This window comes from Aplidium turbinatum, chromosome 13, assembly GCF_918807975.1.
Source record: "Aplidium turbinatum chromosome 13, kaAplTurb1.1, whole genome shotgun sequence".
NCBI lineage: Eukaryota > Metazoa > Chordata > Ascidiacea > Aplousobranchia > Polyclinidae > Aplidium > Aplidium turbinatum.
In genome coordinates this window covers 10,233,222-10,361,791 of record NC_137484.1, presented here as the reverse complement: position 1 = coordinate 10,361,791, position 128,570 = coordinate 10,233,222, and the positions used below count along the sequence as shown (strand labels likewise).

Below are 128,570 nucleotides of genomic sequence, written 5' to 3'. Positions count from 1 at the left end.
AGCGCGGGCCCGTAGCAGCTGCTACATCTGCTACTATAGTTAATCCGGCGCTGAGAACTATGCAAAACTGTAAACTAGTCTACGACATTGTGAGAAAACAAAACCGTGACCAACTTTTGACTATAGTGGATTTACTTTGGAAATCATAAGTTTGGGGAAAAAAAGCAGTGTTGTACGCGTCAATGAAATAAATTGACGGCGTCAGCGCAAATTGCCTAAAAACCACGGCATAAAGTACTGCGTCAGCTCAGAAATGGACAGCGTCAGCGCTAATTTCTAGCGCTATTGCCCTAAAGTCCTGGTTACGTAGATTCCTCTCTTCCTGCCTGCACCACATCACAATCCCAAAAATCTGGAGAAGAGCTTTAGTAGTTGCGATCCCTAAGCCTCACAAGCCACCAGAGGACCCAAGGAGTTATCGTCCGACATCCCTCCTCTGTGTTTCTTTCAAGATCCTCGAAAGACTGATCTACGCACGCGTCAACCCAATCATCGACCCGCTCCTTCCAAAAGAGCAAGCTGGGTTTCGGCGCGGAAAATCCACCGTAGATCATGTCACACTCTTAACCCAAGACATCGAGGACTGCTTTGAGGCAAAAAAGAAGGCCGGCGCTGTCTTTCTAGATCTTACAGCTGCCTATGACACCGTATGGCATCGCGGCCTTACTTGCAAGCTGCTTCGCCTGCTTCCTGACCGACATATGGTTCATATGATTATGGAACTTGTCAGGAATCGAAGCTTCACCCTCACCACCGGTAGCTCACGGCGAAGCAGACTGAGACGCCTGAAAAACGGCGTCCCACAGGGATCGGTCCTGGCTCCACTTCTTTTCAACATCTACACCCACGACCTGCCAACTACGGTCTCCGCAAAATATGCTTATGCGGACGACCTGGCAATTCTCCACTCCACAAAGTCGTGGGAAAATCTAGAAGACACCTTGAGCCAGGACATGAAAACTCTCTCAGCCTATCTCCAGAACTGGCGACTGAAACTCAGCAAACCAAAACTGTGGCAGCAGCTTTCCACCTCCATAATTGGGAAGCTGATCGTGAGCTACACGTCCAGAACAACGGAAAATCTCTGTCTTTCTGCCCTGAACCAAGATATCTTGGGGTGACACTGGACAGATCGCTCACATACCGCCACCATTTGGTGTCACTGCGCAAGAAACTCACATCCCGCGCTGCGCTACTCAAGCGCCTGGCAGGCTCTAGCTGGGGGGCGAGGGCTGACACTTTGCGTATAGCAGCCTTAGCCCTTGTCTACTCTTCAGCAGAGTACTGTGCACCTGTTTGGTGCCGCAGTGCTCACTGTCATAACATCGACACTGCCATAACCAGCGCCCTGCGCACAGTGACCGGATGCCTGCGTCCCACACCATTGGACAATCTCCCCATTCTCGCTGGCATCCAACCCGCTGAGCTTCGTCGCGAAGAAGCCACTCTGTCCCTCGGTCGACGGGCACTTGAGCCTAACCACCTTCTCCACCACAAGATCTCTGCTCTCCCAAACGAGCACCCCCGTCGACTGAAATCAAGACACCCATTCGTGCCAGCCGCTCAACTTCTTATCAACAAAGCTGATGTACAAGACATCTCTGCAACTTCTTGGGCGGACCATAAATGGAGTTCTGAATGGAAGTCAACCGCCACCAGACTCTATTTGTTCATCCCCGACGCCGACACACGCCCCATCGGTCTAACACTACCAAAACAGGCATGGGTGCGCCTCAACCGTCTCCGTACGGGCGTCGGGCTTTTCCGCTCAACCATGCACCAATGGGGAATAGCCTCTCCCTCCTCCTGTGAATGTGGTGCCGAGGAACAGACCGCAGACCACATCATCAATGACTGCTCCATCTTCAAGCCACCTAACAGAGTGGAAGGTCTGCGTGTCATGGATGATAAAACCAAAGACTGGCTGCTCTCTAGTAGCCTTCCAGTGTAGTCCGGGAACATCGTGAATCTGGGGTGGTAAAAGGATAGACCCTCGGCCCCAGACGCTCACACGACGACGACAGCGTCAACGTACAACATTGAAAAAGAGTAAGTAATTACTGTAATTAGCCGAGATAAAAAAAAAAAAAAATAGGCTAAGGCCATTGCAATCGAATCGAAGTTGGTATCAAATATGAAGAATGGAACTAATTCGATTTAAGTTAGGTACTTGATAAAATGAGAAAAGGCTACTACAAGTAGGCTATGCCTGTTTGCTGTGTGAGAATTTATTTTAAGTAGGCTAGTAACTTAGTTGAAAGACTAAACAAAGGTTTAAAGAGAACCACTTTTATGGCGGAAATCTTTTCTTGCAGTTAGTTTGCAGTTAAAAAGTATCAACGTGAGTTGGAATAATTTCATGGTGAAAAATCATTGATTTTTCAAGCAAAGAAAATTACAATGTTTTTATGAGCATGTCGTGGTTATTGAACAAAACTGTTGCCCATTCAGTTGACATGCGCCATATTTGGCGGCAGATGGAGGCCAAGAAAAGCAAACATGGTTGGTTGGTTGGTTGGTTGATTGGTTGGTTGGTTGGTTTGAATCATTATTCTCGATATTTAAACAAACCCTAACGACAAAATATAGAGACTCTTGTTTAAATCTTTATATTTGCAGCTAAGCAACAAGCTTGACAACTCTTCACTAGACAAAACTTTGACATTGAAAGAGCTAGTAACATTATTGTAATGACACAAGAACTACTGTCTTTCAATTACAAACCAAAACTCTCATTTTAGTACAAGCCAAAGACTCTAAATTGTATGTGTAAATGCCGTGTTAACAGTTTTTTTAATTTTTGATTAATGGAAACTACCGTAGTTCTCAATTGGCACACTTTGCAATACCTGCAATACAAAAAGAAAAAAATGAAAACAAGTTCACCACAAATTGGTTCTTTTTTGTCATTTTCAATTACAAAATCCAGCAAGCCCAATGATAGGTTCGTTAATTATTATTGTCGTTGAAAATTTAACTGTTAGCTACAAATGGCACGTCACCCAACTAATTGCCATTGTGTAAAGAGATTTGTCACAGACCACTTCAAGGCTCTTGTCTACACTTAGTTCGTTTTGATTGATTTTCAATGGCACAGCTTGTTATCGATTTTTAAGTAGAAGTAGGACTATATGTTTCTTCTTTCTCTAAAACTTCGATGTTTGTTGGTTGTTGCTCTAGTGATCTGGTTCAAATGCTTAAAAAATAGCATGTTTTTGTTGAAATCATGTAGTAATTTTATTGCTTTCTTACGTTGAATAGACATAACAGTCAAAGCTACTCCCGGAGAGTTGTTAGCAAGGTTTTAAAAGTTTAGTCTTACGTTGTGGTTGCTATCACAGTGCATCACATAACTATTATATCGAAGCTTGTTAAATCAAGTATATTTTATTCAAGGCAGCATCTGTAGACTAAGATGAAGTTAGTGCAGTCGTGCAGCAGTGAAGTTAAATTAATTCTTTCTTGCACAAGATCAAAAACGTCGTTTATTCATCGATAGAATGTAAAGCAAAACAGTAGAGACAACTATTTCTTAACTCATTTTATGAATCGATGAAATTATTACATTGATGCCATTATGTCATTGAATGACCATTTATTGTCATGCGTCATTGTAGAAATGGCCATCAAGATAGCAGTTGTTTCACAATGAGTTCAAATTGCTCGCAGAACTAAAGAATAATAGTGCGGCTTGTATAAGAAAGTTTTTGTTGTAATTGAAATGACCACAGTTTGCGTTTTACGTTTGGTGGCAGTGGGACAATGTCATTCAATTTTTTTTTATTTCGAAATGCTGAAAAGTTTGTATTTTAACATTAGGCTTTCAACAAATTCTTCATTATGTTTTCTGAACAATAAGCGTACCTAAGCCTAAAAATGTCATTCAGTCAAAAGATCTGTTCTGGAAACAAAGTTTTAAGTTTTTAGGACCATTGAGTAACTGAAAACATGTCATTAAGCTGATAGATCATGTTAAGGCGATATGAAGAGTTCTATTTCTAAATTTTCCATAATTTTCTCACGGTTGCTTCCGCAATATTTTGCTTGCAAATATTCAGAAGTGATGGTGGAAGACTCAGATTACCGTCAGCCAACGTCTACAGATTGTCGCGTTTGAGTTGTTTTTTTGCTTTCAATCGTTAAAGTTACAAAACAATTGAAATAGGAGAGATAGCAGGCACAACATGAGGTTGGAGTTTCTTTCTGTGTGTCCCATTGTGCTATATCAGACCTCAGTTGCTTTTTAGTTGAAGTTTTAAGTTTGATCTGCGACTTGATGTTGGTAGGTTCTCTCTTGAGTGCAGTATTTCATGAATTTCGTTAACTTTGTCACAGCTACGATGACAGATGACAGGGTAATGTGTGTGTGGACTAATGGATTCCAAACTGTTTTGAGTTTAAAGACTTTGTTTTGCAAAATATTTCCAGTGATGCACGTTTACTGCCAAGCCAGCAATCTCTGCTATTTCAAGATGTGGTAGTTCACTGCACATTGTCACTTTAAATATCTTGGATCATCAAGCAAATTCCCATGAAAACGTCATTTTGCTAACTTGGTAGTCAACGAAATTGACCTTTCACCAGGTTTTGAAGAGGCCAATTTGAGGAATAGTTGTTGGTCTTGTTTTGCAGTCAGCCATCAAAATAGCACTTTTTAAACATAGATTCAGGTAAAGTACGGAAATATATTTAAAAGTGTATGATTTTGCGCTTTGCACTGATGGAGTTTCAGTGATCTTTAGATTTCTGTTTGTAACAGCAAATCCTACGAATAATCATTTTTCTAAAAAAAAGAATGTTAGAATTGTAATATTTTAGCACTCGTTATACATTGAATCAACATTACTCTAAAAAAACTTTGTCATCAAATTTGAGTTTGCGCATGAGCAGTCATGTCAAACCATCCGCTTTTATATCGCTTTCGTGTCTATTCACAAAGATTTGAACATGCCTACAAGCTACAACAGTTGTACAAACCCACCCTTTGAATCTAATTTATATATTTGCAGCGCTTTAACTATATTTACAGAAGAGTCGTTTATCTTCAAAGTTTCCCTGTAATCTTTTGTTAATTGATTACAAGAATTCTTTCAGGGATAACTTATTAAAATTGTTAGTAAAAGCAATACAAGAAGCTGTAAAACGAATTGACAAGTACTTTTGGAAGAGATATTGCACAATGGAAGTAGACATAAAGGACGATGGATGCACCAAAGGTAGTGAAACGTTGCTTTCTAAATTGAAAAGTTTTATTGCCTGCTTAGTTTCATGTTAGTGTTTTCTCTTCTATTGCATATGTTTTGACATCACTGCAATAACTATGTCAATAAAGAAATGAAATTTAGTAATGTATGATTTGGAAGCAAAGCTTCACCTCTGTCGCCCTATCGCTTGTCAATAACACCTTTGGCCAGTTCAATTCCCATATAGTCTCTTATGCTTACTTTCCGACTTGTCGGATATTTATATCTAAAAGATCGAGTTTCGCTTTCAGCAGCATGAGATCGTTGCTTACTTTACAATGTAGATACTAACGACCTGTTTTAGCCTAATGCTGCTGGAGAAAACTCGCAGCATCAGGTTAAAACAGGTCGTTAGTAGCCTACTGTATCTACATTGTGTAATTTATATCCAAGTAAGGATATTGGAATCCATGATGTTGTTGCTTGTTGACATGGTAGAATATTCTCCAGAATTGGTGGTTTTGACGTTGTAAAATAGGGTTGCGGATCTTGCAGTCTACGGTTTTCGAACCTACTTTTATGAGTGAAAAATTATGCGGTGCTGCAGTGGCGTAGCCAAGGGGGGGGGGGGTTGGAGGTTACAACCCCCCTTTGGCACGCATGTGACGTCACGATATTGAGAATGATGCTTTCAGTCTCTATGTCTCTAAAACAAAGTTTGCCTAAATTTAAACGAAACTGCATTAAAAGAGCGAGTTTTGCCAATACCAAACATTCAAATAACTCAGCCAAAAATTAGCAACAAGAAAACATAGAAACTTAGCTTTATTTCCGAAAAATGCCCAAGAAAACATGATCTTATCCTTTTGTCATGCCACCGGACAGCACCATTTTACAGGAATATTTATATCCACATTTTTGTTGAAAATGCTCTCAGAATGCACCAAATTCAAAGTTCAGGAATTTCAAAGTTTACCAAATTTAGGAGGCCCCCCAGACCCCCCGCCGCTGGGTGTCGCCTTTGGCGAAAACGCCCCCCTTTCAAAATTCCTGGCTACGCTACTGCGGTGCTGTACAAAGAGGTGTTGACTGTTGAGTATGACTTTGCACAGTTGCTAAATCTTTTACAGCAGCAGAAAGATTCAATTATATTTTTCTTTATCGGAATGCAACAGTAATGGTGATGTTTTAAATAGGGTACCGTAAGGGAACAAAATCAACAAAAGGAAAAGGTAACAAGACCACAAAATGATGACATAAATCGTTTAATGAATGATATAATTAGGCCACTGATTATTATTTTTGAGCGTCAGAAAAATATCGCAGAGAAATCAAGATTAAAGGGCCATACCTTTTACAAGAAAATTTTAAAGATTGAAAATAGGTTTGTCGCACTTTCTATTTATACGCTGTTTGTTTAGCACTCTAGGTACACAACTTGAAAACTTCACAAAACAAACCAGATTGCGTCGCTGTGAGAAGACAACTACAAATTCCAGCCAAGGTTTGAAAGAGAACAGTGAAAAAGAAATTCACAACTGGCTTGGCTTTTCACTGCGAGGCACGAGCGCTGTATTGTTTGCAGCTATTCAAGCAAAAAGCATTGTGAGGACAGAACGGATTTAACGAGTTGATTGTTTCAGCAAAAGTTTAGTACGTAGTAAAACCAGAGATGGTAAAACAAGTGAAAATATGTCTGGCAGGTTTAGTTGGATAAAAAAAAGGATGAGTCAGGCTGTCAGCATGCCCAGAAGAATGAAAACCCTAATCTGGTACCAACAGACCCACATTGCGAAGTGATAGCGATGCGACTCAGTGCTAGTTGAAATAATAGAAGTTGTCAACTGCAATGTTACTGCTGAAAAAGAAGGTTTTCAGAGAGAGATAAGGAGACTTATTTTGAGTTTTGATGAACTGCAACAATCACAAGAAATCTCGATGTTGAGCTTATTTTAGATTTGAGGCTAAATGAGATGAATTTTTCAAACAAAACGTGAATTTTTGGGTAGATATGAAATATTTTGTTTCAAGCAGCTGTATTTAGTTGAGCATTTACATCCAGTTTAGATAAATGGACTTGTAGCCTAACCTATCTGAAGGTAGCATTTTGACAACTTTTATAGCCTACACTCCAAAAAGCAAAGTGCAGTGAAAGTTTTTGTAGGAACAAAACACATTTAGTGAAGTGAAACACATTACAGCACTACGGTAGCGAACTAAACTACAGCTTGCTATAATATGCTATTTGTGGAAAGTGGCTTGAAAGGTAACGTTGTCATTTACATATCGTTTGTAGGTTGAGAAAATAAATCTGTTTTTTTGGTCGGGTTGACCTGAAGTCCCAAACGGTTGTAATGGTTCGAGGCTTGTGAAATAACAATGATGTGCTTTCATACGACCCAGCTATAGCATACCTATCAGCTTGTCTATCTTAAACCATGATTGCTTCTGAGCGATAGGGTATTTTAATGGGTAAACACTAAAACCTGATCATAGAATTGACAAGGATGAAAGTAAACCATGAGCTTTAAAAAGTGTGGGTTTCGAAAACTGGAAATTGGAATTTCTTCCTTGTCGATTCTAGGGCCGGTTCTATTTACCATATTAATGTGCTTGCCACCAGTTGCTTTCTCTAGGTGTTATTGCAGAAAAAACTGCTTAGCCTGCATATGGTTGGGACAAACATTAGGCTATAATTATGTTTAAACTGTTTCTTTAAACATTTTGATAAATTCAGTTAATCAAATCCATACAAAGTAAAAACTTTGTGCTAATTCTCCACTCAACAATTTTTTTTCAACATAATTTCTCTCATAAATCATGATTATGTTTTGAACCTTTTGAATAGCTTTCTGAATTTTTTTTTTCTGTAGTCACGTAGATGCCCGTATAAATTCATGATTTTACGATAAGCTTGTAGTCTAAAATTGCGTAATGTTTAACGTAGTTACTTGATGACTCACCGCGGGCCCACGCACTGCGTTTGGGTAGTAGTAGACCTCTCATTACTGCTATTGGTGACATAGGTGCTTTATTACTGGTTAATCCTCCACAAAGGTGTGGATCCAATCGTCATCTTGTTTCGCATGAGACAAATTTTTAAAGTTCATGAGCAAAAGTGGAAACCCTGGTTAACGTACTTTCGTTCAACACTGATATTATGCACCCCTCTCGCACATATTTCATACACCCTTGTTCTGTACGTATGTGGTGCCAATATCAATCAGTAACAATCCTAACGGTCAGTTATAATCTCACAGCATAGCTTTGTTGGTCTATGCAGTATTCGAAACACTTTTACTTAAATTAAAAAGTGCAATTATTGTTTTATCTAAAATTCAACACAAAATGTGTAATTCTTTTAAAGCGTTTCGACTCTCTTAATTTAAATTGTGTAAGAGAAATTGTGTAAATACAAATTGTACAGTAATTATTATTTTAGTATCAAAATGGCCCAAAAGAACGAAATTTTTTTGCCGTGAATATTATGATGTCGCATATCGCCACTTGAGTCCATTTTTAATACATAAAGTTTTAAATATAACGAGTAACGACGTCTCTATTCTAAAAGTGATGAAGTAGGAAGAATACTGGAACTGATAATTTCACAATTTACTTACTACTTTAATTTTCCATTTGACCAAATATGTGTATGAAACAGCATAATAATTTGGTTGCTGGACTTAATATTCATTTGGATCTTGAATCTTGAGAGTTATTGTGTTGACATAGCTTTGCTACATAATGACCTTTCTTCGATCTTAATCTAAATTTTTTTCTGTGTTTGTGTTTCGTGAAGACTAAAGTAGGGATATTTCTTTGCAACTGGTAGAAGTTCGCCGTAGTACGGCAGTTAAACAAGTTTTCTGTTTTTCATTTTCAGTATCACGTGATCTTGCCAAAAACCTCGGCAAGTGGTTGATATTATATTACGAAATCAGATTACGAAAGTTTAAAATTTCGGACAGCATGTTTTCGCCTATTTGAGTTCCAATTCCATTATGGTGTGTTGTGAGTAATATTACAAGATTAGTGAGGTGACTGACGTCATAATGTAGAGCAGGAAATGAGTACAAGACAGCTTGGATTAGCTGAAAAGAATTGTCGTTTCCAGCCGAGTGTAAACGAGAAAGAAGCTACCAACTTTTCTTTTTTGCTTCTAAAATTATTCGCTTGCTTTTCATTTTATTTTGCGTGATTTAATGTAGCTTTTATAAAAAAAAGATTTAAAATTAACATAAAGAAATAAATTTTGTTTTTGAAATCAATGGCGTAACTGTTTTTAATTAACTGGAGTACCTACACAGCATTTGGGTTCCCAGATCGGATTACGAATCCGGGTAGTATATTTACAGAATTCAAACATGGATTAACTCTAACTGGTCATAAGAATAAATTGATTGACAAAGTTGCTCTGCATGTAAATAAAAAAAAAAAAGAATACCCACAATGCCGCGCTCGTGGAATATACGTCATCTTTTGAAGTTGGATTCCAATCAGAAGAATGCAAACGGTTTGTTCCATTTTCACGAAAATTGAAATTTTTAAGCTGTTACGGTAGATTAGTTTTGGCCTTGGATAACCCTTTAATGAAATTGAAGATATTGCTGCGACTGTATATGATGCTACACTCGTCGACTATACTTAGCAAAGCAGAGCACTGTTTGTTGACCACGCAGCCCTGAGTTAATATAGTTAGGAAGTATCTCTGTTCACATAGGCCTACTACTGACTGCTAAACACACAATGGCCGGTGTGCTGTTGAACAAAATTCTACCAGAAAATACTTATCATTCGCCTTTCTTACTTCAGTTGTCTGTTCAAGTATGACAGCATTTCTTAAGTTCGGTGCTGCTCTGCCATTGTTTCTAACCTGTAGGCTACCATGAGTAAATCTGTGTGTGAGATTGGTTGTGTGGTGAGACAGTTCGATATCATAATTAGATCACATTTATGTGTGTAGCGTTGTTGATTTCAAGTTTAAACACAATTATCGAAAGCAAGACTAGTTTTTTAAATAAATAAGCAAGCAGCTTATACTATAAGTGATAGCCAGAAATGTGAGCCAAATACTTATGTACGTACAGTATATAACAATCTCGCTTTCGTAGTCTCACTTTAAATATCAGAGAGCTAGAATTAGTGATTACTATCAGTGCAAGGCGAACAAGAAGATGATTAAGCGCTGCAACAAAAATCGGCCTCATTGTGAGCTCGGAGCATTGTAACCGACCGGCTGCATATCTTTCTCTTTAAGCCTGGCTAGTGTCATTGTCTAGTTCCTGCATGAGGAAAAGGTACAAGCCGTGATTACATGACATGATGTGTGTGTCTTTCTACATTCGCTGATCCCATTCTCTGCCGAGACCCATCAACTATAAAAAGCAACAATTTATTGCTTTTGTTTTGGGTGATTTATTTCTGAAACAGTATTTAATTATTTTCTCCTTTTGCGGTAGTTTTTCTTCCATGGTAATCAATAAAGGATGTGGTAATTGTTTTAGTTTTGATGGCCATGAACGTTTGCTTAGTTTTGACTACTAGATAAGTTAATTGCAAAGCACGTTACTGCCATTAGATGATACTTTTGTTGTTTGCAAAATTGTGCTTTACAAGCGGAGGTTACTGGCCTTTGAGAAGGACGCATTCCATTTTATGTTCTTAACATTCCATTCTGGTTGCGGTTGTTTGTTTATTGCTGTGCAAACAAAACTTAGACTCTACGCTACAGTCATGTTCAACCCGTGCCTAATTTACAACGTCATAAGGCAATGTTGCTCGTAGATTTAAAGTTAGTTTGATGCGACACAGGAATTACGTTAGTTAACTGAGTTATTACATCTTGTGATGTGGGTAGATTTCGGGATTATAATTCGTATCTGGTTGTTAACATTTTCATACAATGCGTAGACAAACTGATTGGTGTTGGTACAAGTTTTAAGTATGCTTGACATCTACAAAATTATTGTCAACGTATGCTTTTACAACTCAATGAAATATGGCTGCTAGTTATAAAAGCTTCTTAAAGAAAACGAAAATCGCATTATGGCTGTGATTTAATTCTCTAATGACTAAACCATAAATTCCTGTGTGTCGAACAGCACAGACGTAAAAAATTACAAAAATTACTCACTTTCCCTCTATTCTATTTATCACCGCAAAGTGGCTTTCAGTTCATCTTGGTGTCGATGCAAATTGAATCTGAAAATTATTTAGGGATTTTCAATGTGCAGTGGTTTGCAGTTCACTGGCAAGCTGTGAATATTTTGTGAAAATGCGGGAAGCTGAAGATCACCGATGGAAAAACCTGCCTTTCTGCTCAAACCCTAAATATTCAGGGGTAGTCCTGGACAGGTCGCTCACTTACCGTCAACACCTTGAGTCACTACGCAAAAAGATCTCAACACGCACAAATTTGCTAAGGCGTCTGGTCGGCTCAGGCTTGGGAGCCGAAGTTGACAGCCTGCACATTGCTACCATTGCGCTAGTTCATGCTCCAGCAGAATACTGAGCACCTGTCTGGAGTCGCAGTATCCACTGCTATCAAATTGACACTACTATAAACGACGCCTTGCGTATCGCGAATAGATACCTGCGACCTACACCATCCGACAATTTCCCTGTCCTTGCAGGCATCCCAGCTGAGCTTCGTCGCGAATAAGCCATCCTGTCGCTTTCTCGCAGCGCTACGAACCCCAACCACTTGCTCCACTCAAGTCTCTTCGAGTCTGTATGCCAGCAACCCTGGCGATTGAAATCGAGACACCCGTTTGTACAGGCCGCAACTCTTGATGAAAACCGCTGAAGACCAATCCATCAGTGCGGCTACCTGGGCAGACCACCAATGGAGCTCGGATTGGAAGACAAACTCCTCAAGACTCCAAAGTTTCATCTTCGACGCCGGCCCTCATTTAACCGGAATGCTTTTTCCAAGGAAGGCCTGGGTGCAGCTCAACCGCCTGCGCACTGGTGTCGGACTATTCTGTTCCAACATGCACAAATAGGAAATGGCTCCATCCATAATCTGTGAGTGTGTCAAGGAAGAACAAACCGCAGACCACGCTATCTGCAACTGCGCCATCTACCATGCGCCAAATGGTGTGCGTGGTCTGCGTGAACTGGATGACAAATCTAAATCTACAGTATTTAGTGGCTGGTCGACACCTGCCCAAACATGTAGACCGAGTTGCCGTCACTGCCCAAGAGTGGTAAAAGGCAGAAACCCTCGACCCTTGGAGTGGCGAAGAAGGTTGTCACGAAGAAGATTTGAAGGCAGATGATCCCGCTTCCTTGTGTGGCCTATCCGTGTGTTTGTTTAAATGTTTAAACCAGCTCCACACCGTACGTTTTAAATAAAAAGCAGTAAGCTGGTCAGTGATCACTTGACTTTACAAATGTGCTGCAAATATGAAGAAAAAAAATTTTACTTTTTAGTGGCTACATTAGTTACTTTCAGACATGACGTGGCCTATTTCTTCAATATCTGTGTTGTGCTATAGTGTGCAAGATTTCACCGCGAGTTGCTCTCAGCGGATAAAAACATGTCAGCGTGATTTGTGGTACATTTTTGAATACCTACGCTGGCGGTAGCGTTGTACAGTGCTGTAGTTTGCCTGTTTAGCCTGAGGCGTACTCAAGCAACACATCGTAAGTCGAAAGGAATTATTTTTGCAACTTTATGTTGATTTTTTGTTTAATTATTGCGTTAAAAACCTTAGTTATTACGTACCACACGTTAATCGTTGCATTGTAAATCCAGATTTAATTGATTGAAATCACAGAAACGGAGTCTAGAAATGTTGTAGTTGAGAAATGGTCAGAATATTTTTTGCCGTTGACATGTTTGTGTAAAAGGCTGTTAATTTTCGCTGTTTACGAGTTACGCTATATTTTTTATCAATGTGAGCTTTGAGATTTGCGTTAAATGTCGGCCACAATATGGCTTTGTATGAAAGGGTATAGGCTACCTTGGTACATGAAGTATCTACTACGTGTAATGCAAAATGTTGTTGGTGTGCGTTGAGTTGTAATGAACAAAATACCGTAGTTCAATGGAAGAAACGGTGTCAGTAAAGCGATAGATAAATATTGTCCAGTTTCATATGTATCCTGGCTTGGCGCTTTCAACTGAAGCTGACATGCCAGAAGCTCAGCGCACATCGTCTGATGTCACATTTTTAAAAAGCTTAAAGTAAAAGTTTTTTTTTTTTTTCAGAAAAGCCAGGAGAGGGTGCCAACGCTGACAAAGAAAGGGAATCCTTGGAACCCAACTACACAAAGCAACAGGGTTCCAGCATTTCGACCGAGCAAAAAAGCAAACTTTATAAGAAAGATGCTAACGGATTCTATTCACCACCACTGCTGCGTTCTTCCCCTGTAAAACCCACTAACAGCGGAAAGCTACACGGCAGCAGTACATCTTTATCAAAGCCAGAAAAGAATATCGGCACAGCAGTGGCAGAAACGAACTCATCGCTTGATGAAACATCATTGAATGGTTCAGTTCATTACGAACCAGGTTTCAGGCTCGATTCCACATATACGGTGGAAGACAAGTTGAAAAACAATAAAAGCGGTGCTGAAAATTTGAACCGTTCAGAATGCGAACTGGCTGAATGCGAAAGCATAAGTGATTACGTTGAAAATGCAATACTAAATTCTTCAAATACAAACTTGTTTTCTGCTAGTCCTGGAAAGTCTGGAGCCAGTTTAGATAGCGTAGGATTATCGCATCTTCCGCCCAGACTTACTTCATTTGAATCTTCTTCAACGCTAAATCACGAAGGATTACTACATGGAGTTGCTTGCACGCCTGACGCTGGATTAAAATTGAACTACGCAAGTGTCAGCTTAGATTTTGTACGCTCCGCTGCCGCTGCAGGTCGACTCCGTCACAAAGGCGAAAACTCAACTAGAGAAAACACCAGCAGAACCAGTAGCTTTATATCGTCAGTGGACAGCGACGACGGCAGCACTGTCGGTAGCGATATCGTCGAGAACTTGTACAATAACGTCAGAGAAACTTCCTCCCGACGTAATCCGAGTAGCTCAACTGTTTTACAATCGCTCGACGTCAGTACAGGTGACATAGAAAAAGACTTGTTTCCGCTTTTGTTTCCTGGACGTCGCTGCGGTGGAAAGAAAAACGAAGACAAGTTAAGCACCAGTTTGAGCCACTTTGATTACACACAACCGCCTAATAGCCAGTCTACTTCCACTTCAAAGGTGGATGATTTCCTTCAGCGAAATTTCAACAACAACAATTGTCTGAGTGCGGACAATAAACAGAAGAACATAGCGGAAGGAAAGACTGAAAAAGACATTCTTTTTCGTACTGGATTATCGACCACAGACCCAGGTGTCGATAATAGCAACTGCAATAACTACAGAAAGTGCAAAAATTGTTTTGGAATTATATTCGACACTAAAGCATCAACAAGTGAAGAGATGGACAAAGCAATAGATTTTTTCGGTAAGCGTTTATACAGTAAGGTTGTATGTAACTTTCATGTCAAATGCTGATCAAGCTATTATTGAGCGGTTCTCTTTAGTACATAGTCTTTTAATTAACATAGGCTTAAATAAACAGATAAAATATGATTTCTGTGCTTTACTGTTTGTCGTGTTGTAGCAACTAGCTTTTAACAAATTCACAGCTAAAGCCTAAAATGAATTTTATCTGTCGTCACTACAGCAGTAAACCTAATATTGGTAGCCTATCGCATTAAAGGTTATAATGCTTGGACATTGCAAATGTTATCCATAAAATTAGATGTCTATTGTCTACTCTAAATGGCTTTATTGCATGGGTTTTCCGGTCTGAAATAAATTCAAAAAAAGAAAAGTATAAATACTTACAAAAAAACTAAACTGCCCAAGTCATGCGCTACCTAAGGTTTCATACTAGGTGCAATCATCAGAGGCAACACTTATTCAAATAGAATTTGAACATATTGTTTAACGCTTATTCAAATAAAAAAGTTATTAAATAAATATTATTTCTATTTGAATAATTGTTGCGTCTGATGATTACTAGGCTAGTTATAGCATAGAACCTTAGGTAGCGCATGACTTGGCCAGTTTATTTTATTCTTTTGTAATTATTAGCTCTGCTGCCTGCATTGAGCATTTTTTGCATTTGCTACAATTTATTCTTGGCCGCATAAATACAGTATAAACTGCAAAGATACTGATCGGAATATAATTTTTAGGTAAATTTGTGACTAGAATGTTGACTTGGGGTGAACGTCAGCAAAAAAAGATGAAAACATCTTGCTTGTTATGGGACTAGAGCGGTCTTTACATAACTTCAATGTACGGTAGCATGAAACTTTAAAATTGTTTTAAAAGTATTGTTTTTACGTTTAAACTTAGTGCATTTATTCCTCAATTTACAGTAAAATATTGCAGTTATTTTTAGCCGCGAAATTGTAGCTCACCATTTCCAAAATGTCATTTACAGCTGTTTTCACTTGCACTGAATTATTGTGACCAGGTTGCAATTTTTTATGTTACATGAACAAGAGCGTTGATTTTCAGGTCAGTGCTTGTGTGCAAGTGCGAATGTCCCTTCCAACCCTGTCATCGAAATAGATTTTTGCAACAGCAGTTTGAAGGAAGTGCCTGAAGAAATTGGAGATCATGCAGAAACATTGACAAAGCTTTTATTGGAATCTAACAACATCTCAGAACTACCAAAGGTTAGTGTTGTTATTGTCAATGAGCTTCTTACTGTACCTTTTTAAACAAGATTTAGCTGTCTAAAGAAAAATCTTTGCCGGTATTATTGCTGATTTGCGTTTATCTTGGTCCGTATCTTCAAGATTTAGATTTTGAATACTCTGTAAATTTTATAATTTACATGCAGTCAAAAGTTTTCAATGCTCCCAAATATTTTCAAGTTTTATATTTTATTCTTTTGAATCAAGCAGCCTTCAATTCAAAAAAAGAATAAATTATGAAAAAACGTAATAATTTCCACGGCATTGATTTTTATTGTAGTTTACAGATACTGTTTGATCAGTTTTTTCTAATTTGTATTTGTTGTGTATTTTAGGAGCTGTTTATCTGTCAAAACCTCCGTTATTTATCGGTTAGTGACAATGATATTGCTACGCTACCTCCATCCCTGGCCAGTTTGATCAATCTAATCCACCTGGATGTCAGTAAGAATGGTAAGATTCTATGCATAATGAGAATGGTTTGGGTTGTTTAGTAACTTTCCAAAAACTTCATATCTTTTTGTCATTTTCTTTTTGCTTTCGTTTACCTAATCCAGGGGTGTCCAAAAGCCGGCCCGCGCCTGTTGTTGCACAATGTGTTATTTTTGGCCCGCAGACACACAGAAATCGTAAAAATTAGAGATGTACCGATACCAATATTTTGGCCGATACCGATCCCGATACCGATATCACTTTTTTAGGCCGATACCGATATTGATACCGATATTTTGGCCGATACTTTGGTGTTACAAAAAGAAGCAATTTTGGTATTTGCAAGGAATTATATCAAATGCTAAGTTTTACCTTATTTGCATAAAAACTATTAAAAAAAGCTTTCAATTGGCATAATTTATTAAAGATTCAAGAATCCAATTTCAACCGCATTGTTGTGTCATAATAGTAGGTTTTAGTAATGAAAGGCCACTGTAATTGAGGACTGGGGTAAAAGGGAAGAAACATTACATCATAATTGGGGTTTCTGAAAAATTAATAAAGTGTTTGCGCAAACTCTTCAAATAGGCTATCATTATGGATAATAAGATGTAAAATGAAAACTAAGTCATTTGTGTAGTCGTACAAAAACTATTCGACAAGTAATGTGCAACCTAAGGGCGCTTGTCGTTTGGTTGAAAAGCTTTTGCCAGGCCAAGACTACCCAGGTAGCAAAAATGTATAATTTTGCATCGTTTTTACTTTGCTAAGCGTTTAAAAAACCCATGTAACTTGGTTGTTTTTAGTAAGCTGGTTCTATCAGTTTGTGATTTAATTTCCACCAATTTCGTTGTAATAAACTCACCAAGCTTAAACAATGTCATGGCAGAATAAGTAGGCTCAAAATGAAAGCAATGGGACTACGAATCCTCACTAAACTAATCAAAATGGTCTTGTTGCGCCTAAGATGACAACCTCATTGTGAAGAAAGGAGTGTTCTTCCCGGCTATCAGCACAAGGTTGAGCACTCACTAGTACAGCGAGCAGTTGCGATTTGCTAACCACAACGGTTTAGCTTCCACACTAGCCATTTCAATTCTTGTTGATGTCAATTCTTGCTACAACACGGCTGCCGAGAAACATATAAGTACCGGTAGTTGATTGGATGGTCTAAATGGCTAGCGTGGAAGCTACACCGTTGTGGTTAGCAAATCGCAACAGCTCGCTGTACTAGTGAGTGCTCACTGCTCAGCCTTGTGCTGATAGCCGGGAAGAACGATCCTTTCTTCACAATGAGGTTGTCATCTTACCCGCAACAAGACCATTTATTGACTAGTTTAGTGAGGATTCGTAGTCCCATTGCTTTCATTTTGAGCCTACTTACTCTGCCATGACATTGTTTAAGCTTGGTGAGTTTATTACAACGAAAGGTGGAAATTAAATCACAAACTGAAAGAACCAGCTTACTAAAAACAACCAAGTTACACGGGTTTTTTAAACGTTTAGCATCGTAAAAACGATGCAAAATTATACATTTTTTCTACCTGGGTAGTCTTGGCCTGGTTTTATCCTCTGTTGAGAGTAAAAAAGAAACACAAATGATAAATATTGGAGAAATTGAGTCTCCTTCACAACTTAAGAATCGAACAACGCAAAACTGCTGAAACAAAACGTTGTGTTTGAGTGAAAGAATCACTGTAAGCAAACAATGCCAAAAGGTGCGCGCATGAAGTCATGGGAGTGTGAGGTATCAAAAATTTGAACAGGTTGTTATTTTTCTACATCAATGTGACGTTAGTTATTACTTTAAAAAATCTATATCTTTGCTTCTGCAGAAAATCCGCAGCAAACGCATTTTTTTACATGTTTAGTATCGGCCACAGTATCGGCCAAATTTTGCCGATACTGATGCCGATACCGATACTCAAAAAATGGCCGATATCACCGATACCGATACCGATATATCGGTACATCTCTAGTAAAAATTCAACTTACTTAATCCCAGACAGCAAATCAAACGTTTTTTACTAAATCAATGTAAAAAACGGTTGGTTTGCTGTCTGGGATGTACGTTGTAGGCCAACAACTTCTGGCCTATGTGGGAAAAGTGGTTTATTTGCTTTGAATTTGTGCCCGATCGAATGTAACTAGTTATTCTTTTGTCATATCCAAATTTCTTTTACTTGATGATACTTCCAATCGAATACTTCTTAAAACTGTTTCTTTGTTATTAATTTTTCTCTTTATTTCATCCGTTAATGTTTATACTGTTATACTAATAAACCAACCGATGACATACAAAATCTCGAACTGCTTAATGCGTTTAAAAGCATGATGGATTACTGCCACTAAAGAACTATAACAACACTAGCAAAAGGCATAAAGTAGTTTAAAGTGAAATCTCAAAACCAATCTGTTATGAAATCATTGTCAAGGCCTAGCCTTTGTATTTAAGAATGATGTCTTTGTTTGTTGTAGGCCTATTCAATACTGAAAGGAATTGATGAATTTTGTGATCAACCTCCAGGCCAGAGCACAGAAAGCATTAATTTTTTATTTTAAAGCAATCACATAGCGATACCAATCTATACTTTATAATATTAGCATTACTTTGCAAACAGAATTTTGGCATATCTTAGTAACGTTTTCATGTGAAACTATCTTTTCCTTTTTATTGGGTTATGCAAGACCGAATACAGTTTTTTATTGTGAAAGTACTTTTTTGTTATTTTAGTCATAGAAGATGTACCTGAATGCATCCGATGTTGTAAGACGTTGCAAGTCTTAGATGCAAGCGTAAATCCTATTGAAAAGTAAGTGGTGTGATGCTGTAACGTCATCTCCTATCTACCTGTTTACAGATTAATTTTTGCCATACTTAATTTTAAGTTTTCTTTACAAACTTTGCAAAATCACAACATAACACAAAGCAAAAACAGAGTGAAACTGTTCACCAGGCGTTTGATAAATAAAGTGACTTGCGTTCTTCTGGTGATTATAGGCTACAAGGTTACCTCCTGATGTTAAGGATGATGCCTAGCTTTTATTACCGACGTTTAAATAAAAGCTAGGCATCATCCTTAACATCAGGAGGAAGCCTAGTTGCCTGTAGTCACCAGAAGAACGCAAGTCACTTTATTTATAATGCAAAGCACTTATCCAAGTCGGAAAAAATTGACGTTTTTCCATCGTTTCTACGTCGCTAGATGAAACTTTTACCGACTGGATTAATAACGGAACGGTTTTACTTTAAGTGACAAACAGAAATAAGAGACTTTTTTTTGGCATGACAACTATTTCATCATTTGCATTGCTTTTGAAAATTTGCATTCGTCAAGTCATCGAGTTGTGCACAACATTCATTTTAGAATTTCCGCACTAACTTTCGAATGCTTTGTGGAACGACATTGACATTATAATAAAGTAGAATTAACGATGAGACTTAGCTATTGCGATGCATCCACTTAATATTTGTGACTTTCTGAAAGAAACCCAACTCTGTGTCTTTTCAGGTTATCAGAAGGATTTACTCAATTAATAAATCTTCGGGAGCTGTATATGAACGATTGCTTTTTTGACTTCCTTCCCGCAAATTTTGGACGAATGTCACAACTTTGTGTGTTGGAATTACGTGATAACCAGTTACAAATTCTCCCAAGATCAATACGAAGACTGACCCAGCTGACACGACTTGATCTCGGAGGAAACGTCTTTCAAGAATGGGTATGGATTGATTGTTTTGGGCATGATACTGATTTTTTTTTGACAACAAGAAATTCATATTGGTTTGACACACCACAACGTCGCTTAAGGAGCTTGCAGTATATATTTTTCCAAGAGTCATGTATTCGTATAATGTTGACGGTTAATTTAAACTTTATTCGTATATTACTATTCGAGTGCAATTAAGTCACTGATTGGTGCACAATGCACATTATTCTCGGTATATTGTTATCAAAAATGCTTTTAGTATCTTTTCTAATATATTGTTCGGTTTTCAAAACAAACTAAAAGATTTTTGAAACATAACTTAGATTAAGGTTGATTTTTGCGTTTCTAAGTCTCATCATCACCATAAAGCTTCTTCCTCTCATCGATGGTTGGACAATGAAACGCCTATTTTTTTATTTTTTTTTGGTTTTTGTAGTCAAATCCTGTCCAGTCTTTAATACCATCAGTCCAAATTCTTGGTGATTTACCTCTATTTCATTTTCCATTCATTTTTATTTCCAGTAGTTGTCTTTGAATAGAATTATTGCAAATCATGTGGCTAAATATTTCAGCTTTCTTGTTTTGATAGTTTGTAGAATTTCCATTGTGGTCTGCATTCTAAATAGCACATTTTCTTTTGTAATTTTTTCCTTCCATGAAATTTTAAGTAGTTGCTTTGTTTTGCGAGATGTTAATCTTTTTCATCTTTTTGTCATTCCTTTGACAAACACTTTCATACAGAATTGCACATTTGCTGTTACTGGTGAAGAATCAGAACAATAAAATTATAGCCGGACGAGCAATGTTTGCTTTCTTTAAAATTTAACCCTACGACAACTTTTTAGTCACTTTGTGTACACACGGCAATGGCTTTTGTATATAGTTCACGCTTTGGTGCGCTTTAAAGTTGTAGAATGGATTGAATTTCACATTAGCTAATAATAGGTTGTCCCATTACTCGGCCATTAGTAAATTAAACTCTCACAATACTAATTTTCTCTTCAGTCGGATGTAATTTCGAAGCTCACAGAGTTGGAAGAGTTGTGGATGGACGGCAATGAACTCCCCAAAATTCCTCCTGATATTGGAAATTTGACCAATCTCCGATACTTGGATTTAAGCAAAAATTTACTGGAATCCATCCCAAGTCAAATAGGATCTCTGGAGCAATTAACGGATCTAATTTTGTCTGAAAACAACCTCACTGCTCTTCCTGATACCATAGGTGCGGTGTTTTGTTAGAGTTTTACTTGAAAAACATGTGAAAACAATCGATTTTTTGAAATAATTTAATAAAGAATGCCGGTTTATATTACATCGTTTTCATATTTTAGATCCAATTTATAGTGTCTAATTTGTAATGCTTTGATGCTTATAAATTTGACTGCTTAAAATTCAAGCATAAATTATGCAATTTGAAACAGTATGGACAACAATACAAAGCGAAACCCTTAACCGTGAGCTTTTTCTACAAGATGGTCTCTGCCAGGTAGCGATACGTTTTCTTCCAAATTTTAAGAATATTGGAGCAAACAGTAGCAACCGGTTAATAATAATTGAAGAAGTTGATTTCATAAAGTACTGTAGTTGTTGAAAACTTATTGCTGCATCAACTTTGCAAGTTATACAAGCCCAGTATCCTACGTCATTCATTTCAGTCGACGTTCAGTAAATAACGCAATGAACATTGAGTAAAATCGACATCGACTGACCAGTTATACAATACATAGTTACAACGTTTTGAATGATTATTAATTTTTGTTGATTGTAAAAAGAATTTTTCTATGAATGTTGCTTTACCCGATAGAAATGATTTATTTGTCTCTCAACTGAAGTATTGATAGATTTTTAAAACTGTGTGTACCAAGAAACTGAACACGTCGTTTTCGACGCTCCTCAGAGTGCTACAAAATTTGCAAGAATTGAAATTCCAGTACAGTAGTCCCTGCTTATTAAGGCAGCCCACTTCGGGACCGGACGATTTGCGATTCTCGGCCACTCCTATAAAGTCTTCGAAATTAGCCTCGGCAATCGGCAATTGCCGAGGTGATTGCCGACGCAGATGCATAAATGGCGCATTAGCGTCGGCAATAAAAATGCCGAGGTCACACGAGCGCTTGTAAGGTTAGGGTTAGAGTCTTAGACATTCCTTCCAGTCGTTATGCCACAGCCATAGATTTGTTCTTTCTCAACACCCTGATGGAGCTCTGAGAAAGAGGCGTCTGATTCCAGTGATGACGCGACAACCTCATCCTCCGATCCAGCATCTGATGATTCTGACAGCTAGTTCTTATCAAACAGACCTTGTGTTGCTCGCAGTATCCCAATTGTGCCGAAATTATGTTAGTGTATACGCAAGTCGAAGCAATCTTCTCGCAGGGAGCTATTAATTTGTTTCTGGTACCTGGTTGAGCAATTAACGTTATTTTATGATAATTCAACGCCGCTAGATGTCGAATTAATGTAAAACAAACGTAAATTTCTTTTTGGGCATTGTTGTTACGCAATATAACCCGCCGGGAAAATTAAATCGATTTGTACTGACTCGAAAGTTGAATCAACCCAAAATTAACTTTCCCCACTCCCCCCGTGTTATGAAACGTGAATTATCGTATCAGCGTGCGTATCGCGTTGCTCGCTTTATCACTACTTTTGGCATTATTACATCACAACAAATCAAACAATGCGGCCGTGATAGACTACTAGACTACTCTAGTATATTTTTCGCTTCTCGTTTTACATGTTTTGGGACAATTTTTTCGTATTAAACGTTCACAGCAATTGCCAAGGCAATTCCACCTTTTGCCGTTTGGCCTCGCCAACGTTTTTGCCGAAGTAAAAATATGCTAATTTCGAAGACTGCCTATACATTCAGTAATTCCGAACCGGGCCACAGTGGACTCAGTAAGCGGGGATTACCTTATTTCTAAAATTAAGTGACATACTTCTTGTATACGGAAGCAATGCTGTGGTTGTGTCTTGTTGTATGAGCAAAAGTAACGAAATTTTTTTTTAACGCATAGCCTGGGGGTGGAATTCAACCACAAAATCCAAACTAACTGTTAAAACAAAGTAAATTGTAATCTTGCAAGACGCACCATCATCATTCCACGTGGCGAATATTTTAAGAGTCTCAACATGTCATGCTTTATTGCATTGCTTTAATGATGAAACGATGTGAGTGATGTATTGAAAACAGAATACATTTCATCAGAATGTGGTGTTGACAAATGACGTACAAAGCTATCCGCCAATAAATTATGACGCGACTCGGTTACTATTTACTTTGCAAACGTTTTTATTGGCAGCATAACCTATGTGTTCATGCAATACAGCAATAGAGTACACTGTCTGACAGGAAATTATCCGTTTTTTACGTTGATTCAACGTCTGCAAACGTTGAATCAATGTAAAAAAAAAACGACTGATTTGCTGTCTGGGGACCGTTATTCAGTAGCTTAATTTGAATTTTGACTGGAGTATTAGTTGCATTTAATTTTGTGTTGCAATTAAGGTTTCCTCCGCCAGTTGACGATTTTCAATTTGGAACTCAATCAAATAAGCGCTCTGCCTGACAGCATAGGGAAGCTGCACGCTCTTGCAGAACTGGATATTTCACACAATAAATTGGAAAGCTTGCCTTCCTCAATAGGAAAGCTCAAGTAAGAAATCCCTGAGCTGGTTAAGCACTTTTTTTTACAGTAATTAAACGTCTGAACCAATGTAGAACGAACTGACTTGCTGATTACTTAGATAAGAAATCAACCGTTTTTTTACATTCAAACAATTGCAACAACGTCCTCATGGATTGGTTAAAAGTTAAATGAAAACTGCTTAGAGTTATAGTGTCATACGAAACAACAACATTGTTTCAGCGTTTGTACACGTTCATTTGTACAAAACGGCTGATTTGCTGTCTGGGTAGTTTTGGTATCGCTCCTTATTCTTTGCGGTTCAATGATTTTTTCACAGTGATCTTTTAACGTATACAAAGTCGTCTGTCTTTAATTTCTAGTTTTGATAAGTGTAAAATGTGGTGTATTTAGTCGCAAACAGAGATGGGCGTGATCTTGATCTTGAAGATCACAAGTGATCTTGAAGATCAAGATCGTGATCTTGATCTTGAAGATCACTTTTTTTTGGTGATCTTGATCTTGATCTAAGATCACTTTTTTTTGTGTGATCTTGATCTTGAAGAACAATAAGATCAAGATCACTTTAAAATTGAATTTTACTTCCTAGATAGAAACATTTTTTTAGAACTCGTCCTGTACAAAGTAGTTAGTGGTAACTACTAACATTAAGCCACTGTTAATATGATATGTGTCCAACAAAAGACGATTTAAAGTCTCCATCTAATCTGTTCAGTGTTGCCATTTCAAAATTGAAAAAAATTTCTGTGTTGGTCGTAACAAAGAAGTCAATTACCATGTAGGCTACTTTGTGTTGACGTATAATAAAAAATGATTTAACTTTGTTCACAATTTCCATGTGTGAATTTAAAAGAAATGTTTTCTTTCTTTTACCCAATTTTAGATGTTTCAAAACTCTAGAATGGCGGTGTTAAAAAATCTGGACTCTAGAACGCCGACTTTGGTCATGTAAAGTGGTTTATTGCAGCAAATCAACCAGACCAAGACTTGTTTAGGGTCTGAGTATGGAGCGGTTTGTCTGACCGCAGGCCTCTGAACTTTTTTGATAGCAGACAACAGCATCAAGGTTGTCAGATGGATAAATGGTGCAATAAACATTGACACAATACAATGAAAGTTAAAACTGCTTAGTAAGGGAACGTTCAAATATTACGTAACGCCTTCGAGGGGGAGGGGGGGGGGTTTATGCAAAGCGTTACGTTAGCGTCACATCGGGGGGGAGGGGGTTCAAGCAAAACGTTACGTAACGCTTTCGAGTACAGAATGGTAGTTTTTTGTGCTGAATTCGTAGTGAAAAAGCGTTACATGGGGGAGGGGGGGATTGAAAAAAGCGTTACGTTAACGTTACATGGGGGAGGGGGGGGTCAAAAATTCGGAAAAAAAGCGTTACGTAATATTTGAACGTTCCCTAATACGAATAAAAACTCCTACGTGAACCAGACAAAAATTTAGAATTTAGTAAAAAATGATGCAGTTCAAAGTTTATTTTTATTTATTTATTATATAATAATAAGTATAAAACTAATTGCAAATTTTGCGACTTTTTCAGAACTGTAATTAACCTCGGCCTTGGGTGTGACGTTACGATTCTACGCAAACTACGTCAACAATTGATAGGCCTAATAGCAACAGTCACTAACTTATTACAATTCTTAGGCCAGCGATCGAGTAGTTAAAAGTAAAAGTTAGCAATACCAACTATATACCTTTTTCCAGGTTGCTAATAACTTAGTAGGCTAATTATTTTTTGCAACATCATTGATCAAAAACTTCATTTTTTTTTCAAGTACACAAAAAGTGATCTTGAAAGTGATCTTGATCTTCAAGATCACGATCTTGACCTTGATCTTCAAGATCACATAGTTTAGTGATCTTGATCTTGATCTTCAAGATCACCTATTCTTGGTGATCTTGATCTTGATCTTCAAGATCACCAATACTGGTGATCTTGCCCATCTCTGGTCGCAAACGGCTCATCCAAGCCAAGCTAAGTATACAGCAGATCCAATTCTTGAGAAAAAAAACAATGACTTGCTGAAAGTGGCTGCTGAATTGGCTAGCAATACTGTACTGTGCCGGGAAACCATACACACTGGAAAAGAGTTGTGTTTTGACCGCAGTGTTGAATGTTGGCATTATGGACTTTTTTTTTGTTCATGATCATTTGAAAACCGACCTTTTTGCTTTCCATGTTATGTCCGATTAGCATTGTTTGAAGTTGATTTGGCTGTTTAGATATAAGAATTGTGTTGTCAGCAAAACGCAGATGATTGATGCACCTGTATTCACCGTCTATTTTGATTCCTTTTTCTTCCCAATTAAGTTGTTTAATAATTTCTTCCTGAGCTGCTGAAGATATTGTGTCACCTTGGCGTACTCCTTTTTGAATTAGAAATTATTCGGAACTTTCATGTAATCGAACCATGGATGTGTTTTTTATGAAAATTTTCTTCAAAAGCTTGGCGTATGGTTGATCAACTCCTTGTTTTTCCAAGATGAGGTGGCAGCTGATGTTTCAATAGAGTCAAACGTTTTTTTTATAATCTACTAGTCCAATATCAAAAACCCTACTAAAATTCGGCAAGACGCACTAGTTCTATCAAACTAGAACATCATTGTATAGTTGTACACCGAGGGCTGTATCAGCCATGATACCTACAGAGAGAGAGAGAAAGTCCTAGGCAGAGTGGAAGATTGTAGTCATTTGTTTTCTCGATTAGTTGATTGATAGTATGCATATGATTCGATGGTTGAAAAATCTTTTCTAAAGCCAGCTTGTTCTTCAGGTTATTGATAGTCTACAATTTTTAGTAATTCTGGTATTAATTACTCCGGTGAAAAGCTTTTAAACTATCGTATCAGAAGTTGGCTAATCGGACAGTAATTTTTTAAGTTTTTTGATCTTCTGTTTTATGTAAAAGTATGATGATATTATTATTTTCCCAGCTAGGTTGAGTTTGATTTAATTTAATGCATTCAGTGAACAGGAGGGCGGGCAAGAAGTAGTGAAACTTTTTATAGTTTAGGTGTTTACTGATTTTGCATTTATGAAAAGCCAGATATCAAAACATCTACATCAATGTGGCCACAATTAACATCTAATTGTATGCAGCAACGCGACTCCGTGCTCTACCATAATAGACAGGGTGATCTAGCTTCTTGAAAAAGCTAGTCGTGTCTCATTGACCAAACGTCGTAATATATGCAGATTTTCTTTTACAACACTTGTTGATCGTTTAGCTTACTTCAACCAGTAAACAACTAAACATATCACACTTTTAAGCATAAGGAACAGAGTGAACACACAACATGCGTGTTGTAACAACAAACTAACAGGATTTTTGTAAGAACAGAAAACGTACAAAGTGAAATCTTTTTTAAGCTTAGCTTTAGCTTTTGTGCTTGATAGAGCGAATAGTTTGGAAATTGGTTGTTAAGTTGATTCAAGAGTAGGTTGAGTTTTCATTTAGTATCACTTCGTTAAATTAAATATTTGGTATTAATTATTCAAAAGCTATGAATTAAAAATCAAGTGTCATTTCATTACGTTTAAAGTGTCACCTGCTATATTTTTAGCTTTGAATGTCACAAAAATGTTTTTGTTAATTTGCCGCAACTAACGTTGAAAGATCCAAGTTGAACGTTTTTTTTGTAAGTTTCAAGTGCAGTGGTACAAAAAGCACTTATGACTTTGAGAACTTGAAGGTATCGAGTTTCTTCATAACGGACAATCATGAGCAATTTTGCGACAGGCGAAACCAAAGTGGATATTACAGCATACAGTCCTAGATAACAAAATAGGTTTCTTTTACATCAATTTCACGATTATAACCGTTGAATCCATGTAAATGAAATTAATTTTGCTAGCTGGAGCTTCTACACTAGCCTGAGCCCGATACAAAAGGTAGTTTTCAAGGTTTGGAAGAATGCACTTATCGCTGCAATCCACCAATTTTGTTTATTGTGAGCAAGCTGTGCTTTAATAACTTGTTGCTGAAGGGAAATCTTCCTGCACTGGGATCGAATTTTAAAGATGATTATTGGAAAATTAACCCATAAAGTTTCAATTTTTATTGCGTTTTCCGGAGAGATTATAGATCAGGGGATGCGAAACTGCATCTGCTTTTGGCTTATCCACCACACTAGAAGGGTTACGTTTTTTGTAATTTGCAAAATATTGTACTGTTTGTAGGTTATAAAGAAGAGGTAAGATCAGTTTCAAAGTAATTCAAGATTTTAAAGAAGTTGCAGCGAGACATAAAAAAATGTTGAATTGAGAATTGACCCTTTTAATGTGGCCGGAAAAGCGGAGCTTTAAGTCCCATAACGTTTCTAGTTCTACGTTCGATAATGTTCAATTTTCTTTAGTGTGGCCTGCTACTACCATAGCGCATTTACATTCCGTAACATTTCTGGTATTCTTCGCCTTTGCTTTTGCAGAAATCTCACCACGTTGTTGTTGGATGACAATAACCTTGGAAGCATTCCTCAAGAACTTGGCATGTGCTTGAAATTGAAGATTCTTCAACTGAGCAGAAACCATATTGAAATCCTTCCCGACTCCATCGGTGATCTTTCAAACTTGAGGGTGCTCAACATTTGCCAAAATCGGTACTTAAAAACTTACTCCTGCAACTTCAAACTGAATTTCTTCACGACGAGTGTTTTTATGTCAGATTGAAGCGTATTTGTTAGACGTTAAACGGTTAGAGTATGCCACGACCGTATATCTTCAATAGCCTACTGTAGACTTAGTTTACACTTGACTAGTGCAAAGAACTCAGACTGTCAAACGACACATAATTATATTTGTCAATGCGTGAGAAGCTTTTTATCATAAAAAGCTTTATTTCCTATTATGATGAAATAAGATGTGATCAAGGAGATGAAAGTCCCACAATCCATGTTAACAACTTTGTTTTGGAATAGTATAAGATATAGACTCTGGACCCAAGAATACCTTAGTTGAGAAAGGCTGCCATTTTCATGTCGTTTTAATGTCACTAGATGCAAAATGGCAACTATTGGTTGCTGAGGTGCACAATACTTGAAGTTTAATCAAAGAAGCAATGGACCTGATACCGCACGGAGTGTGTCAAACTAACATCATTTTTATGCAGTATGATATCAATTCTTTGAAACGTCTTGTATATTTTCATGGTCATTAACCGCAGGAAGCTTTTTGATTCCTGTTGCTATATCTTAAATGAAGTTGTGTTCTTGTGAAGTGCTTTGAACATAATGTATTGCAGCATACCTTACCTCCCGTTCTCCGTGAGAAAGCTGGCGGGCTTGGATGCGTTGTGGATCAGCATGAACCAATCCAAAGCAAATGTTCCTTTGAGCACCAAACTTGAAAACGGTCGCAAAGTTTTGACAAATGTTCTTCTTCCTCAAAATGGAGAAGGTGACTACATGGGGTGAAAGCCTAGACAGCAAATCAGTCGTTTTTTACATTTAATCAACGTCTGCAGACGTTCAATGTAGACAATCAATACAATCAATGTAAACGTTGAATCAATGTAAAAAACGACTGATTTGCTTTCTGGGACCTTGGGATATTATGATCCCTGTGTAATGCCGTATAGAAATTCGGCTTATGTGCCTTAGTGGCTTGTCTTTAATTGAAAAACTAGTAGGCCAGATTTAAGATAAAAAGCAGAGCTTCAGCAAAGGATCAAACTACATTGTAACTTATAGAAGTTTTGATCATTTGTTTTGTTGTTTTATTTATAAGCTTTTCGGGTATGATCGGCCATCCCTTTGTATAATGCATTTACCGGAGTTTTCTTAGATATTAAACTACTTTTACTTCTAGGTTTAAGTCGAGTGCGCCAAGTTCTTGGCTCTGTTGACGATAACGACGAAGAGTCGTACGCAAATGACGCAGCAGATGACGACGATTTAGAAGCTTACGCACAACGTGAACGTGGCAAGACTCACGTCGTTTTTGATCTTGACGCAATTACGTACAGCAACGATGTTCAAGTGGAAATGTATCAGTCAGACGACGAAGATGCACTTTTCAATGATCAAACTTACGACAGGTGATCGCCTTAATGTTTACCTTCACTTCTGCAATGAATGAATGTTGAAATTAAAACTTTTCAAAGAAACGGAGAGTTTTGGTTGAATGAAAATATTATCATCAGCTAATATCTGAGCTCCAACATATTGACTCAGGTTAAAGTGAGGAAACCATTTGTTGATTTTTTTACTTTGGTGCTTCAGTGCGGGACAAACAAATGCTATAATAAATTTTAACCGATTCAAAGTTTACATTATCATCATTTGCCGTCTCTTAGACGAAGGTTGACTGTCATTTGCTTCCACTTGACACGTTCTTCTGCTACCTTTTTTGCTTCTTCGATGCTTGACAAGTCAGCCTACTGTTTTACATCATCTCCCCAAGTTCGTCTCCTTCTTCCCTTCCACCTTTTTCCTGTTACCATACCTTCCATAACCAATTGATGTAGCTGTCCTGCCGATCCTCTCAAAATATGTCCCGCGAATTTCATCTTTTGTTTTACTAAATCGTTTGCCCATCTATCTTGCACTCCAATTATTTTTCTAATTGCTCGTTTGAAATGTGTTTTTTATCTGATATTTTTAATATTCTTCTGTAGCACCAGAGTTGAAAAACATTAATTTTTTTTTTGAATTTCTTTGTTGTAGGTCCAACTTTCACTTTCATATGACATAACTGATTTGCAATAACAAGATAGCTAGAAATTTTCATTGATTTTTCTTGTTGCATTTTCATACTAGAAAAATCGATCATTCTTGCATATTATACATTTTTCCTTTTTCACTTTATTGGTTTCTGACATAGAATACAGACCTGCGGCAAATTTTAAGCAAAATGCAAATACAATTGTTTTAAGTTGCCTGTCGATAAGGATTTATTTATTTATTATGGTTTATGAAACAGGTTGTCAGATGGAGAAACCAATGGTGTGAAGAGCAGCAAACGTTCCTTTGCAGATTCCACTGAAAGCGAAGGTTAGAGTTTTTCACTTACATTTTGCTATCACACACCGCCGACTGTTGCACTTGTTTGCTCAGTTATTATTATAACTATTGTTGACAAGACGGCCCTTGGTTTACTTTTGGATTCAAGCCCGGAATAATTTTAAGATAATTTGAACGTCTCCAGGGGTCAAGAATAGAGAGAAAACTGTTTATTGTTTGCTATGTTGACTATGTTATGATTGTTTACTATGTATTGTTTGCTACATTGTGTTTGCATCCGTTTTTTCTTTTTTGAGACGAATTTTGCTTTTCTTGTAATTGTGCCCTTGAAATCAGTATTTTTCGTTTAAGGTAATGTCTAGTGCTAGTATTCTTGTTTTTAGAGGTGGCTTGTTTTGGGGGACCGGGCACATTATTGGTGCTGGGGTCGAGTTATTTTCCGTTATAAAAATTATAATAAAAACAAAGGCGAACTGTGGTCGGTGTATGTAGGTTTGCATTTAATGAATACAAAAGGAATTTTAAAAAATCTGATTTTGATGATAACTGAGGCAACGATGTACCGAGAAAAACATTTCTGTTTTGCGATCGACGTAAACCAGTGCTCTTGGGATCCGAAGCTTGGAACAGGCCTGGCAAATAACGAAGAAACGCATTGCAATTACTTTTGTACTGATGATTTTGTTCAAAATCGAAAAACCCAAAATGTAGACACTAAACTTATGTTCAGCAAACGTTTCAAATATTAAACTGTATTCATCAGCGCCATTAAATTGTGTTATGCAAAGTGCTACTCAATAGCACTAAAGATAAAAACAGTGTAGTTTTCGATAGGTTTAACATGAGTTTAGCGTATACTGTATAGTTTGGGATCTTTAGTTTATGATTAGATTGACCAGGCGTTTCATTTATTTTGCTCCTAATCATTTTGTCTTCAACAGGTTTCTCGTCGACTGAAAAGAGCAGCGATGAAGTCACGATGGACCAGCACATGGCAATGGTTTCTGCAACACAGGAATCCAGTAATTTATCTGTATGGTCGGATTCCGCAAAAATAAACACCATTAGCGTCAAGTCCGATGAGACACCGATGATAGAAACTGTTCGAGTCGTTTCTAGAAGACAAAATGATGTTGATGATGTAAAAAATTCTTCTGAAAATGGGTTTCCTGGAGAACTGTTGCAGTTGAAACAAGGGAGCACCTCCCAGAAGCCATCAAAGAAGACGGATATTGATTATGAAGGCCAAGAGAAACTGGACAATTTTCTTCCTGTTGGTGGGAGGGGGATGCGAAGTTGGTCGCCTCATTCTGACTTGCCCACAAGTTTAACAGAAAAAGACGATGATTCGTCTCCAAGCGAAGACGTTCCTGTGGAAACGGCTCACAACAATTCAAACTTGACCAGTGGATCCACCGATAGTCCAAACCTTTCGATTTCGCTCAACTCCTTTTCCAAACAATCACTGCCTCCAACTACTTCCCCGCACAATTTTCAAAGGAATCATGAAGCTAAAGCACTTTCAACAGAACGTGCAGAAAATCACCAATCTTTCATACCTCAAAGTCCTGAAATGTTAAATGTATCAAATGCTAGTTCTATTACAAATAATTCGTTCAATAACGCAAGTGTTTTGCTCGATCGACTGGAACAGTTAACGAAGCGTAACCGTGACGTCACGTCGAAAAAGCAACAAGAGCATGTTCCTGAAATATTTTCGAAGACTGTTCATGATAAACCAGGTAGCTCAACAGCATCTGAAAACAAGAATATTCCAGAAAGCGTGCAGAAGTCATGCACAAAAGAAGTTCCACCGATTCATGATGAACAAGTAGCTTCCATCATCCATGACACGGGCCCAAATTCCACCAGTGTGGATGAAAATGAAAATACTAACAAGACAGACAAAATCAGTTTTAAAAAAAAGCTCCCTAGCGATGGTTTAGAAATCCGTGTCATTGAAACAGACTCCAAACTGAAAACACGAAACATAGTTCTCAGAAGACACCAATCCAATGAATTTGAGTTTTGTGAAAATGAGGCTAAATCAGAAGCAACTAAAGATATTAGTGGTGGTGTCACCAACACAGACAAATTGACTGAAAACGACACAGAAGATGTGATAGAGGATAAACCTTCCTCCGTGTCATCGGGGGAGAGTATTCCAGTCACGGATCTTGATTCTGGAGTTGGGTATGATATTGAGAGCCAGGAATCCATTCCTGACGTTGCTGAGGAGCAGAATGACGTAGAGATAGCACCTGCTTCTATTGTCTCGTTTCTATCACCGACAAAGAATGTCCATGACACCAAATCATCTTCTATACGTCGAGGTAAAGGTGGCTGGCTTGCCTTGGTTGGGACAGAAAAATCTGAAAACAAAATTGAAGAGGAAAACTTGACGCAAAAACACCGTTCACTCAACATTTCCGCCAGTCTCACTAAAAGCACTGATAAACCGGTGTCTTCTCAAATTGATCTTAAAAATTCTTGGATGACAAGAAGTCTATACGCACCCAGTGTCACTGTGGACTCCACAACTGTGACCTACAGTCACGACTATCACGTGGCACGAGTGCAAAATGAAAGGTCCCTCTCTGCAACCAGCAGAAGCAACAAGGTTGCAGACAATATTAAGAAATTTGAGAAATTCTTCGACAAAGCTATGGCAATGCCGCTAAATCCTGACGAAAACAAGCAAAATACACCATCGAGATATTCCAAAAGCTATGCAGCGAGTAGAGTATCTCAGAGTCCCACAGTTGTGTCTTTCACAAAGTCACCAAATACCCCAGTTTCAACTGTCTTTACGTCAAACAGAACCGCAAAATCGAAACTTGTTTACCGATCACCTGCTTCGAGTAATGACTTTAATCCAAACCCTAGCAGAGACGACGCGGCAAAAGTATCGAAATCTTCCTCTAGGATTCTTATTAACTCAACACAACCAATGGTGGACCAATCTGCGTTTGCTGATAGTCGTGACGTCACGTGCAAATCAGGTCCGAACGAAGCGGACGCTTTCCCTGCCAGGCGAGTTTCATCGCATACCAGGAAGTCGAAATTTGAAGAAGCTCTTGCTGCAACAAAGCATAAACACTTTCGCGATAAAGCAGAAAAAATGATGCAGCAGCAAAGCAGTTCCGCGAGTACAAACAGGCGCTTGTCGAGGCATAGTTCGTCATCGATATCTAGCATACCAAGAATCACTTCTCCTGTTCCTCATCATCACCACTCTCCTGTAGATCACGGGACTCCTAACAATGCAAATACAGAGTCACGTGGCAATCAAGCTCCTCGTGTGTTGAAAGAGAATCCAGCGCGTTCGAAATGGAAAGAAACGTTGAAGCCGGCCGAGACTTTCAGTCAATGTACTTCTTCCACCTCTAACTCAAAGGTTAGTGAAGCTGGGCTTTCAAGAGAGCGACCCGTTTCTTCACGCCAGACTGGCAAAATGGGATTTGCTCCAAGAAGCTCAGTGAAAAAAATAAAAGCAGCTTCAGCTGATGGCAGGAAAAGTGATATTGATAAAACTCCCAAAATTAGCTTGGAAGAGCAGTTGGGGCAGTTGCTATTGGATGGGTCTGCCAATGTGCCAGTCAATGATGACAAAGGCTTTGTGCCTTATGTTGGAAAGGATTCTAAATATTTATCTCCTCCTTCAAACCTTAGTCAGGCTTCTTTCTTTAGTGAAACAAAGAAAATATCTCAATCACACTCTTCTCACAGCCTCAACAGCAGCACAAATCCAACTCTTGATGATTGGAAAGTGCAGCTTCTACAACACATTGAGCGTAAGAAACAAGAAAAAGAAGGGTCTACTTCAAAGCAGACTTTAATCAGGCCTAGTGTGGATAAATTTAACAAAGAGTCTTACAAGAGAAGCACTAGCTCTTTGCGCCACCTGGGGAATTCTACAAGTCAGTCTTCTTTATCGTCACTTGGTGGCAATAGAGTGAACAAACGTGTTGAAGTCCCCCAAGAAAATATCTCCCCTCGTTCCATTTCTTCTTCGGAAACTGTTTCCAAAGCACAAGATAGAAGGAAACATTACAGCTTTTCAAAAGATGAACCTCAAAGAAATAATAATCACTTCACCCGATCGTCTGCGAGGTTCTCAAGAAATCGAACTCCAGGTCCAGAAGTCGCTGCATCCGAATCCAAAAAACCTGAAGTTGCTACTCGACCTAAAAGTGCAATGGACATGCCAACTTCCTCAACAACTACACTTGACCATCAACCATATTTACGACGGTCTGACTGGAATGTTCGAAAAGAAGAGGTACGTTTACAGCCATGTACAGTGGTGTGTGTGCGCAATCATAAACCATCTTGAAATTTTATAATAGACAAGCACAACAAAGTAACCTTAGCGGGTTAGGGTTAGACAAACAAAATATATAACATAATGACTCAAACGTTTTCGACACATACGTGTGTCCTCATCAGGAATTAAATCTACAATATACATAAAATGAAAAATCGTAAGATAAATTTGACTTTGCACTATAACTGTAACGACACTCTGGACTGAAAAGCACAAACTGAACAAATAATACAAGAATGATTACGATTAAATTATATGGTGGGTCCCGCCGTTTTGTTTTGTACTTATTGTATGTAATACATTCTGTTAAACCCGCGAGGGTTACTCTGTTTTGCTTGTCTATGGTTCAAAAATGCAAACTCTCTTGCAAAGCTTTAAATATTATAATGCTCACCATAAAACGCAGTGGACTACTGTACTTTTGCATAGGCTAGATGTGTGGTTAAATGACAATACTCTATTTTTTAGAAAAACAATTTTGCGGTTTAAGTTGCATTTGTAAATTATGTTGTGGGGTGTGGTAACTTATGAAAAGCCAAGATTAGACACAGTGTCAGCAGGGCCCGATTAACCATGAGGCACACGAGGCACAGGCCTCAGGCCCCCTGGCTTTGGGGGCCCCAATTTTTTTACCTTAGTACCGTAGGCGTCAATATTTTTATAGGTTTCAAGCAGTGCCGTGTAAAGGGGGCCCAGACACCGGGCCCACCATTTCAGGGGCCCACAAATAATAGATTTTTGCGTTTCAGTAAAGTGTTTTTTGAGTTGCTAAAGTTCACTGCACGTACTTGTCCATTAAGAAGATGATTTAGGCCCTTATTATACTGAAACATCTCAAATTTGGGCCCTCACAAATTTGGACCCTAACTACAATGAAACATCTCTAAAAACAAAGTTAAAATGCGATAACGTTAGCAACATGATCTGCAGAAATGTATTTAACATATAACACGTTTGATGCAATTGAATATATGAATTCAAAAAGGGCCCAATTGCCACAAAGTGTTTTTGGCACAACTGTTTTGATTATTTTGGTCATTTACATTTGTGGTGAAACTCGATAATGATTGTACGCTTAAACATACTGGTAAGAAGCATCATACCTAAAAAGTTCACTCAGTGAGGATTCTGTGGAGAAACTATAAAGAAGTTGAAGTGCTTTGATTGTAACTAATTTGGTTAAATTGTTAATTAGTTTCATAACTCAAATTATTCTTTCCAGGGTGGCAACTGACTAGTTGACTGTATGGTCGTTTCGTTGTCTCCCTATCAATAACAAAACCTAAACATTGTATGTATTATTGTTTTATGTCACTTTTGTGTTTTGTTTTTTGATAAATAAACGATTGATTGATTGATTGATTGCAATTGCTGTAGCTGGGCCCATTTCAAAATCAATGTAAAAATGATAGGGTATTTTTTATGTGTTTACCGATACGTTTGAAAAATTTGGCTGTTTTTTTTAAGTATCATTTAGTTTAGAAGACATTGAAAGAAATCGGAAAGCACAAATAGTGAAATAAAAAAAAAACAAACTGGAGGGCCCTTTTTGAATTCACATATTCAATTTCTTTTCATTGAAAGAAATCGGAAAGCACAAAAAGTAAAATAAAAAAAATGGGGTTAGGCCCTTTGTGAATTCACAGATTCAATTTATTTTCACCAATAAAAGTGTTTTGTTTTAAAAAATTGTTAGGTGTAAGCAAAATAGCATTTCAGATAGTTTAATTATCATTTCATTTTTAACATTTACATACAATACCATAATTATAAATATCCTTGACTAGTGATGTTGCGAGCAGGAAAAACCTGTCCTGTACTTTTAGCAGAAACGTTCTTCTGTATTTACTTTTTCTGAATTTATGCACATGAAATTGCTCTTATCTTCAAATACCTTATAAGCCTGGCATATCACATGTTGTACGGTACGGTACAAAACAAAAATCATTCTTAACACAAGGACCTGTTTATTCTTGCCACTAACCTAGGCTACCATACCCTAAAAACTTTAATTAACTTGGATGCCTGCATAAAATAATGAAAGCTTTGCCTTGGAATGAAATAATGTTGAATAAAAATAATTGAACACCTGATCCTCAAAACGCTTTACACTGCTTTTGTTTACAATTACAATGGGTTCACCTTGGTTGACACACAGACATCTTAATAAGATGTCTATGGGTTGACAGAACAAGTAATGTTGCCAGATAAAAAATAAAAATGGGGAAAAACAATAATGTTACCAGATGACCCAATCTGAATGGAAATTAATAATTTCTACAGTTTTGGTTTTATCTGCGCGGTACCGGGCGGCAAAGTTCAAACAGTCAAAATTTTGTACGATGGTATTACCGCGTCGTGACCGATATGATTGATATGTTCCATTGCCAGTATTTTGTTTATTAGAAATTGTTAACACTTTTGGCTTTCATTCCGAGCAAAGGTGTAGCTAAGAAATGATAGACTTGTGTTTGCGGTTGCTTACACTTGTGTTGTTTTCTAAACTGGTGAGAAAGTCTATTGAAATGAACCACATTTCCATGTCGGTGCAGTGAAAATATACACAATATTATAGGTCTGCTTGACGATAGAGGGCCCAAAATTATTCTGGCCCCGGGGCCCACAAAGGGTGTAACACAGCACTGGTTTCAAGGATCAATTAATAAACTCTGCTAGTTCAAATTCAAATGTAGCATATATTTTGCTAGTGTTTCCAGTATGAAATTGAAATGAGCTCAATTTCCAATCTGTTAGAGAGATTTTTCATCCAATAATTTTTGTAACAAGTATAAGAGTGTTCATACTTTTGTTTTGTTTTATTATCTTTATCCTGCATTGCGGGAAAGCGGACTTGAGCGCTATGCATCGGTGTACGCCTTCCGACGTACACCTGACCCACGCTGCAGCCGACTGCAATGTCTGTTTCCGGTTGTCTACTCTAGGCTACTTATGACTTAAATTTGGTACTAGCTATTACCAGTGATGGGCATTATCGGCGATAATTTATCGGCGATAATTATCGGCGATAAATTTTTATCGCTTATCGTTATCGCTTAATTATTTTTTCAGTTATCGTTTATCGTTATCGCCAAAGGCAATATTTGATTATCGCCGATAATTAATCGCCGATAAATTTTATTTCGAATCAACACACAAGTGGAAAGATCATGAAAAGTAATATTTTTACTAGCCACCTAGTTAATGATACTAAAATTAAAACCAGTTCTTCTTCAGTGCCTGAAGTGTGTGTGCACAGGTCGTTGTCAGGGGAGAAGACACGCCCCCCTGCAGCGACGGCCCTGACAACACAATAATTCTTAGAGTTGCAAATTGCAATGCAATAAAATGCATGCAACAAGTCTCTTGTTGTTTTGCTGCAATCGGCAATCGCGAGTGAATTTTACAATTAAAATGTAAGCGCATGGCGGTACAGATTCCTTTGAAGCGAAGCGAAAGAAATGGGCAAGTGGTTTGTGAAAGTGTCGCAATACGAGGCCGCTTTTACATCGGAAACATGGTCTTTCGCGCCACCTCACGATCAACTATTTTATTTTTGTGTTTTCTTTTTTCGTTGGAAGTGTTAGTTTTTAGTAATTGTCGTAAAAAAATAAAATCTCTCGCGTCAAAACATGAAACTTACTGTTTTAAGCGCACGAAATCTTTAGATGAGTAGATTAACTAAAATTGTAAGAACTTGCCTTGAGACGTGTACGTCACAAACTCAGTTTAAAAGACAAAATTCATACACAATAACAACACAAGATCGGTTATAGACTGTAAGATCGATTTTTTTCTAGCTTGGCGATATAACTTTAATCCAAAAATAATAACCAAATGCGTAAGTGCCATTTAACTTAAAAAGTTAACCCATTTGTGCCGAAAGTGAAAGTAGGCCTACTTAAAAAAATTTCGGAAAATTTAAATATTGCATAATTATGACCTAAAAAACATATCACAATTATTTTTTTCCTAATTGTGTTTGTCCTTTTTGAGAAAAAAGCCGTCCTATATATAAGACGCTAGGCAAATCCGTTATCAAATTTCACAAGTTTCTTGTGCGTAATGCTTAAGTGTTATTACATTTTACTTATCGCTCAAAGTGATAAATGGGAAATGTCTTGTTCATGTTTTGTCATGTCAATATTGTCATCGAGCATTTTATTGAAATGAAAGTTCAAAAAATATGAAGATGAAAATTAGCAAAGTAACACAACATCACTGAAACAAGTCATTGCGGAATATGATATTGCTTGAAGCATTTGACATGCAGACCGACATCATATTTTTTGCATCTTGTAGTAGTTTTTGCATGACAATAGGCGCATCGAGTTGCGTGGTAAAATTATGCTAAATACAGTATTACCTTTCTCATTTACTTATGCGAATGCGACATAGCCTACCTCAATCAAATATTTTTATTCTCACTAATACAGTGCCTATATTGTAATTCTTATCTCAACAACTCAGCGTTCTGCCATTGCTTTAATGATGGTGTTCACAAAGAAAATTATCAGTAAATTACGATAATTATGTTATTGTTCTAAAACAAACACAACTAATTTGACAAGCTTGATGGATTTCACAGTAGGGGAAGGTCTAGTTAGTTGAGCCAGAAATCGATGTTTCTGCAATAAAAATTTAACGACAAACTTTACCAAAAATCCGAATCCATCATGATAAATTTCAGTCTTATGCGGTTCTTGTGAGCATGTTTGTGTTTGCGACTGACCCCTATTCATATCATTTATCGGCATTTTGAAATTGACATTCAGCCGGCTCAAATGATACCCTAAGTTTCACGGTTGAGCCACCCATTGTTCACGGTTGATCCACTATTATTTCACTTCCAAAAGATATCCCAAAAGAGAGCTCAATCTGCAGCAAACACAATAAACTCTTCTCTTGAACATCTTGCAAATAAACCCATAATATTAACCAGTGGCGTTGCTATCGAGAAAATTATAAAGGGGGAGTGCTAAAAAAATTACCCTCAAACTGGCGCATTACAGAAAGAATTACTTTTATGGAAGTTTAAGGGGGGGCAGTGGACCGCCCCCCGGCTACGCCACCAGTTCTACGCATCAATTACAGTACGGTACAACAAAATTAGGGCTGTACGTAAGGACTTTCGGCTCATAAACTAAAGTCCTTATGATAAACACATGGCTCAACCGTGAACATTGCAAGTGGCTCAACTGTTAACACCGCCGCCATTTGCAAAATGCATGAAAATTTTCCAAGAACCAACTGGCTAATCAAGCAACGAGAACTACTAAAACAAAGAGTAAGTTACCCTTACCTATCCCAGAACTTCGATTAAGACAACGATGAAACATCGTAGGAAAAAATAACACATTTCTTATTTCTCTCAAAACTACTTTTACTATAGGGGAAGGTCGGGTTAGTTGAGCCATTTTTTGCATTTTTGCAATTTTTTTTATATGAGTTGCTTTTATTTCTTCATTCACAGTGCTCTACTTTCTGCGTATATTAAACAATATTTGTAGGAAGTACAAGCCTTATCGAACGACGACAACCGGGTCCACAGGTGTTTAAAAACTAGTAGTCAAATGGCTCAACTAACACCACGGTAAGGGTTAGTTGAGCCACAGCCTGGGGTTAGTTGAGCCTCATTTATTATTTTTGAAAACACAAATTTAATCACGTTTCTTTTCCAAGCCTTAGTTTATATTTAAAGTAATAATATCAATGTATGAAAACAGGTTAACAATTGTTCCAAGAGTCGCTCGTAACTCAATTTGCAGATAAAATAATGAAGGTATTGCTACGGCATCCAAATAACACCATTTCATTATAGCTTGACCACGTTTATGAGCTTTTGTTGAGTTCTATGTAGTTCAAAGAGATTTATTGGACCGTAAACAGACTTATCCAACGGCTGTAATCTATGTAAGGTGTTTGAAGGTATTGTAAGCATTACAACGCCCTTTATACACTGGCTCAACTAACACCGAAGGCAGTGGCTCAACTAACACCTTAACTATACCGCCATGAAAATGTTAAAACTACAGCAAAACTTCATGGCACAAACTTCATTCACACAGCAAAACTTCATTCATACAGCAAAACTTCATTCATACAGCAAAACTTCATTTATTCAGAACGTAGTTTGTTTGGTAAGCTACCAAACAAATTAAATGAAACTGTCTCAGTAACCAAGCAAAAAAAATATTATTGGACATACCTCTATTTTCAAAATCTACTTTCCAAGGTCAAAACACAACTTTTTAACTTCAGCACCACAAATAATATCAATCGTCAACTCAAACCAGACGGGAGACCACGCGATGAAAAACTTTAAGATCACGTGACGATAAAATATGGTTACCTCACCACATTTAAGAATTAAAAGGGGTGGATCAACTAACCCAGTGGCTAAACTAACCCGAGCTTCCCCCATTTTACATTTAACTGCTTCACAATTTTTCTGCTTGTAGAAAATCCCTAAAACTACATGTGCTGATGGACTTTAAGTTTTTCCATATTTTTGTTATAAAACGGTTGACTAATCATGCACGACGTTGCGATAAAACCGGATGGATCAACCGTTACCCGGCTCAACTAACCAAACCTTCCCCTATGCACATTTTTACTACCAATAACGCTTAAGATTACTGATAAATTTTCAAGCATTTGGCGTTTTTTGGAATTTTTTAAATTATTGCTGACTTTGCTGTAGCCTAAACAGCCCTTTGAGCAGAAAGCAAAATACAAAGTTTGAAATTTTTTATGGTATTTTCATTTGATTTATTCATTTTGCCTACTGCACGTAAGCGGCAGTGTAACTCAATTGATAAAAGCAGCCAACTGGTATCTGAAGGTATAATTATAAGCACGGCGGTTACCTCAGTGGTTTGATTCTGGATCAAGAGGTTGAAGATTCGATACCTACTGCCGCTTTTGCGATTCTATTCATGCATAACTTTAAAAAAGTTTTGTCCCTTTACACTACAGTAACTTATATTATGTTCGATTTTTCGTCATGTTGATGAAAACAGTTCGTGCTGCATGGAATGGGGCAGCGCTAATCAAGAAAAAAAAAATTATCGTTATCGGACATTATCGGCGATAATTTATCGTTTATCGTTATCGCTTAACTTTTTTTTGATTTATCGTTTATCGTTATCGCTTTAGGCATTTTTTGTTTATCGATTATCGTTATCGCTTAACTGAAAAATGAGTTATCGCGCCCAACACTGGCTATTACTCGAAATCGATCACTGGGTAGAGGCAATTAATTATCGTATAGTTTCTTGCCCAGAGAAACAACAGCAAGTGCGGGTGGCTGGAGGCGAACATGCAGGCTCTCGACTGCGAGCCCAACGCGCTAACCACTCGGCCACTGCTGCTCAGGCATAGGCTACTGTTAGAAATTTGTAGGTAAATTGGCTAAATTAATATTTATGAAGTTATAGTTTGCTTGAACTATTTGTTAGCCCATATTTCATCATTCGCAGAGACTACATGGTATTGCATTGAAAGCGATTGCCAACAGGGGCCCCTAAACTTAACTGTGCCTCGGGCCCCCGTGAGCCTTAATCAGGCCCTGAGTGTCAGCTGCTTGGTCTATAGCAGGGGTCACCAAGCTACGGACCGCGGGATAACAGCTGCACTAGGCTACAACTGTTAAGGAAATAAGTTACCAAACTTTTTGTAAAGGACTGACGTTGCTGTTTATCATTAGGCCACCACAAATGGGGACAGCCTAAGATGTAATGTTTTTTCAAGAGCACGATGCCCTTATATCACAGCGGGGGATAACTTTTCCAGCAACCTTTCGATTTTCATCACAACTTTGTTATTCCACCGCTGACTTTGTTATTTATTGTGCTCAATTCAAGTCAATGGAGATTCTAAATAGTTGTATATCTTTTCGCAATTTGCATCCGGCCCGCAGCTGTTAATCTCGCAGCAATCCGACCCTCAGAGAAAAAAGTTTGGTGACCCCTGGGCCTGGTCTATAGATAGAACCTACTGCACGATTTTCGAAATAACGTCGATTTGGAAATTATCGAGAGCATGCAGCTGTGTCTTTGCAAAGCACTCAAGACGTCATTGAAAGTGGACACGAAGAGGGGCTTAATTGTCTTCCTGTCCGCTTAGTCTAAATCTTCACCCAACAGACAATAATCGGGATATGAAAAAAAAATACACGTATGGCAAGAGCTTTAAGCGTTTCTTTTTAAAACACCTTTCAGACTTTCAGTCCACTTGATGCCCCACCGAGTTATGAAGATCATGTAATTCGCCGAGCTACTTCCGCTGCTGTCACGCAAGACCACCGAGATTATGTCAACATTGAGTATATCGATCACGTGCGCTCATCCATGCGTGTAAAGCAAAGAAAGAAGTCGCCAGCCGTGACGACATACAATGAACTCGACAAAGCCGATCCGTATCCATTACGCTCCACTGGCTCGCATGAATCGATCTTGAACTCAAAGTAAGCTGTAGCTTGCATAGATTTAGATGATTTTTCAGTTTTGTTGTAACATATTCTCAACTTTCTTGTTTTGTACATGATATTGTATGTGTGCAAACCTGTCTTTGGCTCCGTATATGCTTTAACAGTTCTGCTGCTGGAAACGAGTTAGCTCGTGCAATTGTGATGTAATTTAACGTCACATGATGTCACAATGCCCCAAAAATCCTAATGTGTTGCCAGTCTGGGGGCTTGACAGGTTGCTTCAATTTTAAACCAAAAAAAACGATTTTTAACCCATTTCCCCGCCAAATTCTTAAAATTAAATAAAAGTCAAAACACCAATCAGTGTGAACAAAGCTTGAAATTCAGCAATGACTTTGAGGTCTAGAAATTCTTAGACTGGGATAATGATGCCAGGCTACTAGTATATTGATCAATGCACATAGGTCATGTAAAAGAGCTTACTTTTTATGCAGCAAGGTAATTGAAATATTCTATTATTTTTTAAGGTTTAGACTAATTTACCTATTCATTTAAAGTCACTAGACTAGACTGCTTACTGGTACTAGCTAGAAGTCCTGTAGGCTATCTAACCCTAGTCGCTAAAAAAATCCAAGCAAGCATTTTCTTATGAATATAGGCTATGACTATGCTATGATGTCAACAAAACTTTTGAATGTAATGTAAAGGCAAACCAAACGTGGTAGCCTATGGGTTTCATCGAAAGGAAATATGCTTGCAATCGCCTAGTTGGTTAAGTTAAACTTCGGTAGCCTACCGTACAGTAGCCTAGCTACCGGCCAGCATAAATTGTCATTTTTACATCGTTTCATCGTCGCCAGACGTTGAAATCGTGTAAAAAAGGAACTTTTGCTGATCAGGTATAAGTTGCAACTGAGAAATATTTACAAAAGCCATTCGATTTGTTCAAAGAACCGAATTAGCCTAACAGTTCGTATTTACATTGATTCAATGTTTGAATACGTTGAATCACTCGGTCTATCGTTTTTTTTTTTTTACATTGATTTCACGTCTGAACAGGTTGATTCGATGCAAAAAAAAACTGTTTTGCTGACTGGCGCGCTTGTAAATGCAATGGTCATTTCGACGATCAATTGCAACACTGATTTGCTCCAAAATTTCAAAGTGCGTTTCAATAGTTTGGCAACCCATTTTTTCATTACCATGGCAACCAGAGAAAAAGGAGAACTCCTCTCACTTTTTCAAAACGCTGGCAGCTAAAGTGTTAAAAAGACGGCAAAAATTTTGCAATATTTGAAAAACGTCGTCTTTTGTAGAAAATCTGTCACCGATTCAGAATGATGGCACAAAAATCATGTTAATCATTCTACTATATATTGCCTTTCTTGGCGATGGGTGTTCAAGAATTAAATTTTGTGACTTAGTGATCCTTTCTTTCCTTATCGCATTTAACGATAGTTAAATCAACGCTAATCTTAAATTTTAATCTATATTTACTCGTGCCTGCAAGTGCATGTGAGAGGTTATTGTTTTCGCCAAGTAGAATTGTAGGCTAGTTGTCTTACCAGTATGCCAAGCAATATAAATATTCAATTAATCATCTACATGCATTCACTTGCAGAACTGAAAAACAACGTGCATACGAATCGGATCCCATTCCTTCTGGAGTTCGAGGATCAAACTCCCACAATTCGATCTTGGACAACACTTACCAACCAATCCAAAATTCACGGCCGTCTTATCACATGACTCCAGTCCAAGATATTGCTCCTTATGCGTACCACCATATTAACCCTAGGCATGGAGCAACTTTTCAAACCCAACCTTATGCCCACCACAAACGTTTATCCGATGAAACGTCACATTTAACGAAAGACCATCCAAAATCTCCAGCTATGATTTCGCAAGCTTCAAGAGCTCGTACCATGCCAGCTCGGGAAGAAGTCAATACCTATTACCATCAGGAACAAAACCGATTCCGAGACATTCCTGAACAAAGGCCTCACCCGACTCGGCCCTCAAAATTCAATGATGAATATGCTGAATCCAGGCATGTTAGTTCTCTTAACTCACAAAGAGTTTTTGGAGAAAGAGAAGACGAAAGGTTTGTTGCTCGAAACCAGTTAACATGTCAAAAACCACCACTATTAAACTCCCCACTTAGTTTAAGTTTCTTCATTTAATATAAGATGTTTAAATTTCAGCGTTGCTTCTGCCTTCCGGCCGTACCAGCAACAAAACAATCAGCCTCTGAGAAATCTTCCAAAACCTACCCACGATCAGTACCCATCTAACTTGTCAAGGCCTGTTTATGGAAACCAATCCTTTCATCCGCAACAAAATATCGTGGATTGTCACAGAAAGCATCGGCCTTCTGATAGAGACTATTCAAGCTATCACGCTGAAAATTACCCGCAGCAGAACCGGAATTATCCGTATACGGAAAATCGTTATCGTCCAACGTATGATGAGGAAAATAACACGGAAAATGATCCCAGGTGAGATAAGTTGGTTGTGATGTGACGCCAGCTTCAGCCTCAGCTAATTTCGTTGCTTTATCTTTTTCATGTGGAATACTTGTAGCCTATCCAGCAAACACACCCCGTCTTTACATTGATTCAACACCCGGGACATCAGTGTGGTTTCGCTATCTCATCATTGCCTAATTTCACGAGGCATCTTTCCACATCTTTAAACTTGTGATCCGAACTTCTGTTTTCAGTTCTATAATCATCCCAAGTGATGCAATTGATCCAGAATATTTAAGCCATGTTGGGTATTCAACTTGATTGTATTTCTGAGTAGAATAAATCCACAAATAAAGTCAGGCTAAAAATTCGAGATCGGTAACTGATCATAACTCCTCAAGCTACGTTCTCAGCACTGATGATGATGGCGTATGAGCGATCTTTCCAGGCTAGATTGGAGGGCAGGAAATCTTCAGCCACTCGGCAGTCTCGTCGTCCAGGATTCTCAGACAATGCGCACCGTGTGGAGGCCGGTGGGTTAGGCAGTGGTGGATGACATGGTCTGCGGTCTGTTCCGTGGCACCACACTCGCATTCTGATGAAGGAGCCAGGCCTCATTTGTGCATGTCCGAACGAAAGCGGCCGACGCCAGTTCGCAGGCGGTTAAGCCTGACCCACGCAAGCCTTGCGAGGGACATCCCTGGTGGACGGGGATCGGCGTTGGGTATGAAGTCACGGAGCGTGGAGGTGTGATTTTGCCACTCCGTGTTCCACATGTGGTTCGTCCAGTGTGCCGCACTTAAACTAAGTTCTTCTGCGTTCTTAAGGAGTTGTTGTGCGGCAGGCACAAAGGGGCGTCTTGATTTCAAGCGCTGCTTTATAGGTGGTGGTCTCTTGAGTGTTGCATGGAGGAGATGGTCGGGGTCCAAAGCGCGGCGAGCGAGAGAAATCGTGGCTCCTTTACGGCGTAGCTCAGCGGGTTGGATGCCTGCTAGGATGGGTAGGCAGTCCGTTGGAGTGGGACGCAGGCATCCAGTCACAGTACGCAGTGCGTCGTTAATGGCGGTATCAATCTGGTGGGTGTGAGAACTACGACACCAGACCGGCGCGCAGTACTCAGCGGTGGAATGAACAAGGGCTAGGGTAGCTGTACGAAGAGTTTTAGCACCAGCTCCCCAGCCGGAACCCGCCAATCGCCTCAAAAGTGCGACGCGTGTAGATAGTTTTTTGCGCAGTGACTTCAAGTGCCGGCGGTACGTGAGTGACTTGTCCAGGGTTATGCCGAGGTATGTAGGTTCGGCACAGTAGGGCAGGCGTTCCCCATCAATCTTGATGTTTATCTCACGCTGTGCCTCCCGGTTGTTAAGGTGGAAGGCCGCCGACACTGTCTTTGGCTTGCTGAGCTGTAGCTTCCATTTCTGGAGGTATGCTGATAGTGTTTGCATGTCTTGGCTGAGGTTCCTCTCCACTGACTGCCAGTTTCCTGCTGAGTGCAGGAGTGCCAGGTCGTCTGCGTAAGCATACTTCCTGGAGGTGGTGGGGGGCAAGTCGTAGGTGTATATGTTGAACAGGAAAGGAGCCAAGACTGAGCCCTGTGGGACGCCGTTTTTAAGTCGGCGTAGTCTGCTTCGACGACCGCTACCGGTTGTGAGGGTAAAACTGCGGTTTTGCACAAGTTCCATCATCATATGGACCATGTGTCTGTCAGGGAGCAGACGGAGTAACTTGCAGGTAAGGCCGCTATGCCATACGGTATCATAGGCAGCCGTGAGATCAACAAACACGGCGCCAGCCTTCTTCTTAGCCGAGAAGCTGTCCTCAATGTCTTGGGTCATAAGTGTGACCTGATCTACAGTTGATCGTCCGTGTCGGAAACCAGCTTGTTCACGGGGGAGCTGCGGATCTATTATTGGTTCGACACGGGCGTAGATGAGTCTCTCGAGGATCTTGAAGGGGATGCAGAGCAGTGAGATTGGACGGTAACTCTTCGGGTCCCCTGGGGGCTTCTTCGGCTTAGGGACTGCAACCACAAGGGCTCTTCTCCAGATTCTGGGAATTCTCAGGTGGCGCAAACAGCAGGAAAGGAAGTCTTTTAACCAGGACTTTAAGGAGGCAGCAGCATGGAGTATCAACTCCGGGCATAGGTGGTCAGGGCCCGGGGCTTTACCTGGCTTTATGTGCTGGAGGGCGGCGGAAAATTCTTCCGGGGTGAACTCACCCGAGATGTTGTCCCCGTCTGGGGTTGTTACCCTCAGACGGGGACAATCTGAGAGGTCCGTCATTTCTTGCAAGACGGATCTATCAGATTCACGGTCTCTCGATTTGTATTTCCCGTTCTCCACAAGTTGTGAGGCGATGGAGTTTGCTGAAACGGGACATTGTTGACGAGAGGCACGTGATCTGCCAGTTAGGTTGTTCAGTGTACTCCATGCTATGCGGCTGGAGTGCGTGAAGTCGATTGATTCAACGGCTTCTGTCCAGCGCTCCTTCCTCTTTAAGTCCAGCCTTGCCAGCAGAGCTGTGGCTGAGCTGTTGGTGTCATTGCCCTGAGGGGCGTGGAGGAAGTCGGAGTAGAGGCTTTCGCACTCCTTATCCCAGCACGGTATGTAGGTCTTTCGTCGGCCGCGGGGGATGGATTGTTTTGCCGCTGATGTTATTGCATCACAAAAGTCCTGGTAGGCTTCTTCCACGTTGTTGGTGTGAGGGGATGGGAGATACTGTGTGGCTTCATTGGTGAGGAGGCTATAGTACTCCCAGTTAGCCATTCTGAAGTTCCATCGATTAACAGGCTTGCTCGGGACAGGCATTATGAGCGTTGGAGCCGTGATAATCGAGGGTCGATGTTGGGACCTGGGGAACTTCTCTAGCACACGTCTGTCCGGTTGGCAATTATCGGGGTCATCACTTGCGAAAGCCAGATCGGGGTTTGTACCAGTGTTCCAGCGTCCGGAGAAGAAGCTCGCTGCACCCTTGGGATCGTGCAGTAGGGTGAGGTTGTTATTGGCTGACCATGAGGCCAGGCTTTCTCCGTCGGTGTTGGTGGTGTTGTAGCCCCAATCAACGTGGTGGCAATTAAAATCGCCAGCATAGAGGCTGGGTTGGGGGAACACTGGGATGGCTGTTGGTGTTAAGCGCGAGGGTGGTGGCTTATAGACATTGATGATGTGATAGCCTGATATGTCTATGCATAACCACTCTATCTCCGACTGGGCACTGGACTGGTCTATTCTCAGCACTTATAACCAGTAACGGATCCAGGGAGAAAACTTGTTCTGGTGCCCCTCCCTTCTTCTGCTTTTGTAAAATTTCCTTACTTGCTCAATCATTCAACATCCGCTACGTCTTACAAGTTACAACTACTTGCCTACTCCGCATTTTTTTTTGTATCTCTTGCTCAGTTGTTAAAATATAAAGTTGTTTTTTGTTATTACAGTTTATCTGGCGAACTTTCCCACTACAGGAGCACCGTAGATGCAAGCGTAGAGCTTATTACGGTCACTGTCAGAAAGAATCCGACGTTTGGCTTCCACATCATGGGTGGGATAGACGCAGGAGGAAATCCATACCGTCCTGATGATGATGGAGTCTTTGTGACTTACGTTGCACCTGGAGGAGCAGCTGATGGACTTGTCCAACCTGGAGACAAGATCTTGCTGGTATGAATGTATTTTCTTTGAGACTTTTTATATTTATAAAAGTATGTGAACTCAGGATTTTTCTTTGTCGTTTTTCTGTTCTTGTTCTCTTTCGACTGCATGTTTTGTATATTAACTGCTTTTTCAATAGTTAATTTTCTTAAGCTAAGCATTAAGTGGCGAGAGGGATGAGTTATGTCAAGCAAGACTCTATTACTTCACCCAGGCAGCAAATTAGTCCTTTTCACATCAATTTATTCCGGCTTATTGCTCGTTTAAACACTTCCAAGTCAATTCATTCGAATGAATATCAAATGTCACAATTCAGGTGAACGGGTCGGATTTCGTGGGGATCGTTCATAAGAGAGCCGTTGATCTTCTACGCAACGCTGGTCAGGTGGCGGTCCTGGTGATGGAGAGATTGGCGGGAAGACCAGTGTGACATACGTGCGGCTTATCATTTTATCAATGAATGTGAAGTTTTATCAGTTTTATTGTATATCACTGGCTTGGAGCAAAATTTTGAAAAGCTTCTATTTTTGTTAAATGATGTTTATCTCGTTTGCTTGATATGTTTTAAAAACCCTTTAGATTTTTATGTTTTTTGCTAATACTTGTTAAAAGCTCACTTTGAATCATAAATTAATTATATTTACTTTTTATGTTTTCATTTTAAGCATTTTCGCTTGTTGCGCATTAATATAACTGTTGCCAGTATTGAACATACCATTTCACATTTGCTTCGTTTGTCATAAAATACCGTAATTTTGAAGCGTACAACCACAGATTATTACCGGTCCTTTTAATAAATTAAAAAAGGAATGAATCTTTTTTTTTTTAGTGAGGCATGAGGAACTTAAGATTTGCAATAGACTTCGATTAACACTTGATTGAATGACCCGCCCGTGTGTCTTGCGTTGGTCGAGGCACACCGAGCTAGAAAGATTATATCTTTTATTCAAAGATTTATAGTCTGCAGACGTTGAATCGATTTAAAAGAGACGGATTTGTTAGCTTGTCAACTGCATGAGATTAACGCGATGATAGCGAGAAAAATGAACCCATCCAGTTACATTAATTTATGCTGCGACGGAGTTTTGGCTTTTTTTTTTGCCGTAACCAAGGAATAAAAACTTTTAAAGCTTAATCACGTTACGAAATCGGATACATTCGATCAAAAAAATTTACCCAAGAGATTATGGAAAAGAATCCGCGTACACTCTAGATTTTTGTGTTTCCATCAGCAAAATCAAAGAAAACTGGTTCAACTATAAAAATGTGCGCTCAGACCAGTGTTTATCAAACCATGATAACTTACCGCGAATGAAATAAATCGAAAATTTCGGGAATAGATTTGTCAAAATCCAGGAGTGCTTTTGATACCAAATCTAAGAACAGGTCATTTTCCATGCAAAAGCAGAGAACGCGAAAGGTTGGTCAGAGGTGTTGTTGAAGTTGCACTGTAATAGCGATGACGATTTGCGTTTGAATCCAAACAGTTCCTTGCAATCCTATTGGATGTGTAGGCCACTGTGAGACTGTCAAAGCATACAAGATGTGCAATTGGAAGCCATTAAACTTCTATTAGTTTTTCTGAAAACTTAAGCTACCACTTTTAGTAACATTTTTTTGTATTTTTCTGATTTAATAAGCTCAAAATATAAATACCGCATGCATTGAGTTGTGTAAGAGTCAGCAAGGCCGTTGGGAAGAGAATTCGGGACCGGCAGTAATATTTTGGGCCCTAATTCAAGACACTTCTGAGAACAACGCACTGCATCCAAAGAATACCCGGTGGTTTCTTCAAACTCCCGGGTCCCTTGGAAAGGTTACCGGCCCCTAAATTTATTCCGAGTCTAAAAGTACCCCCTGGAACCCCTTTCAACGCTAATGAGCGTCAGTAAACTTTGGTACTTTAGGGTATTACGGCATCTCTAATAGTATTCATGATGAGTGAACCCCATCAAAGTTCACCTACCACTGGCTTGAGCGAAGCTTTTCAAGAACAGCTCCTTTTGCTGGCGGTGTCTAGTCAGTGGATGAAATATCACAGACAACAACATTTTGACAAAAAACAATTTATTATATCAAACCCGGTAACAAAATAAAAAGCATACTGGTGCATTAAAACATTCTACTTGCTTTTAATAAACTATGTAACCTCAGCTGAGAAAACGATGCCATTGTTCCCAAGGCACACTCAATTGAAAACGTCTACAATTAAACAGACAATGCACTGTCTTTTTGGCGTGTCTGCCTCCAGTCTTCCCCACTTCGGCATTCATATCGATCGCATTCTTCGCTTGTGGTGGGATCGGCAGACTGGTCAGACGATGATGATTGTGAATGCCTGTGCTCGGCAATAACTGAAATCAAACAAAATGAACACTCAAGCCAGACAAGCACTTGTCTTTTTAATGTTTTATATCGTTTTCTTCTGAGAAGAGGAAGGCTGTAGAAAACATCAAAAGCTTTCCCAGAAGTTTGGTTCAATTCCGTAACATGCTGATTGCTGGTGCAGGTCCGAAGGACTGCTCTCCATTTCTAAGGACTGCTCTTCATTCAGCGCCACCTAATGAATGGAATAATTCCCCGGCAACAACACTTCAACAATCCGAAACTCCACTCTGTCAATCTCGGTAACCGGCCCTGCGTCAAAAGCCTCTACAAGTATGCGAAACTACCAGGAATAATCTACCAACGCTTTGTTAGTCCGAGGATAAAAATTCAAAGTCCTTTAGGTTCTAGCGTATGTAGATTAATAGAAATTTGATAAGCACAACCTGCTCCTAAAACATAGGCTACAACGAACCGAAAATATAAACAAATTACTTTAGCTTAGTTCGATATGATGAGAAGGAAGGCATATGGTGAGAATCATTCCAATTTCGAAAAAGTTTTGTTTTTTGCCTCTGAATCATCTTCAAATCAGATAAACGATATTTTGAGCAGTCCATTTACAGCGAAATGGACTGAACGGATGATGATGATGAATTTTTAGCACATCATCCTCTATGATTACCTCACTGTATTCTTCCTGGCTAAGTTACTTACGATGAGTGAAGACTGCAAAGCACAAAACGGCCATGAGAACGAAAATCTTGTAATTGACGCACAAGCTTGTGCTCCAAGCGTTCTGGATCATGCTTGAGCATGTCGTAATCACAGTCCAGCAGGTAAATCCCCTCGAGCTGGAGTCAGGATAGAAAGAAGCAACTGCAGCTGAAAGTAGAAAATTCATATTTTAAACCAACAACGAGAAGATTGAACAATCAAACATAATAAAACACGAATATAATTCCCAAGATGGCGTGTTTAATCTTTTTGCACGATTAGGAGCCTGGGAGGCTGTCCAAATGTAGTTTACAGAAAATAATTGAATAATAAGCTAAAAAATAACAAGTGCATGTGTTTCATGCATGATCAAAGGAACAATTGTATCTGCCACAAGTAATTCTTTATTTGTTTAAGCATTGTAGCTACGTTTTCTTTTGATCCACTCACCTACGGTTGTTGTTGCGAATATCGGGTTACTTATGCCACTGGCAAAGTACAATCCATAGACTATCCACTTGCTTGAGCTTTCAGTCGGAATCCAAAGCAGGCAAAACACGTAAATTCCTGCGTTGCAAATGAATGCAAAAACGATTGGGCATTTTCTACAAATCAAAAAAAACTACATTAGAATTTGTTCAAAAAGTTTCACACGGATCTCAACTTTGAACAAAAAAAAATCTATATTCTACAGCTCGGTGCTTTGTTAATGTTTGATATTTTGTAGTCGAGCTTCAATCCAAGACCTGAGTTGAAGAACTACAGTCACATTTTGTGGACATTAAGATCACCAAAACTGTTGCATGATAAGTTAGTGAATGCATATCTTTTAAAAAACGGCTTAATTTCGCTATAACATTAATGTGCTATTAAATGATATGAGATGTTCTACTGGTGCAAATTAAGCTAAACTATCACAAGATGTATACAGTGACAATCTGCTTTTATTCCGACGTTTCGTCAATCAGACACGACTGACTTCTTCAGGGGGCTAGACCAGGTAGTGACTACCTGTCTAGCATGGCAAAACACAGGACATATTGCTGAAAACAACTAAACATGCAAAATGAAAATTCAACTTCTGGACAAAAACTTATCGCGCGCAAAGTTTGAAATAAGTTAGAAAAAAGGGGGACTTAATTGCGATCAACAAGAAACTTAAATAACAACAAGATAGGAGAGTGAACGGCATGAGTCATGAATCGAGTTTTGTACGCACTACTGCACAGTTTTACAATCAGCATGAAACCAATTTAAAAAAACGTCAAATCAGCACTTACAATAGTTTTTTGTAGATAGCGGGAAAAGAGATGCCATCATTGCGATTCATTACATGAGGCTTTTGATTGATGAACCAACTTTCAGAAAACATTCGCTTTTTATAATCACTTTCAACTTTTAGAATTTTAGAATTGCTCCAAGTTATTTTATGATCTGAAGTTATGGCATGCATGCAAGGAGCGGAATGTTCAGGGCGTTGATATTTGAAAGCTCTTTTGTGTTCATTAATGCGAGATTTGAGATCTCGTTTTGTTTGGCCAACATAAATTAAATTGCAATCATCACAAGAAACTTGGTACACTAAACCTGAGATTTCGCTTTGATTCAAGGGGTCTTTTAAAGATGGCAAAAATTTACTTATTGTCAAGAAAGGTTTCAAAGCGACTTTTACACCAATTTCATTTAAGATACGCCGAATTTTTTCAGAAACTCCCTTAACATAAGGTAAAGAAACAAAAGACTTATACTGGGTAGATGGGGGTACTAAACTTTTAGGTTGTCGTTGGCAAGCATGCTTTCTTGGAAATCCATTGAGGCGCAAAGTATTGTGTAATGCTTTGTTCTGTCGTGAACGTTCATGCGGATCTGCGACATGTGTGTCAATGCGGTCATACAAAGTTTTAGCTACAGTAAGTTTTTGATGTTTGGGATGGTGTGAATTAAAATTTAAATATCTGTCAGTGTGTGTGGGTTTTTTGAAAATTGTAGTGGTCAACGTGTTTGTGGCATTGTGACGAATAACTGAGACGTCTAAAAATGATATGGAGTTGTTTTTTTCATGTTCTGTTGTGAATTGAATTGAAGAAGATATGCTATTCAAATGTTGATGAAATTGGTTGACCGCAGACTTTTTTATAATGCAAAAAGTGTCATCTACATATCTCACCCAAAGTTGCGGTGGTGTATGGAATGAAGTGATGGCAGTGCGCTCAATGTATTCCATGAAAATGTTAGCCACGACCGGGGAAATGCAAGAACCCATCGGCGTACCATAAATTTGACGATAAAGAACGTTATTATAACAAAATACAGTAGACTCAAAACACAATTTCAAAGCTTCTGTGACGTCATTGATAGAAAGTTTAGTGCGTTCGTGTAAAGACTTATCTTGCGAAAGTAGTAGAGAGATAATCTGCAAACATTCTTTGAGAGGAACGGAAGTAAATAAGCTCACAACATCAAAAGAAACAAAGCAATTATTGCAATCAACAGAGGTGTTTTTGATTAATTGTACAAACTCAGATGAATTTTTTACAGTGTATTCTTGGTTCAACAATGGCGATAAAATATCAATTAAAAATTTCGATAAATTATAAGTAGGCGAACCGATAAAGGAAACGATAGGTCGAAGAGGGGTGTGGTTTTTATGAATTTTGGGCAATCCATAGATTTTCGGAGTTACACTCTTATTACACTTAAGACGATGATAAACTGGCATGGTGATTTTTCGTTGAGTTGCAAATCGCCAAACTAGTTTGTTTACAGATTTTTCAATAGATGCAATAGGATTAGGTCTACGTCTTAAAATTTTATATGTAGTATTGTCATTTAAAAGTTCAGAGAGTTTGTTATGATACTCAGAACTGTCCATAATTACCGTTGCGTTCCCTTTATCGGCTTTCATTATTTTGATGGAGCTGTCAGATTTCAGTTCTTTTAAAGCTGTCATTTCTTCTGGAAGAAGGTTAGGTGGTGGGGGGTCTTGCCGTATTCAGAATTTGAGTAATCTTTGATTTGGCCATTGCAACACCAGCTGCGTCATTTACTCCTCTGTATCCTTTTTCTGTTGCCGCTACAATATCTAATTTAGGAATTGACTTGGGCGAAATGGCAAAATTGAGACCTTTTTTCAACACTTTGATTTGAGGTTTAGTGAGTTCTTTCTGGCTTAGATTTTTCACCCATCGGTTTGTCAACGATGATGTATCATTTCTTTCTGAGAGCTGTGTTTGTCGTAAAGCAGCTAACTTTTTTTCATGAATTTTCTTTGTTTTATTGTTTGAAGAATGTTGCGTTTTAGTAGAGTAATGCAGTAAATCTTGGACATGGCCTGACTTTAGCTTGCTCTTCAAAAAGTCATAAAGTTGATTATAAAATGATTTTTTCTTCTTAATTTGAAAGTGACATTCCGTTATGCGCAATTTTAAAAATTCAAAACCGTGTTTAGACGCTAATCGAAAACCACGAGATGTGCGAATAGGGGGAGAAAACTGTAGACTTTTAGGAAGAATTCTTTCTCTCAAACAGCAATGATTAAACTTGAGATGCTGATATAATTTGCTAATCTTCAAATTTTCATTCACAAGTTTCCTCGCTTTTCTTAACACGTCCTTGCCATATTCTTTTCTGATAATGCTGAAAATTGAATGAGGCTGTTCACCAGGCATTAAATTAAATGATATGAGATGTTCTACTGGTGCAAATTAAGCTAAACTATCACAAGATGTATACAGTGACAATCTGCTTTTATTCCGACGTTTCGTCAATCAGACACGACTGACTTCTTCAGGGGGCTAGACCAGGTAGTGACTACCTGTCTAGCATGGCAAAACACAGGACATATTGCTGAAAACAACTAAACATGCAAAATGAAAATTCAACTTCTGGACAAAAACTTATCGCGCGCAAAGTTTGAAATAAGTTAGAAAAAAGGGGGACTTAATTGCGATCAACAAGAAACTTAAATAACAACAAGATAGGAGAGTGAACGGCATGAGTCATGAATCGAGTTTTGTACGCACTACTGCACAGTTTTACAATCAGCATGAAACCAATTTAAAAAAACGTCAAATCAGCACTTACAATAGTTTTTTGTAGATAGCGGGAAAAGAGATGCCATCATTGCGATTCATTACATGAGGCTTTTGATTGATGAACCAACTTTCAGAAAACATTCGCTTTTTATAATCACTTTCAACTTTTAGAATTTTAGAATTGCTGACAGCTTTAAAAGAACTGAAATCTGACAGCTCCATCAAAATAATGAAAGCCGATAAAGGGAACGCAACGGTAATTATGGACAGTTCTGAGTATCATAACAAACTCTCTGAACTTTTAAATGACAATACTACATATAAAATTTTAAGACGTAGACCTAATCCTATTGCATCTATTGAAAAATCTGTAAACAAACTAGTTTGGCGATTTGCAACTCAACGAAAAATCACCATGCCAGTTTATCATCGTCTTAAGTGTAATAAGAGTGTAACTCCGAAAATCTATGGATTGCCCAAAATTCATAAAAACCACACCCCTCTTCGACCTATCGTTTCCTTTATCGGTTCGCCTACTTATAATTTATCGAAATTTTTAATTGATATTTTATCGCCATTGTTGAACCAAGAATACACTGTAAAAAATTCATCTGAGTTTGTACAATTAATCAAAAACACCTCTGTTGATTGCAATAATTGCTTTGTTTCTTTTGATGTTGTGAGCTTATTTACTTCCGTTCCTCTCAAAGAATGTTTGCAGATTATCTCTCTACTACTTTCGCAAGATAAGTCTTTACACGAACGCACTAAACTTTCTATCAATGACGTCACAGAAGCTTTGAAATTGTGTTTTGAGTCTACTGTATTTTGTTATAATAACGTTCTTTATCGTCAAATTTATGGTACGCCGATGGGTTCTTGCATTTCCCCGGTCGTGGCTAACATTTTCATGGAATACATTGAGCGCACTGCCATCACTTCATTCCATACACCACCGCAACTTTGGGTGAGATATGTAGATGACACTTTTTGCATTATAAAAAAGTCTGCGGTCAACCAATTTCATCAACATTTGAATAGCATATCTTCTTCAATTCAATTCACAACAGAACATGAAAAAAACAACTCCATATCATTTTTAGACGTCTCAGTTATTCGTCACAATGCCACAAACACGTTGACCACTACAATTTTCAAAAAACCCACACACACTGACAGATATTTAAATTTTAATTCACACCATCCCAAACATCAAAAACTTACTGTAGCTAAAACTTTGTATGACCGCATTGACACACATGTCGCAGATCCGCATGAACGTTCACGACAGAACAAAGCATTACACAATACTTTGCGCCTCAATGGATTTCCAAGAAAGCATGCTTGCCAACGACAACCTAAAAGTTTAGTACCCCCATCTACCCAGTATAAGTCTTTTGTTTCTTTACCTTATGTTAAGGGAGTTTCTGAAAAAATTCGGCGTATCTTAAATGAAATTGGTGTAAAAGTCGCTTTGAAACCTTTCTTGACAATAAGTAAATTTTTGCCATCTTTAAAAGACCCCTTGAATCAAAGCGAAATCTCAGGTTTAGTGTACCAAGTTTCTTGTGATGATTGCAATTTAATTTATGTTGGCCAAACAAAACGAGATCTCAAATCTCGCATTAATGAACACAAAAGAGCTTTCAAATATCAACGCCCTGAACATTCCGCTCCTTGCATGCATGCCATAACTTCAGATCATAAAATAACTTGGAGCAATTCTAAAATTCTAAAAGTTGAAAGTGATTATAAAAAGCGAATGTTTTCTGAAAGTTGGTTCATCAATCAAAAGCCTCATGTAATGAATCGCAATGATGGCATCTCTTTTCCCGCTATCTACAAAAAACTATTGTAAGTGCTGATTTGACGTTTTTTTAAATTGGTTTCATGCTGATTGTAAAACTGTGCAGTAGTGCGTACAAAACTCGATTCATGACTCATGCCGTTCACTCTCCTATCTTGTTGTTATTTAAGTTTCTTGTTGATCGCAATTAACACTTTGCTCCTCAAAGGGAGGCCGGATTTGGCCCCCCCCTCATATTTCCTTTAATTATTTGAAGCACAGTAACGCCATGCACTTGGTTTTTCTTGACTTTTCCTAAAATTGCCAGGCGGATCTGATGATATTAAATTTGATGCTAAAAGTTGTGTAGTTTTCTTGTAAATTCAAGATTTTGGTGAATTTTTGCTATTTCTAGCTAACTTCCAGCAAAGCGTGAAATGGATTACATTGCGATGACAAGCCATAAGCTCATAATTGCTTCGTGCATCGATATGCGCGAGCAGAGAGAAGCATTCTCTTGCTTTCTTTTGTTTGGTTTGACCTCAATAATACAAAGCGCGTTATTTCTTATGCTACAAAGAAAAGCCAGTGATCGCAAAGCTGTTAATTAGAAACAATAATAGCAAACGTTTTTTGCGTTATCAGCTCTACAAAGAAGAATAGCAATCCACGATCAAAATAGTAGACTATGGAGGCCACAAACTATTCAAAACAGTTGTTTCAAGCAGATAATATTCATTGACGAATAAAAAACGTTACAATAAGAAATCTTCTCTTGGATAAAGACACGAAAACTTGGTTTCGAAATAAACGTTCTATGGAAATGCTCTCATTGACAAAACTTGCAATTGAGGAAATGTATCACTGCAAATGCTTTTGGGAGAAGCCGGAGAAATAGCGTTTTTGCAAACAGTAATTGTGAGATACTCAAAATTATGAGATAGGCTTCATTTACACGTAGCAGCTAACTCGATGGCGTCCCTTCACTGATTTATGTCGCCTACTTGTTGTTATGTCCTGTATTTTTGTTTCACAGTGCACTGTGTTTTGTTCCAAAGAGCGCAAAATAAAGATGATAATGCTTCATCTACATTACAAAATATTTTGTAATGTAGGCCTACAAACAAAATGTACAATGTACACAATGTACATTACAAAATATTTTGTACTGTAGACGAGGCATAAAGTTAGGCGTCACATAAGACAAACAACAAATCAGCTTTCTTCATCATTGATTCAACATCTGAATACGTTGCGCCAATGTATAAGAGGCCGGCTATTGTGAAGACCCGCCATTTAGGCTATAAACGATCCGATTATACCAAAAGTGGGACAAACTAGTGGATCAAAGAATGAATAAACAATGCTGAGAAAACTAAATCTAAGTGACGAACAATACCGATGTCTTCATTTATCTTGGAAAAATGCTGCCCAAACTTATCAACAAAAAATACCGTAAATAACGGCAAGGATCCCGAAAGCAGAATTTGCTCAACTTTGGCATGAATTTAGTCAGACATCTACAGTAATAATTCCACACATACAATAACGGGCTCTCAACTGCTGTAAGATAACACGATGGTTCTGGTTCTGGGCGATTTGTGTAACAGTTTAGGGGAAGACACTACTTGAAATGATGCACCACACAAAAGATTTTCAATGAAGACTGAGTCTAAAAACCGATGTGGATTGTGCTGCACAATGACTTCAAGTTCAGGACAGACAAGGCACAAAAATATCACGATAAAAATAAAGACCTTGTGGGAGATTTTCGAGAATCATAACACGATGCAAATACCAAAAACGCATGGTTTGCATGCTGCTCTAAGCTGGCCGGCAACCACAAAGGTAGACAATACAGGCAGTTTATAATTCGATAACAGCGCAATAAACATTATAAATACGTAAACCGACAATTTTCTTTTACAAACGTTTTACGTCTAATAGTAAATTTTCCCTCAACAATTTTTTGTGAAGCACTTGCAAACCACGGTTTTATAAAATAATTCATCATTATTATTTTTTACTTCTCGGATATTGTAAAACGTCATCAGCAAAATCACAAAAAAAATTTCATTACTTCAATGTAGTAGGCCTAAGAATTTCTTATAGAATTGTAGCCACGTTGTTTCAACAAAGAAGCCATTTTTTAGCAATATAGAGTTATAGAAAATAATTTGCAATCATGCAAATGGTTGGAAAGAATCTAGGAAGTCTTCTCACAATCTGGCACAAAATGATTATGTTTATTGTATCTCTGTAAAATGTTTTACGACAAACTTTGAAGCTTCGTTATAATCATTTTTATCTTTGAAGTCAAAAGTTATTTTTTTTTTTTTGGCCAGAAACATAATCACTGCCTTGCTGATGTTGTCGATATTACGCGTATTTTTAGTGCTTCAAACAATAAGGACCCAGTCAGCAATCCAGTCCTTTTACATTGATTCAACATTTGTAAACGTTAAATTTATGTAGATTTGCTGACTGTGGGTTATTTCACATTTCCTTTGTTTACGCACGTTCCTCAATTCGCTGTTGCATTATTTCGACGCTGGCGGCAATTCGCTGTTGCATTATTTCGAATTGATTGACACAATCTTCAATAAAAAGTGAGCTTCGAACTTAGCTTTGTTGATATAAATGCTGTATTTTTTGTGGATGTAATTTATGAGTCATGTTTATAAACACCCGTAAGCGAAATGACTTATGATGTGGCCTGCATGATATTTGTGATGCGACTTGACACAAATCCACAATTTCAAAAGCACCTAATTTGAACTTAGAAATTTCAGATAATTTCAACAACTTGTTCAACTGTCTTCTCTCTACTAAAAATATTCATACTACAAACTCAATTGTAGACCTAAATACACAAACGAAGATGTAAACAGCTATTCAAGCAGGCTAAGGTGTTACTTATGAGAAATTTGGTTCCATAAAACTAGAAGCTAGCCATGAGTTTGGGAATGCATTAGTTTAGGATAAAAATGTAAGACAACAAACGCAGTTTTGTTTTTTTTTCAAATTCGTGTAACAATGTTACTTTGATTGTAACTATTTTAGAATCAGTGAGTAGCTTACAATAAGATTTGCTCGCAAGTCGTAAATTCTAATCAATGCAATGATTCGGCACACCGCACACACACTTCGTGCGTTCGATCGAGCTCTTTGTTATTCAGAAGTTTGCATGAAATCGGATTAGCACGGTAATTAAATAGCGGCAAGTTAAATCAAAATTGTCGTTTTTGGGTACCTTTGCAAAAATTGAAATATCAAGTTTAACATATAAAATTTTAAAATAATGACTTTTCAAACTTATATACAAATGATTTGCTTTCACACCAGTGCAACTTCTGTTCAAATAGCATCAGCGGATAACACGTAACAGCTGATTGAATTTGATCCAAAAACGGCCCCCCCTTGAGCAGTTAACTTCCAAAAAAACGTTGAAAAGCAAAGGGTTAAGTCCCCCTTTTTTCTAACTTATTTCAAACTTTGCGCGCGATAAGTTTTTGTCCAGAAGTTGAATTTTCATTTTGCATGTTTAGTTGTTTTCAGCAATATGTCCTGTGTTTTGCCATGCTAGACAGGTAGTCACTACCTGGTCTAGCCCCCTGAAGAAGTCAGTCGTGTCTGATTGACGAAACGTCGGAATAAAAGCAGATTGTCACTGTATACATCTTGTGATAGTTTAGCTTAATTTGCACCAGTAGAACATCTCATATCATTTAATTTAATGCCTGGTGAACAGCCTCATTCAATTTTCAGCATTAATGTGCTATAGTAATTGCATAGAAATGAAAAATTAAACAAGTTTGACAGCACTTTAACTTGCTTTATCTCAAAAGTCGTATTTTGGACTTGAGTAGTTCTTCAACTTAGGTCTTAGGTCTTCAAACAAATGCACGTTCAAATCACCAAGATATCGAAACAAACATGTATGGGCTTATGGGCATCAGAATTTCTACAATTAAAGTAAAACAAACAGCTAACCTACTAATGGATTTCATTGCGCTTAACGTCTAATATTGGTAAAAGTAGCCTATTCGTACCTCCCAAACTTCTCGCACACTTTTCCATTGACCATCGAGGCAATAAATGCTGTGGCGTTAAAGATAGCAAGGCAAATTCCAACCTGACCAGGACAAACATTTGATTGGAATTCAATAAACCTGTGCAGTTTGCACGTTGAACACAGTGCAAAAAGTGCCGTAAACTACATGAGATCTGGGATTCACTAAAAACTGACAAGCTAAGGTACTTCAACTGGGACCCGCAGTGGCCGAGAGGTTTCGCTTCGGCTTTGGTGCTGGTAGATCTGAGATCGATTCCAGGTTGGGTAAAACCGAAGACTTTAAAAACGATACCAATTGTGTTCTTTCTCGCTTATGGCAGTGAGAATAAGTCGGGGAATAATGTAATGACATCGTAAATCTGATATAAAATTAAAAAATGAACACTGTCGTTAAGACCTTAGCTGTTGTAGAGTGACGATAAATAAACCATAATGTTTTTATTGTTAAACTGTGGCCGTTGGCAGAAAAGATATTTCAAGTACCGGCAAGTTTGTTTCGTTACGCATTCAAAATATAACGCATGCAAATCTCAAGACTCAAAAAGCGCCTGGCAATTTTATATGTACAGCTTTGATTCATGTTGCTTGAAGATTTAACAATGGGTCTATCTCTAAATTTATTGGAGTTTACAAAGCAATATTATTTGCAAAAACTTCCATTATTTTGGTTTCCCTTCATTTCGTTTTCCGAAAAGAACTTATTGTGTGAAGAATTTCGTTTCGCCCAAGACTTTCGCCCAAACAAAATTCGTTTCGAATAAGCCTACCCAAAAAGCACAATTGAAAAGATTGAAAAAGACAAAATGTTTTACACTTATCCCACCGTTCAACAGATGATTTTGACGATAGTTCCGCTCCGGGAGTGCTGTGCGCTTGAGCAAGGCATTTAGACAACAAGATTTCAACAATCGGAAACTTCATTCTGTCTATCTCGGTTACCGGCCCTGTGTTTACAATCCTCTACAAGTATGCGAAACTACCAGAAATAACCTATCAAAGGCTCTGTCATTCCGAGAATAAAGATTCGAAATCAAACACTAAACCAATTAGCCAGCTCAAGTTGAAACTCATCTTACTCAAATTATGAACCTGAGTGCTAATCATACTAGGCCTATAGATCTAGTTTTAAAACGATAAATGATTTATATTTGGGCAGTTTCCTACCTAAGAATCCATTTTTAAAAAAATGAGCCCAACCTTGCACAGACAACCAAGTAAATTCATCTTTTTTACTGATATAGCTACAAAAAATGATCTTCGTCTACGAAGAGTGTAATAGGCTATACTAAATCTAATAGTAAATTAAATCCACATAAAAGTATGAGGCAATTAAACTAATCTCACGTGATTACCTCCGCAACGCCATGAACGCAAGAGACGTAGCTTCTCGTCATCTCGCTGACTAAAAAGCTTCTCGCAAGTCCAATATGGAATTGTAGTCCAGTCAGTAAAAGTTGGCCAGGTTTAACGAAATGACGTAAGGTCAATATGAACTCCTTTCGAAAGGTTTGAAAATGTTTTTCTTTTTCTTGTGGAGTTTCTTTTTTTCTCTCCTCCATTTGCTTTACCTGAAGCCATACAATTGTGGGTATTTAACTATTGGTGGCATAACAGTCGGTTGCGTGGCTTAGTTGAGAGCGACACAACGCTCGGAAGGGTGTCAGTTCGATACCCATCGGTAGCACGAGGCTGTTTTCGTGGCAGAGCCACTTAATGATTTCCTTCTTGGAGATGGACTTTGGAGGTGTATGGAATCAGGTTTTCTGGACTCCTGCTCTACTCCGACTCCGACGTCTGTGACGCCAAACTCCACTCCGACTTCAAAGATTTTGGAAATATTGACTCCAAACGTGAATACACAAGAGTTAGGCACATTTTGCCAACAGGCATGGGTTGTTATAGGAGAATTTTAAGCACGCATCAGTGGATCGGTCTATAAATATTTAAAACAAAGCAACATATAAGCTATATTCTGATGAAAGTTTTCGGTAAAGAACAAAATGAATAACAATTGTGACTTCCTACATTATGATTGGAATTAGCATCAACGTTTGAATGCACTTTGGAAGAAGTATCGTCAGAGAAAACGTCGTTGCAGTGAGCTTCTTTGCATGGATCGTTCTTATTCTTTGTTTGATCTGTGATGACACGGTTTTAGCAACAAATAGGCTCAGTTTTTGTCAGATACTTTTGTTGCCCTTTTTGTGTGTTTACTTTTGTTACATTTTGTAATGCCTCTGTATTTCAAAATAGACCGGTAATAAGTTGATGACAATTTTAAGAAATAAATTTACGCAAAGTGACTAAGGCAGACTGTTCTTATTTGGCTAGAGTTGTCTTTTTTTAAAACAACATCAGATTTAGTTAAATCCAATAATCAAGATATTAAGCCACGGCCTCAATTACAACTCAGCACCTCAATTAGTTCAAAACATTATAAAGTTTTCTAGCTCAAGGCATTTCTACCAAATAGATTAATCATTACGGATTTAAACTTGGACTAGTGCTGAAAGAGGTCATATCATGTGTTGATGCAACACCCTTACCTGATATAAACCCACTTGGAACAAATAAAATGTGTATGAGTATTCCTAGCAGACTAAAAGCAGTAAATATCGACAAAATAATGTAAAGAATTGTTTGGTTTGGAGGAACATAGTTGGAAATATTTTGCTCCGTAACTTTTGAGTCTTGGCAATCCTTTGCTCCGCAGACATCACTTACTGCAAATCTAAACGACAGCACATATCAACTATAGCCTTGGCTACTTCAATATTTTTCATTAGGAGTCAATTCCCAGAACATTTGCTAGCTGATGGTGTAAAAGAAGGTTGCCCACAAACTTTAGATTTGAATAATTTCTTCACATGCCCTAAATCAGACAAGAAAAACTTCAAGATAAATTGGCTTTTTCCAGATTAAATTTGCAATGCAAATGTGTGTAATTTTTCAAAACCCAACCTATGATTTTATTTAATAAAGTCAGCCAAAATACAAATTAATTATCATGGAAATTTAAATATTCATAGAAAGCACTCCAAGATTGTACGCTTTGTTCTTTAGCCTACAAAATGACGTCAATTGGCTATAAACTTGCTTGATAAAGCCAATGTTGATGTCATAAAATAGGCTACGTCTGCAGCAAAAGGTTTCAAATAAAAAATACTTAGTGCTGTTAAGACATGTAAATAATGAATAAGCTTTTGGTTAAGCAAACACTAAAAATGACAAAGGCATGTTTCATTATATTCATGTTTACCTTGTAACAGAAGTAACTGGAATATAAGCTTCACTGAAATTTGTGATTGGCGTTGTAAAGTTCGTTAGGTTTTCCAAAGGTATCAGAGCATCGCTTCGAAATGCAAAATAAGTGATCAGGCTTCCGATAACCTGAAACACATCAGGATGAAAGTGCACAAAAGTCGCATTTTTCATGATAGCTTGAACCAGGTCTATACAATTCAGAAAAACCGGGCCTTCGACTCTCGGGGTGTGCGCTTGACCAACGCATTTCAGGACTGCTCTCCATTCAGCGGCACCTAGTGAATGGAATAATTTCCCGGCAACAACACCAACAATAGGAAAACTTCACTCTGCCAATCTCGGTAACCGACCCTGCGTCAAGAACCTCTATAAGCAGGGCCAGATTTAGCTGATGGGGGGCCCGGAGCACTTTTAGATCGGGAGGCCCCCAGCACAAAAAATTTTCGCGCCTACGGCGCAAAAACCACCTCTAGGTCTACAGTAGCATTAATCCAGCACTGCACAGCATTTTGCTTAAACTTCAAAGGCTGAATAAAAAAAACAACACAAAATCACATTTTTTCCACGTTGGGGGGCCCTTCAAAAGGGGGGGCCTGGCACCTGCACCCTCTGCCCCCCCCCCCTAAATCCGGGCCTGTCTATAAGTATGCGAAACTACCAAGAATAACCAATCAAGGCTTTGTCAGTCCGAGAATAAAGTTTCAAGAACCAAACCAACCAAACTTATTGAATACAGAAAATTTCCCCACGGTTGCAAAAATAGGCTATTATTTTTGCGTTAAACCAAGCAGTGGTTATGTGGTCATGATATAATTCAACACACATTAGCCTAATGCTGCCTCTATTAATATTCCAAAATCAGAAGAAACGTATCCACAATTGCAAAAACTAATGTGAAACTTTAATCCGATTCGGTTTGAGAACTTTGCAAAGAATTTTAAAATTCCTTCACCTGAGCTGCAGTGATGGCAGAAAATAAGTATCCACCGCATTTGTTGTTGTATGACTCAAGACTTTTGCTTCCACAGTTTTTCAAGAGTTTTGCAAAGTAAACATTAAATGACCCGGTACAAATCCAAAACACAGCATTTCCAATCCCACTGACTACGGATGCTGGTATTATGGTGTAGAACTCTGTGAATAATCAATTTAGAGGTAGCCTGCTGATGTACTACATTGCCAATGGCTCAATTGAATGCGTTCGATTTTGTGAACAAACAAGCGATAAGATCAAACATCATTGGTTCAACTCTAGGGGTGTGCGCTTGAGCAACGCCTTCCAAGAATAGTTCTCCATGTAACGGCACACGCTGCATGAAATATTTTACAGACAACACTTTAACAGCAAGCAGAAACTTCACTCTGTCAATCCTGCGTCATTTTTCAAAGCTATACAAGCTTATACAAAATCGTCAAACATAAGCTTCTTTCTTATGTTGAAGATAAAGATTCCTTCATTTATTCCCTCTTTCTGCTTTGTCTTTGTAAAGCGCTGAGAGCAATTAAAAATCCGTAATGGATACAGCGCTACATAAAAACGCATGTTTTTATTTAATCAATCTATCATGATATAGCCTACTGTAATAAGGTGGGAGGGGGGCAAATCGTTTTTTTTTTTTCAAATTCAACTTTAGCCCTGGTTTTAGAATTATTTAAGGGTCCAAAAGTATTAGGTTATGTTATTTCGAAAAATTAGAGTCGACAAATTATTTAGGGTCCAAAAGTAGGTTGTTTCTATCGTGGAAGAAAAGGCTGTTTAAGCTAGGCCTATATACAGGTACATGTTACCGTTAGGGACTTTGATCGGAAGTAGATTTTTACATGTAGCGTATTCGGACAAAAATATAAGCCTACAAAATATTCATGCACTTTAAGAAAGAGCAAAAAGCCTGTGAAAGTTTTGAAATGGATTTTAAGTGGATATGGTTAGGCCTATATTTACTTTATTTGGTAATTTAGCCAGCTCAAAGTAATTTTCAGGGAAGGAGGGTGGGTTTGGAGGGAAATTTCAAAAGTTTTTTTCTTGACGTCTGTTACGGACAATCGTTCCCCAAATCAAACATTACATAAAACCGTTGAGGTCTACTTAACCTGGCGTCTTACGTCATGGAATATTGCTAAAAAAATGAGCAGAGATTGCATCATCTCTTCGTAACACCTGTAAAACATTGCACAGTCCTTTTTAACACCTGTGGAATTGCTTCACAATGCCTATCGACTATTACGTCACAGTTGCAAGTCATGTGGCTTTGAAATATCTCAACGAGTTTTGTCATTTTAGAATTTTCGCTGGAAAGGTTGGTCGAATATTAAAACTGTTTTGCTTGTGCTTACCAACTAGACGAAATTTCCGTCTTTTATCTCAGTAATCTGTATTGTGGTGACAAGTTTTAGTGCGTACGGTGTTGCGCCCCTTTTCGACAGCCTGTGGCTATTTTTTCTTGAAATACAATTCGTGAAATGACGTTTTCAGAAGAGTATTTTTTCAGTGTCATCGCATACAGACGAAAGGATTCGGGAATTTTATGTTACAACTTTCCCACGAAGATATTATGGTTTTCCACTGTGACCAACGTCTTATAATGTCCTGTCGTATCCTAAAATCAGGGCTAAAGTTAAAATTAAAATTAACCTCCTCCCCTTAACTGTAGAGTAGATTTAAATCAAATATAGTTATTACTTTCTAAAACCTCTACAGCCTGTTTGCCTGTTTCAATCTAAAAAGTGATCATCAGATGGTGCTTATTCAAATAGAATCCAAATCAAAATTCAAATAGAGTAGATTTAAATATATGCAAGACAAGTTGCTAATCTTGTTTAAACGAGACAAGCATATTTTACTGATAAAATCTGTAGGTCACATTTTGTTTGACACCTTTTTTAACACGTGATATTTTGTTGTTAGTATTTAACAAATAAAAGGAACTTTAATTCGTATCAATTCACAAGCTTTTTAGTATAATGATGTCCGCCCAGTTAGCTCAGTAGTTACGGGCCCGCTTCAAGATCACGCGGCGCTGGTTCGACTCTCGGAGTGTGCGCTTGAGCAACGCACTTTCCGGACTGCTCTCCATTCAGCACCACTTAGTGAATGGAATAATTCCCCGGCAACAACACTTCAACAATCGGAAAACTTCATTCTGCCAATCTCGGTAACCGGCCCTGCGTCAAGAGCCTCTACAAGTGTGCGAAACTACCAGGAATAACCTATCAAGGCTTTGTCAGTCCAAGGATAAAGATTCAAAAACCAAACCAAACCAACCAAACCTAACCTACTCCTTACGTCTTATGTACATTGCACAAAACCATTAAAAATGCCAGTTTGTGAAACCCATTTTGCATTGCAGAGTGTTTTTAATAAAAATATATTTAACTGACCTGGGTAGAAGTTTGCAGCACAATATATCAAAGCCGAAAAATCGAAGAATATTAAACCAACTTTTAAACTGCACATCTTGAGAAGTGTAGGACCGACTAAGGCACTCACCAATGTAAGGCTAAACAAAACAGTCAGTCCAACTGCTCCTGCGATTAAAAAACTTACACCAGTTAGGCTATCTTCAGCATGGATAGGCTACTGCATAGTTTGAGGTACAGTAGGCTGTTACTTTGATACGAGCGTTCGGAGTATCTATAAACCCTGGCCCCAGAAAATTTTATAGATCCCGAGTCTCCGGGAACCGTAAAAAACACGTCGTATCCTTTGGAGTCTTGTTCTGCTACATTGCCTTTGCATTTATTCCAGAGTTTTATGTTCAGGTGGAAACTACCATTCCATGATTTTTTTTCCCTGAAGTAACTTAATGTCTTACTGGGATTGTTTGATCCAATTAGGCTCGAAAGCCTGCTTTAGGCTACTATTAATGCTTTTGAGGTTTGAAACATTCGCTTAATGTAAAAAAAGCTATTAAAGTCATCTTCAGAACAAGATGACAATCGAGTAATAGTCTACTTTATGTCTATTCGGCTTGTAAGGAACAAATTAGAGAAAGTACATACCTAGGCCATCTTTAACATAAAAACTTGTTTGGAAGCTCAAAAGAGTGAAACGTCCGCAACTGACCAAGGAAATTCCAATGAGATGGATTACAAAAAATATTTTCACTTCTCGTGTGGTTGGATTCAAAGATAGCTGTCTCTTCATGCCTATACTTTGATTTCAGCCTGGCTATTGTAATCTATTCTATTGCAGATTCGATATCTGCAAACGAAGAGGGTTAAATTGCTGTTACAACTGCAACCTCTCTTGTCAACAGTTATTTTAACTAAAACAACTGATTCGAGACAAGCAAAACAAAGATGAATGAAAATGGTAAATGTTACGTTGTCTTTCTGTAAAGTTGGTAACATGGTGAGTTGGTTACTCAGTCAATAAACATCCAAACTTTTCCATATTCAGCGTAGCATCTCAAGTTTTATATGTTCTTTACTTACTTTTTCAAAAAAACATGTGGAAGAAATTGCGTTGGCCTACTGTAACATACCTACCGCACACGCTTCTTATTGCTATGAGAAAGTGAATTGACGTTAGCTGATGAAAAGTTGATAGGCTTCTTTTCACCTGACCTTCTTAACATTTTCAAACTCAAGTGAACTTTAACATGTAAAAAAATTCAAAATAATTTCTGTTTTCTTTACAGCAACTCATAGAAAGTTGCATTTGGTTTGAGTGACACATTCTGATACAAAAACTCACACAGTGTTCCTTGTGGGGAACAACTCATCACGTATTTTTTGTAAACTTTGAATAAAAACATCAAATCACAGAAAAAAGGTGACATAAACCATAATTTGCTCAATGCCGCGAAAGTGCGTCTTTATTGTTGAGACATGTTTGGGAATCAACTCTAATTTTAACCAAAACTACCGTATGGCAACTAACAATTTCACTGAACTTAAGGGCCACCTGGGCTGTACAACGCATTCATATATTCAGTGAAGGTGATAATTTCAACGCTTTTGTTTAAACTTCAAAAAACATTCCTTTTAAATTTATATACAAATATTTAACGTTGATCGTCCCGAATGCAAAAACTTCAAAAAGGCCTCATCATTGTTTGAAGGACAGAATCTTGCGTGGAGTCAAGGTTGTCTCGAGAGATACTGGTAGCCTACCTTAAACCAGTGTCGTGTGTTTCTGAGCACGGCGCTCTGTTCCTCAAGCATTCTACTCCGTTAATTATTGCCTTGTTTTCTACACGCTTTGGTTCTACGCTTTCTTCAACAATTCATTCGTTCAGTTCTGTTGTTGCAGCATTGTGTACTGTAGGAAGGAGTTATTTATGTATTCTTTTCATTTGCAGATGTAGTTGCTTTTTATTTTAATAAAGCCTAATCAAGGTTGTTATACAAGTGTATTAAGTTCACTTCAACCAGCTGAAAACTGAAATTTGGCTTTTTTATAAATCCAATTCAAAATAATAATTTCAAATCAGAAAAAATTAAAGTAGGTATTAAAATATAGCCTAAGCTCATGACCAGAGCCTTATTATTGAATTATAAAATAGGCTGTATGTATTATGTATGGATTTCTTTTGTAATCAAATAAATTATAATAACCTTATTTTTAAAGGTAAAATACAATGCGAAATGGATTTTAAAACGTTTGGCCAGAGTGCATTGCTAAGGCAAAAGTATTGACACAGATGAGATTCGTCTCGTCAAATAAGATTTATCTCATGTGCAACTGACCAACTAAATAATAGTCGTCTAAACAATTTTTCAAAACAATGTCGCACTGCAATATACGTATTAACCCGCGATGATATATAATAATATAGAAAATGCATAAAAAAACTGCCTCCCATAACCTGCAACAAAACGATGCTTTGATCTGGCATAAAAACCGGTTCGCGCAAACCGACTAAATCTAACCGCTAACTATTTTATTTAATCACAAGGCAATGCAGACAATCGTGTGCCTCAATGTATTGATACTGATGATGTGCAGCTTGCTAAATGGCTTTACGACGGATGACATGCCAGTCGTAAACGTCAAAAACTTTGAACACGTGTTTTTTACACAGTGAGAAAGATGCAGCAAACAAGTTAATTGTCGCACTCTTAGTAGCTTATGGCGCAATGTTTTGGTAAGGACTGCACAGGTCAAAATAACCGAAATATTCGATTTGTTGTTTTGTTTTGCACTGATTCAACGTAGGGTTTCGTTAAAGTCCACACACACAGTTCAGAGGTTTAAGCATCAGTAAAAGTGGCTTAAAAGTCAAAAATAAACAACAAACACTGTACAAAAATCTCAACTACGCCATGGTGTTGGTGGTGTAATAGAAATATGGGTACAAGCAACATTCTTCATATATAAGGGCGCACTCCAAAATTTATACCATTTCTACGTCTTACAAAGCGAACCATGCAGTAATCCAACACAATCAAGTTCTGTCACCAGAGCACTTGCACTTGATTCCTGTTTGCAATGAATGATGGACAATATAGAAATATCCAGCATTTGTTTACTCTGATTTGTCAAGACAACTCGACAAGTCATTCCGTAACTTCTGCAGGGTCATCTGGATGAGGCCTATTGAAAGCTTAACACAAATAACTCTTGACAAGTTTGTGTAATATTTCTCACAAACACGTTCGTCTGCAAGTATTCAACGTCTACAGACGCTCACTTAAATTGCAGATTTGCCAGCTGTGCAACTACAAATAGGTATTTGAAAATAAATTTCTGAAGCTCACAAAACGACCCTAATCATAAAGATTGAAACTTAGACACGCAATAACTGACCATGTTGGTCGCCATGGCACAAAAGTACGTATATCACCACTCTAAAAAGTAACAATTAAAAAAGTTAGTCCAAAAACAACGCGTTTTTGGTAGGCTTAAATGAAAAAATACAAAAAGTACAATTGTATAAAACAGAAACTACTCAGGCAATCCACAAGTACCCATGAGTTGACAGTCGAGTAGATTCACTCAAATGTGTCGTTTGCAACGATGCAAATATACACAGAATACATGACAATACGAAAAATAAATAAATCAAACTAGAAAGATCAACAAAAGCATGATTTCACGTACTAGTAATTGTACTATGTGTTATTCATTTTGCAAGTGTACATTGTTAATGCTTTTTGCTCGGACAACACGTTTTGACTGCCATTGTACAGTATGTCTTTTGTACATAGGCATTCTATCGTAACATCGTCATTACAATGCTTTCGTCAAAATAATTTTCCTTCGTTGCATTGCAGAGAATCAACGCATAGCGTACCATTTAGCTTTAGCCTCAAAACTAACGGTATGATAACATGTTGAATAAAAAACAGTAGCCTGTTTGACATGCACAGGGCAAGTTTCAGACGTATCGTAAAATCTGTACTTTCACCTATCTTTCAAAGCCCTTGGTTGAAAAAAAGACCGCTTTTCTTGCGTTTCAAAAACGCTCGGAAAATAAAGTCTTATTTGGCGGTGTTTTAAGCGGTGTCATCCGGTGGTGTAGTGATCAAACGAACCAAGGTACTCCAGAGCGGCTCGATAACAAAATTGGTATTGGTCTTCAGTTTGAACCATCGCGGGCCTTTGAGTACGAAGTGTCTTGACAGTCTGAAAATATATATTTTGAATACATTTCATCGAGAATTTTTTTTTGTAAAGGGTGAGAATTGGAGAGCGTCTAAAAGACGCTCATCAGGTTGTTGGTTAGACAGTCGTTCAGAGCAGGCAACACCACGGCCGACTAAAATACGGCCAAATATGTTGTTATTTGGGAAATTTCTAAAAATTTTAATTGTTACAATCATAGCCATGACAAGCCTGCTATTTTCCCATTCCCAGAAGTATGTAAAATAAGCAATATGTGCACCTGGATATATTTCTAATGTGTTAGCCGGAGATTAGGTATGCACGTTGAGCAAAATTTATGCAATAATAATGTAAAATATGTAAGACATTCCAACTGAATCCTGGAGGTAGTTTCATCATGCAATCTTGCATTGCAGGATCTTTCACCAATAGCCATATTTTACATGCAAATTTAAGCTTGGCAAAAAAAACAACAAACCAAAATCCAAACTTGCATATCAGATGAACAGTTTATAACGTAGAATCCACAAAATCCTTGATATTTCAAATTGAACATGCAATTGCACCAAAAGTGATATATCAAATGATGAGACCGCCTCCAGGATGCAGTTGGAAAGCTTTACATCTTACATTAGTATTGCGTAATATAGTGAATGTACACACCTACTGTAATGTCCAATTAAACAAGTCAAATAGATGTCCAGGGGCAAATACCGTTGTTTTTACATACATTTAGAAATGGGAAGATGGCAGGTTTGTCATGGCTGTGATTGTAACAATTAAGACTCTTAAAAATTTTTCCCAAATTGCAACATCTTCGGCGTGTTCTAGTAGGCCATGGTAACACATTTGAGACATGCTTCACGATAAACATGGAAATGGAGCTCGTTACCTTCTCGATCAGTGAATTTAAATCTTTAACCACTGTGCTTAAATTTAGACGTGATAAAGCAAAATTGAGGAAGGCCGGAATGACAACACAAGAAAATATAAGATGATAAAATATAAAAATACATAAAATATAAATATGACTACTAAAAAAATATGCTTTTTTATTACAAAAGAAGGTTACATACTTGAAACATATCGACAACATTTTCAAATCTCATCCGTTCCAATGCAATGCTCAGTGTCACAAAAACACCGGTTCTGCCCACACCAGCGCTGCAGTGGATCGTGATCGGCCCCTCTTGGCCGAACTGCTCTTTTGTTTTGTGAACTTGGCCGATGAAATCGATGAAACCCTCCCCTGACCTCGGCACCCCTTGCTCGGGCCAGTCTGTGAATTGAAATTGGCGCACGGTCCGCGATTGCCCGTCTCTTGCGTCTGTCACCTGTTGCGGTAGATCAACAAAGAAGATAAATAGATAGGTACGCTTTGTCAATTTTAAAGTGTTTTTTTTTCTACAAGTATCTCTAGCGTTTAGTAACAAAGCGTGATAGAAGTATTTGACCTAAACCAAACTTTTAATCAAAATATATGTTCACTTTGTTCACCCAAACAAAACGCGCTACAGTCAGACAGACATACCTTAAATTCTCTCAGGACGTATTGTTGCATGCTGTACTCTGACATAGGGTCCACGACGAAGTACTGGTAGCGTGCTGACCGTTCAGTTGGCCAGTACTGATGACATTTATCCTATTGTACAAACATGACAATTTTAAATAAATAAAGAGAAAATATTAACACTTTAACAAACAAGCAAGATATAAATATAAATTATAATGGATGAAGAAATGCAAAGATCGATTAATCCTGTAAGCGTGTTTGTAATTTGCAGGTCGCCGCAGCAGATGAGGTTTATTAACCAATCATACGGCAAGATTCAAATCAGCTGATTGCAGTCATGCTACTCACGCGTCCGTTCTCTCTCAATTTGGTCAACATCACTACAATCGTTGAGTTGTGCTCCCACAGCATCCTCCAGAAGTCATCCGTGCTCTCAGGAAGGGGCCCTTGCGTTGCAATGTAAGCATGCTTTTGCCTGACAAAGAAAATTAAACACTTCATAAAGTATTTCTCAACAGATTGGTTGAAAATAATATTACATAAAAAAATATAAATGTAACTACGAGAGCTTTCGAGTCTAGACATGCCAGGGTTCTGTAAACTAAATTTCAAACGAAAGATGATAAATGCAACTTAGTGTGCAATAACTCACAGGGTGAGCAATTCTCCAGCATTCTGGTAAATTTAGCCTTTTTGTGAATATAGAGTTAATTTTTGAACTTCCGTCGATTTTTCCTATAACTGTGATTCTGTGAATTACTTCACAGTGTGCAAAAATGTCTCCCTAAGCAGATATCAGTCACCGAAGCCTGGTGCGTCTTAGGGTTTGCGGGACAGAAAAATATTTGTTTACGCTTTCATCGAGTATTGCTTCAATAGACTTAATAGATATTTTCAGAATACGGTAGACTGTTGACAAAACTGATTCACATACTTAAATATAAGCATCGGAGGGGCTGTGAGAAGATTGTCTCAAAACTAAGCTTTGGGCACAAACAAGGCCAGTTCCTTTCTCTCGGCCACCTTTCCTTTAGAACATCGCCCACCTAATTTAATACACCCTGGTGAAGTAAGCTTGTTTTTCAACAACCAACGCAATTAGGGGGTTGAACCAGGATCGCATAATTTGAAAGCGAGCATCGCATCTGCTGCGCCATCCATGGCAATCACGACGCTGAAGTGGGTGTTCTTATAAAAACAGTAAACATCGAACAAGCCCCAACATTCATGACGTAACGTAGAAAGTGGACAGCAAAACGTAAACGTAAAACTTAGTCAAAGCTAAAAAATGGGTTGTTAAATGAATTTGCATCAGTTAAGAGAGGCTGCGAGTGAGAAACCGATGCATAAGAGTGGTTTAGGTCTCTTAAAGCCTAAGTCCTACCTGTAGCCGTCCAAAAAATTAGCGTTGATGTAATCAGAACCCTCCAGGCCTCGTACAGGCTGCAGACAGACCCGTGTTCCTTCATAAGGTAAAATATTGACCAGTCTGTTCTTGAACTTGTTGCAAGGGAGGTTGGCACTTACGAACCTGCTCGACGGAGCTTTGTTGCCAGCAAGACGCTGTGGAAGACATAACAACGCTTTCAAACTCCAGCGTTCACATTAAGCAACTTTTGGGACATTGTTCGATTACAAGTTGTCGGGAACCAAAAGAATTATTGATATATACTGTATAACATATCGAAACAACGATGATTTCAGGAGTTGGATGCACCAAGAGCAGATTATCCACGGATAAAGAAAATCAACGAATTAAGCAGTTTATGCAGACCACAGTTTTCTATATTCACCAACCGTAATCCGTTGATTAAAATTACCGATTACTGACCCATAGGTTAACTTTGCACAAACTGATACTCGATTAATTAATCAGACAATTAGCTTAATCAACCGCTTAATCGATGGCTTGAAAGATCTTCTGCCGGTGTATCCAACCCTAATTGACACCGCTATTCGTGTGATGAACAAGGCAGCGTCTGTTGTTCATTTCTACCTTTACCAGTTGATTCGATGAAGCCTCATTTCAGTAATTTGTTGAGCAAAAGTCGTTTTTGATAAATTGTCACTGTGAACGAAATGTTATTTGTCTGTTTCTCTTACTGCGAAAACAATAACTGGTTTAAACAACTGAATTAAAAACACAATTCAAACAAGCACCTTGAATTCCAACTCCATTCCAGTAACAAGGTTTCCGTCTTCTGGGGTGGTGAGCACTTGAAGATGACTATATAAATTTCGCGCTGGCAACTCTGTGTTTCCACATTCTATCGCTTCCAATATCGCTTCATGAACGAAGACATATTGTTCTTCCGTTTGCACCTAAGTAAAAACCTCCACTACTTAAACAGCTCTAAAACATGCACTATAGTTTCCAATGGTTAAGCTTTAAAGACAAAAATATCAATGTTTGGTCTTCTATGTAATCTGTAGCGTTGCTTGCATCAAGGCTAAGTTGTTCTTATATGGAATATGGATAGTATAACTGAAAAAGAGTAAGCTGTAGGCTATTACACAAGTTTCTCCCTATTGGTTATTCTTCGTATTGCTGAAACACAGCTTTCGTGCTTTTTATTGCACAAGATTTTTGGTATAGCTCGGTAAGCTGATGCATATAAACATTAAACAACTTATCCCAGGTGACGCTAAAGACATTCTAACCATAGCGTTAGTTAATCAATTATAAATATAGCTAAATTAAGTCAATTCAGTTATATCAATGCCAACTTCATATCTCAACCTTAGTCATTCACTTTCTTTAGAGTGCAATGACATTTAATCCATGAAATTATTATCGTCTTACTTCAAGTAGCAGATCTGCTTACCATGTAATTTCTCTCCGCCCTCATGCAGGTAACTTGTCCGTATATATCGACCGTATTTTCGTTCCGCATCCTCTCCAGCATGGTATCGATGCAGATGAAGCATCCAGCACGTCCAACACCAGCACTGTCAGATTGAAATGTTAGAATAATATATAAAAAAAAATGTATGGGGACGTTAACTAGAAAGCGGCAGTACCAATCAATTTGTCTTTTCAAACAAGATTTTTTAAGCAAAATTTGGGCAATTATTTGAGGAATTTCATTCGGAAAAACGACGTGGTTGGCTTGCAGGCTATGCAACGTGGAACCAAAGCAAATAATGGCAACCAGAATTATTTTCTGCTGATAGAAACCAAGGTAAAATGCTTGTTCAAGTTGGTATGACCACTCACCTGCAGTGCACGACCATAGGTCTGATCTCGGGTTGTTGAAATGACCTGACCCGTCTCATGAAGTTCAAAACCGGCGTAGGATGCTCTGGAACCCCGTGGTCTGGCCAAGCGGTGTATTGGAAGTGCTTGATATTGCGTCGGTCGTTTGAGCCGCTCTAAAAACAGTTGGAACGTCAAGTTTTGATAAAGACGTTCGGACTATGTTTGACGGCGGTAACACAATATGATACCCCTGAATCTACGGATATTAAAAAATATATTTTTGTTGCTTATTGGTTAGTACGTCCGCCTCTGAATCGGTAGGCTTGGGTTTGATACCCTGTCGGGTCATGCCAAAGACTTTTTAAAAATGGTACTGAATCTAGTTCCTGCTTGGCACTGAGCAATGGAATGGATTCCGGTAATATGTACTCAGTTGCGCCTCTATACGGCTGAATTGACACTGTCTGCTTTTGTAAAGCGCTGAGGAGCAACGCATTCTGCGATGGATACAGCGCTATATGAATACAAGCATTATTATTATAAATTACCTCTTTTCATCAGCCTTCCGGCGTAATCTACAGTTTTCAAAAACAATTTCTTAGATATGGACATTGGTAAATAAATACTGAAAAATTTTTGGTGTTCATTAGGGTTATTACATTTTCTATCAGCAGTTGCAACGTTTATCTGATGGTGATCGTAAATGTTAAGAAAATAACATGCAATTTACATTGAAAAGACTAAACGTCCGGACACAGTATGTTGCCAGTTCAACTTCATCCATGAGGGACACTTTCAAAAGCCCATACGTCTCACTGCCCTGTGATGGCCAGTACTGGTCGCACTTCACCTGAAAATTGAAAAAAAAATACCTGCCTGTCATCACACTGATATAACACATGGTAAACAAAGTGAATTACTTTTGTATGATCAACATTGTAATTTGTTATCCACATAAAGTCATCAAACGTTAGAGAATCTAAATAAATTGCTGTGCATCTGTGGTAAAATAGAAACATTTGACTGAACTGATTCGGAGGTTGAAACTTGGTGGCCTCTCAACCGCACATTGTGAAATTAAATTCAAACCACTTGTGATGCAAAAAAACAACTTTCTGCAATAGCTAGCCCAGTAAACTCATGTCACAATAAAAGCAATTGATTGCGTTCTCACTTTGGATCTTTCTTCACATTTGGTCATCATGATGATGACAGAAGATCCCTGCTCCCAGACCATGCGCCAGAAGTCCGATGCAGTGTCTCGGGTGGGTCCTTGAGTGGCGATGTAGGCATGCTGTCGTCTGCCAATTTGGAACATAATTAAAAGATTAGCCCACAGCGTAATTTCCATATTATGATTTCTGGCAGCGTTAAAACGTTTATTTGAGTAAATAAAACACAAACTAAACAGTGTTTTGGCACAATGAACAAGACTCGTTATAAAGGCAAACGTTTGAAGATTGGTCCAGCGTAATCTCAATTGAAAAAATAGAATGGAAGCACTGCGGCTCCTTCCACACAACAATATGATACAGTATACCAAACAACATAATTGTGAAGTAGATTAACTTCGATATCGCCGACTATTGGATATTTTTAACTTTTTGTTGAGTTCACTCCAAACTATTTCGATGGTTTGCATTTCAAAAACAAACAAGCTACATGTAAGTGCCAATCAGGATCAGAGTGATTACTTTTTTTAATAAAAAAAACACATTAACTCCTCAGGGAATCGAACCCGCGAATTGAAGTGATTGGAACAATGCGACCAAACAACACAGAAATCAAAAGTGAAGAGCAGACAGGTTTGAAACTCTAAGCTGCTCACCTGTAGCCGCTAATGTAGTTAGCGTTAATGTAGTCAGAGTCAGGTACCCCCTCCAAAGGGGAGAGTGTGACTCTAGAATGGTCGTAAGCAATCACATTGGCATAGCGATTCTTGGACTTGTTGGCTTCCGAGGTGGAATGGACCCACATAAACTGCTGGCCTGGGTCTATTGACTGTAAGAAAATAATCATCAAAATGACTCTCAGATAAACATGAAAAACAACGTGATAAAAACCAGGTTAATCACCACTCTTAGAATAATCTTTGTGAATTTCATGTGGTCTAAAAAATGAATAACTAACTTAATCTATGATCCCAAAATTTACTTCAAACTCCACAAAAGTTTGGGAGGAGATGGATTTGTAATGTCATAATAATTATTACAGCTTCAGCAATGGATTAGCAGCATATACACTCAAATAGTTCGGTGAACCTCACACAAAAGCACAAACAATAGCAATAATTTACAGTGATAATGTAGCTTAGAACCGAACTCCACTTGCAATCCAATGTAAAATATATTGTAAAACAAAGAAATCAAAAAGTCGTTTTTTTGTTGATTTACGATAAATCGTCGTAACATGACGTTGTGTAACGGTTAAATGAATACATACTTCGTATTCTTGAGAAAACTTGAGGTTATCATTTGCTCGTAGCCTTTCGCAGTGGGCCGCCATTTGCGAGAGTAAGATTGGCGGATGGTTCATCATTCCTTAATGCAAAACAAAACGTTATAGGCTACAGATTTGGTGATGGAAGAAGCGGTAAGCTTAAATCATTTGCTAACTTTACGTAACATTAATGTAGGTAGACGATTAAAATGCTGCAGAAATAGCAAAACTTTTTTGTGTTGAAACTTTTCATAATTCCAGTGAACAATTGAAGCGATTCTGGCACCTGGAGTTTGACAAGTTTGTCTCCGCTCTTCAATGGGGTCGCATTCCACGCGCTGTTTGCTCCCAGTATGCTTCACAACGGCTGGTGCGCTGTACTTAACAGCAGGTCCGCCCTTTTTACGTTGCTTTCTGTGAATTTAGCATAAATAAGCAAATCTGTCGCTCTCTTGTACAAAAAACTACCAAACTAAAAAGAAATTGAGAAGCGAAAGTGCAAAAACGACTTTCAATTACATATCAATTTTTTAACCGTTCCTTATGTGATTGAAAATTTTTGGCACTAACTAACTAACAAAAACAATTAACAAAGCTTCCCCGTGAGTGTTGAAATGACAACTTACAACATCCATTACAGCATCATCACAAAGGACTTACTTTTTTCTCGGACTTCTTCCAAGAATCCAGCGTGAAAGATCAAAGGTTAAAGTTTAAAGGTGAGAAAAACGAAAAAGGACATTACGCACAACGCCAAATCTTGTAAATAATTTTTGTATATTAAAAACTTGCGTGTAACTTCACTCACTTCATGACGCAAACAATGACGATGACAATAACGACAATGACGACGGCGGCAGCGACGGGACCGATGATCCAAAGTTGACTCGAGGCTTCGTCTTCTGTGATCCCACTTCTGTTGTCGTCTTGAGAAAGAGGAGTCGGATTGACGAAGGGGAACTTCGAAATTCTAGGGATCCGAATGACTTCGGAAAAGGGAGATGAGGAAAATGAGAAGACCTGTCAAGAAGACTATGTTCAAAAAGATTTTTAAAACCAAACGTCGGGTGGATTTTTTATTCAATTTATCATTCTGCATGATTTCTATTAATCAGATGCTCTGAGTAACTGATTAGAATGCTCTCAGTAACACAAATATAAACCATAAACTAATTATTCGTGTGGGCTATCAAACGCTGTTCCTTTGTAGTTCCGCTAGACAAAATATTGTCTGTGATCATTAACATCCTACTTTAATCAACGAGCATTACCGGGTAATCAAAAACAAATATTTAACATTGGTAACATTGCAAGTCAGGTCAATAGCCCAACCTGTGATTTATGGATGACGCGCAGAAATATCCGAAACGCTCCGCCACGCGCCAATGCTTGGTTAATGTAGCCACCGTAAGAGGCGCCATCCCCAAGGCTAAATCTCATATCCGGTTCGATTGAGTTGAATTCTGCCGTGATATACGGACGCGGCAGAGACGCCTGAAAAAAAATGGAGCTTTCTTAAATTTTTATGCTGATTTAAGGCAAAATTGTTGCAAAAACATGAAGATTAACCAAAAAAGATTACACGAATGCTTGTCCAACCTGGCGACGTTTTCTTTGGGTCCCGGATGTGAAGGAATTCCTCACAATTTCTTGATGGCTGTAACTGTCTGTGTCTAAACTGGCTTGGCCATCACGCAGAGGGACAACAATTAGAGAGTACCTGAATAGCACATAAACACCGCTGTGTTACTTCTACCATACTTGACGAAATATCAACCAACTCCGTTACATTCACTGCTCTTATCTTAAATGCTTCCAGCAGAATCTAACATTAATCGACTTTGTGACGGGGGTAAAGACGAATAGCATCTCCGTGCATGCTGATGTGCAATTTGTAGCTATGTATAGCACACACAGTTTGTTCGGTAGCATGGGCTATTTGCTATTAACGTGAGCAACAGACCTATGTGGTTCAAAGTTTAAACGGGCAAAACTATGTATAAGTGACTCACTTGTTCACATTGTCAGCCTCATTGGGACGTTCCAATACAACCACAACAGTGCCATTGTTCCTGACGGTCCATACCGACGGCGGCACCGATACAAAGTCCGGGGAAGTACGTCCAGATACCCAAGATGAACCTACTTGTACGGAAGCACCTGGACACGAAAGTAGATCGCAATGAAATCACACATCCAGAACAGTGACCTAAAGTTCTCCAAGCACGTGGCTACAACACGCGTTGATAGTCAATTTACATTGTTTTTATGATTTAACTAGTGCTATTACAGTACATTGCTAAACTAAGTAGTAAGTAGGCGTAATTGTTAAAGGAAAGGCGGTCGAGAGAAAAGAACTGGCCACCACCCTACTTTCGTTAATGCCGAATGCCAAGTATAATGAGAACCTTATCTTCTCATTCTACGAGTATGGGACCACCGTTACCTTTTCATTACATTGCTAACTTAAATCTTAGTGAAATTTGCTGATTTAAACCCGAATAACAACAATTTTAACAAACTAGCGTAAAACGCAAGATACTGTAGTTTGAGATACCTTCATTGATAGCATATGTTGTCACAGTAAAATTGTAAGTGGAACTTGGTGATAAGTGAGCTATTGCAACGTTATTTTGTGTCGTTTCAAGGTGTTTGAGTTGATCCAAATCAGAAAGCCTGAGGACGATACAAATAATCAACTGATATCCCAAAAGTAATCCCACAACAAATACTTAAAATCATGTCATATGAAAAAAGAAGATGAATAGCATTCCACAGCAAATTTAAAACTGCGATAAACAGCTTGCTAGATTCAAATCTAACACCACATGTAGATCTAGGTTGAAGGGTTAGTATCATAATAATTCTTCTATCACTTGTACTATCATTTTGTTATTGCAAATCCAAACAACTTTATGCTTACTGGTAACTGATGACATAGCGATCCAACGGTAAGCCATCAAGATTATTCCAACGCAGCCATAGTGTATCAGACGAGGCTTCTACAACAGAAAGTTCGGCCACCTCGGTTTTGGAATCCAAAGATTTGCCACGCTCACCGACAGTAACGACGACAGCTGGGCTTCTAGGTCCTACACCAGCTTCAGTTTTGGCCGCCACTTGGAACTCATATCTGAGGAAAAATGACCACATTTGGAGAACCATTGGATGACCATTTGGACGACCACGTTTGACAAGGATGACACTGTTGAGAAGGAGCGATCTTTCTGGCGTCAGCACTACCTGACTACTCACTATAGGACAGCGAGCATTGTGTTTCGCTAACCATACCGGTGTAGCCTCCACACTAACCATCAAGACTTTTCCCAAAAAACATGCGTTTCTCGGCAGTCGAGTGTAGCAAGAATTGAGTCAATTCTTGCTACACTCGACTGCCGAGAAACACAAGAATGACATTGACGTTTGAAGAATGATGATTAGACCATAAAAAATAAAAATTAGCATTAAAAATGGCAATGGAGATTACCAGTCGCTTCACAAAATAACAAAACAAACTTACACTTCTCTAAATTTAACGTCCATGAAGTGAAACGGCGAGGTCAGAGCAGGCAGACTTTTGTAATCACTTTCAATTACATCGAACTTTCTGTAGTAGATTATATATCCCGTGATCTGCCCGTTGGCGGCAGATCTGGCAAGGAGAGACCACCTCAGCTTGATGGCATACTCCCCAGCAGACGAGGGGGACGGTACAACCTCTCCCTCAAAATTTCGGGGCGCTTCGGCGGGGGGTAAGGGGGGCAAGGACAAACGAACTGTAGCTTCTTGGCTGGCACCTACAAAAATGCCAAAAATCATCACTACCATCGAATTAAAAAACTGATTTTATTACAATACATCGGGCATAAGCAAGATATTATCCAAAAAGTAATTATTATGTACAATCACGGCGACAACCTATCTTCAAGTTGCAGTATAGTAGAGGTATTGCGTTCCAATGACATGAAATTGTACCATAAATAACTTGAAAAATTTGAAGTTGTCGGATTTGTAACTCAACCATCATGTCTGCAAACGTTACGCTAAATCAATGCAAAATGAACGGCCAACTAGTTACCTTCGCTGTTCGATGCAGATAACTTCAAGGTGTACGCCCATCCAGGTACAATGTTGTCTTTTGCTGTGGGTGCAAAACGCTTGATGGTGTGGTCAAATCGCCGAATTTCCCACGGTGATGATGTCATTTGTGAATTGACGGTACAGTTGTCGCACCTGAAAGTTTTTCACCAACAATGTTCTTTCAAGCAAATGCACATTAAAGTCAATTAATTATTTTTCACAAAAGCAACTTCAACAGAAAGTACTGTTTTTTCTTACTGTCCAAGCAAGAACGCAGAATCATGAACAATTTTAGACATGAATGTTCTACCTGTATTTGAGAGTGTACCCCACAATGTGCCCGTTCGTCGACTGAGGCGGATTCCAAGTTATAACAGGTTTTCCGCTACTCGTTGATGCAACCAATGCAGGAGTGGATGGTGCTGAAAAACACCAATTTTTAGCAACGCTTAATGTTTTCTATTGAACAATGATGATGATGATGATGATTGCGTATGAGCGATCTTTCCAGGCTAGATTGGAGGGCAGGAAATCTTCAGCCACTCAGCAGTCTCGTCGTCCAGGATTCTCAGACCATGCGCACCGTGTGGAGGCCGGTGGATTAGGCAGTGGTGGATGACATGGTCTGCAGTCTGTTCCGTGGCACCACACTCGCATTCTGGTGAAGGAGCCAGGCCCCACTTGTGCATGTCCGAACGAAAGCGGAATGTAACACACAAAATAGCAAACAAAAAGTCTTTCAACATTGTAGACTTTCAGCGCAAATGCTGCGATAACTTTGACGCGTAAACATCATGACGTCAGGAAAATTTTTAAAAATTCAATCTGACAGATAATTAATCAACCTACATTAGATCCAATGAAGCTGCTTTGGTGCACCAGCAATGTGGACAAGAAAAGATGCTTTTGCAAAATATGTCTACTTTGACTAAGCAGTAAGCATTACCTTCTCCTCTGGTGGTAACATATTGAACTTCGCTTAGAACTCCAGCACCTCTCACGGTGAAAGCCGCCACAGAAATAGAATACTTGGTTTTGGGTTTCAAACCACCAACCACGTAAACCTGAAGCAGCAACAGTGGTTGTTTAATAAGTATGATTTCGTTTACAAAACTATTAAGTCGTAGATTTTCATTTGCCTCTAGCTCTAGCACTAGGTCAACGGCAGAAAAGTCTATCACACAATGGCAATCTGTCCAGTGTTCTTTACTGTACTTATGTGACATGGCTAACATGGTCAGGGCCGTTGAGAGGATAATTCGGGCCCAGTACCAATAATACTGTCGTGCGCCAATTCAAGATACTTATTAAGAAAAAAAAACAATATATCCAAAGAATTCATGGTGGTTTCTTCAAACTCCTGGGCCCCTTGGAAAGGTTTTGGACCCCTAAAACCATGCTGGGCCCGGGTCTAAAAGTACCCTTTGGACCCCTCCCTTGTCAACACTACTGGGCATGGCCACCACTCTGTATTTTTCTCGCGCTTTAAACTAAATGTGCAAGACTTCATTCTCATTTCATAGCGATATGTATCAAATTTTATGACATAATTTACAGCGGTTGAAGATGACAGATTGGACTGTCTAAAGTTCTAAACTACTGACTACTGTATAGGGTGCTTAAGCTTGACTTTGTAAGACTTAAACTGTGTCGTACAAAATCTAACCATTAATGCTAACGTCAGGTCTTAGCAAACCCTAAAATACAATCGAAGCATAACTAAAACACTAACATCGAACACCAGTCCTTGATACTACTGCCTTTGTAATTCTTACGACATTGGATGGAGCTTTTAAGAAAAATGGAATCATTGTTAAAATTGCATAATACTCACCAGAGGTCGGTCATCCCTCATGTCGGTTAATTCCCCTTCGAAGATGTTTACAATTTTGGTTCGACCCATCTTGGCACCGGACATTGCGTACACCACCTGGTAGCCTCTAATGTGTCCGCTGCGTAACTCGGGTGACAGAGGCATCCAGCTCACTTGCACAGCAGTGGCGTTGATTGGAGCAACGGATACATTTGTAGGTGAGCCGCCAGGAGCTAAAAATATTAAACTATGTTTAGAACATAACCTTTAATGTGAATGTCATTGTTGTTTGTCGTATCCAGGCTTACACCCGGTGGTTGAAGATTTAGATTAAGTGGACGGGAAGGCAAGGAAGCCAATCTTCGTGTCCACCTTCAGGCATGCCTTTAAGTGTCCTGCCACAGACACAGCCGCATGCTCGAGCGGCTGTGTCTGTCATTGATAGGATGTTGTAGCCTATAAATGAGCATTGCAACAATTTACGCATGCCTTCTTGAACCTTCCTTATTTTAGATTATTCTCAAGCAACATATTAAATTGACAGCAAACACACTTTTGTATATAATGAGATTTTTTGTGAAATCAAGTCGCAGCTTCTGAATACAGTTATAGAATTTTTATGTAGTGCTTTGCAAATTAACTGATCAGCCAATTTATGCTCGAGGTTTGTGACTCCACAATGCAAGCAGAGCTATCCACGACGTTAAACTTCAGTCTACCAACACAACCATGCGATGATTGTTATGATGTAACAGTACAATATGTTGGGTGTCTGACAATGCAAGTTCCTAGAGAGCAAATCCGTCGATTTTACACTCGATGATTTTCGTCGATGATTCAACGTCTGCAGACGTTGAATCTATGTAAAATTGACGGATTTGCTGTCTGGGTTGAGTTTCCAATACTACAGTACATTGTGGGTAACGTGTTAGTTTCGTAAGTTCATTCAACTGCTTAAGACCCCACCCTCCGGAAATGTCCCTCGCAAGACTTGCGTGGGTCCGGCTTAACCGCCTACGAACCGGCGTCGGTCGCTTTCGTTCAGACATGTGCAGATGGGGCCTGGCTCCCTCACCGGGATGCGAGTGTGGCGCCACAGACCAGACAGTAGACCATGTCGTCCATGACTGCCCAATCCATCAACCACCATATGGAACGCTTGGACTGAAGGCCCTGGATGACGAAACTGTCAAGTGGCTGATGACATCATGCCCAAACATATAGTCCGGAAGAACAGCTCATACGACGAAGACGAATTGCTTAAGAGTTACAAATTATAAGACATAAGAAAACAATACAGTTCTTTCCATTGCACAGTACCCACTTGATTCAGCAGTGGATGCAACTAACACTTCGCTTCTTGGTCCTTCACCGACTTCTGTTGAAGCGCTCACACGAACATTGTATGCCGTGTACGCTTGCAAACCTCGGATTGTGGCGGAATCAGCATCCGCTTCTACTCGGATAGCTGAAGGGCTTCCTCTACTGGCGGCAGACGACTCGTAGTAAAGTGTAAACCCGGTCAAGACGCCATTTTGATTTTCTGTCGGTGGTGGAGACCAGCGTATGAGAATGGAGCTTTCGTCGACAGGAACAGCGGCGATGTTCTGCGGGGCGGCCGATGGTGCTATTCGAGGCGAAAGACAAGGAAGTATATTATAATTGCTCGGGCTTTGAGACCAGTTGCGTTACGGAGCGAAAAAGCGTTATTTCGGTTAAAAAATATTTCTTTGATATACTGATGATTGAAGCATACAGTAAAGATAAACAACAGACAATAACTGTTCATGCGCACATTTTGGCAACGTTAGGGATGCGACAAAGTTCAGAAAACGTACAACACGCAAACCTACATACAACACAGCTAACAAAATAAGAACCGTCAATAGAACAAATATGAATCTGAATAATACAGCAGACTTACAAACTGAGTCATTTATTCTTTTAAAAACTAAACATTTTCTGAAGATTCCTTCAGATAATTTCAGATTTTACGTGTCACCTACTGACCGTCAGGCAAAGTTGGAACAGATATCGTTGCAGTGTACGCCCCTTTTCCAATCACTGTTTGGCCAACAAGCTTGATGTAGTAAATGGTGTTGGGGTACAAATTCGTCAGAGTAAATTCTTGAACAGGTGTGAATGTTATTTGAGTTGGTTTCTGTAGTAAAATCCAAGCAGAGTTAAAAGTAAGCTAATCGTAAGCTAAATAGTATCAAATTAATTACAGCAACAGACATCACATTTATGTCATCTTAACTACAGCATCACAATCATAAAATTCCAGCTCATTTAAAACATAGTTTATGGTGGTAGTCTGCGTACAGACCATGTTGGTCATTCATGTGAACAAAATAGGTGTTGTGCATGAGATGTTTGGAACAAGTGTTGCGATTCGGTCAGAATACTTGGTCCACGAATACGTATGTACTAAAGAACTAACAATGGAGACTTATGAAGACTAAAATAGCAGGCTCGTAGCCACGATGCCAAAACAATACATTTTGTCCAAAAAGCCTTTTTGAGTTGCTCAAGGCCGTTCGAAGGTGCCTTGTTTTAAGGAAGTCAATAAAAATGGAAGGGTTTTTAAGAGTAAACATTAGACAATGCCGCACTGTCGAACACATTGATCATTTCGGAGTTTTAAGCACTCTCGTTTGAAAATTGTTGACCATACAGCCATTCCTACCCAGACAGCAAACCAGTCGTGTACAGACGTTAAATCAATGTACAAAGCGACTGATCTGTTGTCTGACTAAATGCTATTATGACAATGTCTCACCTTACACATGACGACGTTGCAGTTATAGCTGATGCTGTAGCTGGTGACTTCATAATCGCCATTTGTTTCACCCCATTTTGGCTCCTCCCAGAACAGCTGGATGCTCTTGCTTGATAGCGCGGCTCCTCGGAAGTTTCGTGGTTGAGAAGGAACTACACAATGAAGCATGGGAAATGAAATAATTCCCAACACTAAAATGAAAGAATCCCTGTATGTGCTTACCGGACTGACAAAGCTTTGATAGGTTATTCCTGGTAGTTTCGCATACTTGTAGAGGCTCTTGACGCAGGGCGGGTTACCGAGATTGGCAGAGTGAAGTTTTCCGATTGTTGAAGTGTTGTTGGCGAGGCAATATTCCATTCACTAGGTGCCGCTGAATGAAGAGCAGTCCTGAAGTTGATCCGTTGCTCAATGCGTTGCTCAAGCGCACACCCCGAGAGTCGAACCAGCGCCACGTGACCTTAAGCCGGGTGCATAACCACTGAGCTAACGGGGCGGACTGATTGTCTACAAGCATGCGATTGCAAAACTGGCGGAATTAGCTCTCAAAAAAGCTGTCTCAATCCGAGGATAATGGTTTCCACAATCAAACAATCAAAACTTAAATAAAGCTTCGGTCTTTTCACACCTCCTTGCCGGGTTTTCACCATTACAGGTTGTGATAACGGTGATTCCCCCGCCGAATTGACAGCTGATACACGGATGACGTAGGTGACGAAGGGAGTGAGACTACTTACGGACGTGAGACGATTGGCACCACTGGTGGAAAGCACCCTCCATTCTGTAACACAAGCTTGTGTTTAGTGTTGTTTGTTTCAGCACTTGAGATAAAAAACGGTTTGGCTTTTACAGTAGAATGTTTGTTAACTCATGAATCAAGTTTGGGGCTGGACCATGCCCATTCAAGTCAGACGGTCCGATATTTCGAACCATTTGGTTGTAAATTAAGTATTTCTGGTAAATATTTAAACTTTTTGCCAACTACGGGTTCTGTAGTTGTTAAAAGCCATAAAATAATTAAAACATTTAAGTTTATTGTTCAGAAAAATAAAAATTACTTCTTGGTTGATCGTATTTAACCATGTTTTTATCACAGCGGCTTCGTCACAGTTACCCAGCTAGAAAATCAGCCTGTTATCTGCCGACGTTGAATCAGTGTCAGAAAGAGTTGATTTCTTGGATCAGTATCAAACCGTTTCAACTCTCTTATGCCTGAAAACAGCTTAACCAATTACCTGTCACAGGCAGCACAGGATCGCTGATGTAATAAATCTGATACTGTTTGATCACACCGTTGGGTTGTTTTGGCTCCAACCATGACACCATTACTGTGTTGGTGCCATACAAGTAAGCGTTGACATCAGTCGGTGGACTTTCTGGAGCTGAAACCACAAAGCAGATGATTCTAATGACATACAAAGTCTGAAAATATGCGAAACGAATTGAAAACTACGGTACTGTTTGAAGTATTGCTAGCAGCCGAAAGTATGTAAATTGTCCCCGGCAAAAAGTTAGTTTTTAAGAAGTGTATCATGCGTATTTTCTAAAAAAGGTATCGCCTTGTAGCACTTTCATGATATTTTACAAACTTCAACACAATCAAGCCACTAACTTTCGCTCACCATGAGATATTTTGTTTTTATTTTATTTATTGAAATTTTATTTTGTATGTTATTTGCTCTGAGGATGCGCATTGTCATGGTGCGCGAAACGTCAGTGAAGCAATAAACCATCTTGTTTGTTGTTAATTTTACTTTCAATTTCATCAGATGAACGTAGCAACTAGTGCTAGAAACGATGAGATATTACAATTGATAAAAACGTAAAATTGATGGGGGAAAACTCAAAGGGAGCGAAATTAACTAACCAGTAACCAAGTATCTTCGGTGCTATATCCGTTATCCATGCATTACCTTACTTAGAATTATGCCGAATCTCTCAAACCTTTGTAAAGGCCACCAAGCTGATGGATCACATTGAATCGAAAACCATGCGATCTTATATTGATTTCGTGAAATAGCATGTACATTCTTAAAAAAGGGTGAAATGATATTTCCTAAGTGATGACGGGGCGATGGAACTACAAAAGTTTGAGAACCACTGGTTTGGGTCACCTACTTGCTTCTCTTGTGGTTAAGTAAACAACTTCGCTTTTGCTTCCTTCACCCTGTTGATTGACAGCAGACACGCGGAACTCGTATTCGGTAAACGCTTCCAACCCAGGAACAGTGAAGCTGAAGAAAGTGAAAATCGTGTAAACGCAGTCAGAAGCGAAGTTGCACTTGCAATACGCTACAAAGGTGTGTCTGAAAATCGAGATTCCAAAACATAACCGAGCCTTTGTTTCACTCTGCCACAGCAGCACCTTGTTAATCCGGACTAGGCTACTTGGTGCTGGTCTAGCGAGGTTTTCGGATAAACGAAATTGGAAGAATGCACCAGGGTCTTCACCATGCGAATGGCAGAGATGTGAACAAAGCCAAAGGTAGATATGCTTTAGGGGGGAAACCGGGTAAAACTGGGGGAAACAGGGGAAACCCTTAAAACTTCTAAATGTGTTGTTTGCGGAGTTTCTTATGCAATATAATGACTAGCCAGCTGTTTAGCTGTTATCTCATGACATTTTCCATCTGAATTGCATCAATACTTAGATAAAATAGATAAAGCTTCGGATCATCACAGAGTGATATTTCAGGTTTTTCTTGACACTTTCTCAATGCGTACTGACTCACTATCTGCTGGCAGGACCAAACTACCAATAGTAATTTCTTATTGAATTCAGATGGTCTACCTCCAGCTAAAAGACCACGCCAGTCAGTGTTGTGCTGTTGTGACTAATTGCTTCAGTTTAAATTGCAGCTTGCAAACCAACTGATATCTTCCAGCACTTTGCCGGAAAGCAGTAGAGGTCGTCCACATAGCCTTCCCAGTCCGAGTCCCTCAGTGGTAAGCACTTTCCTAAAACGCTTCCTCGCACAGAAAAAAAAGAAAGGCCTCAAAAACGATGTCTAGTGTGCTACTCTCAGGGAAGGAGAAAAGTGAGAAGAAAAATAGAGAAAAATCAAGAGAGAATGTTGATCAGTTTCAAAAATATATGACTTTGTCTGCAGATGAGCAAGAAACTGCACGCACCTTTGTTTTTGAAAAAGGTGACAATTTATTCTCCTACTGGCAGGATATGAAACTAAGGAATAAGGAGACATCTATTTTTCCAAACATCTCTTTTATCAAATCAATAAAAAAATTGTCACCTAGTGCTTAAATTAGGGCTGGGGAGCCACTGCAAAAAAGCATAGGCTCCGGCTCCAGCTCCGGAGCTATCAAGCATTCATCCACCAGCTCCAGCTCCGGAGCTATAAACTTTTAAATAGCGGCTCCGGCTTCATTAAGAGCTCCGGCTCCATTTCACAACAGTAGGCTACTTTTTTTCAGCAATTTAAAAAAAATTCTGCAAAGTTTTCTGGTAAAAACTTTTGGACAAATCCTGATGCTTTTATCTGACTTATTCTTTTAAGCGGTACGGTATGCGCTTAACCGATGTTTTTACTTAACATCAGATTGGATTTGGTTTGGGATTTCAGGTTTCGATTCAAATAAACGATTAATACGTTTAAGCAGTATACTATTAACCGATTTCGTCTGTATTCAATACTGGAGCTGGAGCTGATAAATATTTTGTAGCTCCAGCTCCGGCTCCACAAGAAATGTTTAAAAAGGCTCCAGCTCCGGAGAAAATGCTTGGCTCCAGCTCCGGCTCCCCAGCCCTGGCTTAAATATTGGCAATACATAAGAAAAGTTGCAAACAATGAGCCAGTAAAGAAGTTTTGTTTATTAATGATTGCAATATCATTATGCCCACCATCCAGTGCTGGAATAGAACGCTTGTTCAGTAGCATGGCTTTAATCCACACAAAGCAAAGAAATAGACTGGGCAATGAGAGGGTTGCCAAATTAGTGCATGTTTATAGACACTTTGGATGGAAAGAATCTGAAACCCCAGATGAAGAGCTGTTCAATGTCGACAATGAAGACTGTCGACATGTTATCAATGACTGAGGTTATACCGGCTCTTAATCTTTCTTTTTTTGGCTTTTGTTGTTCAATGTTTACAATTTTGTTTGCTGACTGCATGTTAGGCACAGGGGAGCATCTGACTTGATAACATACTAGTATGTTCATCCAAGTAAACTAATGATTGGACCTATCTATTATTAGATATTAGTAAATCACAGTATTTTTCTCTTTTTGTAGGATGAGCCATGGCCACCTGGAGATGCGGCCTGATTTGTCACATTTTGGAGATTTTGATTACAGCTACTGCTGGTGCTTGACTGACATTTTTGGAGATGTTCTTACTTTTTGCGGTTTCCTAATGACATAAAACTTTTTTGTTGCCTTGGGGAAGCAGTAGCAAATGAGAAAAAGTAAGTTGAAAAACGCAAAATCAGACTGTTATTGAAAATTAACAGTCTGACTAAAATCTTCAAAATCAAATTTTCTTTGTTTTTCAACATGTGAAGATGTTAAAACCTATTGTATCATCGGGGGAAAAGAATAATAAAAGCGTAAAAATCTAATTTTTAGAAAAATTTATTTAAACGTTCGCCCAAAGTTAGAAAAACTTGAAAATTTATGCAAAATGTGACAAATCAGGCCGTATCTTTAGGTGGCCATGGATGAGCACAGGAAATCTTATAGGTTCATTCAAAATATGATGGTGATAAACATTAACTATGATTATTATTCATTATTATTACAATCATTATTACATTCACATTTGCAAATTTCAACAACTCAAGTTTTTCCCAGTTTCCCCCAGTTTTTCCCAGTTTCCCCCAAAAGGTTTTTCCCAGTTTCCCCCAGGGTTTTACCCGGGTAAAACTAAAGTGGGGGAAACCTCCTTGGCCAACCCTGACTGTGGGAGTACTTGCTTGAATTGACACCCAAATGCAGAACAAAAGTGTGGACTTACGACGAATCAACTACAATCGGAAATGAAAGGTGTAGACAAAAACCTGCAGTAAAGCATACTTAGACAAGTTGATTACACCAGTTTTTCGTTCCATAACATATCTGGCGCAAAACAACTGGTGATCGTTTCGAACAAGAAACTAGAGAAGTGTACTTGTATTTTTGCTGCGCCTGGAGGAAGCAGAAATGTGGCAACTCTAAAACTCGATCACCTTCATGCACAAAGTGTACGATAAAGTTTGCCAATGCACATCGGACTTACGATTCTGAATATTTTATGATTCTTTTCATAGCCGAAGTACTAAACATGGCTTCTTACTTTAAAGTTTAAATGAAGACGATTACTGTTATTTTGACTTGGATCACTCTGACAAATTCACTGGCAAGTTTATTGGTTTATGGTTTAAAAAACAAATATAAAACCATACTAAAAAAAGCAAGAATTTGAACCTCACCTTGTTGACGATATATCTGTTAGAGAGTTATACACAACAGTAGAGTCGTCGTCGCTGATTTTGTAATAAATTGTGTAGCTGTTAACAGGTTCGTTGTCACCGGATTGCCAAGTCAGTCCAATTGAAGTCGACGAGTCTCCAGAACCAGATGACCGAACATGAACGGGTGGCTAGAATGCATTTCGACAATTTTTGAGACAAAAAGGAAAAAGGAAGCCACTCCATGCCTGCTCAGTGGCTCAGTCTATGAACAATTCCAGCGAACATCATCATTTCACAATATCACGAAGTGGCACGTTTTCAATACTGTACTATGCATCAAGCCTTGCAGGCAGCACATAGTTGTGAAGTGGGTCGGCTTTGAGTATCAATTTCGAAAATTTGGCATATCTTCATGAAAGGCGTAGGCCACATTGCCCATTGTCGGCTAAAACAGTTTAAAACGGCGAAATAATGGAGTGATCAGTGTGCTTTTTTCGATGCCATGGACTAGGGTTCGGTTCCTGTGTCGAGTGGCTTCCCGTGTTTCCCAGCAGTTGATCCAACAGCCGCAATATCGAGCAAGTGCAGACAATACAGGACAAAACTTTACTTTTTTGCTTTAGCATAGCTTTCACCAGCAAAATAAGCTAATACTGAAAAAAAGCAAATAACTTCAACAATGATTGTGACTCGGTTTTGCGCACTTTCGCATTTCAAAAAAAACTTTTGTGATTACTTTTGTGTTCAAAAACATTATACAAACCTGACCAACCTTAGGCAAAGCCTTGACGTGGACTTGGGTAGTAAACGTCGCCGTGTTTATAATTGAACTTGCAACGCACGTATATGATGCTGATTCTTTTATTTTTTGCAAGGGCAAAACAAGCCGACCGATGACACGCTTGGATGCGTCCACAGGATAAATGTCGATCAAACCATCGGGCGTCTCTGTCATAAGTAACAAAATTGATAAAATTTGGCATTTTTGCAAAAATTCAACCTTATTTTATGTAAAATTAACAAAGGAATATTTTTTGTTAGCAATACTACTTGACTTAATTAATTGGTTAACCAGCCAAAACATCATTCCTTTTTTACATTAATTCAAGATCTGCAAGCGTTGAACCAATACAAAAAAGGACTGACGATCTGACTCGGTAATACAACCAGTTAAATCACATACTTTTTAAACCGACCTTTTTGCCATTTTATAACTGGCATTGGGGACCCAACAGCAACGCAGGTTATATTCAGGTCTCCATTTTGCTGCACGTCATATTTCGTTTGGGGAGATATCGAAAACCGGACAGGGACTCTACGTACTGCAAGAACATAATGCATTGCAACGCATTGTTAACTTTGTACGGACACAAGCACTGCAAGTTTGGTCATAATCAGGTTTTTAAAAGATCACATTTGTCCAATCACGCCTTGTTGCATGGCAAAAACATTTTTCATTTCACAATGAACCGTATTTTTGATCACAAGATCACGTTCACATGAGAGTGTCATGCTCCTGGTCATGAAACTGACGAAGTACTAAACATGCAGGGAAATTAAGACTTCAAAATAATAAAATAAAACGTTTATACTTCACTGAATAGCGCTATTAATAACTGAAGCAACGGAAAGTTTTCAAGGATTTTGTAGAGACCGGGAGGCTATCACAAAGATTAAAAAGTCTAATAACAAGATTTCATTTTGAAACAAAACGAAAGCTAAAATCTAGTTAGCAACAGATGTCGATTTTTATTGCCCGATTTATCAGGAATTTAACTATTGGCCGTTTACGCCAAGTTAAGTTTACAAAATGAGTAATATTTATACATAATAATGGCTCCACTTCCACATCATGAGATGCTTTTGGTCAGATACGAAAAGTCAGGGAAGAGTACGTAACGTGTTTATTTGCATTCGAAACCTGGTAAGAAAAGCCGAATCCAACAGCAAAGTGCGCCAGAAAGCCGCATTGTGCAATGTGCATAGCAAAATTGTATTAGCTGGTAAAAGCTTATTTTAAGTTGCTTGCTTAAAATTCAAATTAAATTCATCCTTACCCCACAGTACTTTGTTGATCTGTTGTCGCAAATTAACAATTCGAGAACACTAAAAAAGGTTCATTTCTAATTAAATGAATTTACACTCAACATAATAAAGTCTTTCTTAAATCAGTGCTCTCATCTTAAATCTTTTAAGTTCTCATAGGGGAATGATTTCACCTCTCGCTATATTAGCGCCATTCAGTCGTAAACAAGATTAAGAAATATGACCTGGTTCTAACAAGGAATCTGTTACATAAATTGGCAAAAACATCCAATGTGACGTCATGTGGGACAAAGGGGAAGGAGAAAAAGCAAGAAATTGGCGTCCAATGGTGATTATTCATGCAAATACAAGAAACTGGAAAACTGGAAAAGCAACATGAAGGCTCAGACCCTGTGCAAAAGAAGTCCCATTGCTATTATCCTTAATCTGCAGCACGTATGAACGGTGTGCACACCACTCACCAAGGTTACCGGATGTTTTTAAAATTTCAAGCCCAATTGCTACCGAAAAGTAGCCCAATTATCACAAGTGATGAAACAAGCCCAAAATGTAACGAATTCGGGCAAACCATAATCAAAATTGGAAAAATTTCGGTAAAACTGAAACAAAATCAAAAATCGCGATTGCTAAAATTTTCCTGCGACTCCAAAACAAAACTCGCCCAATTCCGCGGGGAAAATCGCGGAACTAGCAATCTTGCCATGCACATACCATACAGTACACACAAAACGCGTGATTGCCAAATACAAAAAAACTGAATGTTCTTTAAAAGATAAGAACGGAATGAATGTTGTATAACATCAATAAAAAATCTGTTCTATTCGTACATAGGGCAATCAAACAATAATAGTAAAATCAGGTTCTGAAATTTTTGAGCAACTTTAAAATAACTTTTCATGACCACATGCTTTGCTTTGCTTCTGTGTTATATACTGTAGCCTATACGTATAGACAAAGCCAGTAGCCTATACTGTAGTTCAAGCAGAATACAACAACGCTGTTCTCTAGACTATACCTCTATTATTCCATGAGAATTTTAACCTTTAACAGAACTACTTCCCTTCCTTATAGCAGCTTGTGCTCTTTCAAAACGCATTACATGTAATTCAAAATAATACAATGAACAATGCAAAATTGTCAGCAGTAGTGTTGGGTCAGTACGGCAAATTCCAAGCAACATTTTGTATTAATTTTTTTATGAACACCGTGCATCGTGACAGGAAAAACGAGAAGAAGACCAAAGAAAACATGAGAAGACACCGTGAAGGATGATCTGACAAAAGAGAACTTAAAAATTGAAGATGCAATCGATAAAGAAGTGGAGGAGCCACTGCAGACAACTGGTCGACTCTGATGTTTCGGGATGAAGACCAGGCTTCTTTGAAGCAAAATGAAGAAAGAGATGGATGGTGATGAGACGAAACCCCGAACAACAGCATCAATAACGTATGATACAATTCATTAGTACTGAAAAGTTATTTACTGAACTAAAATACGCAAGAAAGCAAAGCATTAATGAGAGGTTTCTTTTCGTATGGTAAAGAGATTGGTTATTGACCAAGTTATTACAACAGAAGTTTTATGTTAAAGTGTGAAACATAAACCCATACCTGCTTTTCTGGCGGAAATGTATGCAACTGAGAACATACGCATCAAGAATAAAGGTAAAACTTTATAGCAACAGTAAATAGATGGCCCACCTACGTATACTGTACAGTGTAGATAGTGTTGGCTTTAGGTGAGGGCTCAGGGAAAGTGGAAAATACCTGATACATTCATTTCGTTTTCATGCGTTAAATTACAACATTGTTATAGCCTTAGATGTTACTTAGTTATACTTAAATCTGCCAAAATTCTGCTGTAAGAGTTTGATAATAAACCGCAGGTGTGGCCAACGGAAATACATTTGTCAAAATTATTCTCCAAAACGAATTCAAAATCAGTTCAGTTTGTTTTTATTTCTGACCAACCACGCTCTATTTTCAATCCGTCGCAATGCTCTAGTTTCAAAGACCCACAGTTGGAATTAACCAATTGTCCAAGTCAGATCTGCGGTGTTCTGTATGGGCATCGTCGCGCCAAATGCAATTGTCAACTCTGCCTTCCTGATGCTGTTTAATTTATAGCTATGACCCATATGAAAATATTCATGATGAGTTGATGCGACGCAAGTGTTTTATTAACAGCTACCACAACACTTTCATTTTTCAAAATCTCGGTTGAAGTTACAGTACATACAGTTAGTTGAAATTAAGGTGTCATAACAAAAACTATTACCTATGACAACTGTATGATTTGTTTTCGCAGTCGGGCATACAAATAATTTAAGACAAGTTTTTCAGGATTTAAAAAATAGAAAATAGTGAAAATTAAAAAAAAGAAGAAATTAAAAATGAAATCAATTCTCATTGGCTTATTAATCATCAGTATCACTCTTGAAAACCATTATCTTATCCGAAACTTCAAGACAACTCTCTGCTTTCATTTCACTGCGCTGAAGAGATCCGTGAGATCGAAACATTGGCCTCTGTCCGTAGTTAACAATGTCTTTTTAAACACCATCTTTTAAAAAATAAGAAGAGTCAATAAGTAACGTAATTTTCACTTTGTGTGGAGCTACACGTGCTTGAGAGGTTACTGATATTTTTTTATTCATTTAAAAAGTATGTTAATAAATTTGATTTCAAAATGAAACTTCAACACTACTGGACTTTCCATTAAAAAGTCTTCCTTTGAATTCACCAATGATCCAAAAGCATATGTAGTGCGACAAAAATAAAGAAAAGCAGAGAGTATCACACAAAATTGATATCGCACTTAACAAATTTAAGATCACATTAACTACGAAGATAATGCATGCCGCTAACAATTTCTCTGTAGCCACCTGAGCAATATCTCTTTCGATTTGGTAGATGTTTAGAAAATGTTGGTAAGTCACTGACTTAAAATTGGCCTTGATTCGAGTATTAACAGTAAGTGTTAAGTGTTTTGCTCCTTTCAATAAAATTAGATTTTAAAAGCCTGACAAGCTGGATTGGAAGCTTATCACAAAATTTTAGTCTTGCAAAAAATACGTTGTAACACCGAAAACTAATGTCCTTAGATTGTTCATAGAAATACGAAAGCAATAACTAATAATAATCAAATGAGAATTTCGAAAAGGAAAAGACGAGATGCTATAGACTTAGCCTCTTCAAGAGGGCTTGTCAAACTCTATCGACGGGAAGTAAGTAGGCTACAGAGCAAGGTTTTACGAAAGCTAGGCTAAACGAGAGTTAAGGTCATTAAAGTTCTAAAATAGCCTTCAATCAATGGTTTCATTTGCTAATGATTAGAGTCAAATTCAGTGGAAAATCTTGGCATTTTTTTGTCCTTGATAATGTTTTTCATCTTGCATAATGATTTCGTGGCGATTGGTTGAAGAGCTTGGCCAGTTGGTTGTGAGTAGTCAGGCTCAAGCAGGGGAATTATGTCGAAATAAACAATACAAATTCTTCATGGAGACAAAAGCTACACAGGATGAAGATCAACCAAAAAGCGAAAGGCGAAAAACAATAAATGTCAAAAGTAATAAAAAAGAAAGCAGTTGTTGTCAAACAGAAAATGCCACTCGCAATTCCATGGATGTTGTCAGCTTTTGCTTTCGATTTTATTCTGAAATGATGCTGCATAATCAAATCTGATCTAAGATTAACCTGAAGACGACATTAGTCCAAATCTGTCTTGCGTTGACAACCTCTCGTTCATGTGGAGCAATACAATTGATGTGCAATTCAATAATTACTCCACAATCTAAATAATCATGTGGTCATCCGCCATCTACCAAGTCATTTTGCATTGCTTTAAAGTTTATAGTGTGTTTTTGTTTTCACTACCATATCAACCCTTCAGAGATTAGACACCAACCTATCCAACGGTGCTGGATAACTTTAATCTTATTAGAAGAGTACCGGGGGTACGGAATCTGATAAAGTTTTAAAAACGCTAAACTAACGTAAATTATAATTTGGAAAGACAAAAACTAAATCGTCCGTTCAACTTTTGGTGAAGTCTTTATTGGATACGACAAAACAATCCATCAGCATTTCTGTTTTTGCACAGCAAACAAAATTAAACTTACTTCGAACATAAATGTTCGCGCCATGCGAGTACATGACACCGTAGTGATTTTCGGCAGCACAGTGGTATTTCCCCTGGTCGGAATCAGTGCTTTTCAAAATATTCAGCGTACCTGCAAAAAGAAAAAAAGTTGTTAAAGAAATCTCTCGCTTTTTTCTGGCTGTTGAAAATGTTAAATCCCTAGTACTCTTAACAAATTTATTTCAATAAGTATGTTTTAAAATTTTTAAAACATAGAAAATGGGGTGTGTTTTGCTAGATTCATGCAGGGTATGCAGGAGGAAAACCTTCAAGAAAAAGAGAAGCTTTTCCTATTAAAATTTACTCTATTTTACATCGCTTTACTGTAATACTGTTCTAAAGTTTATAAAAACCCTAAAAAGTATGCAAAGCACATAGACTAATTAGTGTTCAAACAAGACAGTTTCAATTTAAACAAGTATATACGATAAATTTGATCTTTTACTGCCCGCCTGCAAACAATCAGTTTATTGTTATATTGATTCAATGCTAGCAACGGAAAGATATGATATTGTTGGCTGGGCATTTTTGTCAATTAACCTCAATATTTAAGACACCCTAACCACGCAAAATTTTCGTCCAAGATAATGAACTCGACCAGTATATTACTTCACACAACTGACGGTCTGTTGTTATTCAATCTGAGAATAAAAAGCAAAAAAAAATATAGAATTATACACGCTCAAAATCGTTGTTTTTAACAATTCCCAAACATCCAATTACACAAAACGACGCAGTTTAAAACAAAAATAGTGTATTTGTACTCAAACTTAAAATCTTTTTTATATGATAGATGTTCTTGATGATATGCAACACACAACCTCTCACACATTCTTAAGACTATTTGACGTTTATAGTGACGTATTTATCAGAAAAAAGGCGAGTGTTTTTTCAGGACACCGTTGATAACTGAAACATATTGAAATGGCTATATTACTACTGAGTGACTGAGAAAACTTTCATGGTACGTCAATGTGTTTGTAAGTGGTTTGTGATGAACACACAAAACCACATCTATTGCTATCTATCAACACAGTTGCCAAATGTGTCGGCAGCAATGACCGAGTGGTTAGCGCATTGGGCTCGCAGTCGAGAGCCTGCATGTTCGACTCCAACTGCCCGCACTTGCTGTTGTTTCTCTGGGCAAGAAACTTTACGATAATTGCCTCTACCCAGTGATCGATTTCGAGTAATAGCTAGTACCAAATTTAAGTCATTAGTAGAGTAGACAACAGGAATTGCCGTCGGCTGCAGCGTGGGTCAGGTGTATGTCGGAAGGCGTACACCGATGCATAGCGCTCAAGTCCGCTTTCCCGCAATGCAGGATAAAGATATGAAAAACAAACAAACAAACAAACAAACATGTGTTGTTTTTCAAATGACTCAAAAACGCTGGTATTTCTTGCGTGGGTGTAAAAACTAAATTTTTAAATAAAACAAAAGAACCAAAATAACAAGCTCACAAAATGTAGTTTTGTGAGTTAAAACGTGATGATGCAAACGCTTTACAGCCTGATTCCAAGGTTTTCAAGCCTTGAAAAGCAATTTTTCCAAGTGTTATTTTATGGTTGGGCCAAGCCTATATTTTCCAACACTAAAAGAATGGCTGTTTCGGCCAAGAATCCTAGATAATAATAAAATATTTGCCATCACACTGAATTATTCCGTAGAGCACAAAATCTCACGTCGTTTATTTGCTCTACACAAGGGCTACTCAACTGGCGGACCGCGGTCAAAATCCGGACCTTCCAGGTGTTAAAGGTGGACCTTGAGCTTTTGGAAGAATAACCTCATTGCCACATTTCAGGGCTTCTTTAAACAGATTTCTACTGGGAGAAAGCAATTTTTACTTTGATTATCCTAGTTGTTGGGGGGCTTCGGCTCCCAGACTCCTCAACACTTTCTCAGAAATCCAAATCGAGTTACATTTTGCCTAAAAAAGTGGATTAGTACAGATAGTTTAACTTTCGTGATTGCGTGTGAAATAACTTATTCACCGAATCGCTAAAAATATTCAACTTGTAAAACTGGACCTTTGTTAAGATTAGTTGAGTAACCCTACTCTACACCAACACTTAAGATTGTGGATTTGTAAACTAAGATGTCCAGCTTAATAGGGTTTGATTCAGCTCTCAAAGTTATGTGTGGCAGTAGCAGCCTGTTCGGATGAGCAAAAAATTCACAGGTGAGGTTCAGACGTCAGAATTACGTCATCAGTTAAACAAAAAGCTCTGGTTGCAATTCGAAAATGTAAATATCGAAGAGTTAACAAACAAGTCTCTAAGTTGTTCAAACACAATGACCAACAACGAAACTGTCACAATGCAAATACTGATACCAACTTTGAACAATGTGATTTGAACATTCAACTACCTTGTGGTATAATCTTTGAAAATACAGTATGTTTTAACATTGGTTGTCGTACTCATTTGAAAAAATAAATCTAGCTAGAATTCAATGTAGGTCCACCAATCTACTCTAGCTGGTAGTGCTATAGAAATAATACTGAAAAACACATCCCATCCACAGTTGGCCTGAAAAACAATTAAAGCATTCTTTAATAACACAGATCTCATTATCGCTGTTCCTGAGTTAATTTCTTGTATGCTGTAAATTTATTCGCTATGTAGTTAAAATCTAGATAGCAAAATCAGTCCTTTTTACATCGATTCAACGTCTGCAACCGCTGAAATCACGTGAAATCGAGCAGAATCTACCAACTTGGTCATAGAATTTGTTCACAGCCAATGCTTGATAAAAAGAATAAGTTTACCTTTAAAGTAAAAGCATTTTGAAAAGCGCTTGATAAAAATTAGTTCTTCCCGCAATGATTTTACAACTTCATTTGCAACCAGATATAAACAGCGTTCGAAAGATATCAAAAACATCAATATTTTAAGAAGACTGCATCCATTCATTCTGATGACATCAGCTCCTTTTTATCTTAAAAAAAAATAATGTCCGATGTGGCGATGTCCGAATGAGCCCAAACTTTACATTTTAAATTTAAAAAAATTTTGACACAATTGAAAACAAGGGCGTTAGTTTTTTGTCAGGTATTATCCTGTGCGATCAACAAGATATTGTGAGCCAGGTAACAAGGTAGCGTAAGGGAATGCCAACCGCAACATTTTTTGTTCTAGATTTTGAATTGGCTTTTTCGACGCTTTTGTCAACGAGCAAAGTTTTTGTGCAACAAACTCTTGTTGTTGCATTATTCAAGGAGTCTGTCTCAATTGTGTGTGAGAAAGTCACGTGACTTTGAAACATTGCACCAAATCTGCAAAACGCTCGGAGAATAGGCTACACTACTTTTTCTTATACGATATTTTGTGAAAATCTTAACGTTCAGACAAATACTGTTATTGAATCAGCAGTACCGTTTACTGTAAGTAGGCTAAATTGTTTAAAAGTCAATTGCGCAAATGTGATTGATGTGTGTCGCGCCAATTGCAAACATTCGCATAATAGCCTACCGTACTGAAACGCTGGAACAAGAACGAAAAGGAATTGGATAACCGAAATCGAATTGATTACCGTCAATTCGTTATTGTCACGTTCATGGCCACCTAAAGATACGGCCTGATTTGTCACATTTTGCAGAAATTTCCAGGTTTTTCTAACTTTGAGCAAACGTTTAAATAAATTTTTCTAAAAATTATATTCTTACGCTTTCTTTATTCTTTTCCCCAGATGACACAATAGGTTTTAACATTCTCACATGTTGAAAAGCAAAGAAAATTTGATTTCGAAGATTTTAGTCAGACTGTTAATTTTCAATAACAGTCTGATTTTGCGTTTTTCAACTTACTTTTTCTCATTTACTACTGCTTCCCCAAGGCAACAAAAAAGTTTTATGTCATTAGGAAACCGCAAAAAGTAAAAACATCTCAAAAAATGTCAGTCAAGCACTAGCAGTAGCTGTAATCAAAATCTGCAAAATGTGACAAATCAGGCCGCATCTCCAGGTGGCCATGTCACGTTCTTACCTCTTTAAACGCTATGTCGCCTAATTATAACATTAAGGGCAGAACAACTTCAACAAAAACTTTACATTTAATTTCATCCAGTGCATAATGAAAAAAAATGACCTACCAACTTTTCATTGTCTGTTGTATTCAGGCTTGTTCGAATTTAGATTAGTAAAAAAGAAGTCAAGACAGCCAATACTGGATGATATAGTTATTAAAAACGATAATATTTCAAACATAATATTGTCGCTTGTGCTTAATTTAAAGCTCAGCGCAATACAGCATAACTCTTGCAACTACGGCTAACTTTGTGGTCAGAGTGCCTAAAGGAATTATATGGGCTACACAAGGCGGATGGCGCTACTAGAAAAGTAATAGTTTTCTAGTAGGCCATGGGCTACAATACTTTAGTTTCGTTCACATCACACAAATCTCAAAAAAATGCAGGAGAGTTTTCGCACTAAATTTGCACGACATTGGCACCTGCTTTTCAAGAAGGCGCGTGGTAGAGTGACGAGAATGCCCGTACAACATTCAAAGCGATCTCGGTTTGGCATCTATCGAGAGAACAGTAGCGCACTGTTGTGCATTAACCAGGCACTTAAAACACAATTACTAACCGGAACTTATAGGCTGGGCTGTGAAGACGGAGTCATGGAGTCGTAGAGATTTTAGCGTGTCCGGAGTGGGAGCAAGTCTTTTAGGCGCAGACTAAAAAGGCGATACTCCAAAAGGCGCAGGTCAAATAGGTGCGCACACTGTGGCGTCTAGATATTTAGGTGCGGAGCACTGTGGCGCCCGTTCATTTAGGTGCTATTCCTAGCAAATTCTGCAGATTGTATCAGCTTGGTAGGTAGGGCAATGCTTTTCACACAAAATGTTGTATTGAACAGAAAAATATCTCATGGCTTCCGTGTGTGAAGCTGCTTAAACGGGCAATGCTTTTCACACAAAATGTTATATTGAACAGAAAAATATATTGTACTTTAATGCGCGTGTTCGGCATTTATTTGTTGTTGGTCCAAGTTTGCGTCGGCAAAAGCTTTATTTATAAATTATTCAAGTTTCCAAACAAGACTGAGTTCACTTTTAGTGATTCAAATAATAACTACACTAAACATCAGTAAAAAATATACCGTAGCCTATATTCAAGCGGGTGGTAGGCTTGAGTGAAGAGTAACTTAGTTTTCCGTCAAGACCCCGACTAGGTTTTAATTACGAGCAAAGTCGCACCATTATGCTTGCAACTTGTAGCCAGGGTTTATATGCCCTATAGAAATGTATTTATGTAGTACCTACCTAGAGCGTTGTCTCATACGAACTCGCCACACGACCAATCCATCCCGAGTAGAAGTAATTGCGAAAGATAACAGATTAAGTAAGGTTCCATCTGGCTGCAACCTGTGTTCAGGATGCATAGCAAATGTCCTGTGGAGATGTGCTAATATCAAGAGTAGTAGAGCGTTGTCTCGTACCTCATCTCCACACGCGCATTAACAAAACAACATATTTTTCTGTTCAATATAACATTTTGTGTGAAAAGCATTGCCCTACCTGCCAAGCTGATACAATCTGCAGACTTTGCTAGGAATAGCACCTAAATGAACGGGCGCCACAGTGCTCCGCACCTAAATATCCAGACGCCACAGCGTGCACACCTATTTGACCGACGCCTAACTGTCTGCGCCTAAAAGACGTGGACCCTCCGGAGTCGTAGTCGTTAAAAAGGCCGACTCCGACTTGATACAAAACGACAAACAATAAAGTTTTGTTTGCAATACGTTTTTTCAAAATACTGTATTGTTTCTTGTAGTCTACTTTCTGTATTGCCTACTTTCCTAAATCTTTACCAGAAAATAGAAGGTTTGTTTTTGTGAAAGTCACCGTTTCAATTTTGATCACAACTTGAGTGAAATTCATAAAAAAAAGAAAATTTAGAAAAATCAAGCAACCTTCAGAAAGGTAGGCCAGTTATAAACTAAAGAGTCGGAATCACATATTTTTCGCCAGACTTCACAGCCCTGCTTATAGGAACAGTTGGTCCTTACTTAGGCGGTCGGTGTGTTACTACAAAGCATAATTTTTGTTTAAAAATAAATTTGCAAGAAACCAGCTGTGTGATTTGCGCAATCCATTGATGACCAAACATCGTATGCACTGCATCACCAAAAGTTGATTTGACATGCCATATGTTACTCTGCGGTGAAAATGTGATTTAACTATGTTTTAACGACGTATTTTAATGTTGAATTAACGTTACAAAAGAATTTCGTCATGAGAAATGGTAACGCACGAACTAATGATGTACAGTTTGAAAATTGAACAGCCAATAAATCACTTGCATCAACGGGCCTTCATCAAGTTTATGAAATCTTATAGAAGCAATCTTAGCAAAAAAAGTATCGATTCCATGACATTGGTGGGTTGTTCCGAGAAATCAGGGCAGTAGAAATAAATCAACCGAGCTGAGAACCCTCTAAGTCTAATAGATGAGAGTGCAAATCCGAATTGCATCGACGACAGCTGTACGAGAATTTGCTCTGGAGTCGTTGTGTCGCCTAATCATTTATCATCTTCAGTCGTTGTGAACAAAAACGCTAAAATCGATTACAGCCATAAAATGAGGTACCAGTTGTAGAGAATTTTATTAAAAAGTAGAATTCTTTTTTTTAATTGTGTCAACAGTCAACACAATACAATATGCAATAGACAGCAAATCAAAATATTTTGTCATGCCATAACAAGTTTTGTTCTGTTTTTTTTTTTTTTTTAATGACAAAACTCGGAAAAAATTATTTACAAAATAAAAAATTACAGTGTATCAATTAGAACAAAAACTGATCGAAATGAAGAAACGAAGTTGCAAACAAAACCAATACGTACCACAGTCGGTACACTCCACTAGTCCACTACCAACAAAACTAGCCATACAACAATGTGAGTAGAAAATTGTGCTGTTAAGTGCCAAGCTATTGTCTTCTTGCTCAATAAAAATTTATAACATGTAAAATATAAACTTTGTGGCAATATTTTGTCTTCAAACCTGAACAACAGTATTTGAAAGGCTGGACATTGTGTAGTTTTTTCAATAACGGTGAAACAACACCAAAACAACAAACTACTTATTTTAAACCTTACCTCCTGACTCTACTCTAACCCTGGTACCATCTGCCACCAATGGAAGGTGGTCTTTGTACCAATGAATGAATGGTCTTGGGATTCCACTGGCGGAGCATTCCATGGAGACGGGCCGATTGCGTTCCACAGTTTTTACAACTGGATTGATGTCAATGTGGGGGAAACCGGACGGCTTTCCACTTTCTGCAAGGAACAACACAAATTTGAAAAAATACCAACTTTGAAAAAATCTAATGAAACGTGGTTTGCATTCTTCAAACCTCTGTTCCAGACAAAACCAGGATGCTCGAGACAAATACATTAATTAAAAAATACAATATGTCAACTCATTGACTAGAAAATTGTTTTCTGTACACAGCAAACAATGTGGGATTGTGCATGTGCTGAGCAGACGTAAAACATTTCATAGAATTTGGAGAGGAATAACTGGCAAAAGATTGAGCCGAAATTTTAAGTTTATATCAGAATATACGTACTGATGCAATGTATTGTAAAATGTAAAAAAGACCAATTTGGCCGGCTGGGCATGGGTGGATTGAAATGACAGAGAGCAGCCACGCAAATTCATAAATTCAAACAATATTTTTAATTTCAAAATAACTGATTTGCAGAGGTGGTCGATGCTGGCGCGGCTGTTGACAGCCGCTTTCTTGGTTGTGGATCAAGAGCAAATCATAATATTTCGCTTTGTTGAACATGACTTCGAAGTCAGGTGATGTGAAACGTTCAATTCAAGTTAAATCAAAAACCAATGGTGAAAAACGTTAAACTTTGTTTTGTGTACGTTGCGAGCACAGGTCAGTTGAAAACGAGCAAGAGAATTAACTTATGCAAGAAGCATCAAATACAAAAAATACTGTACTAGTAAGCGGTACGTTTAAGTGTTGATTTTTTTACATGAATTGTATCGCCAGCGGTGGCGTAGAGAATAAGGCACTCGCTTTGCAATGATACGATCCCGGTTCGACTCCCAGTTGCGGAAAATCACCCCCTCAATCTATCCGGAGTTTAATATATTAGGTGAGCGCAGTTGCTGCAGGAACGACAGTTCAAAGAAAAAAACCGGCCCACTTTACGCTGGTCAGTGCTAAGAGCTTAATATATTTCACTCATCTCCTGGTGCTTGGATCAAGCGTGTTAATCTGCCTCCCTTTTTAAGTTTCATCTATTCAAAATTTAGGAGCACTAACTAACAGTCACAGGAGAGAGATAAAAGTTCATAGTTAAATAGAACATTCACGAAATTAGCACAAACGCAATAAACATAGATTATATCATCATGTGGTGTTATCTTGGAAAATGGATTGATAACCACATTTCGCATGTTGTGTTTTTATCCCGAGTCAGCAAATCAGTATTTTTTAGAAAAAAAATACTTGCTGGCTGGAGTTAGTCTGTTGATGTTTTATAAGAACATGCTTTCCCAGTGTGACGTATCTGCACTTTCAATTTTATCGTCTATCCCTTTTTTCACTTGGTGGTTTTCCCACATTGTAAACACATATACCCTTGTGTATATTAATTGACTCAGAACAGTTTTTCACGGTTTTTGAAGATATTGCTTTATCATTCCATCCTAAACCGATTTCTATTATACAATTTTGGTAAAAAGGTCACTTTCTTCAACCACAGCCCACTTTCTTTTGGTTGTATATGTCTGTGATTTCTATTATGGTACCGGTAGTCATGTTGTTTAATAATGTTAGTTCATAGGCTTTAATCTTCTTCTTCGTGTGAACTTTCTTCGCCACTCCAGGAGTCGAGGGGCTTTGACTTTTATCACGCTTGGGCAGTGGCAGCGATTCGGTCTACATGTTTCGGCAGGTGTGGACCAGCCACTGAATAGATTCATTATCCAGTTCACGCAGACCACGCACACCATTTGGCGTATGGTAAATGGCGCAGTTACAGATGTTGTGGTCAGCTGTTTGTTCCTCCTTGCCACACTTACAGATCGCAAATGGAGCCATTCTTCATTTGTGCATATTGGAGCGGAATAGTCCGACACCAGTGCGTAGGCGGTTGAGCCGCGCGCAGGCCTTCCTTGGCAAAAGTATTCCGGTTGGACGGGGGCTGGTGTCGATGAAACTTTGGAATCTTGAGGAGTTCTTCCACTCCGAGCTCAATTAGTGGTCTGCCCAGGTACCCGCACTGATGGATTGGTCTTCAGCGGTTTTCATTAATTGTGCGGCCTGTACAAAGAGTTGTGCTGCCATTTTTAAGGCGTCTTTACCTACTTAGTTTACAACTTCCGGTAGTGAGGGTAAAGCTTGTAAACGAACTCCATTTGATAAGAGCATTTTAAAGACCTTTCACATTATTGCGTCACATTACACGTCACATTAGGCGTTTCCAGATGGTTCAGGGGAATTTCAACAGGACCCTGCTCCGTGCCATACGTCAAAATTGTGACCATTTTTTTCAAATTAAACCAGATAGAAGTGTTGGACTGGCTTGGAAACTCACCAGATTTAAATCCTACCGAAAATTTATGGTCAATACTCAATGGTAAAGACTCGTCTTTGCAAAAAAGTTGTACAACTAAAACCAAGCTGATAGAGGCCATAATGCGGGTCTGGTACCACGACAAACAAATACAGAAAAACTGCAAAAATTTAATCGATTCCATGCCCAAGCGAGTTTTACAGGTGATAGACAATAAAAGTGGTCACACTTCGTATTAAAATGTGAAAAGATAATGAAAAATTATGCAAATAAACAATTATTTCGATGAAAATGATATTGTTATTGTTTAAAATGTTTGAATCAGTTATTATGCACAAGAGTGTACAAGTGCTGAGCGTCATAACAAGGTGCGATTTTAAACAAAGCAGAGATCCAGCTCATACGGTTTAAGTTGAAGAAATTTGTATGCAATGAGACTAACGTTTTGTGGTGTAGACTGCTATCCAATGCCGGAATGGCCCGTTTCGGTGAGTCCGATTCGGTGAGTTTCCTATTCGGTGAGAGCCTTTTTCGGTGAGAGCCTTTTTCGGTGAGAGCCCTATTCGGTGATTTTTTTTTTAAATTATTGGGTACCGTAGCCTAATTATCATTGAAGTTATAGGGTTAGGGGTAAGGGTTAGGGGTTAGTGGTTAGGGGTTAAGGGTTAGTGGTTAGGGGATAAGGGTTAGGGGTTGTGGTTAGTGGTTAGGGGATAAGGGTTAGGGGTTGTGGTTAGGGGTTAAGGGTTAGGGTTGTGGCTAGGGGTTAAGGGTTAGGGGTTAAGGGTTTAGGGGTTAAGGGTTTAGGGGTTACGGGTTAGGGTCTTATTTCAACGTTTAGCGACGTTAAATCGATGTAATAGTGGCAATGATAATTAGGCTACGGTACCCGATAATTTTCAAAAAAAAATTCAAAAAAATCACCGAATAGGGCTCTCACCGAAAAAGCCTAAAGGCTCTCACCGAATCGGACTCACCGAATAGTAGCAGACCCACCCAATGCAACAAGTTGGGACATCTTTTGCCTGTACGAACAACGCCGTCCGCTGGACACAAGATTATGGGATTAGGCAAAGTAGATATTTTTCTTGTCAAAACAAAACAACAAATAGTTAAATATAAACTTTATATAACAATGCAGGAAGGAATTCTTAATCACTAAATCTATAAACAAACAACTCGTAAGATAAACAAACTTACATAGAAATCAGGACATGTAAAAGCATAACATGACATCACCCTAAATCCCTAACAACTAGTTACCACAACAAGAGTTAAACAAGACCGGTGATATGGAACCAAGCAGTCGTTTCAACTAGTATTAACATAGTAGCCTACGTCGTCCATTCACAGACAACAAAATGAGGTCATCCCTTTACTATTTAACATTGTAATGTTATTTTAGTGGCTGTATTCCAAGTGAAGGTTTAGCTTCGCTAATAAAAGCTTTGTTAAGCTGACTAAATTAAAGTCTAAAAATTTCGAAAGATTTTTAGTTCACTTCCGACTTTAAAAAACATTGCTACATGGTAAGCTATTACATATACGACATTATCGCAAATTTAATAAACATAAACCGTTCAAAAAATATGAAAAGACATGTCAACACAATATAAAGCAATCTATTTTTACCCAGGAAAATTAAAGACGCGTATTTTTCTGCCATTTCTGAATCAAAACTGAAAGTAAAATTTGCTCAACAAATCCACCTCAAAAATTCAAAGTGATTTTCTACTTAACAGTTGCACTTAAAATGAGTATATACAAAACACAATAATTTCATCTCCTAGAATTTCTTCCGGAATTAGAATCGAAACGAATTCGCGGTTGGGCAACCCAGCGAATTCAGTCGCAACACAAAGCAAATCGGGGTCTCAGGCTACTGAGCTATCATTCCACAGACAACCATGTCTATTCTACATCGCTTTAACATTCGTCGACATGTAATCAGCTGGTATGATGTCACAACAACAATAAAGTTGTAAAATTTAACAAGCTGATCTTGCGAGAATTTCAAACAAATGATTGTATGGATTCGTGTCTGTTAACAGAACAAAAGTGAATTATTCATGGCCAGGTATGGGATTACTACACGTTCTCACGTTTCTAGCCAAACAAACTAGTAGCTGTATTGACATGAAAAATATAGCCAGACATTGTGCCAGGCGCGGATCTAGGAGTTTTTTTTGGGGGGGCCAGAAAATTTGAAAATGAATTAAAAAGTAATAAAAAGAAAAAACAGATATAAACAATCAGTGGCGTAGCCAGGAATTTGGGGGTTTTGACGGCCGTCGGGCGAAGCCCGACGGCGTGTGACCCAGCGGCGGGGGGTCTGGGGGCCTCCTCCAGAAAATTTTGAAAAATTACTTTGAATTTGGTGCATTCTGAGAGCATTTTCAACAAAAATATGGGTATAAATATTCCTGTAAAATGGTGCTGTCCGGTGGCACAGCAAAAGGATAAGATCATGTTTTCTTCGGCATTTTTTCGGTAATAAAGCTAAGTCTCTATGTTTTCTTGTTGCTAATTCCTGGCTGAGATGTTTGAATGTTTGGTATTGGCAAAACTCGCTCTTTTAATGCAGTTTCGCTTAAAATTAGGCAAACTTTGTTTTAGAGACATACTGTAGAGACTGAAAGCATCATTCTCAATATCGTGACGTCACACGCGTGCCAAAGGGGGGGTTGTAAGTACGCTGTGGGACTAATATCAGCTGTTTAGAAGCATATCAAACTTTTCAACAATTTCTCACAAAATTTCGGGGGGAGGCCCGGGCCCCTTGGGCCCCCCCATAGATCCGCGCCTGCATTGTGCTGATTTTTATGTTTGGTGTGTAGTCGGCAAATCGTTGGTGATAGGGGCGTGGATGCGTGAACCCACTCTGGCAAAATAAGAGGAAAACCGAGTCTAATAGATGCTTATATTCTCCAGCCAAAGTACAGAATGCTAATCAAATACGTGACCACTAGTCCACTTGAGCTATTGTTTAACCACCCTTCTTCTGCAAACAAGTAGTCAAAGTTTACGGTTTCGGCAAATAGTTTGCTAATTGACGTAACAAAATAGGAATCCTCCAATAGGTTTCCAACATTATTAGACTGGATGGTTGGAAAGGTTCGGCAAATAGTTTTCTAATTGACGCAACAAAATAGGAATCTTCCAATAGGTTTCCAACATTGTTCGACTGGATGGTTGGAAAGCGCTTGGAGTAAATAAACAAAAGTAGCCTGGTTATTTGACACCTCATAGCTTGTTTGTGAGCGAAGTACAACCAACATAACAAACCAACCCTAATAAGCTGCTGGACAAAAGCCGTGTGAAAACTCAATTCATCCAGATACCACGGCGCAGACAGGTGTGGCAAATGAGCGAAAAAAAAGGAAAAGTGTTTGAGACAATTTGTATGTGTCGAGTACAAAGTTAATGCTGAACATACAAACTCCAGCGAGAAAGCCTTGATAGACTTACAAAAAAAACGTGCATATAAGTCTAACTTTCCTTTACTTCAACAGCCAAAACAGCCATATAAGTGAAGGTTGTGAATCCTTACCTGAACAACAAGCACACGGTAGTGAGGGTAGTCTAATAAATAGCAATTGCACGGCACTCTAAAACTTTTTCGGAATGTCATCAGGAAAAACATGGTGATTCACTTCACTCAAAATCCACGAAAACGGTTATGAGAAAAAATGTTTGCAACAGATGATGTAGTTGTCATAAAATAACAGAAACGATATTACAACCTTCAATATATTAAACCTTGGTCATGAGAAAAACAGTAATCGGTTTTGAACTATATCTTTGATTGTAGATGTTGAAGTAGGGTTTTATGTCCGGATTTGTGTGAAATGGCGCGTATTGAAAGAGATGCATGACAAGTTAACCGTAAATACAACAATTGGCAGCCGGGGATTTGTGTTGTAATGAACAATCAGGCTACAAGTTCCGCAGGCAAATGACTGGTTTCTGAAGTTGCGAAACATACCTTAAAGCAAACTTAACGGATTGACTTGACTTTTAAAATTCAATGAATTCAAAACTTGAGTTATTTCCGGGTTAAATCATCTGATTAGTGTAGGATGCCTAATTTTAAGGACAGGGTAAACACAATACAAAACCACTTTGCGCACAACGAGAAAATGTCAGTCAGTAGAATACTTCCAATGGTTCACGAATCTATCAAGCTAATAGCCTACATATATTTCACAAAACCTTGTTCGGACTATTCTACTCCAACATGCACAAATGAGGAATGGATCCATCCGCGATTTGTGAGTGTGGCAAGGAGGAACAGACCGCAGACCACACGATCTACAACTGCGCCATCTACCATACGCCAAATGGTGTGCGTGGTCTGCGTGCACTGGATGACGTCATGACGAATCAATTCAATGGCTGTTCGCCACCTGCCCAAACATCTATTCTAGACCGAGCCGACGCTTCTGCCTAAGAGTGGTAAAAGGCAAAGCCCCTCGGCCCCTGGAGTGGCAAAGACGGTTCAAACGAAAAAGAACCTAGTTCTGAGTTTTAAATAATTAACATTGTTTACGTAACATATGTTGTGATACTCGGTATGTATATCGGCAGTTGGTAAGCAGCAAGCAGTTACTGGTCAAAACAATGCTTATAAGGACACGTGGTCAGTGAGCGTTGTGCTGTTTTTTGCTCGGTCCATTGAATGAAAATTAGCCCAAAATTCCAATTCCCAATAATATTGCATCGTTGCATTTCATTTGATTTATATTCTTGTTTTTTTGTGTTTTAGCATACGCTGGTCTTCATATTTGAGAATGCTCGTTATTCTACATTTATTCAGGGCAACCATAAACGGATTCGTTTGCAACATGTTTCCGCAGTTTACATACACAGCAATTGCCTTCGATACACGCGTACACACCAGACAAGCAAGCATTGTTGGTGATAAGAACCATGGACTTCTAAATAGTAGCATCTGGGCTGGAAACGCAGTGGGCAACAGTAGGCCGAACAGTTGGTACAACAGTTGGCCAACAGTGGGCCAACAGGGTTAGTTACTTGGCTGTTGGCCCACTGTTGGCCAACTGTTGTACCAACTGTTTGGCCTACTGTTGCCCACTGCGTTTCCAGTACAGATTCTACTATTTAGAAGTCCATGCAAGAACCGTACTGTAATTAGTTTACTGCACGCCTATTGTAATAACAATAATGTTATGGTTTACTTATTGACATTGTCGCTCTACAACTGCTGAGGTCTTTAAGCGACAGAGATCATTTGTAATTTTGTTTTCATATTTACGATGTCATTACATTATTACCCGACTTATTCTCACTGCATTATGCAAGAAAGAACACAATCGGTACCGTGTTTAAAGTCTTCGGTTTGACCAGAACTGGAATCGATCTCAGATTTACCTGCACTAGAGCCGAAGGCGATATAGTACGACCCATGTTGTACCTTTCTTGTCAGTCATCAAAGAAACAAGTATGTAAACAATTCTATGCTTGCAACGATTTTTCACATTAAATTGTTAAACTCAACGCAAGCGATGTGTTGACAAGCAATACAGGGTCAAACAAACACAAGTGAAAAGATGAAGCAAATGATACTGTTCGATCGTTTTGCAGATGCTGTGTGCAATCATTTCATGAAAGCGACATAGTAGTAACTTCCATCTTGAGTTGTTGATTTTTTGCAACTTTCTACCGAAATGCTGCTTCGCTGTTACGGTTTCACACCAAACATTAAATTAGCAACACCAAATATCGTTTTATCGCACAAGTATGCCGGGAATTAGACTTCCAACTACAGTAAAGCTAAGTGATGGTATTTCGACAACGCTATAGGCCTAATCAAGTTAGCGTTTGCAGTTTCAAAACATATGACAACATAAGACTAATCGAAATCTTAACTTTCTTGCTAGTTTTGAATTGACAAAAATTACGGATGACAGCCAATCACCACGCAAGGAAGAAACGAGCAAGAAGTTATAACCAAATTGCAAGAACAAGCATTTTAATTTCATTACAGTCGTCAACCTTGCAAGAAAAAAATCTAAACAAAAAATAAAAAGTACCGTACAGCTTTGCTCACCAAATACCTTATTTGTTGTCAGCAGCCTATGTCTTCTTTTAATAATGCAACGTCCAAATTGAAAAAGAGGCTTGAAATTTGATATGAGCTACACTTATAAATGCTCCTTAAATGACTGGCGGTTGTTAACTCTGAATATTTTACGATTAAGTTTAGTCTGGATCTTCAGAAAACTACAAAGGCAACCCTACAGTATATGAATCAAAGTACCAGTAAGAACTGTTTATCATGTCTTTTGATCACACCAATGCTTAACAAAAACATTAATAAACGGTAAAGACCATTTTGAAGAGAAGAAAAGTTCCGCTTTTCACAAACTCTTTTATTTGCCATGTCATGCAGTTGAGAAATTTAAATTTTGAATGAGACTTTTCGCTTATAGTGTTTGCTGAACGCCACCTATCCACGACTGGGGCATACAAGCAACAACAGAAAACATGATGTATGCGAACTACGATAGCCTATATAAGCTGTTAAATTAATTTAGCGTTTTTTGTCTGTAAGATCAAGCCGCACCGGAGAAACAAAATATTGCATACAATTTAAATGAAAGCTACAGATGACGGATTGTTGTTAACTTATATGACGATTAGATGGACGGATGAATCAATCAGAAAATTTGGTGCATTACTCATACTCAGCAAAGCAAGCACATCAGATGAGACCAGAAAAGAAAGCGTTGCACCTGGTTTCTCCAGTGAGTTAAAGAAAAAATGTTCAAAAAATAAATGTGTCAGCTTGAAAAGAAAATCAAAATTTGCGTTGATTGACTCGCGCAGTGAAACACGGAGAATCTTGAGATTGCCAAAAAAATGCTAATGGGGTTTTCTTCCTTGAGACATAGACCAGATAAAATCAAAACAAAAGAACTTCATTAAAATTAATGATAATATCCCAATAGCATCAATCAGCTTAGTAGTATACTATATTAGCACCGTGACATTCCCTTGCTGCACAAGTATTTGCATAAGTGCCATCTTGTCATCAAGAACTTACATTTCTCTTAACATTTCTTGGCTAAAAAAAACAGTCCAAAAATTTTAAAGCTTTCAATCGATAATTGCACTCACATGTATGTCTTCAACAACAATTTTCTTATGCGATAATGGTGCTCTTGTTGACAATAGATAAATATTTTAGGCATAACTGATAGCGATATGATTAATTAATCGAAAGCAAAAGTCCACCAAATGACAGATTGTGCTGTTTGGGTATGAACATCCAATTGAAAGATCTTTTTCTATTTTTTGGAAAGAGTGATAGTTTTTTATTTGCAAGCAAACATGCGTTCCCTGAGGAAAATTGTGCATTTACAATACTTCCCATTTTGCAACCCTCAGTTCCCATTAGCTCAAAAAAAGTCAGACATACCAACCTAAATTACACCGCATGAGTATATCATCCAATGAACTGTCAAAACTTAAAGGTACCGTAAAGCTTTCTTGTCCAATCAGTACATTAATTATCTTCAGTACAAGTATATTACCCAACAATGAACTTGAAGAAATAACTCACCGTCTGTCAAAGTCACGTGAGCCGTTGCCTGATCTTTTCCGATGCTGTTGGAAGCTTCACAAGTAAATCTGACGGAATCTTTTTTCTTCCGTGCATACATAATCCACAGCATGGACATCACACCGTTGCTGTATTCGTACGTGGTCACATCATAGCGATTTCGAGAAATCTAAACAGATCATCAAATATTTTGAAACATTTCAAGGTGAAACCAATGCACCAGATACTTTCTAAATATTGTGATATGTTTTAGTTTCAGTATGTAATTGAATCCTTACTTTAAACTAAGTTCTAGCGTTTGCATATGGATACGTTAAACATTCACATCAATGTCTTCAAACCAGCTACATTCTGTAGACGCGCTGCTCAAGGCAGACGCCAGACGCATTGCAATTTCGATAAAAACTGACAGATGTAACTGATGATAGAATGAGCGACAAATGCCATACTAAGAGTTGTTTTAGTCAATAAAAAAATGCATAAGGTATTTACGAAAATGTAAAAAAATATCTCAAAACAGGATAGCTGTTGGTGTTGGATACTGCGTAGCCTTTGTGGGAAAGTTTTTCGAAGGAGTATTTATCTTTGTGTGTGCGTACATTCGAAAAGTTCATCAACGGCGATGACAGGGCAACTCACAATAATTTAACGTCGCAAAGGTCAAATCATTGCGAAAGGGGATTGATTTGGAGGCTGAAAAACGTTGAAAGAAGGTTAATTTTGTCCAAACTTTGATCGGATTACCTTCTCAGATCCTCTTTTCCATTCAATCCGTGGTCTTGGATTTCCCGTGGCGTTGCACAGCAAAGCGACTGTTCCTTTGGTTAATCCTGATTGTGGTCTTGGCGCGATCACTATTGCGGGTGCAACTGGATCAAAATATTGCGTTGAAATGATGCAAACTGATCGTCGGAGTTAGTTACAAATGATTTAAATTTCGTAATATAATACATATTTATTGACAAATAAAAGAAACTTTTAAAACAGTAAGCCTCTGGATTCTGGAAGCCCTTCAATCAAATTCAGCTTTCTAAAATACTATTTTTGCGTAATTCCACCGTCTAACAAATTGAAGCGAAATAAAAAAAGAAGCACAAAACGGGAAACCTTAGCAAGGCTTAGTTTGTTGAAAAACAGTTTTCTTTTGTACTTCATTGAAAAAAAATACGTGTTATTTTTGTTTGAGTTGAAATTAGACGGTTCAATCGTGGTTCAACCGAAAAAGTACCGTTCAACCTCTTTTTGCATGCTTGTACCGTTTTTCTTATAAATCTTGTCACTGTAAAGTTGCAGAATGTAAACCATGCCGAAAACTCACTGTAAAACTTTTTATGCACCATAAAAAATGAGTGCAAAATGTAACCGAAAAATAAATCGCAGAAGTAAACAGAAGACCGAAATATTGACCAGTTCTCAGAAAACGATAGTTTGAAATCGCAGATTGGGTCACTGCAGTTTGCATTTCATACAAAAAACTTGACCCAGTTAGCAAAACGTTGCCGTTTTTACTTTTTACACCACTTCAACATTTTTGCAACGTTGAAATGATGTTGAAATAACAACTTTGCAGGTTGGAGAAGCACCAACCAAGTGGAGAGAAAAGGCTGAAATTCACAAGAAAATTCACACACAAAGAACAAAACTTCATTTTACATTGATTTAAGGTCTGCAGACGTTAAATTACTGTAAAATGACGAATTTTGCTGTCCAGGTAAAAAGGAATGTGCCAAGTAGAGCATGAACCCCATCTCAGCCACCAAGCCAATCTTTTCTGCATTGATTCAAAATCTGCACAATGAATGAATGTAAAAAAAGTTGATTTGTTGTCTGGAGTTAAGCTTGAAATACACTTCTGGTTGAAGTGGCTCCTATTTCGTATCTTCAAAGGTATGATGATGGCGTATGAGTACTGTATCTAGTATCTACAAATTTGACTACCAACTTCATTGTTAGTGCTGGTACGTTGCAGATAGCTATCCAAAGCAATATTTTTGATTTCGAACAATTCATTGACAGAAATTAAAGCATTTGTAGTTAGGAAAACATGAAACTGAAAGTTTAACTTTATCTTAGGCGTTTAAATTTAGATTTGTTGAGGGCGCAGGGCTCCTAACTTTACAATAAACATGCAAAAATGCTTTCAAATATCAAGACTGCAAGGTAGTCTCTGCACTCTAACATAGAAGAAACCAAAAAGAGCTACCGTTTCAATGATAGCAGTGCGTTTTGACTTTAGGCTATTATCATAACAAGCAGATAACACTCTAACATACCTTCCCTAGTTTGACGTAGCCTTCTATGGTGATGTCGAGCACTTGCTATAGCGATAACCAGCATAACTGTCCCAATATATAACCACAGTCGCATTGTGCCAACTAGTAGTAGGCCAGTTCGCTTCACTGGTAGGTCTTTTCCTCAAACTTTTCAACAAATGCTTAGGCTATATCGGCTACAACATATAAGTCATCTAACCACATGTCACAATGCAAGTCTCATTAAACATTGTATGCCTATTAAAACATACACTTAGTGAATTTTAACCAATTCAAAGAATAAAATTCTTATAATTGCCACACGTTCAAACGAATAGCCTTCTCAGTTCTCACAACAAGGTAGAATCGCTCAATTGACCTGAATCGGTAAATCCTGAATGCTGATTCGGACAAAGGGCAACAAAGCAGCGGCGGTCATTCACAAAGAGAAAAACGGTTTTGACGACTCTCTTTTTTCTCTCTCGTCGATTCGGATCAAAAGCCTTTGGCTAAATGACGGGTGTTTTGTTTGCCAACACGAAGTTAGAGAAATACGGAATATGCGATGAATAAGCCTGTATTCTTATTGCAATCACCGCCGTGTGTGGAGCACAATTTCGGGCCCCTCGAAAGCGTGTTTGTAATCTGCAGGTCCCTGCAGCAGATGGAGTGTTTTGACCGGTAGATACCTTAAAGCAGTGGCGTAGCCAAGGGGGTGGGGGGGTTTGGGGTTACAACCCCCCCCTTTGGCACGCGTGTGACGTCACGATATTGAGAATGATGTTTCAGTCTAAAAAAAAATTGCCTAATTATATACAAAACTGCATTAAAAGAGCGAGTTTTGCCAATACCAAACATCTCAGCCAGGATTTAGCAACAAGAAAACATAGAGACTTAGCTTTATTTCCGAAAAATGCCGAAGAAAACATGATCTTATCCTTTTGCCATGCCACCGGACAGCACCATTTTACAGGAATATTCATACCTACATTTTTGTTGAGAATGCTCTCAGGATGCACCAAATTCAAAGTAATTTTTCAAAATTTTCTGGGGGAGGCCCCTCAGACCCCCGCCGCTGGGTCGTCAAAACCCCCCTTTCAAAATTCCTGGCTACGCTACTGCCTTAAAGATACGACAATCGGACAGATGTTTGCAGGTGTGTAACAGTACGATTACATGCAGGGACATAGTCAGAGGAGAAAAATGGGGCAAAAGAAATGTCCCTTCCGAAATATTTTAAATAAACATTTCACCCTCTGCTACAGCATTATTTAACAGAGTTCTACTATTGATTTAGGCTGAAAGTCATGGGCTTTATCCAAGGGGGGTGAGGGGGGTGATCACCCCCCACTAATTGAAGTGGGGGGGGGTGATCAATGCAAAATCACCCCCCCACTCATTTGGCTTTGAAAATGTTTTGTGATATTTTATTAATCAAATTTTGAAAAATTTATTTTCGCTGTCAGCACATTTTGAATTTTTTATCAATATGAGTAGGCTATATATTTCATTTCAATATGATTTTTTGGTTTGGCAACCCTGAACTACGAGCCAGGCGTTTACACTGTGTTTTAACTTAGTTTGCTTGGTAGCCACTTTAACAAGAAAAAATTCTGCCACTGCAAATGACTAGAATGACACCGCCAACCAATCAAAACATGTTATAAGAGGCTACCGTCCAATTGTGACCTTTCTCGCACTTAGCCAGAGAGTTAATCTTTGTTTTGAACTTTACAGTATTTGGTAATTACAGAAGAAAAAAGAGCAATAGCAGTTGTATTTTCCAAGACATGTGGCTATTAACACCCCCAAGGACTTGTTTTAGAGTAGACACACAGAAAGACACCAATAAATGTTGCAAAACGTACATCGAGTAAGCTTTACGCGATTTACGTTTCTTTTAACAAATTTGTGGAAGCAATTTCAGAATGGCTTACTCTGTTGGGTTTTTGTATAGTTATTAAGTTTTTATGTAGCTGAGTTTTTGGTGTTCTCTAATTTTAGCCTCAGTTTTTGCCCGTTCGTGGGTAAGAGCTACCTTTAATAAGTCAATAACTGTTTATCTGCTAATAAATTTCATACAAATATTACCCTAAAAGTGTTTCCAGAAAACGCTATAATCCATTATTTGAGTATAATTTTGCAAAAATTTCCCGGGGGAGCATGCCCCCGGACCCCCCTAGAATACGCGTGCCTTCGGCATGCTCTAACCCCCACCACTTTTATTGCTTCCCTTGCTCAACCCACCAGGATACGTCACTGCACATCAGGTGGCGATGGCTTAACTCAAACACCTTGTCGTCCTCTTCAATTCATCAATTGGCCCTCCCCCCAAAAAAAATTTTCTGGCTACGCCACTGTTTGAGTCCTTCTCCTTGGGCGGTTTGTTCCCTGACTTTCTGACACGTGCGAAAATACTTATTTGACTTTCCCCGAAATGTTATACTGGCTACGCCCCTGGTTATATGCGACATAAGGTGTTATAGCTTGGGTAGCCTACATTATCTCTTTTTCTAACAATTATACCTGATATGAGCCCAACTTTTTTGTTGCATGATAAAAATAGCTTTAACTTACAAAAATACATAATTTAGTTGGTTAGCGCGTGACTTCTGGAACGAAGAAGCTTCAAAATCAAGCAGCGCTGGTTCGACTCTCGGGGTGTATGATTGAGTAACGCACGTAAAGGAATGCCTCTCCATTCAGCGGCATCTGATGGATGGAATAATTTCCGGCAACAAGACAACAAGTGTTCAGTTCTCTGTGTTGTTTCAGTATGGTTTCTTTTGGCTCGTTCTCTCAGTAGCCCAGTACGCAGGGGCGCCGGAAGCGGGGGGGCAGGGGGGGGCGGATGCCCCCCCTGCCCTCAATTTTTCTGCAGATGGAGGGGCAGGGGGGGCAATGGTGCCCTTTTAAAGTCATGTAAGCAACTGCACATTTTGCAATATAACAATTTCTGCTATTCGCTTTTAGCCTAATAATAATCTTTCATTTTTGCCTCAAAATAATATTTCCGGCACAAAATTTTGCAACACAGTACAGGCCTTAAAACTCGTTTTTTTTTCGGAAGCTCCTTCTCGGCGGCCAAATCTGTGTGCTTGGAGGCTAAAATACAAAATAAAAATAACGATAGCACAAGTAAATAGAATTAAATTTGCAACAATGCTAAAATGATCACTTAGCGTTGTTGAAGTCTGGGCCTCGGCGACGTCCTACAATAGAATCGTTGCACCACGCAATAACTGTTTTATCGGGATTGTAATCCAGTACTGCGGGACCATCTAACGACACTCGCACGAGTGTCTCCAATGTGGCTGATTTTAAAGAAGTTTGCCACTCCCCTAGAATTCTTTTTAGCAACGAAAAACAACGTTCGACATGTGTTGACGATGACGGCAAGGTAATAAAATAAGTATTTCAATGATGTGAAGGACATTACTAAAAGAAGCATAATTTTTGCAAAATATGATCAAAAAATGTTTTTCCCTTGAATGTCAACCAACCTAGTTCTCCTTTTTAACAACGATTCAATGTCCGACAACATCGAATCGACATAAAAACGACAATATTGCCAGCCGATGTAAATTAGCACTTCGGATTATGACTTTGTTAAAATAAACGTCGAGAATTACAAACAAGACTTACAGCGCTGGTGATTGCAGCTGGATATATTCCATCAATAACAAATATCCCCGCACAATGCAACAGTGGCGATTATGACTCGCTGACCTAATTTTGCGTCACTCTTTGATACTACATATTTTCGACAGTTAATCCACGATCATTCTATTGCGAAATTAAATAATTGGTTAGAAGAGACCGGCGGCCAAACTTGGCCGATTGAGGAGGTAGCACCGGCGGTCATTCAAGCACTACTTAGCGGCCATGGCCGCAGGCTGCTTTAAGGCTTGACAGTAGGTTACATCATTATAACATAGCATGATGCCCTTCTTTGTATACTGGACACTTGTAGGCTATCATTACTCAATACACAGTGAGCTGATACATTAGCATTATCGCTATATCTTATCTTAAAACTTGACAAAAAAACTTGCCTTTTAGTAAAAAAAAGTGCCCTTTTTTCGTAATCTTGCCCCCCCAGTCAAAAATCGTTCCGGCGCCCCTGCCAGTACGTCAGTTTCATTTTTCTATCGATAGTTCAGTTCTGTTTTGCTGGAATCTAAGCCATGGCTTCAGATCGGTTGTGGCGATAAACCTATGATTTAGATTACGTTCGTCGGCTGCATATCCGAGTGGTGAGAGCGCTGGAACGGCAATCGAAAGGGCGCCGGTTCGACACCACTCATGAGCATGCAGCTGTGGCTTTGGCAGGACACTTAAAGGCATGCCTGAAGGTGGAAACGAAGATTGGCTTCCTTGCCTTCCCGTCCACTTAATCGAAATCTCCAACCACCAGGTGTAAGCCTGGATACGACAAACATTAATTCGATTCTATTTGAATTCAAGATAGTTGCAACCTTTTAAGTTGTGTGGTGTGTGAAAAACTTACTGCTACAATAAAATTATACGTATAACCAGGAAGCCCAGACGTGTTCTCTGTTCATTCCGGCCGCATCACTGCGCCCGGAATGTCGCTGTAGGAGCATCCGCAGCTAGGTGTGAGCGGATAGGTTAAACTATATGTTGTCCGCTGCTCTTACATACCAAGAGTTAAGACTCCTACTAGTTTTTATCCTAAAAGTGCGACGCCAGAAGTTGCAGTTTAAGAACCAGCTTTTAGATTGCAAACATGGCCCCGACTTGTTGATTGTACACAGCACACAAAAGACCAACAACACAGATAGACACAAAATCATGCGACTGCAACGTAATGCGAGAGAGCAAGTGCGCGCTCTGTGAAATTCCAGCTTGAGGATTTGTACGCAACCCACGGAAATCAGGTGAGCCTGTGAGGCCACCAGGATTCCAGAATCCAAAACCAATTATTTATGAAAACACATAAATTTTTTTGGTGATTTATTTACACTTCAGGTGTGGTCGCCGGTGTGGATAGCAATCCTCCACAGTTCACATCACTCTGTCAGCAGCAAATGTTTGCAGCTGTTGTGAGAAATTTCATTTTTTCGGTATCTGGCATTGGCAACATTAATCTTCAAAACATGTTCCTACTGCTGCACTGCCACTGGCACCAGACTTGCCAGGTTGGCATTTTTAATGCCAAATTACACAAATTTGGCATTTTTTTATGTTGTTTGGCATGAAAAAATCCTGTTTGGCATTTTTTCAAAATTTGGCATTTTTTGGTCTTTTTTGTTGTTCTTTTGCATGAAAATTTTTGTTTGGCATTTCTTAATTTGGCCTTTTAAACGTTGTTCACATGACTAATTGTGATTGGCAATTTCAATAAAACCATGGATATTTTTATTTCCCTCCGTTGTCTTCACAAAGTTTTGCGTTAGTGACGTCATACAACCTCGCCAAGCAATGAATGAAGAGAGAGAGAGAAAAACCTTTTATTTTGTCTGTTGCGAAAAAGAGCAGTGTTGTACGCGTCATTGCAATAATTTGACGGCGTCAGCGCGAATTGCCTAAAAACTTTACGGCGTAAAGGACTGCGTAAGCTCTTAAAGAAATTGACGGCGTCAGCGTCAGCGCTAATTTCTAGCGCTATTTTTTGCCAGCGTCTCATAAAACGCAAATATTTCAACCAAGTTCAGGCTATCAGTACGGTAGCTATAAATAAAGAGCAGGTATTATGTTTTGAGACTGTATTGTAATTAGCTGCTCAGCCTATTAGTTATTTCCTTGCAGAAAAACAAGCATTTCAAAACGTTTGTCTGACAATCTGCTGCGTTTGGGACGCATATTCAGGGGCGCCGAAGCGATTTTTGACTGGAGGGGCAGGAGTATGAAATAAGGGCACTTTTGTTGCTGAAAGGCCAATTTTTTTTTTAAGTTTTAAGATAAGATATAGCGATAATGCTCATCTATCAGCTCATTATCGAGTAATGATACAAGTATCCGCTATACAAAGAACAATGGCACGGAAAGGCATCATGCTATTTTTAACTTACTGTGATGGAGAATTTTGTGTCGTGAATATTATTTTGAGGCAAAAATAGAACATTATAATTAGGCTAAAAGCGAATAGCATAAATTGTTATATTGCAAAGTGTGCAGTAGCTTACATGACCTTAAAAGGGCACCATTGCCCCCTCTTTCCTCCTCATCCACAGAAATTTGAGGGCAGGGGGGCATCCGCTCCCCCTGCTCCACCCCCGGTTCCGGCGCCCCTGCGCATATTGTCCTTTCCAAGTGAAAACATGCGTTCCACACCAGCGCTGGTTGGTATTGGTGTGTTGTATTTCAAAAACAAGTTGAAAACGTTTAGTCGGAAAGGTATCACTGTTCCAAGCGTGCTGTGATAGTTTAGCATGTATAAATCTTTTAACGAGGTCCACTGCACCAACGTCACTCTTTTCAGGGGCATAGAGCTCTTGAAATAAAGTATATTCAACGTCCGCGATGCCATTCATGGATTTTTCGCTTTCTGTCTCTGATCCCTCGTTCTCAATACATGTGTGATCACCATTTGGAGAACTTCTTCCGCATGTATTCCAGGGAGCCATTCCAACCAACGCAAAAACTGGTAATTCGGATGAGTCGCGTTGGCCAGAATACATTGTGAAACGAGATTTTCCATGAAAACAAAAAATGACGCTTAGCGCTTGACGCTTAAAATCGGCAAAATAGTTGACGGCGCTAGCCTCAGCGTCAACAAAAAGTTGACGCCGTCAAATCAAATCAGTTGTCAACGTACAACACTGAAAAATAGTATATGGTACAAACATATATATATATTCAACAACAAACAGAAAGCAGCGAAAGACTATACTAGTCATCGAGTCAGCTGCTTCCCGTGTTTTTAATGTGACAAATGTAAAGCATCGGCATTACGTTGAAAACAAGATAAGCTTTAGTTCCGTGAAAATAAAAACAAAAAGGTGAATTCCTGTGGTTTTATTCAAAAATCAAAAATATCATGCCCTACAAAAGTACTATGAGGAAAAAAAACATCTATGCAAAAAACAACAACTGTTAACTGCTAGCATAAAGGACAAAGCAAAAAAACACTAAAAGTAGGCCTAATCATAGTTTACATCTTAATACTTTTAATAAAATCAGTCAGTTTATAGGCCGACTTGAGTACAGTTAATAAGATGACAGCCGTTAATAAGTAGTACGTAGCACCAGTTCGTGAGTAGGCTAGTAGACCTACAGCCCTACGTAGTAGGCTACCAACAATCTTCAAACCAAAACAATTTGCAAAACAGTCGTCAATGTTGTGACAATAAAAACAGTTACAGATCAAGTTTATTCATATAATGAATTTTAAGTTTTTTTTGTGAAATTTTTAATACTCATAGCCCCAACTATTTCTGAAGGTAAATCATTCCATATTTTTGGGCCTAAGAATTTCAAACTGCCTTGACCTTTTCTTGAGCTGACCCTACGTAAGTAAAAGTTATTTCTTTGAGAAGCTCTCGTGCCATGGCAATGTACTTTAGTAATTTCCTGAAAGTAAGGTTCAAAGTAGCCAGGTAATAGCATATTTTTAATTTAAAAACAAATTAAAAAATTTCTAATTGATGCAAATTACTGATAGGAAGTATGTCGAGATCTTGGTACAGTAGTGAAAGTTTTGCTCTTCTGTTGCTAAAGGTTATTGTACGAATGATTCGATTTTGCATTGTTGAAATTTTCTTGAGCAGTTTTTGTGTGCTTGAACCCCAACATAAAATAATATATTGTATTATTGAGCGTGCAAGAGCATACCCGCACAACAACGTGTCGTTGGCCCATCGGAAACGTTCCGTGGGCCCTCCGTTGGTTTCCGACGTTGGCGCGTAAGATATTTGGCCAGCGGTCCAACGTGGGCGAATCGTCAGTCACAAAAATCGGTTGGCTAAACGTCGATCCCACGGTGGCGCACTGGTGGCCAACCCTTTCCCAACCATTTGCCACCTGCGACCAACCTGACGACCAAACGCTTTCGTTGGTTCGACGTGGGATCCACGATGCAATTTACAACTATCCTCACTGTGGCGAAAAAAGGCTTGGCTAATCGTAGACCCAACGTTGATGCACTGTTGGCCAACCCTTTCCCGACCATTTGCCACCTGCGACTAAACGCTTTCGTTGGTTCGACGTGGGATCCACGACGCAATTTACAACTATCCTCACTGTGGCAAAAAAGAGTTGTTTAATCGTGGAATTAACGTTGCTGCACTGTTGGCCAACCTACGACCAAACGCTTTCGTTGGGTCGACGTGGAATCAATGACGCAATTTACAATCATCTCCTCTGTGGCGAAAACGATTTGGTTACTCGTGGGCCTAGCGTTGGCCATCCATTTGTTAATCTACGATCAAACGCTCACATTCTACTTTGACAAAGGATAGACAGAACGACCTTACCAAACCGAAAAAGTTTCTAAACTTTGACC

The 128,570-nt window shown here is 38.5% G+C and overlaps 3 protein-coding genes across 3 annotated transcripts; 1 reads left to right on the top strand and 2 right to left on the bottom strand.

Annotated features, from left to right (window-relative positions):
• Positions 1-9,548: 9,548 nt before the first annotated feature.
• LOC145781629 (uncharacterized) lies at positions 9,549-50,344 on the top strand. Its single transcript, XM_082593305.1, has 18 exons — positions 9,549-9,696; positions 13,399-14,655; positions 15,723-15,883; positions 16,240-16,357; positions 19,071-19,149; positions 19,849-20,059; positions 21,053-21,272; positions 23,562-23,709; positions 28,141-28,311; positions 28,953-29,107; positions 29,519-29,747; positions 30,632-30,702; positions 31,614-34,954; positions 43,219-43,463; positions 45,049-45,531; positions 45,632-45,925; positions 49,329-49,551; positions 49,859-50,344. The coding sequence occupies exons 1-18, from the start codon at positions 9,633-9,635 to the stop codon at positions 49,970-49,972; spliced, it is 7,584 nt and encodes a 2,527-aa protein (XP_082449431.1). The 5' UTR covers positions 9,549-9,632; the 3' UTR covers positions 49,973-50,344.
• A 1,285-nt stretch (positions 50,345-51,629) lies between these two features.
• On the bottom strand, positions 51,630-66,859 carry LOC145782530 (protein unc-93 homolog A-like). Its single transcript, XM_082594332.1, has 9 exons — positions 66,696-66,859; positions 65,739-65,869; positions 65,026-65,210; positions 64,505-64,617; positions 63,832-64,047; positions 62,457-62,539; positions 53,035-53,189; positions 52,585-52,752; positions 51,630-51,896 (listed from the first exon to the last, which is right to left on the bottom strand). The coding sequence occupies exons 5-9, from the start codon at positions 64,036-64,038 to the stop codon at positions 51,751-51,753; spliced, it is 759 nt and encodes a 252-aa protein (XP_082450458.1). The 5' UTR covers positions 64,039-64,047; positions 64,505-64,617; positions 65,026-65,210; positions 65,739-65,869; positions 66,696-66,859; the 3' UTR covers positions 51,630-51,750.
• A 4,792-nt stretch (positions 66,860-71,651) lies between these two features.
• On the bottom strand, positions 71,652-120,300 carry LOC145782158 (receptor-type tyrosine-protein phosphatase delta-like). Its single transcript, XM_082593918.1, has 38 exons — positions 120,125-120,300; positions 118,596-118,720; positions 117,852-118,020; positions 107,822-108,004; positions 100,693-100,803; positions 95,723-95,848; positions 95,299-95,474; positions 94,545-94,714; positions 91,237-91,352; positions 90,354-90,500; positions 89,747-89,899; positions 89,119-89,270; positions 88,347-88,497; positions 87,661-87,963; positions 86,358-86,569; positions 85,470-85,587; positions 84,834-84,945; positions 84,522-84,676; positions 83,964-84,240; positions 83,367-83,576; positions 83,001-83,119; positions 82,456-82,603; positions 82,043-82,163; positions 81,776-81,937; positions 81,252-81,463; positions 80,730-80,857; positions 80,447-80,544; positions 79,833-80,005; positions 79,179-79,305; positions 78,735-78,854; positions 78,023-78,177; positions 77,631-77,754; positions 76,966-77,127; positions 76,190-76,368; positions 75,154-75,280; positions 74,824-74,934; positions 74,369-74,626; positions 71,652-73,313 (listed from the first exon to the last, which is right to left on the bottom strand). The coding sequence occupies exons 1-38, from the start codon at positions 120,216-120,218 to the stop codon at positions 73,194-73,196; spliced, it is 5,904 nt and encodes a 1,967-aa protein (XP_082450044.1). The 5' UTR covers positions 120,219-120,300; the 3' UTR covers positions 71,652-73,193.
• Between the last annotated feature and the right edge of the window lie 8,270 nt (positions 120,301-128,570).

Coding starts and splice junctions, on each gene's coding strand:
- LOC145781629 (XM_082593305.1), top strand. CDS start 9,633: ATGCCGCGCTCGTGGAATATACGTCATCTTTTGAAGTTGGATTCCAAT. Junction 34,955..43,218: donor GGAATGTTCGAAAAGAAGAG/GTACGTTTACAG, acceptor AACACCTTTCAG/ACTTTCAGTCCACTTGATGC. Junction 45,532..45,631: donor GGAGAAAGAGAAGACGAAAG/GTTTGTTGCTCG, acceptor TTTAAATTTCAG/CGTTGCTTCTGCCTTCCGGC.
- LOC145782530 (XM_082594332.1), bottom strand. CDS start 64,038: ATGGAGGAGAGAAAAAAAGAAACTCCACAAGAAAAAGAAAAACATTTT. Junction 62,540..63,831: donor GCGTTCATGGCGTTGCGGAG/GTAATCACGTGA, acceptor TGTCCTGGTCAG/GTTGGAATTTGCCTTGCTAT. Junction 52,753..53,034: donor ATTCGCAACAACAACCGTAG/GTGAGTGGATCA, acceptor TTCTACTTTCAG/CTGCAGTTGCTTCTTTCTAT.
- LOC145782158 (XM_082593918.1), bottom strand. CDS start 120,218: ATGCGACTGTGGTTATATATTGGGACAGTTATGCTGGTTATCGCTATA. Junction 108,005..117,851: donor TCACGTGACTTTGACAGACG/GTGAGTTATTTC, acceptor TGTTCCTTGCAG/AAAGTGGAAAGCCGTCCGGT. Junction 85,588..86,357: donor TGAGGGATGACCGACCTCTG/GTGAGTATTATG, acceptor TTGCTGCTTCAG/GTTTACGTGGTTGGTGGTTT.